The 144,179-nt window shown below is 41.7% G+C and overlaps 2 protein-coding genes across 3 annotated transcripts in view; both read right to left on the bottom strand.

The window, feature by feature from the left end:
* The window catches only part of CCSER1 (coiled-coil serine rich protein 1), a 1,155,725-nt gene extending 1,086,974 nt beyond the window's left edge, over window positions 1–68,751 (bottom strand). Inside the window, exon 1 of the mRNA XM_054029822.1 lies at window positions 68,697–68,751. The gene's annotated coding sequence lies outside the window, so the exon portion shown is untranslated. The remainder of the gene's footprint in view (window positions 1–68,696) is intronic.
* Window positions 68,752–76,846: 8,095 nt separating this feature from the next.
* Window positions 76,847–137,417, bottom strand: MMRN1 (multimerin 1). 2 transcript variants are annotated; one of them, XM_054029905.1, is made up of 8 exons: window positions 136,752–137,417; window positions 118,661–118,780; window positions 115,464–115,570; window positions 107,691–107,789; window positions 103,719–103,892; window positions 92,024–94,006; window positions 83,896–84,042; window positions 76,847–82,635 (listed from the first exon to the last, which is right to left on the bottom strand). In XM_054029905.1, the coding sequence occupies exons 1-8, from the start codon at window positions 137,312–137,314 to the stop codon at window positions 82,214–82,216; spliced, it is 3,615 nt and encodes a 1,204-aa protein (XP_053885880.1). In that variant the 5' UTR covers window positions 137,315–137,417; the 3' UTR covers window positions 76,847–82,213. The 2 variants fall into 2 exon arrangements, with proteins under 2 accessions (XP_053885880.1, XP_053885881.1); XM_054029906.1 differs by having other exon boundaries at window positions 103,719–103,889.
* Window positions 137,418–144,179: the final 6,762 nt, after the last annotated feature.

Below are 144,179 nucleotides of genomic sequence, written 5' to 3'. Positions count from 1 at the left end.
AATGCACTGACACTCCAGCTAGGAATTTTATGAATATTCTTGGAGCTGTGGAGAATCCAAAGAGCAGAACCATGTATTGATAATGGTTGTGCTCCACTGTGAATCTTAAGTTCTTCTTGTGGGCTAGGTGTACAGCTATATGGAAGTACACATCTCGCAAGTCTAGAGCCATGAACCAGTCTTGAGCTTGGAGAGATTGAATTATTGAGGCAAGCTTTACCATCCTGATCCTGAGATGCTGCATGCATTTGTTGAGTCTCCTCAGGTCTAGGATAGAGTGAATACCCCCTTTCATTTTCAGAATGATGAAATAATAGGAGGAGAAGCCTCTTCTTGAGAAAGGACATCACCTGTCCCAGATTAGGAAGTCATACTTGGCCAGTAAAGCTGGCAGTTAGCCACATGCAGTTGTAGGAAGGCAGAGGAGTATGATTTTCTGCCAAACAGGTTGAGCTATTTGGAGTTCTTGTCTTTGTTCTTGTCAACTTATCCAGAACACCTTCTCCAGTTTTGGGAGAACATCTAATCCAGTTCTCTGGGATCCAAAAAACTCTGTTTGACTCCACTTCATGTCACAGGGGGAGGGATAGCTCAGTAATTTGAGCATTGGCCTGCTAAACCCAGGGTTGTGAGTTCAATCCTTGAGGGGGCCACTTAGGGATCTGGGGCAAAATCAGTACTTGGTCCTGCTAGTGAAGGCAGGGGGCTGGACTCGATGGCCTTTCAAGGTCCCTTCCAGTTCTAGGAGATAGGATATCTCCATTAATTTTAATTTATTTTAAATTTATTAGGCACGTAACAGCTGTTTGCCCATGCTGGCCAGGCCCAGACACAGAGGTACAGGGTGACACTACGATTCCAATTCATGTGTCACACCACATAGTTATATACATCTTTCCTAGATGCTAACATATATACTTCTTCCAAGCTGTGGCGGATTAATAATTTTGCCGCCCGTAGGCCGGGAAATAATTGCTGCCTGGCCCCGCCCCCAACTCTGCCCTTTTCCCGCCCCCATTCCAACCCGCTCCCCAAAGTCCCCGCCCCAACTCCACCCCCTCCCTTCCCCTATTGGATCCCTTCCCCAAATCCCCGGCCCCGCCTCTTCCCCAGCTGTTTCACGGCGCAAGCGCTGGGAGGGGAGAGAAACAGGACACGGCGGTGCACTTGCAGAGGAGGCGGAGGTGAACTGATGCAGGGGGGCGGGGCACAGAGGGGAAATTCCACCCCTGCAAATTTACCGGCCTAGGCAATAATATGGCGCTGCTTCCAAGTAAAGTCCCATTGCTTTGCAGATTGCATCAGGCAAGCTTATCAGTTCAGGGTGTTTCTGCTTACTTTCTTTACTACAAACATACCCACAATAATTAGTTTAGTTAGTTTCTGCCTTCCTTATTTGTTATAAACATGTTCACAATTGTTAGTTGTTTCACCAATTACTTGTCTGGGCTTGTCTTGTCTTAACTTGGGCCTGCCCATGTCAGCAAAGCCTGCTCTCCACACAGGCTCCTTCGCACCAGCCTTTGACTCAGTGCTGGCACTGTGGATTTATTTCTGGAGTCTTTACATTGTCCGGCCTGGAGTCTCTGCATCCATATTCAGAGCTGCCTCTATCAGTGCTAGATTTCAGTGCCAGAAAGGTAGATGCCAGCTTTGATGCTTTTGACGTTGGAAACAGCTTTGGTGTCGGGGTGGTGGTGCCAGGGTCAGGCCTTTTCTCAGTAAAGTCTTCTCTGCTCTGATCTTCGGTGTTGATTGCCTGCTAGACTGGATGATGCAGCAGGATCTTGAAGCTTGTCTGATGAGACCTTCACGGATTGTTCCAGAAGATGGAGCTTCAGCCGCGCGTCTCACAACTTACATGTCTTAGCAGAGGATGATAGCCATACTGAACATCTGTTTGGTATATGTGATTCTTCTAGGCAGAAGGGGACATCTTTTAAGGGAATTAGCCCATTGCAGGATAGACAGGGCTTCAAAGGTACGGGCTTTCAGTCTGCCGTGTTAAGGAGCTCTGTTTTGGGAGCGTCCAAGCATCAACCCTTAGTCCAGATGGGTAGATATGATCACAGCAGTTCTAAGTCAAGGTAATCAGAAGTGAAGGGCCATAATCCATTTAATATGGCTGTAAGATCTTAACTGCAGTTTCTGCTAAGAACTTTTCATATAGGCCCGGAGTCCACAGCTTGGCCTGGGCCATGGGGGCTGGCTACAGAGAACAATACATAGCTATGAGAAAGCTGGGGTAAACATATAAGCTTGTGTGTTTCATGTCAGTGAGCAGAGTCAGCATAACTCCAAATGTAATTGGGTGTCCTTATCGTGAGTTATAGACACATGAAGCACTGAGAAAGGCTCACGGTTACTCCCTAATGCAGGGAGGAGATAGCGGTACAATACCCCTCAGATCCCAGGCAGAGTTCAGGGAGAGGCCTAATATGATTGACATGAGTTATGACACCCTCCCCTCACATATGTGTGCCAATCCTAGCCCACAGAAATGCAAGGGTAAACTTATAAACTATTGTGTACTAATTACTGCTTTTTGCTTTAAATCTCCAGGAATGTACCTGTTGGTCAACTGGGAGAGTTGCTACCTCATTCCCCTGGACCCCAAAATTAGGATTTAACCTATACACTTTAATAGACATAGTTTGGGGTAATTATCTGTGTGTCAGCAATATGTTAATTTGAGCCTTGGGCGGAGCCATTATGTAATCTTTTAGACCATTGGCTTACTGTGCTTATCTTGTCTGCCTGCTAGAACCTATCCAGAGACTTGGGAAAACCCATCACCGTTGCTTCTCTCCGCCCAAAGAGCGCCCTACATAATCTATTGTAATTAATTGTTCTGCAGTATCTCTGAGCCTGATAAGCAAGGTGACACTCTGCCAGTGCTGTGCGTAATAAACTCCTGTGCTTGACTCTAAACGGTGTGGATTTATGTTCCTTCAAGAAGAGTTCTGAAGGTTTTTAGAAGATTTGTACAAGGTTTAGCTAAGGCTAAGAACTATTGTGTCAAACACTCACCAGGTTCTGTTTTGCTACCATGGGTGCTAAGAGGGAACTGAGGGAGGGTTGCAGCCACCCTGCCCTTTATGCTCATATAGGAACATGAGGAGGCAAAGGATACCTTAATGGACACTGTTATTAAAAAGAATCCTCACATGCATTAGGCATGTGCACATATACAGTGGGAACCACACGACATACTCAGAGTAGAAGCCAAGTTTCTTCCATTCTTCCTTCAAGAAACACCTGTTCCATAATAAACCAGCCTGTGTCAGTTTTGTTGCCCAGAATCATACCCACTTCTACCTATGGATTATTAGCTCTTTGGGGCAGGGATTCATTGTTCGACACAGTTTACCTGCTGTACAATGCTACATAAGCTGAATGAATCATTATGTTAAAAAGTGATGTTTGTGATGCTAACATTAAGAACCCCACAAGAGAGACAAAAACCTGCTGTAGGCTAATCATAAAAAGAATGGTAATTTAAAACAGATGTTTAATTAAACATTAGTGTTTCCTTCTTCTTCAGTGGACTCCTTCGCTACCGGTGGCGGAACCAACCCTGCTTTTCAGCAAGATAACCACCTTCAAAACTATGCTCACAAATGGAAATTATAATTAGAAACTTAAAATACACTTCAGTGCACTCACAGTGACAAGTGCTCCTTACCCTGTAAAGTTTAAGATGAGCAAAATGTGTGGATTTTTTTTCTTTAAATAGCCCTGGAGTGAGTTGTCTGGCAGAAATTTGAACTCTCGTGAATGCGTGCCTGCAGACTTGCACGAAAATTAAAAGAAAAAAAATCCCCAACGACCGTGTGCTTTGCTGTACTCCTCATTTCACCCATTAAGGATGTGTCTGGTTCAACTCATTTTGAGCATTTCCATGTTTTCAACCAGCTGCAAACAGCCAATGCAGATATCACTACAATGCACTCTTGCTCAGCTCTGGCTCGAAAGCAGTCATTTAGAGTGTTGGGTGGGAGCGATGAGAGAAGGGGGAGATGGAGCCAAAAAGCATCCATCACTCAGAAAGAAAGGACTGAATTATTTTCTGTGCACTATTGTGAGAACTGGGTTTGGGAATGGGTCGCAAGGGGACATGCAGCTTGTACTAAGGAAGGGGAATGGAAAGGAAAGGATTCTTATTTAAAGAAAGAACTTAAAAATCATACACTGAAAACATAATTTCTGTACTTTACCACCACCTTCATCATTCTCTACAGTCAGAAGTTGCAGTGTTTTAAATATACCAGGATAGTTAAAGCAGTACAACCCCCCTAGTGTGGACTCAGTTACACCAATATAAAGTCAGGTTTCAGAGTAGCAGCCGTGTTAGTCTGTATACACAAAAAGAACAGGAGTACTTGTAGCACCTTAGAGACTAACAAATTTATTAGAGCATAAGCTTTCGTGGACTACAGCCCACTTCTTTGGATGCATCCTTAGTCTCTAAGGTGCCACAAGTACTCCTGTTCTTTTTACCAATATAAAGATTACTTACATTAGTATAGCTTATTCGCTTATGGGAAGGATTTTATATAATCTATATAAAAGAGCTTTATATCAGCATAACTGCCTCCATACAAGGGATTGTACTGATATAACTATATCAGTGAAAAAATCATACCCATCAATGAAACAATTTATTGGTACAAAAACTGTGTGAACACTGAGCCTTGGACTCCAATCCTGCAAAGAGATTTATCTGAGCAGACCCCTGTGCCTGCCTGGAAGTCCGTGGTGCTTCATGTAGGTACTGCCTGCACAGAGCTCCTTGTAGGAGCCAGGCCTTATATTATTATAAACAAAGACATTAAAACAAATACAACCCATGTCATGTGTCACTCCGCTTGGACAATGAACATTAACAGAGTCAGTTTCACTTTTCTTTCTAGCCTGTTTTACTTTCTGGTTCTTGGTGTTGTAATATTTGGGTTTGAAACATTGCAGAGGCTTGTTTATTTATTTAAAGCAGCTTTTTTTTTTAATGGCATTTTAATTGTGGAAACCTTCCTGTTTATTCTAAGATTTTTATTTTAAAGTTTATTTTTATAAAGGTTCTACATTGGGCCAAAGGTAAGTTGACAAATGTTCCTTTCAGTTTTGTTATTAAAGCAGTCTACAAAATGGGAAGAGAAGAAACTTGCTGTTGGAAGGGAGAGCTGTATTTTTATGTGAAATGTACTGAATGTTTACTTGGACTGGGAAACATGGACTGAGGGTGGTATTCTGCATTGGAAAGCAGAAGGCTAAAGATGAAGACTAGATGTATCATTTTGCAATATCTGCCATTCTCTTCACTGCATCATCACAGCAGGAGCCTTCCAAAGTACCATTGAATTGGGAGTTCATAAATTCTGCATTAAACTAACTTTAATTAGGTTTTCCTCAGGCCTAAGTGCCCCCAAAGCTGTTTTGTTAACATAGAACTATTGAAGAGTTTTCTTCAGCAGGGTAAGGTCTAGGGATCCTATAAGCTATCTCACAAACAAGTACAATAAAAGAAAGAGCCAGTACAGCTGAAGCAGATGGACCAGGTCGAGAGGAAATTGACATTGCTCCAAGGTATAAATTCCCCGCAACACACTCCATACCCCTCACATACCCGACTGACTGAATGGCAATTCTTCTCCTTTGCAAACAAAATGCCTTCCACTATCCTGGGCATGTGAGTAGCAGACATAGTCCAAGACAAAAACTAAGTGAAATTAACCAAAACAGCCAGGTGCACATTCATCTTATCCCACTTATCTAAGTGTCTATTACACAAAACAGCTAAATGTATTAATACACAAGAACACTGTGCTATGGGTCAGCTATGGTTGATCTATGCCCACATTATATCAAACATAAGCCTTAAAAGGCAAGGAAATGAAAAGTTAAGGCTACTGAAAGTAGATCTTTTATTCCTCCGCACAGAGAGACGCTTGCCATTAGCACAACCATCATACACCACAGAAAATGCACCACAACCTTAACTCTGCCCTCTTAAGGATGCCAGCCTCCAGCACTCCTTTCACTAAATTCCACCTATCCACCTCCACCACAAGCAGACCATACTTCTCTCCTGTCCATCCTTCACTGTTCTGCAAAATTATACTAACAACCCATCACACAATATCTAGGCAAAAAGGAAAGCATTTCTGTTTAGCTATCAATTTGAAGTTTGTAAAGCTGCTGGCCAATCGTTTGTGGGCCTCTGTAGTACAGTGCATCTGAGCATCTCATAAACATTAATGGATGTGTTATTCCCCTTTTACAGATGGGGGACTAAGGCACAGAGTACATTAAGTGAATTGCCCAAGATCACGTAAGAAATCTGTGGTTGAGCTGGGAACTGAACCTAGGTCTCCTGATTCCAATGCCAGTGCCTTAGTCACTAGATCATCCTTCCTTGCATATTTGGTATTGCACACAATACAGTCTAAAGCACTGATGCAGAAGATACATACAGGTATCAATCAGTGTGTTCATAAAACAGGTGACCCAAGGAAATTCAAACTTGGGTATCATGGTGTACATGGCAAACGCTGGCCAATGCCCAAGAGTTCTACGAGAATCACACAGTTGTATACCGTTCCATTACTGTAGCAGAATGCTTTGCCTCAAGAAGCATTTCACTGGATCACATGGCTATTAGGCTTCAGAAGAAGAGAGAGTATCAAGCTTCAAGTCATCAATTTCTTCACAATGTGCAATCAAACAAGGGTGTGGAGGTCAGGGGCGGCTCCATGTATTTTGCCGCCCCAAGTACAGCAGTCAGGTGGCTTTCGGCAGCACGCCTGCAGGAGGTCCGCTGGTAATGCAGATTTGGCGGCATGCCTGCGGGAGGTCCGCCAGTCCCGCGCCTTCGGCGTACCCGCCGCCGAAACCGGGGGACTGGCGGACCTCCCGCAGGCATGCTGCCGAAGGCAGCCTGACTGCCGCCCTCACGGCAACCGGCTTGCCGCTCCCCGCGGCTTGCCGCTCCAGGCACGCGTTTGCTGCGCTGGTGCCTGGAGCCGCCTCTGGTGGAGGTGTATTTTCACCTTCAGTGTCTGTTCTGCTTAGCTTCATATTCTGTATGTAGGAAAGGGGAAACCACTTTTCTTTTTTCAAAAATCTAAAGTCAAATCCTAAAATATTATGAAAATATTATGTACTGGGTAGGGGAGAAAGTAATTGAAGCCAATGTGATGCGTTTGGTGCAAACACTGGGAGTATGCTCGTGGACATATCAATTAGATCCAGTCTTTCCATAGAGTTCAGTGGGCTTTGGATCAGGCCCTAAAAAAGCTGGGCATTATTAATTGCTGTTACTAATATTAACAGACTCCAACACACACATTTATGACATATAACTGCTGAGTTTCATATAAGAACAAGTCAGCACAAATACCCAGAATGCCTCCTAAATACTCTGCCTACCCTTTTGTATTACTAATTGAAGTGCGGCCCCACTTTTCTCATCATTTCCTTTAATGCACCACTCTTTACGGAGTTTGTGCTGCTGGAACACAGGAGTTGCCATAATGGAGCAGACCAATTGTGACCAATCTAGGCTAATATCATAGTTCTATCAATGGCCAATATTGGATGCTACAGAAGGTGGCGTAAACTCCCTATATAATTGTGCAATTATAGTGCAAAAATATGCGGAAGTTTGTTTCCCAGCTGGTGATCACCTTATAGGTCTTGAAATATGACACCCAATAGACTTTGTAATCGTCTAGATAGTTTGATTATTGATGCATAAGTGCGACAAATGGCATCAAATATTTTTTTGAACACTGTGATTCTCAAAAATGACAGCAAACATAGCAACATAGATGATCAAGGCAGTAACCTACCAGAAAACTTTTCAGTTCAGGGGTGCCCAGATATTGCCAAACATGTTTAGCTTAACATTAAATCAATAACAAAAAATGTTCAAAATGCAGAATTTATTGCACTGTTAATAGAGCTGAAATAAGTTATATGTCAAGAAGTTTCTTGACTCTTATGTTCCTATTTGCTGTACCCCAGAGTAAAATTTGTATATTTCTCACGACAACCTTTGAATCCTATATGGGTAATAACTAGTCTTCTTCCAAGATACCTGTATGGAGTAGTTATTAAATAAACGCACAGGCATTTGTTATCAGCTGTGTTTAATTTTCAGGGTTTTTAATACGTCTATGCCTAGAGCCGAGACAATTAAATTGCTCTTGAAATAGATGTTAAATAAAAAGGAAAGTTAAAAATAAGTGCTGTAGCATGTAAACAGTGCCAGTATATTAAATTTGTGTTCATTAACAAGAAATAAATTAAAAATGGAGGGTGCTTTTTGCCTCCCCGGGACAATAGTAAGTTAAGCTTCAGCAAGCTGCCCAGATTTATGTCCCTAAATACTCTTCTATTCAGTAAACATTTTTATACCTGCCATGGAACCTCCAGAATCATCTGAGGCGGTTTGTTCCAATATATGGAGTTCTTTCTATAAGCATTACTTAGTAATGTGTTTAGAATTCCTTAAGAAAAAAAATCTTAGGAATTTCTATACATTTTATGTTTTTCAAAAAAGAAAATGCCTTATAGCAAACCAGAATAACGCCACCAAGTTTTAATATTCTTTTTCTATTTTATCACTGTGCAATTTTTACAGAAGCATATGTTCCTCTTTTCTTTTTAAAAAGGATCCTATTTTAGAAGAAAGTCAAAGTGAAAGCAAAGATTGTGAATGCTTTGGGACAGAGATTCTCTCTTTTTCGGCATTTGTACAGTTCTTAGCACAACGGGGCCCAGAGCCTGATAGGAGCCTTTGTGCCTTAAATAATTCTGGGATATTCAGACAAGTCTACAGGAGATAGGGACCCAAATTTCATTTAAATTCAGTGGGAACTGGGTCCTAACTCCCACAGCCTCCTTTGAAAACCCCAGATTAAAGAGATCTCTGTTCATGTCACCCTTTCTAGTGGAGCTATTTCAAAAGCATATTTTATAAAATAGAGGCATGCAAATATCAACTGATTATCATGGAGGTCATCTATAAGTTATTACCCATGACCATCTGCATCATACAAGGCAACAAAAGATATAGAACACCATGAATCTTAGTTCTATAGAAATTCTACTGATCCAGTAAGGAAGCAAGCCTGCCATGGAAGCTCAGTAGCAAAATATATATTGTGTTAGTACTGCACTGTGGGAAGCTGCAGGGGTAGTGAAGGATCCAATCCTGTATCCATTTAAGATGATGGCAAAACTCCCATTAACTTCAAAGGGAGCAGGACTGGCCCTGTAATCAGTAGGTGAGTAGTCCATGCCCACAGTATGACATGTAAACATCCCCCATATTTGGATATAGAGTTACATTTACAGTCTAAAGAGTTACTCCCCATCACTCTGGACACAAACGGGGTTTAAGGGTCTATATTTTTCTTTAAATATCCTGTTTTCTTGCCATGAAGGATGTCAGGAAGAGAGGAGTTATCCCCCGGCCTATTGAAGGGCTTCCTACCTTCAAGAGCATTTCCTCCTTCCCAATCACTTAAAGACAAACGCTCCTTTAAGGCTTTTACCATGCTGATAGATTTGTTTGTTCTTACCGACAGATAGGAATAAGATCAATAGGATACCAAGGCCTTCTAGAATATGCTCAGCAGAGTACCTTAGATTTAATTAACGATAGCATACATAGGTCTCAGGTTGGACCAAGTTGCAAACTCTATGCTGAAGGGGCTGGCTTGGTGTATTTAATGTGGCATTCAGCAGACCCATTAAGGATTGTGTTTTTTAAAATGCTTTCTATATGGAACTGGAATTAGACTCCACAATGGCTTTGGTCAAAAGGCCCAAATTGCCTATGTAATCTCTAACACACAAACCTATGTGTTGCTAGGAAGTGATCACTTTTTGTGCCCCAACTTCTTTCCCATGTATCTTATACTGTATAGGCACCAACATAGGACTTTTTGTCAGTTCAAACAAACAAATCTTGTAAATATCACGGATTATTGCTTAACTAAAATGTATTTTGGTAAATGGCCTCATCATACTATAATTACAAGAAAGAATCCATTGTTTTTCTTGTGATATTTTAGTGTTTTTATCTGTTCCCATGTGCACAGTCCTGCAGTTGTTGTGCATGGAAGACTCCCATTGATTTCAATTATCTGTGTGCGTAGGGTGCAGAATTGGACCCAGGTAAATTGCCAAACGTCTTTACTATTCCCAGTGCAGTCTTCACAGCACTATTAAAAGAAACCAAAAAGTAAACCAGCAAAGTAAATTTCTTGAATATTGATCTTTTATTAAGAGATTCATTCATCATATCAGGATGTCCAACATCAGGGTCTGATCTTGGAGTAAATGGGAGTTCTGGCACTGGCTTCTGGAACAAAATCCAGTCTTAGTGATGCATTTTGAAGCCACTATTACATTCCTAGCTAGAACCCAACATTTAGATAGGAGAACTATTACATGAGGACAGCTTTCTAAGCATAAATGTAATTACATATTTTGGGCCTAATCTGAATGTTGTTTAAACACATTGAGGGAGCCACAGCTGTCTGCAGCAAGTATTTAGAATGATTCAACCACCTTTCTGGTTGCTTCCAAATTATTAGAGCTAACCATAAACGTAAAATATTAAACTGTATTCTTCAACGATAATGGCCTTTGTAAATAAGAAAAAAAAGAGCATTATAATATAAATGTTTTTTAAAAAGCATGTAGATGGAGAACACTGAATCACATAAGTGTAAATCACATTCCTGTGACTAGATGGCAAAATTTTAACTCATGGTTTCCCCACTTTGCCTTGCTGCAGAAACAATCTCAGTTCCCTGTTCACCAACCTGGGATATTGATGAGTTTCATTTGTAAATGCAGCAGTATATCTTTAAAAATTAGCTAAACTCCCAAATAGAACTCCTACATACAACGATTTCTGAATTAGCACTGATAGTATATGTTGTATGCCAGTAAGACCTGCTGTTAGGCTCAACCATCAACACCACTCTGATTTAGTTCCTAAGTGGTGTGAAAAGGGGGGAAAAAAAGGTGGCAGAAGTGCTAATGCATTTGTTTGATGTGTGTATGCGAGAGTGAAAGAGAGGAGGTGGGTGGGAGTGTAACTACATAGGCAGCTGGCAAAGCAAATTGTTTGGTTTTATATTTTCTTTCCCCCCCTTAGTGGAAAATAATTATAGCTGTACACAGTGATCATAATGTAGATTTTATTCATCCAATAATGATATTGCTTTTATCCCCATTGAACTCTTTGCTTCTAATTTTTCACTGATCTTTTTACATGCCGCTCACAATACACTACGCAGGATAGATAATATATAAGGTGTGAACAAGTCTACCCCTATATGATTCAGTATGGCAACTTGCCAATAATGAGTGACTGACATTACTACATTTTTATACCCTGTAATTAATGTAAAAAAAACCACAATTATCTAAAAGGATGGTGTGGATTGTCTGCACAGTGGAAAACAGGGCCACAGATACTCCATAATGGGGAAATACTTAGGTCATTTTATCATAAATGTGATTTGATATTCCTGGGATGACAGTTTCCTGTCCATGTAAAGCTTGAAGTTCTGTAATTGGCCTATTATAAGGCTGCTGTACTCTAGCTTCCTACTCCATTGAACTTTGGACTTGATTATCCCTCCTGTGGGAAAACTTGCAATGTGGACAGAACAGGAGAAAATCTCCTTAAGGTTACCCTGGTGGATATTCCCCCCAACCTGTTCTATCTGGGACACCGTTGGCCACCCTGTGGAACTGACTCCCAAGATGCAGAGACCCTCTACACAGAGGCAACACATCACCTCTGACTCTCTTGTGGCTCTGCCCCTGCTCCTTGGGAACAGGGCTCTGTGAGAGCCGCACAGCCGTGACTAGGGAAGCCCCGAGACCCTATTAGAGAGGGAGCTGTGTTATAGAGGCTGGGCAGGGCCAAAGATGGAATATGGCCTCCTACTCCTTTCCACACCCAGCTCCTGCCTTTCCCTTTCTCCAGCATGGCTTTCCAGACCCACTGTGAGTTCTCCTGTGGTGCAAGCAAAGGGTTATTACTACTGCAGAGGTAACTGGGAGGTTGTATATCCTCTGAGCTCTATAGGTGGAATGGCCTGGCCCTCTCTTCTCAACTCCCCCGTTGTAATGTACCACAATCATCTGCCAGGAACTGCCATACAAAAAGGAAGGGTCATCATGTTTTGTGCAAAACACCTGAAACCACCATCAACTACTGCTGCCACCACCGCTTAGATTTTCATCAGCTCATAATGGCATGAATTTTCTTTCAATCCTCCTTGACTGTAGTAAGTGTGATCCTGAATCCACCGAAGTCAATGACAACACTGTCTTTGACTTAAAGGGCAGCTCTGTTAGGTCTACTGTAATATAATTTTTTTACTATGGGGCTGATCCTGCACCACTTGCTCCACTAATGCCACCAGCTGGCATTAGTGGAACTACATGTCAATAAGGGCAGCAGACTTTTTTTTTTATTTTTTTCATTCCAGCAGACTATTTAGACAGGGTTATTCTATATAACCAAGTCTCTTCATTTCTGATTCATTTGAAGTGTACAGTTTTGGGGCAGTGAAATGAAATTTCTTATTTTTCCAACTAGAAGCAAAAATGAATTTTCCCTTCCCATATATAAAGTTCATTATATCAATATAATTTATGTACCTGTGTATGTATTAACATTCAGAGCTTTACATAAAATTATCTGCATTTTACTTATAATATTGCAGGAATGTGCTTTGACCTACAGTAAGACAATATTCTAGGAAGTAAGATTCTAGTATTTACTCAGCGTTTTAAGTAAAGATCATAGTCAAAGCTAGTAAGAAAACTCACTTGGACTCTTTACTGTGCTATTAATGCAAGAAAAATTCCTACCACTGACTTCAGGGATATATTTTCCCCATGTAAGAAGTGTGGGATTGAGCCTTTTGGGCACGATTTTGATCTGACTTGATGTTGCATGGCCCTGAGTACCCTCAAGTGCATTGATGAAGGATGCCCCTGTTGAGCAACTCTTGGCAGGAGCTGCTCAGAGCAGCACTGAGCCCTCACACCCTTCCCAGACCTGATCCAGCATTCACGGCAGACAATGAGGGGTGCCTGTCCATTGACTTTAGATGCATCAGACCCTAGATCAGGGATAATTCCATTGAATTAAACAATGACAAGGGAGCATTACTATGTAAAGAGAGATCAGAAGCAGCTTTTTAATGTTTTTAGTTGGGCAATCCCAAGGTGAATTTTAGAGATGTTATATAGTCACTGTTTTTCTTCAAGAGCTTCTATGAAAGAGACAGGCTGTTGATTATCATTGTTAGCAGTTTTAAAATTATTTTTATTTCGCATCTTCTCTCTCTCTCTCTCTCTCTCTCTCTCTCTCTCTCTCACTCACACACACACACACACACACACACACACACACACTTGTAGTTGCTGAATATATGGATCAAGACCTTTGTTCAGATTTACTCTTTCAGAAATTTTATATTGGTTTTCACTTTATGAAAGCGTTACTCCAAGATAAATCAATTGAAACCAATTTGAGATCTTCCTCCTTTAGACATGAGTTATTTATTTATTATTGTAGTATTTCCAATCCATATTACTGAAGCATTTATGTAGAATATGGTACCTCATTTACGACGTAGTCCCTAACACCTTGCAAACACCCCTCTGCTGGCTCAGTTCCCTAGCTACAAAGCACATCATTAATACACAGTATGTGGTACACGTGGTAGCTTTGTTAGTCTTTAATATGTGAAACTCTGAATTCAGCTCTTGGTAAGGTCAGAAGTGAAAATGAATTTGGTGATCTCATGCTGCAGTTGTTCCCTGTGGATATTTGTACATGTCACAAAACTATTGAACAATTGGCTGGCTGCTCAAGAGAGGTTCAGGACTGGAATAGCAAGGATGCTGCTGGTTGAAGTTGAAATGCATTGGCAAAGGTGTGTGTGGAATTTTGTACAAGTACCTGACTCGAGCTCTCCATGGGATGAGCACCAACAATTTTGTAAAAATAATTATTTGTTCAAAATATTGAAAGGATTTACCCTATAGCTTTAGCACTGCAATCTCCAGGGCTCTGTAATGTATCCCAATTCAGGAAAGCACTTATGCACATGCATAACCTTTAAGGACATGCTTAACTGATTTTCCTGCACCTTATTTTTTTTTTTTTTAAATAATGGAGGACAACCCTCCTCCACCTGAAATACAGTAAAGTATTAACTTCAGTAGCAATGGGTTCAAGCTCAACATACTTCTTAGGAAAATTTCACGAACTGCATTAAATAAACCAAGCTGGTATTTAGGTCAGATCCTCAATTGGTGTAAATAGACACAGCTCAATTGACTTGAACAGCTGAGGTTCTAGCCCATTATGTCTATATTTCCATAAGATACTGAAGATAAAAATAAACACCTTGGCCCTGATCTCACAAGATTTGTACAATAGTAGAACTCCAGTGACTTCAGTGGAGTTACTCCTGATTTGCACCAATGTAAATTAGATCAGAGTCAAGACCCTTTTGTTTTTAACCAAAAGAAAGCAATATATGAGCCACGTGACAACGAACAGAGAGAGCGTTTTAAGTTCTGAGGCTGACAGTAGCAGGGAGACAGAATCTAAGCTCTATTGTTTCAATAGACACAAAGTCTCCATTAGTATGCAAATTATTATTTAAAGAAAGAAAATGTGGCATAGAACGTGACTGATGACAGTTACAGTAGTTGTGGTTACAGAGGGAAAAAAAACATGACTCAGTCTGGGTAACCTTAACATATAACACAGATTCGGATCCATTAGAGGGTTCGGGGGAGGAAGGCCTGGAAGGAATTAGCCCTCCTTCTGCACAAGTTGTCAAAATTTCTAATGAGATAGGTGTGAGAAAACATACAAGGAAAATACCATTAACATTAGCACAACCAGCACGCTGTTTGCAATATTTTTTCAAGGGATTAGGATTAGGGGATAGAAAGTTTCTTACCCTTCAGCTATGCACAGTCCATAACATCTTTTTTTAATCATGAAGACCAAGCTACAGTGAGATTGCCATCCACACTTAGGGTTTAAGCTAAGGAGGCGGTGGTGCGGTCTGTCAGTTACAGCTAAAACTGGAAGCAGCTGCAGTTCTAATCCGAGCTGAGCCACGGATTTACTGTCTGACTTTAGATGAGTCACTTGACCTTCTTGCTCCTCAGTTGTCCCAGCTGGAGAGTTGATGTAAATGGCTGAGTGTATGGTCCATATTGCAAACATACCAAAGATTCAAAAATATTTGGGGAGTTTAGAATTGGTGGCGAATACAAATGTGTTGTAAACTAGTCGGCATGGAAAGCAGGTCTGAAGACTAAAAGACATTTCAAACATCACCTACAACTTTGGGTGTCATTTTTTGAGTGCCCAGCTACTGACAGTTTGGAGCTAGAGATGGCATGGCAGGAGGGAGAGGGATGGCTGGAATGCAGCTGCATTCTGGCAATTCACAGCTCCTTGGCATTATTCTAGGGATAAATATCCTTTTGGAGTTTAATTGAACACTTATACATTGTGGTCCTGTTTGGCTACACCCTGCAAGAGTCATGGAAAACCCAGCAGACACTGTAGTTAGATTTCTGCCTTGAAAACTTTTGACCAGTTTGTCCCCTGTCCCTAGCTTCATTTGGCAGAAGAGAGGTGGGGTGGGGATGTCAGGGAGCCATGAGTGACTCCTTGAACCTTAGGGCTGGCTCCAACCTCTGCACCGCTTTAGAACTGCTGGTAGGGCTGCTCTCAGATACATCACTGACATGGGATTGGTGTAGCAGAGTTCCATCCTCATGCCTAATGAACTTCTTCCTGCCCCACAACATGCCCCCTATCAAGGAGGAGGCTGGGGCAGCTAGTACAGGACACAGATTTGGCACATCCATTCCACCAGAGAATTCATCTACACCAGGAGAATTCACTGTTGGCCATTTGCAGACAGTTTCTATTTTTGTGTCTAAATAGATAAAGAAAGCAGATCTGTATCTGTGGGTAGCATCTGTATGTAAACGGCCTGTTACTGTGAGAATTAATGGCAGCTGGATGAGAGACAAGTGGAAGTGACTCACAGTAACAGGCCGTTACTCACAGTAATTAGCCATGCAGAAGAGTGATGTCCACTCAGCACGCCCCCATTTGGCTGAGCATGAAGTTGCGGTATCCTCCTGTGGTGCCCCCTAGTGGCAGCTGCCCTGGCTCTGGATAGTCTGCTTCTTCACATGACTCAGCCCTTCAGTCAGGTCACATGCAGTCCCACCTCTTCCAGGATAACACAGAGTCCCCCAAAATAATCCAATGACCACATGCCAGGTCTTTAGCCTAACTCTGGGCTCAGTGATCCTCACACTATTTATCACACAGGGCTTTGATATCATCTTCCTTCGTGGCTGGTAGGGGAATCCAGGGCCTCCTTCTACTCTGGGTTCCAGTCCCAGGAGCCTGCAGCAAGCAGCAAAGGTCTGCTTCCTCACACTCTCTGATACCTCATTAACCACTTCCTAGCTCAGCCTATCCCGAGGCCCTTTTCCCCAGCCCCTTCCTGGGCTCCTTCCTCTGCAGACTCCTCACCCCTTCCGGGGCTCTGCACAGTTCTTTCCAGGTCCTGTATTGAATGACACCTTCCAGAGCTTTCTCCCTGGAGGCATGGATCCTGTCTGCCTCTCCCGAGGCTGTGTGTGTACGTCTCTTTCCTCTGGAAACCCAACCTCCAGGCTGCCTCCCTAGGATTTTGCTCTTCTGTTAAGGTTTCCTATAGGGGCCTGCTCCATCCATGTAGATTCCCATCCCAGTGTATGTCCTGGCCCTCTGCCAGAGTGCTCACCTTAGTAGAGGCTCCCCAAACCTACCTTCTGCTTCCCTTCTACTGCCTTGAAGTCCTTCCTTTATTAGTCACCTCACTTCTCTCAGCTGGGGCTCATCCTTAATTCAACCACCCACCACCTCCCCAAGTAAGCCTAAAACCAAATTGGACTGACTCACCCTCCAAGTGCAACCAGGTGCACTAACTGCTCTGGATCTGGTTAATTTTCTCTCTGCTGGTGTGGGGCACACACCCTGTCACAAGCTGGTACGAGAATAGCTTTGTGTAGGCTGGAGAAATGTTATGTGAGCTCTGCGAGTTTTGTGCGTCTCCATTTCCCTCCACTGTATGAAAAAAGAACCTCCTGGGATAGGAACCCTTTATAACTGATCCCATCTGTACATCTAGCCTCTATGTCCTGGAATAACAGGATGGCAAGACTTTTGTTGACCTGCCTGTTTACAGGAGTTAGACACTGCATACAGCTATTGAGTGAACTCCACTGACTCACTCTGGCAAGTGCAGTTTGTTAATGGCAGCTGGCTGAGAGACAAGTGGAAGTGACCCTATGGGCAGTGGAAGCAGGGAGAAAGGACACGAAGGTCCTTCAGGAAATCCTATGAACAGCTAGGCTAGGGCAGAAAGCTTATGCTGAAGCTGGTGTTCTGTTATTGCTATTTGAGTTACCAATGAAGTCGAACCCTAGCCAGAAGGAATGGTAACGTAGGTGTACGCTTTATCTGGACTACGGTAGAATGTACACAGGAGCTTTCAAATAGCGCCTCCTTTCTTCTAAAATTACCTGCATAATATACTGTGGCATCCCACTTATAAATAAAATATCCTTTGTGAAAGAAAACACTGTCTGTTTAAATGAATGGGGGCACAGCTAATAAACAGTACATCAGTCATTCGTGCAGATGCATATGCATATTTATAAATAATGCATAACAACAACAAATATGCATTATTGCTTTAAAATGTACCCTGTCTTCTGCTCATCATAATATGAAGAGAGTGAAATTCTAGCTATATCCGTGGGCTGGCACTTAGATAAACTGAAAAACACATCAACAAACATTTCCTAAATATTACTCATTGAATTATTTTCTGCCAATGTTCATTAAATCAAATCTTTTATCATAATCCACATAGCCAACTTTACAACATCATTCAGTAGTTCAGATGCAATACATTAAAATATACTAATGGGATGACATTTTACCAAGGAAAATAATTGTCAACAATGGAGAGGTGGTTTCTTGGCCATTCACTGAGAAATTACAGAAAATCTCTCTTTAATATGGATCGTTTCACCTCACCATGTAGGAGAACTGACTAGAAAGTAAGCTTTAAAACTGGATGCCTAGCATCGTGACTAATATGGAAATATGTCTACATTCTTCATAGCTTATGAAGAAATCAGAAATACCCCCCACCAGGGAAAAGACACATACATGCTCCAGATCTTTCTCCTGTAAGTTTCTACTGCAGTATAATGAATCACTGCTCACCGGTAGTTAAATTCTAATTGCAAACAACAGAAATGAAAGAGAGAAAGAGATTCATTCTTGAAAGATTCTAGTGAATACAGTGCAAAGGTCTGCCACGATGGACATCTTTGCATCATTGGCATGATTTCTTTCCAGACTGGTTGAAGAGAGATATAATCACAGTCACATGGTAATTATGTGAAATTTTCTTCTGTTCAGAATATATTGTGGAATGTGATAAGTGTTTCCTGGATCTGGTAGGGTTTTTTTTTTTTTGTTTTTTTGGGGTTTTTTTGGGGTGGGGGCGGGTCAGAGTACAGTGACTTTCATAGCCCAGACCGCCTGGTTGGCTGATTCTTTTTCCCAGGCTGCATGCAAATTGTTCTCTAGTAAGTCACTGTTTAGTGTAGATGTCTGTTAATTTTCTTAAGGTGGTGGTAAAAATATCACAGAGGAAAAGAGAGTTCAGTTTGTAAGGGTGTGAGAGATACATTGTACCATTTTACAACATCCACTCCAGGAGAAAACACTTGCAGTGCTATCAAAATTCATTACTACACTGGGGACTTCCTCAGGAAGCTCAGTCAAATAATGCTATTTAAGAGAAAGATACTGCAACTTTTTGGGAGAGGCAGAAGTCATATCAAGAATCTTGTAAGGATGCTGGTGTACAACCTGATATACTCTACATCTCGTTTCATCAAAGCTGGTGCATGAAAATAGACATGATTAGATGGTACATATGCTTCCTGTCTCTGCACAAATGTAGCTTCAGTGTAGATGTTTCACATGAATGGATCAATTACTGGCACTATTTTGGGTAAGAGACATATTAGGCCCAATTCCCAGGTGTGTCAGAGCTCCTGGAACACAGGAAGAGAAGTGAAGCTTTCCACCATCTTTCTGCCTGTCCTGATCCTGGAGGCTGCTGAGCTAAGCCAGCCCCTGACACAACTGCCACTCTAATTTGCACCAGAGGATAATGGCTCCCAGGGACTTCAGTAGCAAGGAGCACAATTGACTCTGGTCCTCTCTCCTCCCACTCCTGATATGACCCCTTTCCCTCCGAAGAACCCCTCTATGGTTGGAAAGAGCAGGAGCAGTTGGAGTAGGGTGACTAGATCAGTCTTATGCAAGCGGAGGATTCTCCCAGTGCTGCATCAAGGCAGCTTTAAATCCAGTTGCACAAAGGGGATTTAGAAGGGGCTGAGGATCTGGCCCGTTATCTGGAACTCTTAAATGTTATACCACGGGCCAAGTAGGTTCTGGGTTCACTTCTGTAACATCCATTGTTATCTAAAGCTGAATTACATCATCTGGGTACCACAAGCCAGTCCAAAATTACATGCTTTGTACTGGCAGCCAAAAAGGAACATACATCACTATTAAAGACACACACTGGATTTTGTTGCAATGCTATGCTCAGTAAAGATAGCCACTCACATGTTATTGCCCCTCTTCTTCCATATCCTGTTCAAGCCTTTTGTTCTCACAAACAAGGCGAGGGACACCTCTATTCCCACCCACAGCTCCGACCCCCATTTCTTCCTGCACTCTGTTACACTCCCAGAGCAAAGTACGGTTTCAAACTGGAGCACATTATTAAAACATTTGCCATAAATCAAACAACATATGCACAGCTTGTACAAACCCCACTGCTGGGAAGTTTCTCTGGAACACCAAACTCTGCTATATCTCTTCAACTTCTTCAGCACAATTCCAAACCTTAAAGGGACAGGGTGCTGGAAAATACAGCCCTGGCATTCCATCTAGTTCTTGCACAAAAGTAGTTTGTGGATATAGATTCTACTTGATGAGTGTTACAACTCTACCCAGACTGCTCTCATAGCTTCCCCCTTTGTTCCCATCATGCACCCCAACTCAATGCTGTCTAAAATGTCACCCTCTACACTTGGAACAACCTCCCCATCAACATTAGCGAAGCTTATTCCCTGTCCCCCTTCAAACTACACCTGAACACCCACTTATTTCAGAACCCTTATGCTCTACAAATGATCACGTATCTCCTTTTCCTACAGCTTCTGTATTACTCTGCTGCATTGTTTTATCCACATTGGGACCAATGCTGCTCCCAATTTGGTCCACTCACCGCTAATCTGCCAGTGATTTCAACAAGAGCAAGACTGAGTACATGCTCTTTGGGCCAAGATTTCCCTTTTTTGCTGTGTGTACTGTAATTTCTGTCATGTGCTACCCACACCTATTTGGTATTATAGAATAATACAAAAAAAATCTGTTTATTTCACTAGTCCACTCATTTATTCAGACAACATCTTGAATCCCAATTTTTATCTCAGAGCAATATACATATCCATTTACTATAAAAGTCTGAGGTACATAGACAACTAAATATCAGGTGGGTTATAATTAAAACAAATTATGGAACTTTAATGACAGTACTGTAGATGAGACCTCAACAGTGTGCTGAATTTAAACGAACAAGAAGCAGCAGATATGTTTTGTGAAACTGAAGATGCACATGGGTTATTTTAAAGCCCATTTATTTATTAGGTAATCTATTTGCATTATGTGTGAATCCATGGTCAACTATTTTAAGCGTCCAGTGATGAATGCCACTAAATGATTATGCAGCACAAATGGAAATACAGCCAGTGTCCATATAAGCACTAAATGAGATCATAATGATTAGCTCTGTTTCAAAGCAATATCAGATTAATTCACAGGGGATACTTAAATTGTCATACTTCATTTATAATTTAAACATTGCAGTCATGAAACAAATATATGCATACCCTCAGAATCTGATATATTCACTGCCTCACGTTTCTTAAAAATGGGTCTTCATTCCTATACTGTATAAATGTAAATCAGACAGCTGAGCTTTCAACTAGGTTCATCTATTTCAGTTTATCAGTAAAATGGGGTGTCAATGGGGCAACAGATCTCCAATCAAGTCAGTAAAGGAAAGCTTGTAAATGGTAGAGAATTTATCCCTAGAATGTGTGTGTCAACAAGTTAATTATTATTAATATTGTTTAATCTCAGTTTGCTGTTCATACTCAGCTAGGTTGAGGTCTATAGAATTGCTTTGGAAGCTCACAAAGGAATGCAACGTGATCTAAAGCTAGGGAAGGCATCAGGGGTACTGGATTCTCTTTGGGAATCTTCCACCATTCTTCTACCTCAAATGAAAGGTAGTATATATGTTTAAAATATCATCATAATTACTGGGAAGGCCTAATTTTGTACTTATTGGGTGAAATTCATCCCTGGTCTACCTCCATTGATTCCAGTGGAGTTAGACCATAGACACATTTAGCCTATATTTTTTTTCCTTCCCATCTGCTCCCCGAGAAAAAATAATTGAAAATCAACACTGAATAGTTATGTAAAATACACTGCTGATCATTGTAGCTCCTTTCTTATCTACTATTGATGGGAATACAATGCAAGAGAAATACAGCTAAAGGCCAGATTGCAATTCCCTTACTCACGCAGGGTGATAACTTACTCAAATGGTCCCAGTGGTTTTAAAGGGGCTGGAATAAGGTAGTACCTAACTTGTGCAAGTGCATCACAATCTGGATCTAACCGAGTTTAACTTTCCTTTTCAGAAATGGACAGTTTGGTCTATTATTTTCCCACATTTCGTCATTGCAAGCTGCAGAGTATTTTCATTTGCACCTAACAAAACAAGTTGCCATGGTACATGAAGACTGCTAAACATTACTTATGAATGGCTACGTTTTCTGCTGGATTTAGCGGATTCATAAACAGGAAAACTAAAAGTTGATAAACCTGTAAATCTGACCTCAACTCCCTTTCTTCTACTCCTTCTGCAAGGCCAGTTAGTGAAGGACTAACCAAAGAGAAGGAATGACAGGGAATAATTATGGAATTTGAGGAAGACTTTATGATTGAAGTAATAAAGCTTGGAGCTACATTTTACATTTACTTTGCCATGAGCCCCGAACAAGGAGCAATGCATTGCCTAACCCTAACCAGGAGCAATCTGGGAACCTGACAGACTCTGAAAGTCAATCAGTCTTACACGTTTTCCCTTCACCTTCACAGTGGAACCCCCTTGGTCATGTCTGTCTATACCTGATTCGGACTATTTCTTCTGATTAAGGTGGTTATATATAGTGTACTTAGGTTCTGTTCTAAGCAGGATGAGAACTTTACTTGCTCACAATCACTTTAAATCCTTATGTCAGGTACCGAATGGTCTATGACTCTCGCATACAAATGCTCAAACTCCCCTCCGATATAAACAGGGCTTACCTCTTTTGGCTAACTGATTCTGAGCCAGGCATATACATGTAAAATGCAAACTGAACTTTAGTGTCGCTAATCAGGAAAAAGTCTTATAGGAACATGGCACAAACAAGTGACAGCGGGGAAAATAATAACATAAGAACGGCCATATTGGGTCAGACCAAAGGTCCATCAAGCCCAGTATCCTGTCTACCGACAGTGGCCAATGGCAGATGCCCCAAAGGGAATGAACAGACAGAGGACAGGATACTGGGCTTGATGGACCTTTGGTAAACAGAGGCTAGGGACACCATTCCTGCCCACCCTGTCTAATAATGTGACATTATTCCCTGAGATATGAACTAAGGACCAAATGGATGACACAACTTTTTTAAGGGTAAATTAAGTCAGTGGTAGATCCTGGAATAGAACCAAGTTGTTCCGTTTCCTAGTACCTTGCTTTATCTAACAGACTACCTTGCCTCCTGCTATAGCCTTGTCTACACTAGAAAACTTCACTATTGCACCTGCACTGGTGTGAATGAATGGGTGTAAGCTGCAGTGAAGAGAGCGTCTACAATAGTCATCCTGTTTTGGGTTCACCATGTCCACATATTGTAGCAGTGCAATAGGACGGTTTGGTGGATACCTGTCTTGCCGTTCTCTGCAAAAATGCCCATCTACTGCACTGTCCAGATTCCTATTTGTAATCTATAACCATTTCACATTTATGAGCCAGATCCTCTCCTAGTGTCGATATGTTGCATTAGCTGAAATGTGGCTTTGCATGTATAAGAAGTGTACACATGAAATATAAACATCATATGGGAAATACCATATTGGTAGGGCCTTGACCAGAATGGTTTCTGGGGACATGTCAGGGACATTGTGGAACTGTAACAGGAGAACCCAACTGGATCAGTGGATCCAAAATGTCAGTGCTTCTGAGCCTTCTGTCCACACAGACAATGCAATGATGCAGAGTGGCCTGATGAAGGCTGCAACTGATGCACGTCTAGCTTAAAGCAAGTGCCATTGCAATGATGTTGGCAATGCCCAGTCGTCGACAGGCGGGATTGAACCTGGGGCCTCTGGAGCTTAGTGCATGAGTCTCTTTCTACTGCATGAGCTAAAAGCCATATGGCTATTAGCTACAGTTGTAGAGCAGACTCATTCATCTCTCTCTCTCTCTATGTGGTCTCTGTGCCACTAGATGGGACAGAACACCACGCCCAGGAGATGTGTGGGTTACATGTGCACTGTTGCAAGCCCTTTTGATGAGTGTTGACACAATGGTTATTACCAGCATTGCAGTTCTTTGTAACAGCGCTGGCAGCAAGAAAACACTTTGATATAAACAAGCCTCAGGATGGCTGTGAGAATGGGTTTTGTGTGCATCACCATTCTTCTTGGCTGTCCTTTGAGTGCGGTTCTCATCTTGATGAACAGCACATGATTCGTAACTCCACTTAGTGTTAATAGGCATTACTATTCACAGACACATCACTAAGAAAACGGAGCCCTTTATCTTCTGAACAGACGCCTGTTCAATTTTCTTCTCTTCAAAACATGTGATAAAAACAAGGCTTCCTGTAACCTGTTTTATAAAGCTTTTTTTTTCTTTTCCTTTCTTCAAGCTATCCATTCCAATTCTTCTTTTTTAGAGCCTCAGAAACCCAATGGACTGAATGGCCAGCCGCAGCAGAGTACACTGTGTTGCACGACTTTTAAGAAAATCAGGTTTGCATTGAAGCAGAAGGCAGGGCAGAGCAGATTTCGGACATTCAGCCCTATATCCACAACTGATGTGTGCTGTTTATTAAAAAGATTTATGGAACTGTATTTTCATAATGAATGCTGGTTATATATTTAAGATCAAATGGTAGCCTGGCTTGCTCGGAGGCACAAGGCAGTAATGGGAGGCCTGAAAAGGTACCCCCTTACTCTGTTGTGCTGGCTACCTGCATCACAGGTAGCAGTGTGGGAGGGGAAGAAGGCATGGCAGAGAGCTGCTACATCCCACCTGCACAGGTACAGACCTCATGCAGTTTACTCCTTCCCAGGCTGCTTAGAGCAGATGCTGTAGTCAGGAATCTTTGTCCAGCTCTTATTGAATATTCACTTACATGCTTTGGAATAGTTTGTTCTTTCCCAATACAGTCTGAACCATTCAGAAATTATCTGTAACTAATCAGTTAATAGATGAATACACCAGAGTTATCCAGAAGCTTCTACACCACGTGAGAGGGCAATCTGGAAAATGCTCCTTGGTACTCAACAGGGCTGAGTATTACAAATTACAAATAGAAGATGTGCACAAAAACCAAAGACTTTGGCCCTTGGCATTGGAATACACTCTTCAACTTTGGGGCACAGTGTACATGTAAAGAAGACTATGCCACTTCATGCTCCTCTGATCCTATGTCCTCCAGTCTGGGCCCCTGAACATAAGAACAGCCATACTGGCTCAGACCAATGGTCCATCTAGCCCAGTATCCTGTTTTCCAACAGTGGCCAATGCCAGGTGCTTCAGGGGGAATGAATAGAACAGGGCAATCATTGAGTTCTCCATCCCCTGTCATCTACTCCCAGTTTCTGGCAGTCAGAAGCTAGGGATACCCAGAGAATTGGGTTGCATCCCTGACTGTTTGGCTAATAGCCATTGATGGACCTATCCTCCATGAACTTGTCTAATTCTGTTTTGAACCCCATTATAGTTTTGGCCTTCACAACATCCCCTGGCTATGAGTTCCACAGGTTGACTGTGTTGTGTGAAGTGTTTCCTTTTGTTTGTTTTAAACCTGCTGCCTATTAATTGCATTGTGTGACCACTGATTCTTCTGAAGGAGTAAATAACACTTCCTTATTCACTTTCTCCACACCATTCATGATTTAATAGACCTCTGTCATATCCCCTCTTAGTTGTCTCTTTTCCAAGCTGAAAAGTCCCAGTCTTTTTAATCTCTCCTCATATGGAAGCCATTCCATACCATTAATCATTTTTGTTGCCCTTCTCTGTATCTTTTCTAATTCTAGCATATCTTTTTTTGAGGTGGGGCAACCAGAAGCACATGCAGTATTCAAAGTGTGGGCGTACCATGGATTTATAGATGCTCAGCTGGTGCCAATCTACAAAGCTCCACAGAAGTCAATAGCGGTATACCCATTTATATGAGCCGATGATCCAGCCTACATTTTTAAAGTGTAACCATCTCTCTACAGTATCTATCCAAATTTTTAAATTGCACTCATCAGCAGAGTGTCTGAGTATTGGGTGGAGCTTGAGAAAGCTTAAGAGAATTTTTTGCCATAATTATTGTGTATTTTACAAAATGACATCTTCATGAAAACCTTTTAAATTCCCTCCTAGTGCATGTTCTATATTTAAATTCCTGAACATTTCCACTTTTAATATAGAATAATAATTATATGCCAAGCATTGGATGTTCATTTCCAAGACACTGCAAATCCAAATTAAGTCTTGAGAGACATGACTCTGTTGGTTTTAGCTCATATACTACTGAACAGTAATCCACATTTCAAAACTAACATAATATAATTATGCCATATGTCACTTTAAAATCCGAGAATTGTGCACGTTGAGAAACTGAAAATAACAGTTAGCTCTCCAGCATAGGAGGCCACAAGTGGGGTGGTGAAGGGGAAAACTGCTTTATTGTTTCTTGCACAGAACTGTATGGGAATTCGCTATGATCAGTGGCGAGTGGAAGATGGATTTCATTCTCCAACCTTAGAAGCCTTTCACAGTTCACTGGCTAAATATTTTTAAACAATACATTTCATGTGTTTGCTCACATGCTTTCCTTTTGCTCTGTGCCATCACCACACATTCATCTGGGACCAAGTCACTGTTTGAAGTACGTATTGATTATGCAATATGCAACAGTAACACCGTTTTAAAAATAGCAACAAAACTCTAGCAAGAGCAGACCAGGATATCAACAATAAAACCCAAAGGCGTTAATGTTCCTGACATGAGCTACCCTGCACAGGACAGAGGAAACTGTGTTTTTCCACACCGAGTTTCATGTCAACTCTTCTGAGGAATGGTTTGCCACTTGGAGCAGATTCCCCAAGATCTTCAGAGGTCACGGCCACCTGTGTGAAAGCCCTTGCTTCCTGGCTGGCTGTTCGCTCGCTCCCCCACAGCTCTCCTGAAGCAGCTGTACTGCCAGACAACTTCCTCAGCCACTTGTTGTTCCCAGACCTTCCCAGAACAGAAGCGAGAGGAAAGCAGGCATGTTCATGCTGACAGCTTCATCATTCACTTACCTGCAAAAGTCCCATGGCTTTCCAGTGGGTCAGGCGAGTTGAGTGTGATCCCACTCTCACCTCCAGTTTGCCCTATCTCACACCTTGTGAAGCCCTTGTGGAAGGAGGTAACCATTCAGTGGAGGTGTATTTTCTTCTTCTCTCTTCTGATCCACCAGTTTCTTTTCCCCTCTGGGACAATAGGCTTCAAGTGAAATTGACATAAGACTCGTCTTCTCTAATTCAGCAATCTTTATAGGTAATTTCCTTTTGCTATCCCAAGCTCTCCAAGTGCCTTTATAGGTAATTGTTTAATAATTTGTTCCAGTGTCTTTCTAGATCTTGAAATTAGGCTGTCCAGTCTATAATTCCCTGTCCTCTTTGTTCTTCTTTTAAAGATAGGTAATATATTAGCCCTTCTCCATTTCTTTGGGCTCTCACCTGTGCTTCAGGTGTTCTCAAAGATAATTGCTAATGGTTCTGAGATTGCTTCAGCTAGTTCCTTAAGTACCAATAGGATGAATTTCATCAGGCCCTGATGACGTGAATTCTTCTAATTTCTGTAAGTATTCTTTAAACGATTCTTTCCCCATTTTGGTTTGTGTTCCTTCCCCCTTGTTGTTAATTGTGTTGAGTATCTGGCCATCATTAATCTATTTAGTGAAGATTGCAGCAAAATAGGCATTAAATACTTCCAGCTTCTTGATTTCATGAGTTATTAGCTCTTCTTCCCTGCCAAGTAGAGGACCTACGCTTCCCTTCATCTTTCTCCTGCTCCTACTGTATTTAAAGAACCCCTTTCTCATTGCCTTATGCCCCTTCCTAGATGTAACTTATTTTGTGCCTTAGCCTTTCTGATTTTATCCCTACATGTTTGTGCTGTTCTTTTGTCCTCTTCCTTAGCAATCTGTCCATGTTTCCACTGTTTTGTAGGATTTCTCTCTCATTTTCTGGTCACTAAAGAGTTTCTGATGGTGTCATGTTGGCCTCTTCCTATTCTTCTAATCTTTCCATTGCATTGGGATAGTTTGCTCTTGTGACTTTAATATTGGTCTGAGAAATTACCAACTCTCCTGAACTTCTTTTTCCTTTAAATGTTCTTCCCAGGGGATTTTACCTACTAATTCTCTGAGTTTGTTAAGGTCTGCTTTTTTGAAGTCCATCCTGACTTAAGTTACTACCTACACATACAGTGGAACTGTCATTTGAGTAGCATTTGCTTCAGCATTTGCTTCTGACCACCTGTGCATAGAGGTGCTGATTTCTCCAATTTCTTTGTAGCCAACGTCCGAGATATGTAACTTAATACAATTCACTTCAGAGGAAAGACTATGTAAATAAAATAAATTAAAAAAAAAAAAAAAAAAACACACATGAGATTCAGCACCACTCAGTGCCTGTCCACTTTCTAAGCTAACTTTCCGCCTAACCCTCCTGATCTGTAGATCTGTTCTACCTCTAAATCAGTATTAAGGGATAGATTGGTGGGTTGTGGTATCTTTCGATATTCATCTATTCCCTTTTTCTTTTCTCCCATAGTCTCTATACAGTCCCCTAGAAAAGGATGTATTTTAATTTCATATCCTCCTAATTAACTCTTCTTGTAATAACTAGGATTTGATGGATCAAGACGAGACTATGGCGATAAAGCTCCAAATCTCCCCAGTGCACTAATTTGGAAATTATGCTAAATGCAAGCACAGAATGGCATGGAAACAGCAAAACCTTTTGAAATGAGGAGCAATTTTACAAGGGCGGTAAAATGGATACTAAGTGTCTTCTTTAGGAAATGTAACTGTTTGATAAAATTGTTTTGTGCCAGACTAAGCCTTTAGGATACGCACTATTCAAGAGACAGAACTCAACTGTGCCTCTCTAGGAAAAACCTCATGAAGGCTACCTTTCTGCTACAGCTCTTTTTAGCGCGCAGGGCATTCTACCCCTCCACACCCCAACCCCTCTCTTTGTATTATATATGCTGTGTTTACTATTGAGCTGCTCCAGCCCAGGGCGGGAGGAGTTGAGCAGGACTTTCTAAGCAACTGCTGCTGCATGCTGCTGTAGGAAACTATCTACTTAGCCAGCTCGGCTGCCTCTGCAGTGCACCCTCTCCATGCTTGCTTGGTTGCGGAATGCATTATCATGCGCACAACCTCTACCTTCATCCCCATGCCCGGCTGCAATGGCAGCTGGTGCTATGGTGCTGCACAGAGGAGTTGGGAGCCTGCTCTCCTATGAACATGCATGGGAACGAGTGGCCTTAAAAGGCATTTCTAAATAGGAAAAAAAAAGCCTATGCAGTTGTTTGTTCGCAGTAAAGATTACACTGAGAGTTCTATTGCACAAGTCCTATTTTCACAGCTCCTTTAGATTTATATAGAAAAGCAATTTTGATCTCAGAACTTGATTCCAGTATTTTTACAAGTGGCTGAAAATAATAAAGTTGGAAATAAACTGAGCAAACTTTTTTTAAGTTATAGGAGCTGCATGGAAACCTTTTATTAAAGCGTTCTTGCAGTTTAATTCTACACTTCAAACTGAAATATCTATGAAAACTCAAGTTTATGTTAGATTTAAAATATACATGCTCGGTGGTGCTATCAGTTCTGTCTCTTATTAAGGCTGCCGGAGACTTCCCCATATAATACTTGGTGATCGGTTAATTATAATTTTGCCAAACTTCAACTGTTTGGGCTGAATTTTTCCACACAGGCTGTTTGCCTCAGACGGAATTCTTCTGGAAATTTTCAGCCAAACAGCTCAGCCAGCAAAGCTAGGGAAAAAATACATTGCCTTGCCTTTAAAAAAATATCTGGCAACCTTTTATTTGAAAAGCTTTAGCATTCCCATACTTTGGAGTAGGGACTTGCAATTTGCTTGAAATTTAGCAGGAGAGAGATGACCTTTATACCAGGGATGTGCTTTTTGCTGTTCCTGTGAAAATCCACCAAAATTTGGTCAAGGAGAAGGGTGTGAATTAGAAGAGGAGTATGGGACTGGGAGCTGGTGAGGAAGAAGGTGGAGAAGAAGGGGACAATTTTGAGGGGCAGAGGAATACTGAGATCAGAGAAGGATATATAATAGAGCCATTAGCATTGTCTGTCATGACTGACAGATTCCGTATCACCAAAGCCAACGTATAGCATTATCATCAATAATTTGTCATTTAAAAAGTTTTCAGATGAGAGGATTAGGATAGGGAAACTTCCTAGGTGCACAGATCACTGCAAATTGTGAATCTCAGGGGGGAAAAAAAGTTGGCAATGCTCTGAATGGTCTCGGTTCTCCCATTGGTCCATGTTGCTCATTATCTCCCTAGAGAAAAGAAGCCTGAGGTTCCAAGTCTGCATTCCCTCCCAACAAATCCACTCCATGTGAGGCACCTAGGCTCTTTGGGAAAAGTCACAAAATTTAGAATCTCAGGCCACATAAACCATGCATGCCTCCAAGCCATGTGCCTGTCTATGCTGAGTTTGGTGTGAGCATGGACTCGAGTTTTTGACTGAGAGTTGGGAAGGAGAGAATTGTGGGAGGGACAGGCACCCTTTATCACATTCATTTTGTTTCATGTAGAGAAGTTTTTAAGGGCTGAAGTCTTTTCATTGCATAAAATGTTTTGCCACCATCTTTGGACACTGAAAATAGTTCAGCGCCTTACACTTTATGTACATAACATTTTATGTGACTAAATGACTTGAGCGCATGGACTCACAAGCAGTCTGTAGAGAAGAGCTCTGCATTGACTCAGAAGTTTAGGGGTGGCCCCGAAGCTCAAACATCTATATAAAGGGCACAGAATTCAACAGCCACTACATCAACCTATGGATTGAGGTAGTGGCGACATTCCCAAAACAACATTTTATTTCACTTACTGTTTCCCCTGGCTTCTGTCAATCCACACCCTGCTGCAACCAAGCTAATGAAGGAGGGGAAGCCAATTACAATACATCTGTCTGGATCAACTCCTCTCTGTAGGGAGTATATAACATTCTCAAACCAGAAATACAATATATACCTACACAGTTATTAACACATAGCTTTAACTGTCATCTTTGCAACTACAAGAGACTGCCCATAGATACGGACTCTCTAATAATCTGTGGACAGGGAACACTTAGAATAGAGACAACAAAGCATTACATTAGTGGAGAGAGACAAAGTTGTGGAAATAAACTAGTCCATATTGGAATTGATTCTTCAGAACAACAGGGTGTCCTGAGTACTTTGCTTCTGAGATTGTCCAGGATATGTTCGCTGAAATCTCTCTCTGGTGTTAATAATGCACTTGGAATTAATTAGCGAACAGTCAAGTATGTACTAGAGAAATATCACCTTTTTTCCCCCCTCCCCAGCCCCACTTTGGACCTAAAACTCACAGCCATTCCCTGCTAATTACATTGTGCGGATTACTTGAGTGCCACTGTAAGCTGCATGAAAATGATAACACTTGACTGGGAGATGAGTGAAAAGAATCTGACCTTCTTAGTCAAGGTCACTGATAGTGTAATTGTTCTGCAGTGCTAGAAGTAAAGATCTCATGAGCCATCAAGATACACAGGCTGTTCAGTATAGTGAAATGACATTGAGTGTTGTAGGGCACAATACATGAATTTTATTTAAAAATATATAATGTAGGCTAAACTCCAAGCCCCAGTGACCAGCCTGAATAGCCAGACTGTGTGCTGGGGAGGTGTGTCAAGTGGAAACAGGGAAAGGATTAAAGCTTGAAATAACATATGCCAGGCCCTTATACAGTCTTCCCACCAGAGGGGGACCAAAATAGGACGATGCATACAACAGTCGATTCCCTGCCCCCACCTTTCCTCCGCACTGTGCACGCCCTGCTCCTTCACAACCTGCTGCAGGCTACTGCAAAGCAATCATCTATCCCATGCAAAGTGTGTACATTCCTTCCATAACAACCCAATAATCCTGTTCCCCCACTGTGCAGTAGAACCTTTCCAATTGTGCTGCAAAGGGCCTTTGGCAGGGAATGAATTTGTTCCTTACCACTTAAAAGACATCAGTACGTTGCATTTTTGCTGTACAAAATGCACCTCTACCCCGATATAACGTGACCCGATATAACATGAATTTAGATATAACGCGGTAAAGCAGTGCTCCGGAGGATCGGGGGGCTGCGCACTCCAGCGGATCAAAGCAAACTCGATATAATGCGGTTTCACCTATAACGCGATAAGATTTTTTGGCTCCCGAGGACTGAGTTATATAGAGGTAGAGGTGTAGATTGTGTTGTAAAGAAACTCTGTGAGGTTGTGGAATTTTCTGGAGAACATTAAATCTATGTTGCAATATTTGAAGTTCAACCACAGTCTGATTGGCAGGCTCAGATGAGCCATGTGACTATTAATCATTTAGAATATATAGCTCTCCTATCTGCTGTTCAATATCTTTGGCACTAAAGACTATTGATTGGCTACCCAGAGCCTGAATAAGGGGACATAAGCCTGGCATTTGTTATGCAAAGAAACACCAGATGTGAACTTCAGGGAAATTTGGTTATGCCTCAGAATCCATCCAAACACTGTTGCTGGGACTCATCTCCAGTTTTGCATTTCACAGGATGAAGCCTTTCATCTTTTTATTAAAGCGACTAACAAAGAATCATAGAACTGGAAGAGACCTCGAGAGGGCATCTAGTCCAGTCCCCTGCACTCAAGGCAGGACCAAGTATTATCTAGACCAACCCTGACAGATGTTTGTCTAACCTGCTCTTAAAAATCTCCAGTGATGGAGAGCCCACAACCTCCCTAGGCAATTTATTCCACTGCTTAACCACTCTGACAATTAGGAAGTTTTTCCTAATATCCAACCTAAAAGCACCCTTGCTGCAATTTAAGCCCATTGCTTCTTGTCCTATCCTCAGAGGTTAAGAAGAACATTTTTTCTCCCTCCTCCTTGTAACAACCTTTTATGTACTTGAAAACTGTTATGTCCCCTCTCAGTCTTCTCTTCTCCAGAGTAAACAAACCCAATTTTTTCAATCTGCCCTCATAGGTCATGTTTTCTAGACCTTTAATAATTTTTGTTGCTCTTCTCTGGACTTTCTCCAATTTGTCCACGTCTTTCCTGAAATGTGGTGCTCAGAACTGGACACAATATCCCAGTTGAGGCCTAATCAGCGCAGAGTAGAGCGGAAGAATTACTTGTGTCTTGCTTCAAATATTCCTGCTAATACATCCAGAATGATGTTTGCTGTTTTTGCAACAGTTTTACACTGTTGACTCATATTTAGCTTAATCCACTATGACCCCCAGATCCCTTTCTGAAGTACTCCTTCCTAGGCAGTCATTTCCCATTTTGTATGTGTACAACTGATTGTTCCTTCCTAAGAGGAATACTTTGCATTTGTTCTTATTGAATTTCATCCTATTTACTTCAGACCATTTCTCTAGTTTGTCCAGATCATTCTGAATTTTAATCCCTATCATCCAAAGGCTTGCAACCCCTCCCAGCTTGGTATCGTCCACAAACTTTATAAGTGTACTCTCTATGCCATTATCTAAATCATTGATGCCATAGGCATTGATGCCATAGTGTATGCTCTGTGTACCTCTAAGCTACAACAGGGATCTGCTAAGCTGCAGTCATCAGCATCTTCAAGGTTGCCAAAGATTTGCCACCAGGGTCTGTGGCAGTGTTGTGGCAGCTGGTGAATCTGTTTAAAACTTTCAAAGGGACCCAAAGAAGTTAGGTGCTCAACACCCATTATGAATTTCAACTTAAACCCATCACATGTATTGAGATAAACAGAATATGTAACCAAAGAACTCCTATTACCACAGTGTTAATGGGAGTTATGTGACTACACTTTGTAAATCATGGCGATTATTTGTTTGCTTCTAGTTGTCACAGTTTCCTTTGGAGTTAATACGCCATTCAGACCTAATCCTGAATTTGGATTGGCTAACTTTGTTTTTCTGTGATAGTTTTTAGGTAAGACTTGCTTCTCTCCTATATGCCAAACCAAGGCCAGGAGGTACAAGGCACAAGGGGCCAGATTTTTAATGGAATTAAGCACCTAAAAGGTGCAGATAGGCACTTAAATACCTTTAAAAATCTGCTCAAGGAACCTTTCCCTCAATGTTTTATCCATGCGCAAGAGTCAGATGCATTCCTGGTCATTCAGCTTCCAGTGCACAAGGACTAGAGTGGGCAGGGCTTCTAGACTCCCCAAAGGGCAGAAGTGGGGCTGTGATGGAGCCACCACGTATGCAGTAGCTAATGGAGCAGAGACAAAACTGAGGGAGGGGAGTTAACTTTGTAGGGTGGTGGATCTTCCCCAGCAGTCCTAGCCAAATTAGCCACCATGCTTCTAGAGTATTCTCAGTGCATTATCCCAACACTCTCACTGCACATTAAGGCTCAATAGCCAAAACAGAGCACTAAAGCGAAGTCACCTGCTTTATACAACTGGTTCTGTTTTGGGTAGCTGATGAAGCGAGTCTGTGTAGGTTTATTGTGGAGCTTAAAGTTCAGAGGGAATTGCTCTGACCCTCTCAACAAACACTGTGTTGAAAGAAATCTCAGTCCTCAGTTAATCCCTGAATTTAAAAAAGATGTAATCTGTATTCAAAAGGAAATTATTTATGCATGCACAGTAGACAAGACAAAATGCAAAGTTTCACTGAACTTCAGGCTGGCTGCACTTATTTTTCCCTTGAGCTGTACAAATACATTTCAGCAGGACAATGAAAAGCAAGCTACATCATATGGATTCCTCTAAAATCCCTACATGGATTTACACTGTGTAGAAAATACATCTAGGATAACGCGTTTTGGTACTACCAACATTAAATGTTGTGACACTTATGTAGAGATGTATTCACAAACATATGACCAAATCCTGCAGATTATTCTGTGTGACAGGCAGGAAATTATATATCCACCACACAGGATTCACATCACAATGGAAGGGAAAAGCAGCTGGAGAAAAAGCAGCAAGCGGAAGTCCATGGGCAGCTAAGGAGTGAAAGGCTTTGGAAAGAATCACCTCTTCAAGAGAGTGCCATGGGGTTTGGAAAGATCAGCTTGGATTGAGAGGAAGGGCTGTGTCTCTGTGAAGCGCATTGGCACTGACAGTTTGGGAGAGCAAAAGGAAAATTTCCTATTGTTCAGACTGAATCAAAATGAATTAGTGCCCTCTGGCAAAACTGGTGAAAAATTAATCACATTTCTGCAGTTTCATGAAAACACTGAACATTTCACAGATTTGCTTCTAATTGGAAGTGAAAATGGAAAGGCTCTTTTTCTTTTTGTCAAATGGGAAGCTATTATCTTTCCACCCACAGAGGGAAATGCACTAGGGTTCCTCCCCTGGCCACAATTATAGGCTAGATTGTATTTGCAATACACACCCATGTAGCAGAGAAAGGCTGAGGAAGAGTCTCTCTTATACCCCATTGTGGACTATATGGACCTGGGGGCCAGGCACACAAAAGTGTAAGATTCCCCTACAGAAGGTGGCTGGTTAGTGGGCAGGGATGGGTGGAACTTTGGTTCTGCTCCTAATGCAGCAGCCATTATAGTTGAGCCAGTGCAGAGGTTTTGTAACGCACTCCATTGGCTCACAGCAGTGCCTAAAGATATGCTTTAACTCATAGAAAAAACACAGTTGCTGCCCCACCGAGCTTTCAATCACTCCTAACAAGAGCCTGAAAGTTGTTGGTAAAGGAGAAAGCAGACCAGAATCAGCACAAGATTGAGATCCAGAAAGGCCCATCTTAAACACCACTGAATCACCCGACAGTGTCTCCCTTAAGCAGAATTCAATAGGAATCAGTGCCATTAAATAGCATTGGGCTTAAATCATTTCCCTGGGAGATGTTTGTTCCAGTTTGGGAGCAAATTCGGATATATGCCGATACAAAAGACATTGCCTTATTCAGCAAGCAGAGCAATGTACTGCTTGGGGCAAGCAAGAGTGGCAGAATCTGGCCATAAGTACAGTGTATTGTAGTTCAGTTGCACCACGTACTGGTGTAACTCAGTGTACCTTCATTGACTTCAGTGAGGATACACTGATTCACACCAGCTGAGGGTCTGTTTCCTTGATCCCACCTACAAGAAATTTTTTCCAACATACATTTGGGACTAATAACACATTTAAGCAAGTCTGGCATTAAAATCACTTCACTGTAACCTGATACTGAGTTACTATGGTGTTTGTTGTGTTTATTTCTCTAATATATTGCCATTGCTTTCATTAGAATGGTAGTGCTCTTATACTACTAGGATATCTTTACTAGATTACTCACTCTTCTATTGCTCAAATGCTTTCACATACATAATAAATCCACAGAAGTGCTAAAATGCCCCAGAAAATATGCAAGAGAATGTGCAGACCCAAAGCGCCAAGAGTACCAGAATCCCCCAGAAAACAGGGGTCTTTGCAAATGACATCCTTCTTAGTATACTAAGCCCTGAGGTTTCTGCTCTGGGCAGAACCACTGAAGATGGCTTAAGCTTTAAAAAAGTGGCCAAAGTCAGAGATAATGACAGCGCTGCATTTCTATCTTCTTGCTTTGGTGATAGAACTTTACCAGGATGCTGAAATCCACCACATGACTAGATACAGGTCCCAATATCTGCTCAGAAAAATAACTATTGACAACTTCTTCCTCCTCTTAACCAAAATCCAAAAGGACAAATGGCAAATATGCTTCTTTCTTCTTCACCTAATCACCCTCATCCTTGGCTACATACTATTGGCTTCCATCTAGGACCTGTGATAAGGAAGCAGACACTCTGGGTGCTTTGACCCGCCTACAAAATACTCTCAGATCCAAGCCATCACAGGAACTTCTTGGTCCCTGATCAGGGGACGCACTAACTTCAACATAGACAAAAGAAGTTTCTGCGTTACTGTATCAGCTGTTATGAAAATGGATGTATTCTAGTCTGTGCAAACCTCCCTCTGGCTTAATCCTCATTTCTGGTCAGGCAAATCTCCTTTTCCCTGGTGATTCTACCTCTCCTGTGGAATGCACATCTTTAATTACATTTTGCTACACAATAAGCATAAGTCATCCATTGTTGCAGATGTGACAATCCAACTTAAAAAGTATTATACAATCAGGCTTGTAGCTAGGCAGAATAAAGGCTGCAGAGAAGACAAAAAATCTGAATGGCGAGTCCAGGAATCCCTTCTCTGGGGAAGTGTGAAAATGCCAGGTGTGTTTTCCTGCATTCTAGAAGATTCTAGATGGATTTTACATGAACAACAAGAACATAAAAAGGAGCTTTACCTATGATTTGTTTGGAATTCTAGACTAGCTTGCCAGTGGAAAATTATATTAAAATCACAAAAATATAAAGCATGGACCCAGACTCCAACCATATGCACGTAGTTTGCATTTAGAAAGCATCAAAATTAGTTGAGAATGTTATTTCCTTTCTCTCCCCTTTTATCGGTCTTGTCTGTTTAAATTCTTCAGGACAGAGACTGTTTCTTGCTATGCATTTGTATAGAGCCCAGCACGACGGAGCCAATACTTGTCAGGTGTCTCTATGTGCTGTTGTACTGCAAATAAAAATAATAAAAGGAAAACCAAGCTCCACAGTGTCTAATGCTGAACCCTCGTACTAGGAAAATCAGGCTCTCTACCTACTTTGGATTTATGGGAACAGAGGTGGCTTCTGAGGCAGCAACAACAGCCAAAGGAATTGTATCGATCAACTTGGGAAACAAAAACTGTTCCACACATTGATTTATGGACTATTGCCCTCCAGAACAGAGCGAGATGTCAGAAAACTGCTTTACTTGTACTAATATAATGCAAATCCCACTCTCTCATATGGAAACTGTTTCTGGAGTTTTACTGTGAATTAATGACATCTGGGTTTGCCTTGTCAGCTTCCCCATCCCATATGCTCCTGGTGGCCATTTGTGTAGGATTTGGGATAAACAGTAACATGTTCAGATTTTATGTGTGTCTTTGCCCTTCTTTTGCCCTCCTTTGTTTCTATCTATCTCCTTTTCTAGACTCTCTAGTATTATTAGGACATTGGTTTCCTTACACGATAGAATCCAATATCATACTAGAGCTGGGCAAATACTTCTTTATAAATAATTGATCTGAATTGAATTGTGCCCCTTTTTTTAGTTCATAAATTGTCAGTGCACAGACTGGCACTGTCTCGGGTTTGAAATTACTCATGAATAAATTCTGAATTATTGGCCGAATAATTCCTGCAAATAAATCCTGCTCTGAAGCATGTGAGCCTTTTGTTGCACATATTCATTCTTCGAAAATATAATGAGAGCAAGTTGGTCAGCTAGACAGTATGTTTCTGTTCCCTGACTGGAGGAGCAGAACTCTTAGAATCGGATTTCCAGTGGGCATTTAAAATGGACCTTCTGCAAATATGCTCCAACATTAGCTTAAGGCCATAACGTGACTGGCTGCGCTATGGGTGTGCAAGAGCTGGGAGATGGCAAAGAGAGCCCCTGCCCTATTGCGCCCCCGTCCGACAGATGAGCACAATTGCAGGCCCACTGCTTCCTGGCTGGGTGAGCAAGGGGATTATTCAATCCCCAAAGGTGTGTAGCCTCCCACACACTCCCTTGAAGCAGAGTGCTTACTGGAGCTCCCCAAATGCAGCCACATGCCTAAATGGCATGACAGAGTCCTTGAAATTAATGGTTTCTGCCATCATTCCTGCCAGTAAACGTATCCCCCCGAAAGTTTCCAGGAATTGGATGCAAAAGGGGTATAAAATTCAACCCAGGAGAATTAATTAAAATACTTCCTACGAATATTGACAAATGTTTGTGCAGGACATAACTTTCCTCACTGTGCAGTTATCTTTGCCATTTTCTGTTATGAAAATTCAGGAACCTTTGACTGAGGAAAGCACACCTGCTTATACTTTATATTCGTGCGTATGTTGTTTGTAAAAGTTTGTTGCTCTTTAGGAGCAAGGATACAGCCAAGATTTTCATATGTAAGTACCAGCGATTCTGGCTCCCTCAATTTTTAAGCTTGCAAATTGAAGTACAGTACAGGGGCCTGATTTTCAGAAAATACTGAGCAAACCCTTTCTGAAAATCAGGCCTTTTTAAAATGTTTAAAGTTAGGCAGCCGAAAAGCAAAGTACCCAAAATCGTCTCAGTCATTTTAAATTGCCAAACCATGTCATGAGTCAAGGCATACAAATAGTGCCAGCCATCTCCATGTCTGCCTCCGTGCCTTTATGCTATTAGAACGTATGATGGGAAGTCCCTTAAATAGGTGCCTCCTGTTATACACTCTGCTACTGTACTTCTTTACTAGATAATTAAGTAAGAAATTGCAATTTTTTCATGTCTTCACTAAATTAAATTCTGCTCACATTAATCTGCTCCATATGGTCATTAGCCTAGTTACATTTCATCTGTGGGATAATAAGATGGGATTTATTGCAGTTATCCCACAATTGTAGATATGGCTGCGCAGACATGGGTTGAAAAAGTTAATTTCCCTTCCCCACCCCCATCCCCGTTACAGATTTTGCTTCTTAGAAGCCCAATAATATGCCAGCATTGTCTGATGAAGAACACCGAAGAATGCAATATAATAAACTCCAAGTGAATACAATTGCTGGTGTCCTCTGATTAAAAAATTGTAAGCTTATTTTGAGCTGTGGGGAGGCAAATATGGTTCAAATGAACAATAGGTATGGATGGACGGTAATAAATTCCCTAGTTCCAAACAAATGATCTTAATTAGGCAAGTCCTTCTTCTCATTTATTTCTGTGCATTACTTTGCTCAGTGATGAATACCACAGGCTGTCTGCAAAGGAGTAATGGAAAAAGCAGCTGCATATCTGCATATGTTTTCTCATCACACTAAGAAAAAGGCAAATACACTTTTTTCAATCATCCACTTCTGATATGAGTGGAATTTTTGAGGCATTTAACTCAGTGGATGTCAAGAATGCTACAGTGATTGACCATTATCTTGTCACATCTGTTTAGAGGCAATGTATAACTCTGAAAAATCTAGGTCAGGCTAGCTGATTACCCATCTGCACTGGAAAATATAGTGACTTATTTAAGGCTAAGACCCGTGTTAGAGAAACAAAGTAACAGAAATAAGATGTGGGACTTGTTAACGATAGGGCTGAGAAGAAATCCCCTATTAGCAAACAGTGGCATCTTTTGTCAAGTTCAGTGTCCCAGCTAGCAATGCAAGAGGTTTAATAAAATGGAAATAGGGGGAGAAAATTCAGCAAAGAAGGATCCTATTAGAAAAACAGGTGCATCTATGTGGTGTTTTAGGTGCTCTTTAATAAAATAAAATAAAATAAAATAAAAAAAACAAGGGAGCAAAACATGACTGTAAAAGGAAACTAACAACTAAGCCTGGCAGTGCTGGGTTAGGCGTCCCAAGTATCAAGACTCCCTTCAGCCACAGATTTGTGTATGGGCAGGTTCCCGTCAGCTTTGTCTCTCTGGGGCAGATGCTGTAAACTGAGCTCCATGTAGTGGACTGAATTGTGGGCATTGTGGGTAAGACTTCAGAAAACAAATCCACTGCCTGTTCTCAATGGACATATCAGAACTAGGCCATGTTTCCTAGGCGCATGGGCTTGTTCCATATCTGGGTCACTTCTCGCAACACTTATTTCTATACATCAGTTATCTATCTGTACACTTATTTATGTTTTGCTAATTATTACACTTTCTAGGTGCTGGATACAAGTATTTTAAAAGCAGCCTCCCCCTACGCAGATTATATCCTCAGCTCTTGGGGGAGGTGGCTTGTATTCTATTACTGCCCTTATGTGGTCATCTTTTTCTTTGTATTGAACTTGCATTCGGGGAGATGGCTGGGAGGTGTTCCATCAAAGTGCTATGGAATCTTCTTGAGTTGAAGAACCTTCAGAGTGAAACATTCTGTTTAGTCTATTTCCAGCTGGGAAGACTATAACCTCTGCTTGAAAGGAGATGATTCTATAACTTTAAGGAGCTGCCTACCCAGTTTGTGATGTTTAATCCTCAGTTAAATATGAAGTGCAGGTTATGTCCAGTTTTGTTGGTTGGTCTGAGACCCTTGGAGAATCCGATAGTCACCACAATTGAGGTTACTTCTTAGGACACTGGACCATAAATGTCAACCCCACGTTTCAGAACGTCCCAGAAAGTTGGATTGATGGATTTTGGAGTTTCCAGCCTCAAGGCCTGCTCTATAAAATCTGCTGTGAAGCCTGCAGAGGTGCTCGGTTTCCAAAGTACTGTGAGAATTCCCACACTAGTTCTCTCTCTGAACTCTCATATCAGCCACATACATTCAAATAATTTGGTCTTCAGGGAAGGATCCCTTCTGCATGTGAGAACAGACAGATATACAATTGCCACCCCAGCCTTTTTTAAAAGTCTGGACTCAGTAGATTAGATTCTCATCTGGTGTAAACCAGCATCGCTTCATTAACCTGTACAACTACACCTCTACCCCGATATAACGCGACCCGATACAACGTGAATTCGGATATAACGCGGTAAAGCAGCGCTCCGGGGGGCGGGACTGCGCACTCCAGCAGATCAAAGCAAGTTCGATATAATGCAGTTTCACCTATGATGCAGTAAGATTTTTTGGCTCCCAAAGACAGCGTTATATCGGGGTAGAGGTGTATGTATGTTTATTATTGATAACCTCATCCTCCATCCCCAGTTTCCTCTTTTTTGGTCACATTCACTTGTGTCTTTTCTCAAATTAGTCCCCAGTCCTCCAAACTCTTCTATGAAGGCTGTGGACTCCTGTGCAGAGCCTCATTTAAAGCAATGGGACTTTGTGCAGTTGAAATGGGTCTGTCTGCACAGAGGAGTTTGCAGAACTGGGGCCTGAGACTGTAAGGTTTCTGGGGCCGGGACGATGACTTCCCAATATGCTTGTAGAGCATGTTGTACAGTGATTCAGTTGTTGGGGTGTTTGTTGCAGTACAAGAGTAATAAGAAAAAAAATAAGAAAGAATAGAGAGAGGAAGCACAAAAGCTTTGGAAGGGAAAAGGTCACCTTCTGCATGAAAATTCAATAAAACAGCAGGATAACTTGCCTATTTGCTTCTGTTGTGTTTTTTTATTGACAACAACTTTCCGAATAAGGCTCTCATAAAGCATAATGCTCAGGAATTTTGTGCCAATGTAAGACATATAATTCTATAATAGAACCCGCTGACATGATTTCAGTTGCTACAAACTGAATGTCTGTGGTTTCCCCTTTTCTTTTCCTTCTATTTAGTTGCAGGTTTTTACCTTACTTTTGTGATTTGTCTTTTTCTAAACACCAATCTGGGCAATTGTGAGGTTAACACATGATGAGAATTTTAGGGAAACACAGAAGTGGAATTGCTTATGCCATTACTGTTGGGAATGTGTCTATTTTTTTATTGTTTTGGTTGAATAACAACCTTATTGTTTTGGTTGAATAAGTAGAGATTACTAGGAAGAAAACAAAAGCGATCAGACTACTGAATTTCCCCTCCTCTCTACAATATGGACTGATGACAAAGGCATCACTTTGGCTGTAAATCTTTCAGGTGCAGGTGATCAGGAGAGGATAAAGAAGGTTTTCTTTGAGGAATCTAAGCTAGTCTTCTTTCCGGATTTCAGTCTGATCACTCAGGGTAACAGAAAGAATTAGCAACGGTGAAGAAAGCATTCCTAGGGGAGGATTTAGCAGCAGCAGCAGTTTTGTATCCAGTGCAATTATATGACACCTACCATCAGTTTTCAGTGTGTGTGTGTGTGTGTGTGTGTGTGTGTACACACACACACACACACACACACTCTCTCTCTATCTAATCTATCTAGTGTAAGGCTCAGCCATGCATTTACTGAAAGGGCCATCAGAAGGGAAAAAAGGGAGACCCATGAGACGGACTATTGTGTACCTAATTGTCAGCATAGCAGCACAACTGAAGGAGTAGTATATACCTGCTTGCTATCGTGGCTCAGTCAGAACAAAATCTAGCGAGGGCTTTTTGTAGGTGCAGTAATGGAAGTTTTACCTGAGTAAGGACTGTAGGGCCCATACCTTTCAGGATGTATGTCTAAATTGCGATAGAAGAGCCGCAGCGCGGCTGCAGCTGGCCTGGGGCAGCTGACTCCAGCTCACAGGGCTCAGGTTGTAGGGCTATAAAACTGCAGTTTAGACGTTCGGGCATAGATAGCTGCACTGCAATTATATAGACCCACTGCCCAAGACCTGCAAGCTTGAGTCAGCTGACCCAGCCAGCTGTGGGTCTTCTGTTGCAGTGTAGACAAGCCCTCAAAGAGGAATATGGGGCAGAATGTTTGACAAGTTTCCAGAGTGAGGGACACCGAAAAATTAATCATGTAGGAAACTTAAAAATTGTGTAAATGAGTCTTTCTATAACCTCTGCTTTGTGATTCTTTGTTTCTGGTGTAAACAGTTTTCATTAATGAAAGTGAGGGAACCCCACAGGTGATTTTTGGGACTAAAATGAGTTACGTAGCGAGATGGCAGGGTTCATCAGATTAATGTATGTGTAATAATCCTGTGCTGATCCATTTACTTTTTGGTTTTCTTTATCTTGTTTCCTTTATCCTATAAAATTATTCTTGTTTCTGCCTTGAATCAGAGGGTTGCATTGACTTTCCTTTTTATTCTGCTTCTTGCTCGATATGGCTGCTCCTATTCTAAACAGTGCTGTGCAACTGTCAAGGCATCTGAAATTTGGGGTTGGGTCAGAAAAACATCCACAAAATTCTGATTCTTAAACCTTTGATTCTGTAAAACTGGGCTGGAAATCTTTCAAGGACAGGGTTTTTGGCCGTCCCATCCCCATGCGATTCCTACCACTACAACTTCTAGGCAGCACAATGAACACTCCCCAACATCACTGCCCAAACAGTAGCAATAAAAGAAGGGATATAGTGTAAATTTTGCAAAAGCTCCTAAATCACTTAGTTCCAGATCCTCAAAATCAGTGGGAGTTAGGCACCTAAATTCTTTTGAGGATCTGGGCCTTAGACATTTTTGAAAATGTTACCCACTAACCATAATGCTTCAGGGCATAAGCCAACCTCTGACTAACTGAAAGACAGTATATGGGGTTAGATAGACCTCTGGTCTGACGATTTTTATGTGCTAGTGAGGTCAGTGGTAGTTGTGCAATAGGTCTGCTGTATATTGAGAAACTATTTTTCTACACATATTTCTGAGGCTATGCCGAGAAAAGTAAAGAACCTCCTTATCATGGATGACTGACTTAAAATGATACATGTTATGTATCATTGCTTCACAGGGAGCTGAAAGCAAAGGACAAACTATACTAGAAATGGAAAATAAGAGAGAGAATGAAAAATAGAGAGAGAGTAAAAGTTTATACGAGAAAGACAAGGGTGGAAAATGAATTATTGCTAGCTAACAGTAACAATAACTGCCTTTATCAAATAAATACTAGAGAAAAGTAGGTCCATTCATAAACGAGGAGGTAATCAAATCAACAAGAATTTTATAAGGGTAGGATTAATGAACTGCTCTTTTATACCAGTCATTGAGAAGAAAAAGGCATATGGGGAATTATGCATTAGTGAAGACCTTGATGGAAATAGTGGATTAAAGTAATGAAATGGTACCAAGAACATTTGTTGGGGGCACTGGAGAAATGTCCTAAATTAAGAGCAATCAGACTATGGAATAAAAGGGTGTGTTGGAATCTCCATCTCTCTGGTGATTCAAACGTAATTTAGAAAACAATCGGGAAAGCTAGGAAACAATCTTGCACTAGGAGGGCTTGATCCAAAGCACACTGAAGACAGTAGGAGTTTTTCCATTTACTTCAATAGGCTTTCGATCAGGCCTAAGTGGATGAATAGACTGGGTAAGGGGTAAATTCCACAAGGCGCGGAGCTCCCTGGCTCATATCCAGAAAAGCACTTAAGCAAGTGCTATATTTTAAACCTGTGACTACTCATTTGCTTAAAGTTAAGCACGTGCTTAAATGATTTGCTAGATTAGGGCCAGAATTGCTCTATATTTTGTAAGGCTGTGCCCTTAGTGACTAGCGTTTTTACATCTCAAAATTTCAAGATTCTGTAGTTACTGGTACTTAATCCTGTGTAGCTAGACCATTCACTATATTTCCACAAAGGGAGGGAATGAACTAAAACCATAAATGGATTGTCATTAGAGAAGAAATCAATGAAGATTATTCTTTTTAATTAGAGTTCATGCAATTCCTTTTTCTCATGTCCATTGTAGGCAAGTCATCAGTTTCTGATCAAGGTAAACTGTAGAAAGAAAGAAATCAGTGACATGTAATTGGTTCTTTTAGTAATATACGGTGGAGTAGCAGAAATTCTGGACACACATCATAACTGAACACAGCCATTTCTGCTTCTGTGGACATAGATTTTATATCCCCAGAATTAAGATATGAAATATTCTGTTGCTGTTTTTAGTCATTTTCACACAAAAGATTTCTGTGTTTAAATTAAAAATTCAAGAAACTGAAAAAAATAGGAACTGCAAGGCTGTTCTCCAGCACAATGCTTATTTTATATGTGCAATTGACAGTCAGAATTGTGATTTATAATTAGGAAAGGGACAATTCCCTGGTTCAGAACAGGTTCCACTTATTCACCCACCAAAATGTGAGTATCAAATAATTAACCGTTTTATGGATCTCCTTTTCTAAGCAACTCAGCATTTAAATGGACTACATATGCTTAATTCTATACATTGCTTGAAAAATAGTATTAAAAAATAAGGTAGTCAGACATTCAGTTTTAGGTGAGAGAATTTAAATTGTCCATCTTATAGTCTTTCCAGTTTAATATTTGTAAGCGTGCATGCACGTTTTGGCAAAGTAGCTAATGGGCCCCTTTTGTCCCCAGTCTGCTGATGGGAAGGGATAGAAGGGCTGTAGACTGATCTCTCTATAACCTGATGTATCCAATTGTGAAGGGGACGTGGTGCACTACTCCTCTTTTCTACAAGGTTGCTCATCCTGCACTCTGTGGTCTTCAGCCTACCAAGTTTGTCTGAAATACATCATGTACTTTTCGGGGCCTGGCATTCTCTGATTCCATCTCTGCCGGTTAGGTCCTCTCTGCTGCCGCTGTCCACCCTTTTCTCTGTCTTTTCAGTGGTAGGGCACTAGACACATGGCAATTCTGCATGGTGAGGCTATCAGTTCAGCAAGCTCATCTACAACTTCTTACCCTCTCTTTCTTTCTCGAATCCAACTCCCGGCTTCACTGAACCTGTCCAGGGGACCAGCAGCCAGTCTCAGCACTACTTTTTCAAGGACTTAAGTGGTGCACAGACCTTCTACTGGTTCTCTACTTTCAGATGAATCTTTTAGTCCAGATTTTACATGTGCAATGGAAAAGCATTTTACCTATTTTGTGGAGTCCACACTGAAAAGCAGGAAGCATCAAGCAGCCCATTCAGAAGTCAAACATCAGTCTAGTTTGCCTCCGTGCCCTGGCACCCCTCTTTATTGGTAGAAACAGATGCAGTCTCTGCCTGAACTAATGTCAGTTAATAGAAGACTGTGATATCACTTGCTATTGTCCAGCAACAGAAGAAAGCAGCTAGTATTTGGTACAGGACAATTTCTTAAATGGCATTTTTTCCCACATAGATTCTAAAAATAAAAACAGGTAAGTGCAGACAAAGGGGATTTGGATAATTAAACAAGTAAGAAAAACTGGTTCATTTAAGGTTTCAGAGTAGTAGCCGTGTTAGTCTGTATACACAAAAAGAACCAGAGTACTTGTGGCACCTTAGAGACTAACAAATTTATTTGAGCATAAGCTTTCGAAGAGTACCCAGAAGTCACCTACTACAGGAAAGGCCCAACAAAGAACTTAACAGAATGCCACTAGCCGTCACCTACAGCCCCCAACTAAAACCTCTCCAGCGCATCATCAAAGATCTATAACCTATCCTGAAAGATGATCCCTCACTCTCACAGATCTTGGGAGACAGCCCAGTCCTCGCTTGCAGACAGCCCCCCAACCTGAAGCAAATACTCACCACACAACACACACCAAAAACACTAACCCAGGAACCTATCCTTGCAACAAACCCCAATGCCAACTCTGTCCACATATTTATTCAAAATGACACCATCATAGGACCTAATCACATTAGCCACGTCATCAGGGGCTCGTTCACCTGCACATCTACCAATGTGATATATGCCATCATGTGCCAGCAATGCCCCTCTGCCATGTACATTGGCCAAACTGGACAGTCTCTACACAAAAGAATAAATGGACACAAATCTGACATCAATAATCATAACATTCAAAAACCAGTAGGAGAACACTTCAACCTCTCTCGTCACTAAGTAACAGACTTAAAGGTGGCAACTTTGCAACAGAAAAGCTTCAAAAACAGACTCCAACGAGAAACTGCTGAGCTTGAATTAATAGGCAAACTAGATACTATTAACTTGGGTTTGACTAGAGACTGGAAGTGGCTGTCTCATTACACATATTCAATCTATTTCCCCATGTTAAGTATCCTCACACCTTCTTGTCAACAGTCTAAAATGGGCCATCTTGATTATCACTACAAAAGTTTTTTTTCCTCCTGCTGATAATAGTTCATCTTAATTAATTAGCCTCTTACAGTTGGTATGGCTAGTTCCACTTTTTCATGTTCTATATATATATATATATATATATATCTCTTCTTACTATACGTTCTATTCTAGGCATCTGATTAAGTGGGCTGTAGCCCACGAAAGCTTATGCTCAAATAAATTTGTTAGTCTCTATGGTTCATTTAACTATCTGGCATTTCAAAGAACTACCTGGATTTCAAAGGAACAAAAGCATATAGTATCCACTCCCACCAGCCTGACGCAAGAATTTATAACAAGAGATTCCTTGAAAACATAGGTAATTAGATTATTTCCCCATATGAAATACAAATACAATTTAAGTACATGCATTGTCTGTTTTGTCATCATTTAGAAATGCCTTCATAGAGACCCTTTGAAATGAAATTATTTTCCTTACCACAAAGAAAACTAAAACTCACGGTTTCCCTCATATTGTGTGTTTAAGGATCAAAGGGGATGGAGTGAAAAGTTAAGAGTCCAAGCCCAGCAGGACCTTGCCTTAGGCAGGTTGTTATTCTCATATGACCTGAAAGCACACTGTCACAGCAGACATTGTCAAGAACAAATTTTGTGATTCTAACAGGGTAACAGAATACCTGATCTGTAGGTCTCTGTTATTGCTGTTTTTTTTCCCCTGAACTCTCTCTCAGCAATGGGCAGTTTTTTTCTAAGGCATGCAAACATATCTAAGTCCAATATATGTTTCTATTTAAACATTTTTATTTTCTTTCTCCTCTTGTGCAATGTAAACCTTGTCTGACTGTACTATACCAGTAAATACATAAATATATGTCAGGTAATGTGATGGAGTGTGACAGAAGGAGCTCAGATACTCTAGTGACAGGAATGAGAGAGAGCTCCGTGTACATTCATTGAGAAGACATTACTTCAAGTTTATGGCCTCTCTTTTTGTCTGAGCAGCAAGAAGCAATGCAAAACGTGGTGTGTGCGCTCAAAACGTTTGATAAAAGATGGGGGCTCCAGATTTTCAGAGGCAATTGCCTAAGGTTGGCTTCTAGGTGAAGATTTTCAAGGCACTTTGGCACACAAAGTCAATGGGAGTTGAGCACCTAACTCCCATTTGTGCTTTTGAAAATCTCCCAGTCAAAGCCTTAATTAGTGGCCTGATTTTCAAACATCTTGAATCCTCATCTTTTGAGGCTTTATGATGACTTCACATACCAAGTTTTTCAGTGTTTCCTACAGAGAGAGACACCATGCACCTGGATTAACGAACACAGAATACGCCCAGTATATTATAGCTATCTCTCTCTCTTGCTCAGACATTTTGATGATAAAGTCTCCTATTTAGATGCCTAAATATGATTTAGGTGCCTAATTGGAGGCACTCCGTTTTGAAAACCTTGGCAGGGGATTTTACCATTCCCAAGTATTTTGGAGAAGTAGAGAGGCAAGGGCACTGAGAGAAGATAATATATGTAAAATATCAGAGGTGTAGCATGTTAGTCTGGATCTGTAAAAAGCAACAGAGAGTCCTGTGGCACCTTTAAGACTAACAGATGTATTGGAGCATAAGCTTTCGTCGGTGAATACCCACTTCGTCAGAAACATGTATGTAAAATGTTCACTTAAAGACATTGTAGAAAATCACCAAAATGGTGGAGGAAAAATGTCAACAGGAGTTAAATACTGAGGGTGGTTGTTTAAAAGAGAGGCAATAAACAGGGAAGGGGGGAGCCTGATATCAGGTATATATACCAGTAAGGAGAAATCTAGAAGTTGCTGAGAAAAGACATATTTAAGAAGAGTAGAATCACTGCTATTTAAAAGTAGAGAAAGTAAGGCCATTATCTTGCTTCCAATCAATTGCAGAACTCCCTTTGATTTCAGTGGTGAAGGAGAAGGCCCTACGTGGGTCACCTTGTAGTAGTAGGAAAGGTTTGCATTTTAAGAATAATTGAGTTAAATTTGGAAGGGAGGAAACACATTGATTACAAATGTTGCCCGCCTGTGATGTGGTGTATGAAAATAATTCAAGACTGTCTGCTATACTGAAACTATGGCAAAATGACTTAAACAGAGGACAACAATTCCGTTTCACAAAGGAATTTGAAATTTGGCTTCATTTTGAATTGCAAGAAAACTCAAAAATTTTGAAATGTTCTGCATATACATTTTTTTAAAATGTTTTGGATTAAAACATTTCATTTTGACAAAAGTGAAACATTTCATCTTATATTAAAAGTCAAAATCGGTATAAACATAACTACGTAAAAATCAATTAAAAAAAAATCAAAACATTTCAGTCCAAAAATGTTGCAAAGAGTTGTTTCAACATTGTAGGAACTTGTTTTAGTTTTTCTCCAAAAATGAATTTGTTGAGAATTTGATACGATTGTCTGTTTTGATGTTTCAGTTTTGATGGAACTGTGCTTTCAGACAGAAAATGGTGCCATCAAAGTTTTTCTGACCAGCTCTAGTCATCACCATTTTTCGAGTCACCATTAAAACAGAGATGGGTTTAGTTGGTTAGGAAGATAGGGGGTACCCCTGAGCACGACAATGTTCTGAATCACATTAAAGAATAGGGTGGTAAGTTTGTTTCCAACCACGCTACATTTTAGGGGTGCTGCCAGATAGACTAATATTGCAATATCAGAAATACAACTTGACTGGTGCTATTATGTCCTCGTCAGAACCAATGTGTCACTCTCTTTTCCCTTAGACTTAGCACGCTTGGTGGCCTTATTAGTGAGAGAGCGAAAAGGTAATCAGATCTTTGGTTCGTGCTTGTGTCTCCCACTCTAGCTGCTGTGACCAAGAATACATTCTTTTTGATTCCGTTGTTCACTTTCCTCCCTCCTGGGCCTTCCACCAGAGGATATCAGCAAATCTGCATCTCAACTTTAGAGGTGCACAACACAGAGTAAAATGGAGATGCCTTGTGACACAAGGAACTGAGAATGGCGTCGTACCCAAGGCCCATTTGATATACATGTTGGCAGATGTAGATTGTTCTCTTCTTAAAGCAGAGACTCAACAGATCTGGGTTAAATCTGTGAACCAGCCACCTTTGCAACCCCCTCCTGATGCACTGTGAATTCCTTGTCTGTAGCCAAAGATCAGGGTCAAAATCTTTCCAATTAACTTTACAAGTAGTATTTGTGGTATTCTCTGTAATAAATTAGGGCGTGACATGAATACCACCATAACATTGTCTACTTGGAGAGTCAACTTATAAAGGTTTTAACGGCAATCACTGTATGGGGAATTCTACAGCAACTCTCTGCAGTCAGTGAACTGGATCCTGAGAAACAATTCCCAGCCCTTCTAAGTCTCATTGGCACCAATGCTTAGTCCCTGCTTGGAAATCTTATTGCCCCAGAGGATCCTGAAGAAATATTTTTGTTGAACCAGAACCTCTTATTTTGAGGAATATGTTTGTCTCTCCCTTGAGGCTTCATAATCCTTAAAAGCAAACATAGAATTGATTAATTTTTAAACTAGCATTAAACTGACTTTGATTAGAGGAATGAGTGGTCTAATTTTTCTCACCTAGCCAGATTATTTTCAAAAATGGTGTATTTGTATATTGCCCTAGTAATATAAAAAAGAACTAATGCCAGTAGATCTCCCTTTCCCTCTGCCTGTCCCTCTCCATTTCTGCTTTAGGAACCCTGGAAAAATAACCTTAAACTACTTGATGACAAAAATATTATATACACTTGGTTTAGCAGTAGGAAGCATGTTTCAAATCTTCATGGACTTCAGGCAAATACATCTATTATTAGAACATCAGCAAATACCCTCTTTTAAGCTGAAAATGGCAGACTTTTAATGACATTTCCTTGTAGGGAGGAGGGCAACTCTGAATTAACTTTTTCTACTTTTGAAGCCTAACTCTGTCCTTATTCAAGCAAAACTGTCATGACGATAGATAAACTGTGCTCTGTGTTACACCAAATTAATGTTAAATAACTTTACTGACTTCAGCAGATGAACTCAGGTCTTATCCCAAAGCCCACTGGAATCAATGCAAATCAATTGGAATCAATTATTTTAACTGGCTGTATGGACCAAACCCTAAATGAGAGCAGACTCTAGTTCATATGGGTATTTTGTATGAGTGAGGACTTAAGGATAGAGTTTGTGATTGGTTGGTCTGGGGATAGGTAGGTGAAGTTAAACTCTCCTTCAGACTCTCCATAAGACACACTCTAAAGCATTAAGGAAAATCTTAAGAGTTTTGATTATGTCAAGAAATATCACTATTACAACCCTGGATATTCTGTGAAACATCTCTCATCCTGCCAGGCACTGGGCCTTCTGGCTCAAATCCAGCAAAGCACTTACGCATATGAGTCATCTCACTGAAGTCAGTAGGATGATATGTGCTTAAAGTTACGCATGTGCTTAAGTGCTTTGGATTGGGGCCAGAATGCTCAGCACTTGGCAGGACCAAAGCTACAAGCTCAATTTTCAATCTCTAACAGATGTTGTTTCTCAGACTGTGTGTTAAACCAACTATACCGCTTTACCAAATGTTGCAAAATTTAAAAAAGTGAATAAAACTATGCCATCACAATTGCTCAGATACTTACCATAGTCTCGTCAGCAGGAAGGAGCAGTGAGATACAGTTCCTCCTTGTGATACAGTTTGTATCAGTTTTATTATAGGGGGAAAATGTACGTATAATTTTCTTTGCCAATAATAAGGCTTTTACAACAGTTTCCACTCAAATTTAAAACATCACCGTTTAAGAAAGTAACAAGATTATACAAAGGATGACACTTCCAATTAGTTTTTAGACAAAAACATTGTTAATCTGATGTTAAATTCAAGTGCACGTATCAATTATTTAAAGGTAAAAAACCGCACAAGAACATTGTCAGTATCAAAGAACAGCAGAGGTCAGAAATAAGATTAACATTAATGATATCACTATAGGGAGAGCCATACTGGATAATGATAAAAGGAGAACTTTTGTCCTAATCCCAGACAATTAGTAGCAGGCTGATATCCTCTAGCATGAGGGTTGACATCCCTTATACATTTTCTCCAAGCTAGTGTAACTACTGTTATTATTCATGTATGTCCCTATTCAGGACAGCACTTAATCTTACCAATACGCATTCTAACCTAGGGATATTACTGAAGAAAATAATATGATGAGCACTTTATGGCCAGGATTCAGGAAAGTACTCACATTCAGGAGAGCCCATAAGCATACACAGTGTGGAGGAATCCCAAGCTGACGTTACTGGTTGTATGTTACTCTTCCAGGGGTGGGGTAGGGATCTGCCTGATGGCTAGAGAGATGCTGAACTCTGGGGATCCCCATTTGGCCTAATAGTCCCTTGGGGGCAGTTACAGTGGGGTAAGTTAGGACAGCACTGGGCAAACCAATAGAGGGATCAGATCAGAGACTTCCTTTGCCCCTCCCCATGGTTCCTCAGTGAAGAACAACTTGGCCACACTGAAAGATCAGAGCCTAGTCATTTTAGGAAATCACAACTCAAGCCACAAAGAATTTTCTACAGAATTATCCTATCACCCTTTCTAGGCAGACTTTACAAAGATGCAAAGAAGATAAAATTCAGTGCTTTCACTTTTGACATGTAGTGCTTGTATTGATCTCTACTGGAAACCTGATGGGAAGCAAATGAGAAATGCAAATGAAGCCACCCAGTAGATAAAAGCACAAGACATTTTAGGGGAAAAGGCCGTTTGGTCATCAAAGCTGAGTTTTACCTTCCATATATCAGTATATTCTGCAGTGTAGTAACTAGCTGTAATTGTTTCATGAATTATCTTTGCTTTAATAACTTTGCTTCATAAGCTTTTCTTCACATTTCTTTTTCTATACATGAAAAATAATTCCTTATATCTTCTCTGATGTGCATGCTTTCATTTTTATTTAGTCATTGCCTTTTTTCCCTCACCCTCTCTGCTTGGTTAAAAATAGTATCTCATTGGCAAAATTTGTATCAGTTTAATTTTTATATTTTAGCCTATTAAACTCTTGCTCTCATTTTCTCAATTTCTGATGTTCTTTTTATACTTAAAAAAGAATTTTATTTTTTCACCCTTGCTTCAGAGTTCCCCATTTTGGTCTGGTACAAATCGTGTCCTCATTTCTGAGCCTTTAATGTTTCAAGTTAACATATTTCTGTGTTTTTCCCCATGCAAGGGAGAACCAAAAGTGAACCCAAACTCTGAAGGGAAGTCTTTACCACAGAATGTAATTGTCTCACTTCCTCAACCTTACTATAAAGCTCTGTAGTGTTGTTTCTTTGTTGGCCTTTTATCTGGTTTTGTACACTGTCTGAATGCTCACAGAAAGGCAAATGAATCCCCCTTCATAAACTCCTTAATGCTTCCATTTAAACATAGTCACAAGAAATACCTTTCCTTTCTGACTTTTGTTCTTTGTTTCCTCCTCAAGGAGGATCTATTCTGTGTGTTTTCAGAGGCGGGGTTTAACATGCAGTGTTTGAATGGGTTTTCATTTTAATAAAGCTCCCTCAACTGGTTTTTTGTCCGCATTTGAAGCACTGCAGTAAATGTCCAATTAACTGAAGTCTAAGTCAAAGATAGCTTGTCTAATGTAGTTACAACCCTGTGCATGGCACTGAAATGTGTACACAAGCTTCCTCGGGAAATATTCCCTGGTAGGAGGACTATTATTTTGAGCTGCTTGTTAACTTTGCTTACCTGATGAAAGGCTGATGTTTCAGACTCCTTTCTCCCCCTTTATATGAAAGATCCATGAAAATTCACAAGCACATGTTTCTAGTTGTACCATTATCTATGTTACTTTTACATTTTAGAGTGTTTTCACTTACATAAAACTGTAGAAGTGAGAGTAACAATAAACAGTAGTAACTAGAGGGCTAGCTCCTTAGCACTGCAATATCACTCTGCGGAGCTGAGAGGGAGATGGGACAAAAGTGGCTTTATGCCACTTTGTAGTCTAATCCTGGGGTAACTTCCAGAGATTTCTCTAGGACAGAGCGATCCTCATGTAGCTGATTAAGTAGCCTTCCCAGAATCTGGGCAGGCATGGTGATCTAATGGGTGGGGTGCAGGAATGGAAATCAGAAAACCTGGGTTCAACTGCTGGCTCTGCTATTGAGCTGCTGAGTGACTTCAGCAAGTCACTCCATCTCTCTATTTTCCTGTCCCGCCTTTGTTTTTTCTCCCAAAGGCAGGTACTGTCTTTCAATGTGTGCTTGGACACTGCCGAGAACAAGTGGACCCCACACTCTGTCGGGACCTCTAGGTGCTACTGTAATACAAATAATTTGCATTTATATAGGTCTCAAAGCACTTGGCAATCATTCATTCATTATGCCTGAAACATTGCAGGGAGGCAGGTCAAATACTAAAATACACCGGCTAAAATATTAAAATACTTCTATCTACAGACACAATATTGGTTAAATACTCATGTCTTGCAGAAACAGTTATTATACAGATTAAGGGGTTCCTAATAATATGCATTGATGGGAAGTATCACAGTAACTCATCAGTCTTGTGTTTAAACGTTTGCGTAAAAGACTCATGGGTTAATGGATCTTTGCTAGTCATTGACACGGTGCATCACATGTAGACCTTTAATACAATAAAGTAGTTTATCTCTAGGCACAGAACTTAAGTGGTGCACAGGGCCATGTGCTCTGCAGCATGTTGAATTTCCACCTTTAAGCATGTGATATGATTGCTCTTATAGTCTCATCATCTTGACCATGTTTTGAGGCCCATTGAAGCCTTGGTACAAACCGCCATATCCTGGTGGCATTTTACAGCAAGTATCCTTGATAAAGAAGGATCCAAAGACATAGGTTGTAATTGCTTCAAGAACTCAGCAAGGTGTGCCAGGGCTCTACTGTTCCAGGGCAATTCACCACAGTCAGGGTCGGCTCCAGGCACCAGCCGGCCAAGCAGGTGCTTGGGGCGGCACCTGGAGGGGGGCGGCGCTCCGACCGGTCGGGGAGAGCGGGGCCACCCTCCCAGCGGCGCTCCGGCCGGTCGGGGAGAGCAGGGCCGCGGCTGGGCTCGCCACCCTCCCAGCAGCGCTCTGGCTGGTCGAGGAGAGCGGGGCCGCGGCCGGGCTCGCCGCCCTCCCAGCGGCGCTCCAGCCGGCTGTGGAGAGCGGGGCCGTGGCCAGGCTCGGCGCCCTCCCCTGCCACGCTCCCCGCCGGGGGCAGCGGGAGGCTTTTTTGCCTGGGCGGCAAAAAAGCCAGAGCCGGCCCTGACCACAGTGCCCCTGTACCTCATAAGCCCCATAGGGAGGAGCTGCACGGCGCTTGCAAAATTCAAAAGGCACTGGTGTTAATTTAGCTCAGGAGAGAAGTTAGAGAGCCCTAAACACCCATCCTTGTGCAGAATTTAGCAATTAGTCAGAAAAGTGACAGTACATACTCTAGACCTCATCGAGAAAGACCCTTTTTGCCCACTGTTAGTACTAGAGAGCCAAACCAGCAAAACTGTTAGCTGAACTCTGAATGCAGGATAGTTATTACCTGGTGACACTAAGAAGCTAAGACTTTCAGCTTGACTGCCTATCCCAGGCTCAAGTTTACAGCACAAGCAATTAGAAAAACCCAACTCAACCCTTTTTTTTCTTTTCTTCATTTGCAAACTGAGACAGGTTAGGGATAGATCGATCCCTCCCAGGATAAAAAAGAAAAAAAGAGGAGGACATCTCTGTGAGGTTCCCCATGGAGAGTTGACCACATTGGGTATGTGGGGTTTGTTGACAATCTCACCCCATAAAAGGCCACAAGGTCCACCTCCAAACCTGGTGGTTACCAGAGCTTTCTGCATAGAGGCCCTATGTATCCCTACCAGCTCTGTTTCCTCATGGCAGCTCAGCTCCATTGGAGCTATGCTGCAAGAGACTCCCCATGGTTCCAGTCGTTCCCAGGAAAGAGCTGAGGATAGAACCAGAAACAATGGGTTTAAACTGCAGCAAGGGAGGTCTAGGTTGGACATTAGGAAAAAGTTCCTAACTGTCAGGGTGGTTAAACACTGGAACAAATTGCCTAGGGAGGTTGTGGAATCTCCGTCTCTGGAGATATTTAAGAGTAGGTTAGATAAATGTCTATTAGGGATGGTCTAGGCAGTATTTGGCCCTGCCATGCGGGCAGGGGACTGGACTCGATGACCTCTCGAGGTCCCTTCCAGTCCTATAATCTATGAATCTATGAATGATAACTCAGCCCCAAGCTGAATTATCTTCTCTAAAGACTCTTCTGAAGGGGTAGCTCACTCTGGTCTTCCCCTCCCTAGAGCTCCTCACCCAGGAAATGCCCTCTCTAGGGTCTGGAAGAGGAGAATGGTGCCATAGAGGTAGCTGAGTCCACTGTTCTCAATAGAAGGATATCCTCTGTACTTACGTGATGGCCACCACCTTAGCCAACACGCTGAGGATTGAATCAGGGCCTCCTGAGCTAAGCACATGACCTACTACAAATTTCAGCTAAAGCATTCTAGCTGAGGTGGTAACAGACCCATACCTCCTCTGCCAATCAGTCACAGTGACGGCCCCTTAGCACCCACTCACCAGTAGGTTACACACGGATCTAAGGGGAACAATCTGTGCCTTGGAAATCATTGAGAGAAAATACACATGCATGAGGTGCTTATGGTTGTTTTTCCTCAGTTACACCAGGCCCATTTTTCAGTAAGAAAATATATTGTTTTGGTAAATGACAATTTTTAACAATTTTGGAAACTAATTAAAATATTACTATAAAATGTGGAAAATTGTGTGTCAGAAGCGGGAAATGGGTCCATTTCAAACCCTGCAAAACAGAAACAACTTTGAAATTTCAAAGTGTTTCATGAAGTTGTTTCCCCATTTTTGAGCCAGCTCTTATGACCAATATGCCTCAATTCTGATCTAGCATGAAAAAACTAGTTCAGTCTCTCTGTATGCGAAGACACAACCATGAAGTGTGCTAAGAGTGACAGTGGTTTCTGTGATATGGACATATCTCTCCACAAAGAACTGAACTAATCCCACAAGGTCACTTTTATATAGGTTACCAAACAGCTATCAGATGGTAATGACTTCTTCTGATCAATAATGACCTGGACAGATTTGGAACTGGTGCTCTAGAAGCAAAAGGCGTTGTAGCCTATTACTAATCTCCTGAGCTATCCTTTTCCCTCTGAGGTGTAGCTTTCTAATGAATATATTCCACATTCAAGATGATAAATGGTTTCAATTAAAAAAAAACAATCTTTGGGAAAATATGCCTGTTGTTTAGCAAATGAATATATAGTATTATTCATTTATTCTCTTAGGCCATTGGAGTTAATGTGTCAGTTCTGTAAATTAAACGTTTTTGTATGAATCATGGGGAGGGGAGAAGTGGGGGGGGAAATGCCTAAAAGCCACATAGCCTTGGGAAACAGGCAGTGCCTTTCCCACTAACAATTAAATGAGAAGTATGGGGCAGTTAGGAGTGGGGGGAGGGGAGATGCATTCCCATAATATGCGCCTCAGAGAAAATTGCATTGATATTTATAGAATAAAAGCTCTACCTGCTCTTAAGGTTTTCTAATTGTTAAAGATGCCATCTATAAAAAAAAAAAAAAGAACAGAGCCTGTAAATGCTGTGATGCCGAGGGAACCGGGTAAGCTTAGTAACTGTGAGAGGAAATCCCCACTGTTTCTCTCACTCCTGTGAAGCTGTGAAGCTAGGGAAAGGAGGGCAGCTGTTGCAAAATTGAGCTTTTAATTGGAAATTTTGCTCCTTTCTTCCTTATCTCAGGTTATTTTCCTACTGTTACCTGCTGCTGTGGAATGCAAGTGCATTCTTTCAACCCCGGTTGCTTGCAACAGATGGAGAGCTAATGCAGAGGTCAGAGTACACATACTGAGACAACAGATTTCTTTGTGAGCGCCTGACCATTTTATGTATGGTATGTTTTTCAAAGTTAAGCCCTTTAATCCATCTATTTGGGGCCAAATCCTCAAGTCCTTATTCAAGCCAAACTCCTACTGATGTCAAGCAAAGGCTGCAGGGACCATGACATTTTTAGCCAAATCTCCCTCTCTCACTGACCTGACCACCAGACTTTGAAGAGCTGGTACTCAGAGGCAACTGATAGATGGGCAGTATAAACAGTCTCAAATCCACCTGAGTCTATGATAGGAACTGGGGGGGAGGAGGGGCAGAATTTTACATTAAAAGTATAAACAAAAATGACTTATTCTTGGTCAATTTAATCTAAGTGTTGCCCTATTTACACTACGCTGTAGGGTGACAAAGATGTAAAGTCACAGAAAGGGTTATTGCCTATGAGGGATGTAACTCATAGATTAATAGTTTAAGTGCTTAAAGATACTTGAATGAGACTAATAGGCACTGAGTGCTGACATATCGTTAGCAGCCAACACTCAAGCCCGATTCTCAGATGTGCCAAAGCTCTGTACAGGGAGGGGAGGAGCAAAGGTAGCTTTATACCATCTTTGTATCCCCCCCAATTCTTCGGACTACTGGGGTTCAGGTCAACCCACAGCATGATTTAGAGTAGCCTCTGCACTGTTCTAAATTATGCCCAGATGCAATTGCTCACACCAGCGTACCCAGTGGCTCGCCAAGGAGATCATTGGAGCATAGCAGCACACACCAGCACCATACCCTACCTCTGACAATGCCCCCAATACATACATATAATACATAACGTATGCTGGAGCCAGCTTAAGTGGCCCTGTGCTATCCAGAGATTCTTCTATGCAAGGAAAATCTGCATATAGCTTGTTGGTGCCAGTCCTTAGCTCTACCGGAGAGACTCAAAGTGGCCTTATTGTGCTGGGTACATGGTGCTTGTTTCTCCGGTGTTCTGCTTCTTGTGTAGTGATTTACATCCATGCAAAGTAGGCGTAAAACACTACATTTCTGATGTGGCAATGATTTACCCCTTCTTTGCACAGGTGTGAATGATGCCACAAGATCAAGTCACTAGAGAATAAGGCCAGAATCTTTAAAGGCGCCAACAGGTTGATACTAGTTGCCAGCAGGATGCTTTATTTATAAAAAATGAGGCTTTGGAAGGAAGTTGTATTTCACGGAAATCACATCATAGCCTTGAATCTTATTGTATTAATGATATGGCTGCAACATATACGCTGTTGGTTTTTTGTTAGATTGCTGGGAAAGATTTATACAGCTTGACTTTGTTAAAAGGTCACCGAGGTCATAAAGACAGCAATTTCCATCTGTCTCTTCTTTCTCATGTTCAGAGACTACAAATTCTAGATTCTCCTCTCTTTGAAAAGACTTCAAGGATTAGATTGTGGGAGGGGGAGTTCTTTTAGTGTGTTTATCTTGTGTATTTCAGCAAAAATAAAGAAGGTGCCCAAGCCTCCAAATAATCAAATGACTAGAATGGGCCCATTGCAAATGCCAGGAAAATTAAGAGGACATAGGGATGAACCCAGCCTCCACCTTCATGGCTGGGAAGGGCCTGTATGCCCTGGAACTGCTGCAGTTCTGCTGCAGGAATGTGGGGGTTGGGGGATGATTTGGGGAGGTACTCCAGGGGAGGTGAGGAAAGGCAGGATCAGTTCAGAAAAGGGACTAGAGGAGCTGCCACTACTGGGATCCTCCTATCCTTCCTATGGCTTCTGGAATGCTAAAATCAGCAAGTCTTGTTCATTAGCAAGTGATGCTCAAATAACAGACATTAAAATTGTTTCCTTTAATGGGATGGTGCTTTTCACTAGAGGATGGAGTACATGAAGAACTCCCTTGCACATCTAAGATGATGCTGACAGCAGTGCTGACACAATTGCAGCTAAGGGTAACACAATACTGGAAGAAAAATCATTGAAGGTGGATGATGCAAACAGCATCTACTAGTGCTGACATTGCCTCCTGGAACTAAAGCAAGCATCATACTGTCTTCAGCCTTTTGAACTTACTCCATCCAATGTATTACACAGGATAGCCAAGGTTCTCTCATCTAGGATATAAAGGCCAAGTGTTTTTAAAATGTTGTCTAAAGTTAAATGCCAAAGCGGTCTCACTTTCCAAAGTGTAGTGCACTAGTAGCTCCTATGAACTGTAATGGAGTTATACCTGTTGTGAACTAGGCCTATATTTTTCTGACCATAAATTAATTTTAATGCAGTTGAACTGGGAAGTAGGACCAGTGGTAATTTTTTCCTAAAATTTCCTTGTGTACACAGTGCCAAAGAGGTTTTGGCTGACTCTCTTCCCCCCAACCCAAGGAAAGGACTGAGACTAAGGTAAGCAAGACACTTAGGTTTACAATTTTTTTTTTCTTTTTCTTACCACTTTTGACTTCTAACATACTTCTCTTTTCTATTGTATTAGGCTATTGGAAATTGAGGACACCACTCAGATTTACATCAAGCCCCATGGTTTTGGGTGGCAGGTCATTAATCTATGATAAGCAAAGCAATAAGTTTAAGAGAAATCAGTTATTGTCCCTGTCAAAGAGCGGAAGTGCTTGGGGGCAAAAATCTAGCCCATCTGGAAGTCCAATACTGTAAAATAACTTCATTCTTCAAGTGTAGGTCTCAGCATATTTTCCTATCGTGTCTGGTAACTGTGCTAGTCTCCAGCACGTCTGTCAGTACGTTAGTGTTATTATTAAGCATCTGACAGTAACAAGACATCTGTAGCATTTCTGAGAGAAATAAAAATGTATACCACAATAAGATGAGAACTCGGTGGTAAAACACATTCATTTTCATTTGGAAGTGACCCGAGACAGCGATCTGAACACTAATTCCAGAGATGAGATAGGGAGCATCCAGCGGGCTTTAAGCTGAAGAAATTCACCTATGAATCATAAAACCAGATATACATTATAGACTGTACCAGGCATTTTCTCTGACACAGGAGAAATTTTTTTAAAGGTTTAAGGTAATTTAAGAATTTCCATCATACTTACGTTTACTGTTGGTTAATTTGTACGTGGCTATTTGTCTTGTAGCTTGTTAAGTTTTCTAATCATATAATTTTTTATTAAGGATCTAGCCAAGGCTCTAAACCTGATTTTAAGTGCAGAAAAATATTATATATCCTTGTCTGGTCAATGGAGATGTTTATATTAATGAAGTATAGTCATCAATACTGAAGGTTTATATTTAATTTTTATGGAAGTTAACTGCTATGATCAAAAGGGTAGTAATGTGAAATCTTATTACTCAACAAATCTGTCCCAAGGATACATTCAGAGACCTGCCTATGGACATTCTGGACCAAAAATATTTTTTTCTGCATTTTGCTCATGTTAGAACTGCTGAGCAATGTCAGCTATATCAGAGAGAGAAGAATTCTATTCTGTCTCACACATCAACACGACTAACGCTAAATTTTATCTGTAAAATCTTTGCCTAGTGCTATCCTACACCTCAATTGCACCTTATCAATGCCCGTAATAAGGGTCCATTGGGAATGAATGGTGATTTATTTGGGCTGTAAGGTCCTTGCAGAAGGCAGTGTGTCATCTTTTGTGTCTGTCAGGGCTTAACAAATAATCATAGAATATCAGGGTTGGAAGGGACCTCAGGAGGTCATCTAGTCCAACCCCCTACTCAGAGCAGGACCAATTCCCAACTAAATCATCCCAGACGGGGCTTTATCAAGCCTGACCTTAAAAACCTCTAAGGAAGGAGATTCCACCAGGTTCCCTAGAGAACCCATTCCAGTGCTTCACCACCCTCCTTGTGAAAAAGCTTTTCCTAATATCCAACCTAAACCTCCCCCACTATAACTTGAGACCATTACTCCTTGTTCTGTCATCTGCTACCACTGAGAACAGTCTAGATCCATCTTCTTTGGAACCCCCTTTCAGGTAGTTGAAAGAAGCTATCAAATCCCCCTCGTTCTTCTCTTCTGCAGACTAAACAATCCCATTTCCCTCAGCCTCTCCTCCTAAGTCATGTGCTCCAGCCCCCTAATCATTTTTGTTGCCCTCCTCTGGATTCTTTCCAATTTTTCCTCATCTTTCTTGTAGTGTGGGGCCCAAAACTGGACACAGTACTCCAGATGAGGCCTCACCAATGTCGAACAGAGGGGAATGATCACGTCCCTCGATCTGCTGGCAATGCCCCTACTTATACAGCCCAAAATGCCGTTAGCCTTCTTGGCACAAGGGCACACTGTTGACTCATATCCAGCTTCTCATCCACTGTAACCCCTAGGTCCTTTTCTGCACAACTGCTTCCTAGCCATTCAGTCCCTAATCTGTAACAGTGCATGGGATTCTTCTGTCCTAAGTGCAGGACTCTGCACTTGTCCTTGTTGAACCTCATCAGATTTCTTTTGGCCCAATCCTCTAACTTGTTTAGGTCCCTCTGTATCCTATCCCTACCCTCCAGCATATCTACCACGCCTCCTAGATTAGTGTCATCTGCAAACTTGCTGAGAGTGCAGTCCACGCCATCCTCCAGTTCATTAATGAAGATATTGAACAAAACCGGCCCCAGGACCGACCCTGGGGCATTCTGCTTGAAACCGGCTGCCAACTAGACATGGAGCCATTGATCACTACCTATTGAGACCGATGATCTAGCCAGCTTTCTATCCACCTTATAGTCCATTCATCCAAACCATACTTCTTTAACTTGCTGGCAAGAATACTGTGGGAGACCGTATCAAAAGCTTTGCTAAAGTCAAGGAATAACACATCCACTGCTTTCCCCTCATCCACAGACCCAGTTATCTCCTCATAGAAGGCAACTAGATTAGTCAGGCATGACTTTCCGTTAGTGAATCCATGCTGACTGTTCCTGATCACTAATGATTAATAATGCTTAACAACAATCACTACATTTGAGCCAGGAAGAACACAGCTTGACTTTCAGATTCCAAGCTGGGTTTGGAGTGCTGGCACGGAGCTAAAAATCACACTTTTACATGTAAACTGAATACACTTTGGTGCTTGTTCTTGCATGCGCCAGGGTAGCTTTGCATTGCTCTAGAGGGGACAAAGCAACCTAAAAGGCAGCTTAGCCAGCCAGGGAACGAGTCTCACTGTCTAGGGGACTCCTCGGGTGGTGCTGAATCTCTGCAGTGGCTCTGACACTGCCCCCTGCCCAGCTCCCCTTCCAAGCCCAGGGGGCCTGGCTGGAGAATTAACTGTGTGGCCAGAACATTTAGACATCCCCAGTTGCCGGTTGGCCCTTTGGGCAGATGTTGGCAATGAAGACTGTTATACTTTGCGCTAGGGACCACACCAGCACCACCATGGGCCCAAGATCAGGGAAGATAAAGGTGGCTTAAAATCATTCTTAGTTGTGCTGAGTGCTCCTCAGCTACAGCTCAGGATCTAGCCCTCAGTCAGTATGAGTGGAGTGGACAGCTCAGGGGTTATGGCATACAAGCTATTTGCACTCCTACATCACTGGTTCAAATTTGCCTCCAGCAGAGGCAAAGGGACTAAGGGCAGTTCAGGTGGTCCCCCTAGGACAAGGCTGAGGCCTACTGGCTGGATAGCATTGGAGATGCTTGCATTGTTGCTCATCATATTGTGCCTGCTGTAGCGTATAAGTATAGATAATTGCTAGGTAAGGCATAGATATAAGTAAAGGCGTTAATGCAATGAAATTGAACAAAAGGCTTGTAAGACAATGGCTTAGCTAAACAAGGCATAAGGCTCAAAAGCCTTAGCAGCTAACCAGCAGTAATCTTAGATCACATGATACCACAAGACAGAGCGCTGTAATGGCTCAACAGCTGCCAGGTAACCACAGGATGCCAGTTGATATCAGCTTTAGATAGTTTTAAGATAGGAACATCAGCAAATGTCCGACCACAAGAATGCCAGGGTAGCTAATTGACGTATCTGCTAATAAACCGGAGATAAAAGGCCTAATAACCCATGGAGAAGGGCACCCCAACATGTGTCAGGTGTGGATGTTCCAACAAGGAAAAGGGGCTGAACCCCCTACCCAATATGCATTTGGCCTAGTGGTGTCAGCATAACTCATTCTGACAGCTGTTCCCTGGCCTGAGTGCCTTACGAGATGCCAGGATGATGACCACTGGTGGGGATGAAGATGAGGATGATGATACACTTCAGGTTTTTCTGCAAGGGATTGTGTGAGTATATGAATGCTCAGACACTCATTCTGTATCATCTCTATCTACCTGGCTGAGTGGGAGTGTGACACTTGCAAATACAGAAGGTTCTGCCAAAGTGTGAGTGTTGCACCTATACATGTCAGGATTCCCAACTTAACAATTCTAATAACACTGGGCTTGGTCTAATAACACTGGGACTAGAACCTACCACACCTCAGAGTGTTAATTGGGAATTCTTAGGTAATCAATCAATCAGGCAAAACTGCTCTATGGATAAACAGAATCTTTCTGTCCCCAGAGTGGTCTATCCACGCCCCCCAGAATCCAAATAAGCCACGTGTGTTAAAATGATATACCTCCATACCAATACCCTTTGCTTCCAGGTTCATTTATCATCACCAAGCTGCAGTGGGGAAGACGAGAGCGTGCATGATCCTGTTCTGAAGTACTTATTGTGTGCCATTCCAAAAGCCAATAAGACACAGCTGAAGAGATATAGCTCAGGTTCCACACTGTTGAATTTCAGACATACTGGAAGTGTGTTCTAAATGGCTAAACTGAGCAAGGAATGATAGGGAAGTCAAAAGGTGCTAATATACATATTGCATTATTTTTTCTGCACCTGTGTCGTTAGAGGACCAGAACCTACAATAAACTGAGAACGTGGAGTTGCCTGTTTTGATTTTTATTTAGTAACAGTAGTGGAGCCAGCCTGTCATTTCTGCTGCTAGTTCCGGACAAATGTACACTCGTTCTCCATCTGGACTGCCACTGAGTACCGCCACTAACTAATGGAAGTACCCCTTTCCCCCTAAAGAAAGAAAAACGCTTTGTGAAAATTACCTTATGTCTGTTCAAACATCTATTTCTGACTGCCCATCATGGTACCAGTCCCCCTCTACTTAGCCCTACTGATAGGGTAATGAAGGAACTTTTATGTCTTCAGACTTCCCATTATGATCCACAGTGTGGTGCCCTTAAATAGCACCCTTTGTGTGTAGGTGTAATTGGCCAATGCGAAGTAGTTTCTATGGACTCCTTTTAGTAAATGCACAGCACACTGAACGTGTATGCATATAATTTATCATGTCAAAGTCATTTTATTTTACCCAGTATTGTTCTTTCCTTTCCTCTCCCCCCACAAATTATTATTCTGTGTGAATTTCCTACATAATTAAGTGGTTTGGTTGCCGTTCCAAGGTCTATAAAATGACAAAGGGAAAACTGAAATAGCTGGCTCTGAAATTGGTTTACATTCAGCAGTGCTGCCTACCATTTGCTTAGACCAGCAGATGTCAGCCTACATTGAGAAATGGAAAAGTAATACTGTATCATAACATTAGTGTCTTATGTACCAGATGGGAGTTTTACACAACACGGCAGGAGCAGTTAGCCAGCAGTGGTTAAAATTCAGTGTTGGGACTAGCATGGTGACACTGCATGCACTGATAACGTTTTTTTGATTATGGAACTTAATTGTATCATAGATCAATGATAGTTTAATTTATGAGGATTGATTTTGTTAATTCAAGCAGTTCAAAAGGCACTGTTAAAGCTTCAATCCATTTAATTGTATCTGACTTGAGCTTTGCTCGCAGTATCAGAAGATAAATGACTGTATACAGCTAATACCTTTTAATTTTTCCTCTTTTTGTCTATTTATTTCAACATCTGTCATTTACTGTGAGTTACACTTAAATGAGAACTGTTAGTTATACATAGGGCCCTACCAAATTCATGGCCATGAAAAACGCATCATGGACCGTGAAATCCAGTCTCCCCTGTGAACTCTGGTCTTTTGTGTGCTTTTACACTATACTACAGCGATTTTACCGGGGAGAGACTGACCCAAATTTCTCAAATTGGGGGTCCTGACCCAAAAGGGAGTTGCAGGGGGGTCACAAGGTTATTTTAGGGGGGTTGCAGTATTGCCACCTTTACTTCTGCGCTGCCTTTAGAGCTGGACGGCCGGAAAACGGTGACTGTTGGCCAGGTGCCCAGCTCTGAAGGCAGCGCCCTGCCAGCAGCAGTGCAGAAGTAAGAGTGGCAGTACCATACCATGCCATCCTTACTTCGCACTGCTGCCTTCAGAGCTGGGCGGCCGAAGAGCGGCGGCTTCTGACTGAGGGCCCAACTCTGCAGGCAGCAGTGCAGAAGTAAGGGTGGCCGTACTATACCTGCCATCCTTACTTCGGTGCTGCTGCTGGCAGTGGCTCTGCCTTCAGAGCTGGGCTCCCAGCCAGCAGCTGCCACTCTCCAGCTGCCCAGAGCCAGCAGCAGCAGCGCAGAAGGAAGGGTAGCAGTACCACAAGTCCCCTATCATAACTTTGCAACCCACCCCCACATATCCTTTTTGGGGCAAGGACCCCTACAATTACAACACTGTGAAATTTCAGATTTAAATAGCTGAAATCATGAAAATTTTATGATTTTTTAAATTCCATGACTGTGAAATTGATCAAAATAAACTGTGAATTTGGTAGGGTCCTAGTTATACAGGATACAGTTTGGGCTTCTGATATTTAAGCTCCAGTAGCATCCCCCCCCACCTCCACTGTCATTTTACTATTACCAGATATCTGTAATAACAATTCGACAACTAACCCTTCATAAAAAATAATGTTTTAGTGCAGCTATATTGAATTGTACAAGAGGATGTCTGCTCAGGGAGACAGTGAGTGTGAGAGAGAGAGACCACCATCCTCCAGAGACGATGGTTTCAGGTTATTTCAGATGATCAGGCAGGGCATAAAACTTCCCAAAAGCTACAGACCTGGTGCAATTACCTCACATCCAGTACCAGTGAACACAACTGTTGCCAAGTCTCATCATTTTATTACAAGTCCCATGCTGTTTGGGATTTTTCTTATACCCCCAAGTCCTTAGATTCATTTTATCTGTGAAGCTCAGATTTCACTGACAATCAATCCGTGTGTAGCTCTCAAGGTTGATACCTGGAAACTCGAACCTGAAAGGTTCACAACCCAGAAGGCAAATCAAAAGAATCAAAAATGTTTTATTTTTTAAAATCTTATGAATTTTGAGCCCTCACTGATGACTTTTGAATGCTTGTGATTGGCAACACTGACTGTGCAAATCCCATGAGCAACAATAAACAAACAGTACAGGAACACCTCGCTGGCTTTAACTAGGTTGCTTTTCCAAGGGAAATCCTTTGCAGGCCCCCTTTAGCCTAGGATCAGTTCCTGGCTCCTTCCTCTAACTCTTGCCTAGCCTGACAGATGGCTTGAACAGCACTATCAATAGAGAACCTGTGTCCCCGCACTCTCTGTGGTGTATGCATTATACTCAGGGCCCAGTCTCGCTGCAGCCTAGGCCATTTATAATGAGATTCCACCACCACAGCCAGGCAAATCAATGAACATTTTCTCTTTGCTTGAATCTTTAATCCCAATTTACCCTACGTCACTACCAAGTAGAAGTCCAGGGAATTCTCTAGAGCCATCCCAAGTGTACATTGCTAGATAGGTGATGAACTTTGCTTGGGAGCTCCAGGAATTGGTAAAGCCTCACCATGTGACAGGCACTGCTGTACAGACTGTTCCAAAAGCAAATGAATCATCATCACCCAGTAAACAAATGTCATATCGCTGGAGATGAGAAAATGGAAAGCTTTCCTACTATGTACTTTGTTACAACAGCACAGGCAGCGAGAAGTAAGACTAGAAATGCAGGTATTGCTATTAACTTTGGTCTTGTGACTTTCAGATAAAAGACAACAACAGGCCAGGTTCTCAGCTGGTTCCTGTTTAGCTCATTAGAAGCCAATGGAGCTAGGCTGATGCAGACCAGCTCAGGATTCCGGCCCAATGTAAAAGAAGACTCCAAAGAAAGCTTAGTATGTTCTTCATGATTACATGCTTCCCAACCCCAAAAGCTCAAAAACCATGAGCCAGACCCCTAAATCATGAGATTTTTTTTAAAAAGGTGAAATGGTGCTTTTGGTCTTTCTTGTGATTTCTGAACTCTCCCTGCCCCTCCCCACTTACAGGGTCATAAGCTCTCCCCCATTTGTACATTAAAATGATTTTAGACTCCCCCGACCCCCTGCTACAAGAGCTGTTGCTCACTGCCTGATGGTGCACCCAGCTTCTCTCAAAACCCCAAATTCTACTTAATTAATTCTATGTTCCCAGCCACACGTCTAAGCCTTGCCCCTCAGTGTACCTGTGCTTCTCCTGAAGTGGGGGAGTGCCTGCAGAGAAGTCTTCTTCTTCCCCTTCCTAGCTCCTGGATTTCTTCACTCCTTCTCAGTCAGGCCTGGCAGAGGGCAGCTGCAGCAGGGCCCAGCTCCAGGGGTTCTGTTCCCCCTTATCCCAGGCCTGCTGTTGTAGGTATTGGGAGGGGCAGACTGCCCCATTGTTCACAAGAGGGTTGGGGGAGGAGTGAGCAGAATCACCCTGAACTATTGGGCTCTTTCTGCTCTCCTCTTCCCTCCTGCAAAAACAGCATGCTGTTCCCTTTTCTCTCTTCTCCCCCAACACTCCTCCAGCTCCTGAGAGGAGGTGGGAGAGCTCTGGTTGCCTCCTGCAACAGAGCTAATTGGCTACTCTTCCCCGGGAAGCAGCCAGTCAGAGGGGAGGCTTTCAGCCAAGCAGGGCTGAAATTCCCATAAGGGTTAGAGAGTCTTGTTATCCTGGACTGGTTTCAGGAGGGGCCAAAGTCACATAACTTGCAAGGCAATCAGGAGAGTTGGCAACGCTGGTGAAGAGAACAGACTGGTTAATTTGCCCACTTACTATTGGTCTCCTCTCATGCCTTCTACAGAATTGCACCAGTCCTGGGTGGAGAGCCTTCTCCTCTGCACCTTTTGTCCTTTGGAACAGCTGTCCCATGCCTCTTCACCTCACTGTCTCTCCTCTCTTCAAATTTCAGCTGAAAACATTATGTTTTTCCCTTTGTCTATGACATAAGATCCGTCTCACTTCGCTCTATTTTGTATTATTTAAATCATGATGGGGTATGATTTGTAGGAAAGGCACTGTATAGTAAGGAGTTGTATTGCATTTTTGAGGAGATGAAAAAACAGCAACTGAAAAAAAGGAAGTGATTTGGCTTTAAAATAAATAAATGGAGAGTGGGAAAAATTTGTTCCCCCTCTTCCTCTAAAATCCTTCAATTATGCATAGTGAAGTCTTGATCCTGCAAACATTTGGCAAATAACTTTGTTCATCTGAGTAGTTCTACTGAATTCAGTGGCACTACTCCCATAAGTGAAGTTATGCCTGTGCTTCAGAGTTTGTGGGGTCAGGCCCTTAGTGTTTGAACAGTGCACTAAAATCATACCACTAATACTCACAAATTAATTCAGCAATTCCCACTTCCTTATTTGCTGCTCATTTTCCATGTAATCAGGAAAATTGTGCTAAACAAACACCTCAGATTGACTAGTTGGGTCACAGAATATCACCTTTTGTCAACACAAATGGACTGCCAGATTAACTGAGGACAGGGAACATCTACCCATCATTCTGTGGGAAAGAGAAATGAGCTGGAGGCACCAATGGTAGCTGGACAATAAATAAAAACCAAGCAGAAGTATTTAAGTTATTAAGGCTAAACTATTAAGAGAGGAAGGATGGTCAAGTGGTCGGGGCAACAGACTAGGCCTTGGGAAACTTGGTTTAAGTCCCTGCTGCACCACAGACTTCCTGTGTGACCTTGGGCAATAACTCATCCTCTTTGTGCCCCGGTTTCTCTATGTAATATGGGGATGATTGTGTAATGCTGACATGACCCCTGCCATTGGTGGGCAGGATTGAAGCGGGGACCTCTGGAGCTTAGTGCATGAGCTTCTACAGGATGAGCTAAAAGCCAACTGGTTTATAGCTAAGGCTCTTTCCCTCTCTTTGGGTGGTCTCAGTGCCACTAGATGGGACATAACACCATACCTAGGAGATGTGTGGGTTACAATTGCACTGCCCTACCTCACTGGGATGTGGTGAGGTAAAATGTATTAATGATTATGAGGCACAATAAGTTCCCTACAGAGGTAGCTGAAGGATGAGGTCATTTTCTAATTTATTTGTTTCTTCCACTGTATTCCTCTGTTCTAGTTTTCTAAACAATTGTAATCATTCCCCATTGTTTCCCGAGACTTGTATGCATTATGAAATGCACCTCTAGGTAAGCTTCAGCCCTCTGAGTGCAAGCTAATGAATCAGTCATCTTTCTTTTGTGTTTCCTGTTTTGCTTCTTGTTCCTGCTATGTTCCATAGTCTTCTCCCTTTTCTCATCTGATTCAGCATTGCCTGCCAAGTATTGCTTTTCCTTTGTTACTTCCTGTTTTCCTGTTTTGCATATTATAATCTGTTGGCTTTGCAATGTTCAGGTTACATTGCAGTTTCTTTCCTTTCCATTTTATGGCTGCTTTCCCCCCACATCTGTTTCCCCCCCCTCCCCCCGCTCACTCCCGTTATGTAGTACTTTTCATCATTATTGGCAGGATGCATCTCTCACTTAGTGCTTTTAATTTTTTTTTTTGCTTGCTAAAGCTTTTTGTCCTGAATCTAGTTTGTCTCTCTCTCTCCCCATCTCGCATTTTCAGGTTTACATTCCTAGGCTCTGATCCCGCTGTGCAGCCGCCTGTTACAAAGCAGAGCATAGGAATCTCTGGGGAATGGCCTGTCAAATTCGTCTACTTGGCGATCAGTTACAATGGGTTGGCAGGTGGTGTGTAACTGATCACTGCATGAGCAGAAACGTATTAGACTGATAGCAATGTTGCAACAATCTAAGACAGAGATTCTGTAAGAGATAGAAGCAGGAAGTCGGAGATAGAGAACTGTATGAACATTGGAGAAACAAAGAAGTGAACTCGGTTGCAATGTAATTATACTTTCCAGAGTATCAGAGTTATTATAATCTAAATATTATCTTTAAGGGTCATGTTACTTGTTTTAACTGTAGCCAGAGAGTATGGTGTCGTGGCACTAGAATGAGGGAAGAACACATCAACAATGTAAAGCAGCCCCCTTTTTAATGTTTACATTACATTTTTCTTTTTAAGATTTGCCTTATAAACCCATTCCATGCAGTCAGACAACAAATATTTGGCAAAAAACATTGACAAATAAAGTACAATATAATTGGGCATAGGGATTTTGAGGATTGTGTTCATGTATGAAAATATTGTTATTTCTGTAAGAATTGTGGAATGTTTGTCTCCCCCACCCAAGCATTTTTTGCTAGCTGTTCATGGTGAAACTGGTGGCCATATGCAGGTTAATTAAAGTAAAGTCACAAAAGAAAGATTTCATCATATTCATAAAGAAAATGACAGAATTTCACAAGTAGGTGTACATTTTCAAAATGGTACAGAGGATTTCATTTCATGCTTTCAATTAGAATTAGTGTGGATTAAACAAGTCAGTTGGTTTAACATTTTTCAACTAGACCTTCTGCATCATGTGCTAAATAGTTACAGACAGATTTGGCAGAGTTTGGGAGCCTTCATACTGGTGAATGGGGCGTGAAAATAAAATTGTGTGGAATTTTCTTGGAAATGGCTGAACATTAATCTTTGTACAATTGAAATGTTGAGCAAAAATACCTTGACATTTTGAAAGGTTTAATTAACTCAGTTTGTTTTTCTGAATTCATGAGGAAATGTAAAGTCTCTTACTGCAACAGTTTTTTTTTAAATTTTATTTCATTTTGAATATTTTGCATAAGAACAGCCATACTGGGTCAAACCAAAGGTCCATCTAGCCCAGTATCCTGTCTTCCGACAGTGGCCAATACTAGGCGCCCCAGAGGGAATGAATAGAACAGGTAATCACCAAGTGATCCATCAGTAATAGAATTTTTCAGAAATGGCTCATTTGTGCTTCTGACATTAGCTGGTTCCTTTTCTTTTGCAGTGATAAGCCCTTACTGAGTCTGAGCAAATTCTGCAATCTTTACTACAGCAAATCTCCACTAAATGTAGTGAGAATTTTCATCAAATAAATATAGCAGAATTTGGTCCATAGTGTTGAGCCCTTTCTTTTTCAATTCCAAAAATTCAAAGGACTCAGTGCCAACGAAAGATAATGTCTGACCCTGGAAGAAAGAACTCCAAGAGAGAGAGAAATGTGATTGTTTAACTGTATTACAGTGCCTGCTTTTTCATCATAAATAAATAGAATCTTCTCGGATAGATTATTTTTCAAAAAATACTTTTAGCCAGGAAGGAACACAGGTCCAGATTCTCCATTGGTATGGGGCAGCATGGCTCTATTGAAGTTATTTTACATCTGCAGAGAATGTGACCCATCATGTTCTCTTTGGACACTCTCGCTTGACATGTATTGTGTGTTTGTGGACTGATCCTATCGGGTGTGATTGTTGTCTTCTAGCTGTTGAGCACCCTCAATTCCCTTTGAAATCAGTTGGGTAGACTCTGCTTTGAGTTACGCTGGTCTAAAATGGGGTGGATTTAGGTCACCGTAACTGAGAGCACAGTCTGGTCTGAGAAGAATTAAGGGCAGTCAGCACCTTTGAGAAGGAGTTCAACATCTCATTTTTGGCAGGAATGAAGATGAAGGAGTCCAGATATAGCATTTTGAGTGAACCACTTAGCTTCTTGAGACAAAACTTCTTGTTATATGCTGGTGTATATCATCTCAGTGGTGTTTTTGAGATTAAACTAACGTTCACCACTCAAAATGGCACCAGTACTGTTGAAAAGAAATGCAAAACAGTATTTAGATGGTGGAGAAAGACACTCCTCACACTTCAACTTCAGGAGATTTTCAGGCATCCCAGACTAAAATATCACTTAGGTACTTAATCAAATTTGAAATAGCTTCCCTGGGAGGTTGATAAATAAACCTGTGTATCAGCAGCATAACAAAGACTGAAAATTCTGCTCCAGACTACTGAGAGAAAGCTGTGGACTCAGAACAGTGTTGATTTAAGGATGGGGCCTTGTGGGACTTCACAGCACCTTTGTATTGAACCGGCAGAAAAAAGCATCTTACAAGCAAGGAACTGCGTATGATGCACTAACTAAGAAGCTAAAACTACTAACAGGCCATATCGAGGCCCATGGAGAGATGAGCTGCCATGATCAGTTCCAGCACACTCAACAGACAGATTGAGCAAGGTAAGGCATGGCAGCATGCTATTATCAGCATACATGAGCACATGACTGGTAATGTAGCTCTGCAAAGAGCAGTAATCATGCTGTGGGAAGATCAAAACCCAGACAGAAATTTCTCATTAAGGTTGTTAGCTGGGAAGCAACTTTGTAATTTTGTTGTCATTGTCAGTGCTTTTTAAAATAATCTTCCTCAGAAAAGTAGCAATTTGGCAGTTGGTAAAAAAAATTGCCCTGAATCATCAGTCTTCCCCACCCTGGACCTTTCCTTTTATTTTTCCTCAATGCTTAGGAAATAAAAATTATCCAGTTTTAAAAGGTGAAAGCAAACAAAGAGTTCCATACAACATTGCCATCAGGAAAGAGTACTGCTCAATGCCAATCTAGTACTATTCACCTCAAAAGTGATTTAATTAAATCATTCTGATAATACTCCAGGGATGTAGATAAATATTATCCACATTTTACAGATGGTGAAAGTGAGGCTCTGATTCAGCCACACTCAAACTGACTGTAGATGCGGAACTCATGATTCTATGACTTCCTTCGTAAAGGCCATCAGAGTGAAGTGGCACAATGAGTAGAGAGGTCCAGTGCTGAAGGCATAAACGTGAAATCTTACCCAAATTGAAGTAAGTGGCAAAACCCCCTTTGACTTCAAAGGGGTCAGGATTTCATGCATATTCTATGGAATCTATGTACAATGTGATTTCCCCACATTTTTTAATTTGTAGATATTCACACCCTGTGTGTGTGTCTGTAATACATTAGTTCCTTCTTCCACCATAGCCTTTCCAGACCTTTGTTTTAAATCTGTACACATAGGGCAGTCTTTTCAGCATCACTAAGTTAAAGTACTCTTGACATAAGACATTATAGTCATTCTGCATAGATTTCCTACATACGGAAGATATAGCTGTTCACATACATTTTATATGTATGTGTATATGTATGTATGTGTATAGGGGAGGGATAGCTCAGTGGTATGAGCAGTGGCCTCTAGGGTTATGAGTTCAATCCTTGAGGGGGCCACTTAGGGGTCTGCGGCAAAAATCAGTACTTGGTCCTGCTACTGAAGGCAGGGGGCTGGACTCGATGACCTTTCAGGGTCCCTTCCAGTTCTATGAGATATGTATATCTCCTTATATTATTATTATATTTATTCATAAATGTTCATTGGTACCTGTCACCATATTACCCTGGTTCTGAAAGATTTTTAAAAAAAAGATGCCTGTATATAGGGAGCAGGCAGAATAAAACATCCTTCCTCCTGACTACAGCTGGTTGAAAATTTTTGAACATTTTTGCTGTTGTTGGTAAAAAAAAAAAAAAAAAAGGCATTTGAACCCCCCCACAACATTTTTAGTGAAAAATTGTCAACATTGTTTTGCTTTCCATTAATTTTCATGCTGTTTTTAAGATCTAAATGATTAAAATGACTGTAATGTCATTCCATTCTTTTTTTGGGCACCCATAGGCAATCCAGTAGCATGTCTTGAAATCTGTAAGGATCTCACCAAAATATTTGTATACTATGTCTAATATTTTCCTACCCAAAGAAAATTTCAGTCTTTGCTGCGTCAGCATGTTCTCAGCAACGGTCACTGGAAGAGTCATTTCAGAAAAAGTCACCTGTGCAAAGTGGAGTAAAACATACTAGCAAATCATAATGGTGTTCTCATATACTTGCTTTGCACTCACTTTACACAAATGGAACTGACTGTACCTAGTGCAAGACAATGGAGAGTCAGTCCAATTCTGCACAGCTTCTATTCAGAGTAGGCCAGGAACTCCATCTGCTTCCAGCCAGAGAAATGTAAATCAATCAGGTGATTGAAAGAAGTAATTGTCACCAGCTCTTCCCACTTGTGCCTGAGAAATGGACCAAAACAAGCATAACAGAAGTAGGAAAAGAGGCTAAATATTTGTGTATGAATATGTCTCAACACAGATTAGAAAATTGTGGGTCCAACCTTTCTCCCATGAAAGCTACTCAGAGTTTTTCTCTTGATTACAATGAGAGCAGAGTTGATCCCTACAGTCTTTGCAGTTAACACAGCTGAATCCATATTATGAGATGGAAACTGTTGACTATTTTGTGGTTCTAAAAAACTTAGGCACAGAAGTGAATAAACTGATTCTTTAAAAACAGCCTCCACAATCTGAATCTGGACCACTTCAGCTTCTGATCAGTTCAGGAAAGTATTATTCTCTCACAGACAGGTCTTTTCTTAGGTGATATTGGCATCAAAGCATTCAGCAGGGTTGAAGTTAGTCTGCAGACCCCAGGCAGGCTAATCTGTTGAATGGAGTTCCCCTCTGTCACATGGTGCAGTACTCCAGTGTATGTTCATGAGGGAAGTGGCAATTCTGATCTTAGGGAAACACCCTGGTGTGCATATTTCAATAAAGCCAACTCCTGCTCAGCAGAGACTGACAGTCATCCCAATATTATATTACTCAAGTTAAGGGCATCCAGCAATCAAGGGAAGAGAGGTAAGAGCTGGAAGAGGAAAGAAACAAGGGAAGGTACCAGGGCTTATTGTACTCAAACCCAGGAAGGAAATTAAAGATGGGGCTCATGTCAGGGGAGTTTGGGGGAAAGGATAAGGATAGTGGGTAGGGTAGGATTGCATGTAGTTGGATTGGGAGAAGATTGGGCAGTGTTTCAGATTAGTATGGTGTCCAATAGTACTAATAACAAAAGTCTTTTCATAAGGCTGATGACTAGAGTTGGTTGGGAATTTTCTATTGAAATGATTTTTTTGATGGAAAAAGCTGTGTCCACAACATGGACATTTACTCTTTAATTTTCAGCTAAACATATTTTATGTTTCTCCTCTGTGTTTTCTGTATATGTCAGTGGGTATCTGTGCACAAACTGCACTATTGTTCAGGTCTCTGGGGCATATAGTGTTAAAGGGGGTGGTTAAACAGATGCATTTTGGGCTAAATCCTGGAAGTCAATGGGATCCTTGCAGCACTCGACCCACTGAGAATACACCCCTGTGTTCTGAGGCTTAATGCTGTCTTTTGTAAGTATAAGCAGGTAATGGCACATTCTTTGACAGACACTAATCGTAAACAACAAATGCACATGTATGTTTTTACCTTTTATGATAAAAATCAATAAGTAGACCAGTACTGAACTCATTTTTCCCCCCGGGTAAGGAAATTTGCAGAGGGGTCAGATTGTTCAGATAGAGCCGAAGATAATTTTTCCTCTAAACACGTGTATCATTTTAGCCATTTTTAATTGCAGTCTTTCCTGGCTTTGCAACAAGATTACAAGCTGCAATACTCTAACAGGGTCAGACACCTAAATCTTCATCGATATGAAATGTACTGATTTTCAATAACGTGTTCACATAGCTTTCAAAAGACTTATGGTATTTACAAAGAACTTTTGTTCATTGCAGAGATAACACTTGTACAAATCCCATAGATTTGAATAGCAAGCTTTCTGGAAGCTGTGTATGCTATTTGTAAACAGTCATATCCTTGGTTGTGCTTTGTTTGTACGTTGCATTTTCTAAGATAACAATTCTTTATAACAATGTAGCAACCTACCATCAAGAAGATTTTCATAAGCATTTTTGCTTAGGTATATGAAATATGTGACTGTACAGTTGGCGTTCCTGTTAGGTAACCACCCCAAATGTCTAAGTTTTGGGTACTGGGGCACTGAAGTACATTTAAAGTGAACGTGCTGCTGATAATATATTTCTTAGCAATTTTATTACCAAGATAACAGATTGAATTTTCTTGCTTAAACATTTACAGGATGAAACACTATTTAAAGGCAAAGGTTTACTAGATCATACTCATGAAGGCAAAATGGCATTTACAACATACATTATTGCTATAGTTCAAGAAAGAATGCCAATTTTTCACACAGAAAATGAAAAAAAAAAAGATTTCACTGCACACATTAAATATATAGCAATGTTAAATTCATAGTATTTCTCATTGAACATTACCGAAACAGTGACTTGGATTAATGTGATTCAACAAATACAAAGGCTTCCCCCCAAACAAAACAAGAAGATTCTCCTTTTCCACCTACTTCATAGATCTCCAGAATGGTAATGATTTCACCTGGGTCAACGAAAGTGCCTGTGCATTCTAACAATAGGCTGAATGGGTAAAGAAGTGTGAAGTTGATCCATTAAGGATTAGATGAAAAATATGGACTCAAGTATCCTAGCTTCGGTATATCTGACACCCCTGAAAAGGTTAATCAAGCCTCAGAAGTTACTCAGTCACTGTGGAATGCACTCAGGATATGATCAGTCAATGAGAGTTTGATTTTACATTATAAAGCTCAGCATGGCAGGGTCCATGTCTTTATCTGTGTCTTGTACAATGCGAAGCTCAATATCAGCACTTGATTAATAAGGATAACATAATGCTTGCAACTTCGCGGTCTTGCTAAAGACTGTTGTGGGTGACGTTCCTTTGGAAATAGTCTAAAATTGTCTTTTTGGCTTTCAGGAGTATGCATCGCTCCTGCTTATGTAGTTGAATCCTAAAGATTCAGATAAGGCTGTAATAGGACTTTCAAAAGCACGTAGGCTTCCATAGAAGAGTTTTCTCAGCCAAAAAATAAACAAAAGGAAAAGGACGGGAATGCAAGGAAGCCAATAACTCTTCTATCTACAATTCATGACAATAATTCAGGTGCTAATTCTTGAGGCTCCTTTAGAGGAGTGAGGTGGAAAGGACTTGGGGCAACATTGCTTGTTCCGCTAGAGAAGAAGGTATACACAGTTTGCTAGAAAAAAACTGCAGATTTCAGCATGAATGATAAAAAAGATGAGGGGGAATGCATTCAGTGATAACTAGGTATGTGTAGGGGAGGAAATGATAATGCGAGCTCCAGAGTAAATTGGATGGGCTTGTCAAAGCCAAACCAGATAATGTTGCCATGGTTATTGAGTCACCCAGATAAAGAGACCAATGTTCGCTATACTGTATAAAGGTTTGGGGTAGTCTTTGTGATCCTTTATGAGGGCTTTCGGTAGATACTAATGTTCAGATGTGCAGCTGGGTATCTCTGTATCATCAGGGAAAACAAATCAAAGAGTTAAAAGGAAGGGGAAGGGATGTCAAAATGCTGTTGGAGCCATCATTTGGGACCATTTCTAACAGGGTCTCATGAGAATCTAGACTGATTGATTTATCACTATCTTTTCTGCATAATGGGTAGTCTTACTGATTTTATTGATTCTCAGTTATGTTCGGTATCATGTGCTTTATTAGATCAAGTGGCTTATATACTTAGTCACATGCCCAGAAATGAGTTTTAAAGGCTGCGGCAGATACATACACATGCTGTAGAATCTGCATTTAAGTTTTTAACAGTTACACACAGCCAATTCTACTTTGTTTTATGAGTGAAAAGATCATTGTGAGTTAATGCACAATATATACTTGCAGGGAGATGCAGATTGGTGTGTATTTAAAAAAAAAAAGTTATTTTCCCCCTTTATTGGTGCAATAGGAATAGCAACAATGCTACTGGGGAAGATGATTTCCAATTTATTGCTACTCAAGACCTGGATACTAATCAGAGTTCTTGGTCCATAGCTAATGAATTTGGAATTTTTGTGGCAGAAAAATTAAAAAACATGATGACCTATCAAGAATCTCGCTGCTGTGAAAATATAATTAGTGCCTATGAAGCTGGAGACCCAGCTCAAGGATTTTGTGGCAAGGGCAGCAAGGGCAAAGAAAGTCACATTAAAAAGAGATGCAATCTCTGGTGGGTCATTTGAATTTCATCTGCAGGGTAATTTCCATGCCATTTAGACATCTCCACAGCAGGAATAAAGAGGACTAAATATGTTATTAAAATGACAAAGTCAAACAAGGGGGGGATTTGGGTATGTGGGCAGTATGTTTGATGAAATTCAGTGAGAGAGTAGGATGAGTTAGTGTCAGATCAGGGATTTCAAGTGTTCACAGAAAGATACGGTACACTGGGGAGGAAGGGGCTGGAACACACACATTCAAGGTTCATGGTGTGTTGAGGATTAGTCCCATATAAGCAGAAGAGAGGATTACAAAACCACTACACTAGCATGGTTTGCAATTGTTCCCAACATTGGTGACTCTGCTCATTTGGGCGTGTAGGTCAACAAGCTGCAGGATCTCTTTCTGACAACTTATGCATTGTGAGATCCATTAACAAATAATTAGTGGATTTAGGCCTAAATAAATGCACTGTTATTGAGGTTTTTTTCCTCCTTGAAATTCAGATTTTTAAATCTAGGTTTTTCAGAGCAAAGCATGTGCCTCACTTGTTAACTGTCTGACTGATATGGGCAAAGAAAAAGGAAGGGGCTTTCTTGCTTTCAGATCACACGGGATTCAGAGGAAAAACAAATGCAGTAGGTCAAACTGGTCTGTGGTAGGTGAGATGCATTTTTTCAGTCCCAGACACGCCTGCTGTTCCCCATTGGTGATGAACCCAAGGTTAGAACAGATGGTGATATCACTGTCTGCTCTCCCTTGGGGTTTTCATCAGTTGAGAGCAGCCTCCATTTTCAGTGTAGGCTCCATGGAATCTCCTGCTGGCATCTGCTGCCAGGGGATATGATGAATCAACTCACTTCCTAACCACCCTAAGAATGCCTCCACCCTGCTTGTGGTGCATGTAGCCATGTAACTCTCCTTATTTTGCTTTCTGGGCACGGCCCCTTTAACTTTCTACAGAATGCCCCTCTCCGCAGGGGGAGCTGCCATTTTATGAGGCAGGGTTAATGCAGCATATTTCAGAGGAGACATGCCCCGCCCTCTCTCATGGAGACTTTATTTTTGTTCTTTCTGGTTGTGTTGTTTTCCTTAATCTAAAGTAAACACCAGACTGCACAGGAAACATAACTCCCCATGTTTAGGGTGGACTATCTGACTGACACTCTTAAGGGAGGATTTTCTGTGGGAAGAATCCCTATCAGGGTCAGTTAAGACATAAGGTAGAGCAGACCTGGTGCAAATTTGGCCTATAATGTTTGGTCCTGCTATGTGTGGGAGTCAGAGCTTTTTGGACGGATAAGTGCCTGTCCATCATCTTTACTTACAGAGAAAACCACTGACCTTCATTAAAATCACAAGTCCTGAATCGGGGCAGTGTTGAAATACCTTGAATTCCTAAAAAAAAGCAGTTATGAATAGTATGCCTAGCTTTAAGCTATATTTTTGGATTATGGGACTCTAAATTCATTCTCCTTACTTCAGTGCATTTTTTTCTTTCTTATTTAAGATTCAGGTATATCTATTAATGAGTACTAAGAATAAACCTGCTGTTTTGTGACTTTCTTAGAAATAAGTTCCTGGCAAATGAAAGCAATATAATTTAGAGAGCATCCAAAACACGTTGGACCAGATTTTCAGCTGCTGTATACTGTATACTTCAATGAAGCAGTGCTGATTTATAGCAATTGAAAATCTGAGCCACAGTGAGAAAATGTATTTAAATAAGTCCAGCCAGAAGTCTGATACCCAGTGCCTTGTACCCTGTGTAGTCATTTACATCTGAGAAAAGTGAAAGCCAATTGGGAGGAAATGCTACCAGAACAGAGTTCTCTGCTCGTTCATGTCACTGATAGCATTTTACACCCACTTTGCACTGGTGTAGGTGACTATAAATGGTGTCAGGCAGTGGGGAATCATTTATAGATTCATAGACTTCAAGGCCAGAAGGGACCATTATGATAATTCTAGTCTGACCTCCTGCATAACTCAGGACAAAGCACCTTATGCAATAATTTCTGTATCAAGCCCATAACTTCTGTCTGAGCATATATAATACAATATAGAATATATTTTTAAAAGATATCCAGTCCTGATTTAAAGGCTCAGTGATGGAAAATCTACCAATTCCCTAGCTAAGTTCTTCCAATAGTCAATTACCCTAACTGTTAAAATGTTGCACCTTATTTCTTGTCTGAATTTGTCTAGCATCAGTTTCCAACCATTAGATCTTGTTATGCCTTTTTCTAGTAAAGAGCTATTTGCTACCATGTTGTTTACATACAAGACAATGTAGAAAATTATGAAGTAAATATATCCTTAAAATACAAAGATATTCACAAATCATATAAGGCAAAAAAGAAAATATACATAGTTTTCACTTGATGCAATAAGCTAAAGAGGAGCCCAAATTCTGAGCTGCAAAACCTATGCAACACCTCGGAAGTGAAGCGGGTTGCACAGGTAAAATCAGGTCAAAATTTGACCCACCATATCCAGATTTGGTGGCTGATTCTCCACTGCCTTGTAAAAGCACACTTACCCGTTCAAGGTGAGCACAAAACATGACCAGATCAGAATTCTCCACTCACATATGATGGTGATTTTTTCATATTACAGTCCCTGTGGACTCTCTTGTCACAAGTGTAAATGGTTATACAAGGAACAAGGTTGTGGAGAATCAGGCCCCTGGACTCCTGAAATTTCACCTGTCCTGCAGGATGGGAGTAGAGAAACTCTGTGTTATGCAATGGAATTTACCTTGCAGGAGAGGAGGAAATTCAAGGTACAGATAAATAACTCTGCAGGCTGCTTCATTCGAAGGTGGTATTTTGCATTTATGGCTGACTTATGTACGGTACAACAAGTAACCAGTAAATGTAGTGACAGGTGGATACTTGGCTGGGATGGAGCCACTTGCCAGTCTGAGCCAGACTTCTTGACCGTAGTTTAACTCCAGTAAAGCATGCCCAGTTATTACCCTATCAATGTACTTGTTACCGTTGACATTTTCAGACTGGAAAGCGAGCTTGTCTATTCCATCAACCACTAAATAGCCAGAGACGCGAGGACTGAATGATGCAATGGTGTACTCGAAAACATACACCCCAAGATATGGAACACGGAACTTTCCACTTGCTGGGACATAGGACGATCCATAGTTGACATCCAGATTATTAAATCTGATGGGGCCAGGAGTCGTCATCCCATAGGTGTGAGAGGCAAAGAAAGCCACCATAGGTGCATATCTGTAAGATCCTTTGGAAAAATCTGCAAAGAGTAAAGAATATTTCTAAGATATGTTTCTTGGTCTTTCCCTCCCACTTCCCATCTGTTGCATAATTAAAGAGGACCCATATTGTATGTCAGAGTTTCAAGTAGGAATTGAAACAGAGACAGTGTAGAAACATTTCAGGCATCTCGTCAAGTAGCTTCAACAGCTAGAATAGAAACAAAATGAATCCCTATGCACTGCAGAAAATGCACAATTAGTGCCAAGTGCACCTCCAAAAGCTATATGTCAGAAACAGCAAGGGAACTTCATTGTTGACTGCACTGCATTATTATTAAGAAAAGCTTTTACTTTTCCTCTTGCCCCCACTGCAGGATCTCTTTCTTTCCCTGTATCACAAATCTTTACACAGTGTGTATGGGTGTTCTGAAGCCAGGAATTGTGCTCACAGACCCTAGACAAATATGGGAGAGATTTAGCACTCCTGACAACAAACGGGGGAAATAAAAATGTATGTTTTTTTTTCCCATTCCAGCTGAGCATACACGCTAATATCCCGGCTACTGTACAAATGATTTTACTCACTATTCATATGTAGTCATCAATGAGAAGCAGCCAAACAGCTGCTGCAAGTAGTGTTCAAATCACATTTCATGTGGCTTGGATGTAAAATGTGTATTTATTTATTTTTAAGCTTGGCTGAACAAGTATATTTTCTGCTTTCCCTGTTACCAGTAGCATTTATGTGGCTTTCAGGGTACAGATCATTAGGTGGCCTAGTAATTCCTCTGATTTGATTGACTGGCTGAGGATCTGGCCCCAGGCTCAGTAGTAGCTAATGGGATTTACAGCACACCCCAAGAGGTGCTGGGCCCATCATTTCCCAGTGAAGGGACTTCACTATTGTGTAATAAAATTCCATCTCAGTTTGTTCAAATACATTTCTAACACCTTCCCCAGTAAACTGTCTACTCAACCCACCATGGAGCTCTCTGGGTTTGTGGCTGGCTCTGTGACCCAGACCAATTAAACCTTGTGATGTGGGCCACACTAAAATAGGGGATTATGGGTCATCAACAGGGATTAAGTCCTTCAATGCTAAAGCACAGGACTCTTCTACTTGAGCTAAAGGAGTAACTTTAAATGGTAGCAGCAGTAGTAGGCCCTTATCCTCTGTGAACCAGTCTCTAGAGGGGGCCACAAGACAGTGTATTATGTTAGCAAATGCTGGCTGATTAGTGCATGATGCAAATTGCTCATATGCATTAGTATGCTACCTTGCTAAATACTGTACTTACCTACAGTAACAGAATTTTCGTCTACCAACTTCATACTGCAGTTGACTCCTCCAAAGGGGTGGCGACAAGCACAAATAAAACTCTGCTTTTCATTGATGCAGGTTCCTCCATTCTGGCAGGGGGAGGTAGTGCAGCCCAAATACTCACCTGTTTTAAAGGAAAAAAAATTACCTGAATTGTCATGGTCGCTATATTCACAAACATTAATTACAATGACGCCCACTGGGTCTTGACTAGGGCCATGCAAAACTTTTTTATCCATACTTGAAATCAGGTGAAATTCCCCTTCTGAATTTGTGTGTGAAAGTCAACCTCAGAAAGGGTTCAGTCAGAGCAGGACCTTCCCTATCAGTCAGTCAGTCTGTTCTACTTGCACATCTTCATTCCAGGCAGCCGGTTCCAGAAGCATTCTCACACACACACACACACACCCCTCTACATATCTTGTCAAGGTTGGCTAGATGAGATAAGATGGAAGATGTTACCTACTGTGGGTGGATGGCGCAGGGTCATCTAACAAATTTGCAATTAGGCCATGGCAAGTAGGCCCATTTCTGGCCCTGAATCAGTGTCCACCAACCCACTGCAAGCTATCTCAGGGATGGCGTTCATTGCCCACCACTCCATTTGGTGGCAGCAGAACTTGGAAAGGTCACCAAATTTGGGTTATTCTGGACCAAGAAGGGCATCAAGTTCCCATGTCTTAGAGCTCTGCCAGCTGTCCTTCTCTTATAAAGTCAACAGGATTCAGCTTGGATTCTCCTGAAGTCATGGCGGTATGGCACAGGGACAGAGGAAATCCCTAAGACATAATATCTGAGTTCTGGAACACCATGATTTGTTCACTTAAAACCTTGCCCCTGCAATTTTGGGCATGCTACCACAGAGGCTGTTTTGAAAGTGTGTCCCAGAAATTAAAGACCGTACAAGGTTCATACTGTTCAATGGAAGGTGATAAAGATTAAGAGCTCCCAAACCACCTGCAGGCTTATGCACTTTTCTGAGCAGGAAAGCTCGCAAATTTTTCTTCTCCTGTTATATTGGTCAATCAAAGCCAAAAACTTTAGAGAACATTTTTCTTTGCTATAATTTGCGGTGCACTTGTCTCAGCCATACTATACAACAGACTCTGGTCTTAAGAGCAGAGTCCAGCAATTGAAATTGTGTATAGTCCTATGAAAAAGACAGCAAGTTGGACAACTTCTAGGTGTGTAAGAATAGGATGGTAAATTTAAAGGGGTAGTTGAGAGATGAAAGGTCCTTTCAAATAAGCTCTGATTGCCAGGGGAAGTGTTGTATTGTCTCTTTTCACAGATAACTCCATGACTGCAAATGAGGTATCTTTAGTTTCCAGCACAGCCCTTTCAGGTGCTACTGCATTTAGTCACATTATTTATATGATGAATTTTATTTCACTGAACAGAATGTTAAAGCTTTTTTCTCTTTGTGCAATGTCTCTTGAGTTTAGACTCATCAGACTTATGGACTGAAATACCAAAAAGGTTCTTGTGTATCTCATGTAATTTTTTCCTACAGTGAGTATCATCCATCACAATAGTGCTTGAAATAAAGCAATGTAAGATTGCAGTGTCAAAAGTCACAACACAGGCAGCTGAAGATGAAGCACTTGTTTGCTCCTGCCTGGATAATCGCTTTGCTCTAGATTTAATTGAAGTGACTCTTGACTCACATTTCTCAGACTCTCAGAACTGCTTTTGTTGTATGTGAGGAAGGATGGATAGTGGCTGATTGTGCTGTAGTTCAAAAGCACCAGCCCCTCTGGGTGGACAGTCCAGTGTGCATGGGATGCTGAATGCATCTCAGCCTGTTAACTGGCCTGTGTTTGTGCCTAGTCGCCGGGGACAACCAAAAAGGAACAAATAGGTCCATGAAGCAACCAGGAGGAGAGGCCACTGAAGCAATCTGCATTGGGGAGGAGAAGGTTGGTTAAAGGGCTGCAAAGGGAGGAACATGTGTATTGTGGAGAGTGAAGTTAAACTCATCAAGAGAGACCCTCAGATGATATAAATTGGCATAAGTCAATGGAGTTACACCAATTTACAGCAGCTGAGCATCTGACCCTCCAATTCCTAGAGAGGACCAAGCCAAGTTATTAAATCATCTATAAAAAAAATGAGGAATTTCCCAGAAGGAGCTCATCCTCTACCTGTCTGCTGAAGCACCATAGTCTCTGTGCTGTTCTTGTAGCAACTATGACCCTGTCAAGCCACCAAATATTTTCCTTCTCCTTGCACCATTCAGCACTACATGACATCCCTAAACACAACTGCCATACTGCACACATCTTCTGAATGAAGGAAAGTTGCAAACAGACTTCACTTAGGGAAATGTCTCGGAGCACAGCATTTAATCTCTTTTTATTTAAGCCTTCACAAGTCACTAGGAGAGGTAAGTGGAGGAGAGACTTGGCAAGGATAGTTAAATGAAAGGTTTAAATGGCAGAAATAACTGCAGAGGATAAGATAAATGCGGTTACTAGTTACATGCAATTCAGTAGGACGGAGGACAGATGTAATATTAAAGCAGAGTTCTGCTACTCTTAGTAAAGGCACACAGCCACAGTCTCTCTTTAAAAAGAACAGGAGTACTTGTGGCACCTTAGAGACTAACAAATTTATTAGAGCATAAGCTTTCGTGGACTACAGCCCACTTCTTCGGTAAGCTTTCATGGACTACAGCCCACTTCTTCTTCTTCTTGCTCTAATAAATTTGTTAGTCTCTAAGGTGCCACAAGTACTCCTGTTCTTTTTGCAGATACAGACTAACACGGCTGCTACTCTGAAACCAGTCTCTCTTTAGGGAATATTCTGCTGATTGTGGTACAAACAAATCTTCAAACAAGTAATGAAACTCTGTCAGTATCCACTGAGGTGCTATTTAGAAAGAAATCAGATATTTAATAATCTGATGGAACAGATTATTGCAGCTGGCCTGCTTATTGAGAGGCATGAGTCCGATTATTTCATTTGGGAATGGCTTAAGAGGAAGGCATTTGGAAGTCATTTCTCAATCCTTGGTTTTCAGTAACTGTGATTGTCTAACTATCTGCAACCATTAAAAGATGGGCAGAGTTTGGGATTATCCTGAGCCAAATTGATTTCTAACACTCCCAGAGGCTGTCATACCACAACGTAGTTGCAATTAGGTCAGTAGTCTGAATCTGGCCCAATCTGACAGCGATAAAAGTAATGGCTGTTTAGTGGCACAGGTGAAATGAATTCCGGGTCTCAGTCCAATGGCTAGATGTCCATGGCACAAAAGGCACAGATTGATTGACTCCCCTGTAGGCAATCTCAGCGGAGAGGCCAAAGCACGAAATTACGCTGTTGCCTCATTAGTAGCATTTAGGGTTGAAGCACATTGGCCTTGCAGTGGGGAGGTAGCTTGTACTGCAGTAGCTCTATCCTTACTGGTTCTTTTTTAAAACAGAGAATGTGAGTCTCCAGGACTTCCATTGCAATGCCTTTTGTGAGCACTAAATTAAAAAAAAAACAAAAAAACCATCACCATCGCCTTTCATCTGCCTATTATTCTATCAAACTAAATATGCACAATTGAAGTATGAAGAGTCAAATTGAATTAGAATAATGATCAGTCTCTTGCAATTAAAACACTTAATGCAAAATACAAATGGGCTTATTTTACTGCAGGCTTGAATGATAAAGCAACAATGAAAGCTTAACATTTCTGTCAGGAAGAGTCAAAATTTACATGGATCAGTAAAATGTGACCCAAAATAGATCTCTAGTTCCACATCTACAGACTGCAGATCTCCAACTTAACCCTCATTATGAGTGTCCCACCCCCAATGGAACAAATGGGAAGTGTGCATTAAAATGAAACGGTCTGATATAGCTTATTGAAAGACAAAAACATTCAGTCTGTACTGTTGTTATCCATTATTACACATACCATGCTTCTGGGAGTCTGGGCCAGAAACAATAAGGAGGAAGATAGGAAATAAAGTGGAAATATTTTTGAAACCTTAATAAACTATAACTTCTGGGATGCTTGATTCTCTGATGAACTGTGAACGGTTGACTTTAGTCAGGTCCATGTGAGTGTACTGAGATGGAAGGAATGAAAATAAGATACCGGAGATGAGAACTAAGAGAAAATAACCTTTATGTTTCTCTCCCCCTTTCCTGGTCTCTTGGTCTCTCACACACTGGCACAAAATACATCACCTGCTCAAAGACTGTCATCCCACTGAAGTCGGTTATTTGGTGGAGCCATTACTTAGATATTACTTTGCATTCACCCCAAATTCCCATTATATTCAACACAAGATAGGATGAAAGGGCTTGAATTGACTCTGCTTTCCTTGTGTATACCTGTAACCACAGATGGCTTCAGAATTTCTGTCTCCTTGATTTCAAAACATCAGTCACAAAATTCCCATTCAGTTAAGTAGGGCCAAATCCTGATCACACGGAAGTCAAAGGAAATTCTACCATTGACTTCAATGGGACCAAGATTTGGCTCTACTTGCATGTGGGTTGCAGGATTAGGCTCCTGAAGCTGTCACAAAACTAAACAGAGGGCTCATCTTCACTATGGGGACATCGACGCCGCTGCAATCGATGCAGTGGGTGTCGATTTTGCAGGTCTAGCGAAGGCCCGCTAAATCGACAGCAGATCACTCTGGTCGACTCCAGTACTCCACCATTCCAAGAATAGTAAGGGAAGTCGACCGGAGAGTGTCTCCCACCAATGCAGCACAGTGAAGACATCGGGGTAAGTCGACCTAAGCTATGTCGACTCCAGCTATGTTATTCACACCTTAACTTAGGTCGACTTACCCCGATAGTGAAGACAAGCCCAGAAAAACAAACATCTAAGTCCTATTAAAATCTGTAATTAGAGACTTGTAACTCAATGGTGATGCTGACCATTTGGTAGGGGAGGAATAGCTCTGTGGTTTGAGCATTGGCCCGCTAAACCCAGGGTTGTGAGTTCAATCCTTGAGGGGGCCATTTAGGGCTCTGGGGCAAAAATCTGTCTGGGGATTGGTCCTGCTTTGAGCAGGGGGTTGGACTAGATGACCTCCTGAGGTCCCTTCTAACCCTGATATTCTATGACTCTTATCACTTGTGTTGTGTATGGTTTCTTACAATATGAATAGGAAGAGTCTTTCTGGATGAGAAAAATCCATCCCACAAGGAATAGGACAGAACAAACCAGAGGCATAAGAGGGATAATGTTTAGACTGTTTGTAGAACTGTACAGTAATAAACTAGTGACAGTGCTAAGGGGTTATCTGCAGTGCATTCAAAAGCCTCAATAGCTTTAGAAAATCCTATAGAAGCCTTGCTTTCAAACTGTATAGAAAAATTACTTTAAAAAAATTGTGTGTTTGCTATTATCTGCAAAGATACCTGCTGTCTACAAGCACATCCAAAGTTATCAAGAAAGCTATTTGTGAAAATTCAGAGTCATATAAATAATAAATAGGAAGGACATTTATTCATTAACGCTTAAAAATAAGCATCTGGCAGCTTCCTGTGCTCCAGGCAGTGGCCCTCGTGACAGTTTCCAACAAAGTGAAAGATCCAGGAGGGATCAGAGTGACATCAATTTTTTCTCCCTTTAGTTTTAATTAGGATCAAGGTTTTTTGAATTTCCATCTTTTGTGCAATGACAGAGGCAGGCAGAAAACAGAGATGGCTCAAAAGGAGTACTAAGGATAAATAATTGAAATTTGCTTTTATTGTATGGAAAGGGTTTTGCAGATTTCAGTGCATTTTTAAGTATCTTTCAGTTGCCAGATAAAAGATTGATGTATCCTCCTAAGGATAAGACAACTTTGGGCCCAATTCTTTAATCTTTGGGTTAATGGGGTTAATGTGTGTTTAAACTGAAGCATGTGCTTAAAAACTCTGCTGAATAGTTGGACTTAAACACATGATTAAATACTTGAACTGAGGCCTTAGTCAGTGTTCATTCCAATAAAGCTAAAGCACTTGCAAGCTACCACAAAAGGGTCTCAAACAGAGTGAAACTGAAGTTGGCTTTTAAAATCAAATGGATTTTTAGGAATAATTTTGTTTGCACTATTGGCTTAGCTTTAGTAATGGATGTGTGGAAATCGGAAACTGATCACAAATGGGGAAAAAAATGGACATAATGCAGATTCCAGTTAAACATGGTAAAGAACCTGGGAGAAAATGGGATAGAAAAGGTGGATGAGTGAAACAAAGAGATTTGCCAACACTTGAGCACATATAAAAGGGAAGTGTAACATGGAAATATTTATTTCCCTTACCATTACCTATCCTGCATAGACCGTGGATACATTTTTTAAAAAGTGCCCTTGTGACTTAGGAGCCCAAGTCCCATTTAGAAAAATGACAGGCTCCTAAGTCACTAAACCATTTTTGAAAATTTTACCCAGAGTCTTATTTTTTTCTCATTTTATTTCACTTTCACAGAAGTGACACAGACTAAGCATTTGCTTGTATTGTCGAATTTCAGTCAAAGCTGATGCCTAATATTGTACCTCAAATTTTATATTTTTATTTTTTGCTATTAGACCTCTGACATGAAGTTAGGAAACCATTCACATGTGGTTCTTCTCTGAAAAGTGCCTTTGTAAAAATGACATCATCTTACTTGCTTTTTAGGTATACTTAGTCACACCCATTTTACTGACTAGAGCCCTGATCCTGCACATACTTAGGCATATGTTTAACTTTAAGTACACTGGTAGTCTTACCGAAGCTTTGAAGTAGCTAGCAGTAGTCCCATAAAATCAGTGGGATTGCTCACATACTCAAAGTGAAACATGTGCCTAAGTGTTTGCAGGCTTGGGGCCTATATTACATTTTTTTTTTTACTCCCGTTAGTACTGCAAAGCCAGGCCTGCTGACAGCAACCCCGGGCCCCAGGGCAGAACAGTCAATGGGCCCCCACGCACACACAAGCCGTGCCCATGCGGACGCGGTCCGCCTGACATTTGGGCGATGCTGCGCCTGTGCTGGTTGGTGCCCAGTGAGCTGCCAGCTGCACTGCTGGGTGCGCTCTTCCGGCACATTCAGGGCTTTCACATGCCCGCCCGGTAGGGTTGCCAACTGTCTAATCGCACAAACCCAAAGACCCTTGCCCCGCCCCTGTCCCGTCCCTTCCCTGAAACCACGACCGTCCTGACCCTTTTCTGAGGCCCCACCCCCTGTTCACTCCATCCTCCATTGCTCGCTCTCCCCCACCCTCACTCACTTTCACCAGGCTGGGGCAGGGGGTTGGGGTGCAGGCTCTGGAAGGGAGTTTGGGTGTGGGAGGGGGTGCAGGGGCCACCTGGGCCCTTTTAAATTGCCTGGGCCCCTGGGCAATTGTGCTTTTTGCCCCGCCTCCCCCATCGGCAGGCCTGTGCAAAGCTGATGCAACTCTTGAAGAGCAAACTGGATTCCTATTCTGGTTTTCACATCTTTATTCTGACATCCAACTGCAGAATCTTTATAGCTAATGCATTAGCTGGATTGCCACTTGATTTTCAGATTCTCAGTTGAATTTGAAAGGCTGGGCTGGTATTTAAAAACTAACCCATCATTACTTTTACATCCTAAACTGAGGGAAAAATACCATGGGACCTCAGGAGGTCTTTTGCAAAAAGTCCATTTCCAGAGGACAAATACACTTTAAGAGTATGTCTACACTGCAGTTAGACACCTGCAGCTGACCCATGCCAGCTGACTTGGGCTCAAAGGACTTGGGCTAAGAAGCGGGCTAAGAAGCTATTTTGGTGTAGCTGTTCAGGCTTGGGCTGTAGACCAAGCTCTGGGACGCTTGCACCTCAGACGATCCTAGAGCCTGGGCTGCCACCTATACTTGAACATCTATACTGCAATTAAACAATCCTGCAGTCCGAGCCCATGAGCCCAAGTCAGCTGGCCTGGGCCCACTGCAGGATTTTAACTGCATTATACAGACACCCATAGTCACAGATATGTTGAGAGTGATCTGCTGCATTATTTCCTCCTATTCATTTTTACTCAAGTTCTCCTGCCAATTCTGTTGGGACTGCTAATTGACTTGGTTAATTACATTGATTACATAAGCCTTTATTATAACAGTAAAGACCCCAGCAGTTAGTTTCTGTAAAACGCATTACCTGGTTCTATAGCGTTGTCTGTGTTTCTCTGACTTCGGCCTGCCAGACTTGTGGTGGCATTCACGGTCCCTTTTTTCACCACAGCTGGTTTCTTTACAGCCTGTTTCATCTGTTTCTGGAGTTTGGTAATATTGCTCAGAGCGTCAGCCATGGATTTGTCCACATACCAGGTCAAATTAGACAGGATAGTCCCTGTTTTTATTTCTAACACAGACTCTATGAGCTCTTTTAGGCCTCTCTGCAGCAGTGGGATATCAGGTTGAGCAAGTTTAATTAACTGGGGTACACTAGCATTCACTTTTCGGATGCTGGCGGAGGCATCCTGACACATCCCCCAAGCCTCATAAGCAGTCTTGTTTAAACGGGGGATATTAACTGAGAAACGGACAGATTTTGCTTCCAGTGCCTTGACTCTGGAATTCAGTGTCTGAAGCTTGGGAGAGACCATTTGTTCTTGTTCTGTTGAAGCAACTTTGCCTTTTTTTAGTGAAACACAATTATTCACCAAAAGCTTGGTTATATTCGACTCGATACTCTGCAGGCGAACTTCTTGATCTTTTGATACCTCTGTAGAGTGTAACAGCTTTTCTTCTAGGTGACTGATGTCTTGTTGGTGCTCAACCATTTTGGATGATGTTTCATTTAAAATGTGGTAAACTTTTCTGAGGTCAGGGAGGCTTATTTTCTCATGCTCTTCATATGGAAAATCGGAAAGGTCCTGAATTACTTTTGAAGCATATTGGTGCCTTTGTTTGTCATTGACCAGTGTCTGAAGGGACTCATTCAACAGTTGGAACTGGGGAATAAATGCCAATATGCTGTCCATCTTCTCAGCACCACCACAGCAGGCCTCGGTCTTATTTTGCAGGACATTTAGAGTATCTTTCAGAACGTAGTTATCCTGAATGGAATCAAAAGCATTGTTTAAAACGGTCATGGTCTTATTTAAGCCATCCTCTAGGTCCATGAGGCATTCATTAATACGGCTGTCAAAGACTTCATCTCGAGTTTGAGCCTCACTTTTAAGTCCCTCCTGGCTTTTGACAAGTTCTTTGACGGTGGAACTCAGACTATTAACAACAGTAGTTAGGTTTTCCAGTGTCCTGCTGATTGCTTCCACTTCAATTTGCTGTTCATACTCTGCTGTCAGACTAAACGGTGGTCCCTGCTCAATCAAGGGTTGGAGGATCTCCATATCATAACACAAATCATTAATTTGCTCATTCATTTTGTCCATCTTATTGTCCAATGGAAAGACGACAGTAGCTAGGGTTTTGTTTAAGAAATGCACGTTCTCTTCTGTGCCCTTTAGCTTTGTTTGGAAATCATTCCTGCACTTTGACAATATGTCTTCACATTCTGTATGAACAGAATCTCTCTGAATCTCTAATGTAACAGTGAGGTTGCTGATCTTCATATCTTGTTCTCTTAAGTCGTCATGCAGCTGCAGCAGCATTAGGCCATGTTTCTTCACTTTCTCATGTAGAGTGAGAATATATTCTGTAACATTATCATCCACTGCTGTATCTGTTGGAGGGACATTTTGGTCTGACATCCGTTCAGCTGATAACAGTTGCTCATGGACCTCTTTCATTTCTGTAAGTGACTTATTCAGAGATTCATAGTAAATGGTGCTTCTTGTCTGCTCATGCTCCAAGTCAACTTCCAAGGATTTCTGCTTTGCCTGTAGTTCTTTGATGGGCTTGTCATAAGCAAGGCTCATCTCCTCTTTCATCTGCACCAGATCATTCTTCAGCTCCAGGATTTCATTCTTCGTTGGCCTGTCTTCTTTCTCCTGGGCAAACTTTTGTTGGGTCTCATTCAGCTGTTTGACTATTTCTTTTGTGCTCTCAAGATCCTCTGATAAACTAGACACAGTCTTGAAAATTTGGGCCACTGTCTCTTGTATGTCACTTTGGTAGACTTTAAACTGCTCTCTGATAAGGTCTTTGACTAGTTCATTGATACTTTTAGACTTGAGACCTAAAAAAAAAAAAGGCAAAAAACAAATAACTAAATAGTCTTTTGTTTATAGACATCCAACATTCTTTCATTTAATGAGTACACACAGTGTGTTGTAAGGAACTGGAATGTAATCGTTGTCTAATTGTGATCTGCTTACTTATAAATTTAATTTAATATGGTAGTAATTTGTTGGTGTTTGAGGACCCGATACTGTTCCCAGTGAAGTCAAATGGAGCTTTACTGATGATTTCAATAGGCTCAGAATCAGTGATTGAATGTATGGGATCAATGTTCATTTGCCTAGTCCCAAGCAGAGCAACAGAGAAGATAAGTGTGTTCTCTTGGCTTACTATGAGAAAAAGGCTTATCCTTCCCCTCAACCACCATGTTTAGAAGATTAGGGGAGGAAATATCTGTTTTACCTTGGCTGTGTTGGGTCAGGAGGGGGAGAAATAAAGAAAATTCATTGTAGCCTTCCTGCCATACATGGAGAGTGAGTAGGTAAAAGGAGATGGGAGGGAAAAAGGGAATCGAGATGGAGGGGATGGATCCTTCTAATTTTGATACTACCAACACTTTAGAACTTGTAGGCAGCAGCAGACCCATTGAAAAAGGCTGGGGCTCTGCAGGTCACACCTTTGCCTAGTTGTAGTGGCGCCTATTGTACTTTCAATATAGTTCACATAAGTACCAATTCTAGAAGAAGCTATGCCCATGGAGTTAAACCATGGTGAAATTTGGCCGAAGGAAGAGCATAAGTCATGCCTGACACATGGCTCTTCCTGGGTCTTTACAAGTAGTCAAATGTTTGCAAATGCCACTGATGCTTTTGGGTTCTTGCCTCTATAACTTCTGAAAATTATTTGGGCTGCAATTAGGATTCAAAATGAAAATTGTTTCATTCAACAAGCCTGACTATACAGGAAGCTTCTTGTGTTAAGCATCTTGAATTGTGTGTGTATTTCCAGCTGGAAAAGTAGTGAGCCAAATTGGTAATAGCAGCTTTTTAGGACATAAGAACAGACCTGCTGTATATTGTGTCTGGTGAAATGACCGGTAAACACTTCAGATGCTTGGACAAGGGAGCTGTCACTTGTTCAGCAAGTGGCTTTTTTGAGCCAAGAGATATAATAGGGAAGAGGGGCAGTTGGTGCAAGAGCATGAAGAGATGCCAGTTAAGAAATGGCAGGGAGTTCTCCTGGCAATTCACGCACTTATTTATTGTATTCTAGGGTCACAGATGTTTGGGTGATTTTTACCCATAGAATAATAGAGCAAAGGAAGAAGATTGAGCTGCCCCCTATTTTTTTTTACTTTTCACCCCTACAAACAAGCAGAGTTTATATATAGTACATTGGTGCTTAACTGCTGGGCACAACTCTGCTGCGGCAGGAAAGCAGCAAAATTAGAGAAGATTGTAAGGAGGAAACCTGAAAATGAAAACCCAATGGGTGAAGAACTGAAGATGTGGTTTAAGACTAAAATAATTTACATACATAATGAGGTGTCTTCACCCAGGATTCAGAAAAGTTGCTTCATTTTGGAATATGTTCCGGATTTTTAAAAGAGTAAACAGAGGGCAGGGCAGGATCTTAATAGTTATGGAGAGAGACAAGGTACCTTTATCAGATCTCTTCAGCTAAGCAGCATCAAGTCTTGCTAATATTTGGATAGGAGACCACTTGAAAGAAAATCTGGGTGCTGTAGAAAGAGATGTTTGTTGGGGGCTATATTGTACCCTCACCTTCCTGGTCACTCAGTGCTCCACCTTAACTAAAAGCAACCTGCCTGCTGTGGAGCACAACACCCCTGCTTGTCAGATATTCCCCCATTATCAAGCAGATCGGCAAAATGCACAAACCTAGGTTCTGCCCTCCCACTGCTGGGGGGCATGGATCAGCATTCACATTGCATTCCCCGTCAGTACCCGTCCCAGGCCGGGGAAGCTAATGGTCCAACCAGCGGACCAAATTTGGTGATGAATCCTGGTCACATGCCACATGAGGCTCATTGTACATATGCTAAGAAGACAACTGCTTGCAGACCAGGGTAGCCAGCCAGCTGCTACACAGGGAGAAATCTGCATCCTTTCAGTGGCTGCAGTCACCTTTTTTTTGCCCTGGAGAGAGCAGGGCAGGAATTGTGCCTTCGCAGGGTTTTCGGTCTCTGAGTCACAGTCCCTCCTTATTGGGGCTACTCCTGGGGTGGTGCAACTTGTATAGCCCCCTGGCTCAGGGCCGTGCCGAAAGCTGCAGGTTAGTTAATTTGTAAAACCAAGATCCCTGCTACTGGTGGTCAGTAAAGATCCCTGGCCATTTTAGCAAGATGACAGGTATTAATCCCAGTTTCCTGGCCAAATTCCAATTTGGGTACTTAATTACAGTCTGCATCTATAAATTCCCTTTGCAGTTTCAACTATTAATGAAGGAATAGCATGTATCATAGTGTACATGCAAAAGAGGGCAGAGTTAAGGTTTCATGTCCAATTGTAACTGGCATTTTGACTTCTAATTGCTTAACTCTACAGTCAATTTAGTGTTTTAAATATAATATAAAGATACTGTTATAATAATGGAAGGATTCAATTTTAAAATGTCAGAAGAGAAAAAAAGCAAATGGGAGAGCAAGAATGTAATTTGGGGGAGAAAATAGATATAAAACCTAGACAGAAAATAGAGGGAAAATGTTCAGAGAGAATAACTTGGGCATGAAGAAGGAAGGAGGTCTGGTAATGCAGTGAAGAACCTACTGAAAAAGTCTTTCTATTCTTGGAGTATCTGATTCTCATTATAAAAATGCAAGGAACATGACAGACACCCTGCTTATTGGTGCCATTTGTGTAAGGTAGGAGAGAAGTATCCAAGTATGCTCTCAGGTGCAAAGAGATGAAGACTTTGGCATATATGGTACTGTTAGTATACAGAATAGATCTCAACAAGCAGCCATTGTGGCCGAGCAAATAGAGCTCTGTACTGGACACAGGAGACATGGGTTTGAATCCTGGCTCTACTGATACCTTGCTGGGTGACCTCAGGCAAGTCACTTGTGGCTCCATTTCCCCATATGTAAATTGGGGGAAATGATACTGGCCTCTTTGATAGGATAAAGTGCTTTGAGATCCACTGATTGAGAGCTAGGTACTGATATTACAAGTGTTGGGATAAGGAGGCAGAGGAAAAACATGTGGCGAGCACAGGAAAGGAGCAGAAGATCTCAATGGAAAGAAAGATTGGCTGTAACTGAAAGAGGACAAACTGAGTGGCATACAATCCTTATGGGCTCAGTAGTGCTGTACAAGCAAATCACTGCATTGGGGTGGTGCAGATCTACCCCAAGTCAGGGGAGCATTCAGTGCTCCTGGTAAACATGTGCTGCTGCTCCACCTTTTCATGGGGTGCAGCATCCTATCCACTGTGCATCTGTCCTGCTCCTCAGGTCAGTGTGGAAGTGGTCTGAGGACATGGCCAATCTGGTATGCTGTTTGCTCCAGGGGAATATGGAGGGAGTAGTACTTGTGTACTGCAGAGTGCAGAACTGCAATTATTCCTAGCCCTCATGAAGACAGCACCAGGGGGAGATGTGACCCTAGTTTCCTGTCTCCCCACAGTGCACCTGCATAAAGATCAGCAACAACCTGGGCCTGAGATTTATAATTAGAGCTAATAAACGCAGCTGATGGCAGCACTTTCATCATAGCAACTTGATTAGGAGATTGATTTATGTTGGTAATCTAACACAGAACTAGTAATGGGAGATTTCATCTAGCCAGGTAAAACATGGGACATGATAGGTAAAGGCAATAAAGGCTCAAAAACTGTAGACAGACATAGTATAAAAACTGCTATTCTTAGAATGTACATTCATAATTAGGTTTATAAAGATTCTAAAATAGAGATGGAAAGCATGAGCATGGGATTTCAGCAATGCACATCTTGGAAGAATGTGGAAATGATGGATAATGCAGAAAGGAATAAAGAAATGCATAGAAAAGATGCAGAGGGGAAATGGGAAATGTTTGAAGACAAATTAAATGTATGCCCAAGAGTCAATAAATGTAGAAGTGAAAGCAGGCCAATATGAATGATAGAGACAGTATAAATGTGATCAAAGGTAAAGGAGAGCCACACAGTATGTGGAGTATACAACTCTGGAGACAGAAGGATTGGAAATGTGAATTACATTTCATAGACTTAGAAAAGCAAAGGCATGTTGTTTATGCCTACAGTACCAGTTTCCTAAAATTATTCTCAGCCAATAGATAAAAAAAACAAAGCAAGTAGTTGGGGGCAAATCCTGGGAAACTGAACAAAATGTTGCAGCTCTGAGGGAAGGAATTTTCGGCCCTGATGAGCTGAGGTATCTGTGCCACTGGACCATAGCTATTACTACGGGGTATGCAAGGGAGTAGTCAATGTGTGTCATTGCTCCTCCTTGTTTTCTAAAGGCGGATCCGCACTGACACATTGGCCATGCCCTTGCCACCTTCCCAAAATAGCTATTTTCTAACCTATTTTAGGGGTCAGGGTTCATGTCATCTTTAAAAAAAAACATAGAAGTCAAGAAACAATTTGACTTAACTACAAATAGATAGCAAGGTTTCATAAAAGGGAGATCATGTCTAATAAATATTGCTTTGAGTTTTCCTCTGTTAATTGGATCCACTTACTCTTTGAGGTCATGAAGAATTATTTTCTATGGGTGAAATCCTGGCTGTCCTGAAATCAGTGGGACTTTTGGCACTGACTTTAATGAGGCCAGGGTTCCACCCTTCATGTTTAATCTAATCTTTCCTTCGTTTTTTCCCTCTGGCTAAACTTGTCTCTACTGTGCTTATCACTGGGGCATCAGAGCACCGCATTGGCTATCTTTATCCTGTTTCTTTCAGTCTTTCAGTTGTATTAGCAGTCCTAGATTCTTCCATTGTGAAAGCTCCTTTCTCTTAGGAAATCTCTCCTCCCCCTGGCATCCATCAGGATTACTGGGGAGAAAGGTATCCCTTGAATTCCTGAAGGTACCTCTCCTTTAACAAACTTAAAACCCCCTTCACCAAACAAGGACAAACCGTGAGACAAGTAGATCACATCCTGAAATGGACCACCCAAATACTCCAAGAGAACCTGGTTCAATACAGAAATAAAACCCCCTCAACCACACACCCCTAGTTGTCACCTACCACCCTACACTGGAACCTGTATGAGTATCAAACAACACAATTCATACCCAATGTGGACCATATCCTGAAAGAAATCTTTCCTTAACCCCCCTCATCTGACCTTCAAACAACCCCCCAACTTCTCCAAGCTCATTATCAGAAACAAGCTGCCTAGAGCCCAGGACACAACAACTCAAAGCAGCACCAGATCCTGCCAGAACAACAGATGCAAAACCTGCAGACATATCTCCACTGCTACGATGATCAATACCCCACACAACACACCTTTCAAGATTCATGGGTCCTACACATGCCTATTACAACGTGTGGTGGACCTCATCCAGTGCACTAAACGCCCCAATAACAACTATGTGGGTGAAACCAGACAATTGCTACGCTCTCAAAGGAATTCACACAGGAAAATAATAAAAGACAAAAATACCACATCACCTGTGGGTGAACACTTTTCACAAAGCAATCACTCTATATCTGACCTATCAGTCCTCATCCTCAAAGGAAACCTGTGCAAACCTTCAAAAGATGAGCCTGGGAGCTTAAATTCATAACTTTGCTAGATACTCAAAATCATGGACTGCACACAGACAATGCATTTATGCCTTATTACAATAATCTATAACCCATTTAAACTCTGCCCCCAGCTTTTGTTTTTTCCTCCCCCACCCCATGACAGAAAAGGTGTTAACGGTTCACTTCAACTTGAATGGTCCCTTGAAGTATGTTAACTTCTTATGTTAAGCAATCTGTTCCACTTTGTATCTAGCTGTGTCACTCTGGATAGGTCTACACTGCAATTAAGCATCTGTAGCTGGCCCATGTCAGCAGACCTGGGCTTACAGGACTCAGGGCTACAGGGCTATTTAATTGCAGTGTAGATATTTGGGCTTGGGCTGGAGCCCTGATTCTGGGATCCTCCCCCTTTGCAGGGTCCCAGAGCCTGGGCAAGCTCAACATCTATACCACAACTAAACAGCCATGTAGTCCAAACCCTGTGAGCCTGAGTCAGCTGGCACAGGCCAGTTGCAGGTTTTTAATTGCAGTGTAGACATGTCCTCTGAGTACATTTCTTAGACCTGAAGAAGAGCTCTGTATACCCCTGATGGCTTGTCTCTCTCCCCAACAGAAGTTGGTCCAGTAAAAGATATTACTTCACCCATCTTGTGTCTCTACAATCTAACAAAACAAGACAGACCAGAGAAGTATTATCCCCATTTTACAGATGGTGATCAGGGGCACAGGTATGTTAAGGTACATTGATTCGGTCAAACACTTAAGCAGGTGCTTGATTTGAAGCCAATGGGACTTAAGCACTAAAGGAGGGATTTAAGCGCAGTCTTAAGCGCTTTGATGAACTGGGGCCAAAGTGACTTGCCAAAGTCATACAAGAAGTATGTGGCAAAGCTGGGAATTAAACCCGTCTTTCTAACATCAGGGCTTGTCTTCACTGCTTAAAAAAAAAAGTGTTTTTCTACCTCACGGTAACTAAAGCACATGAGCGCCCCAAAATAAAATCCCTTTGTGACACTCCACACCCCATATTCACCATCGTGATATGATTATGACATAATCACGATGCATCTTGTACAAAATATGTCATGTGAGGTGTCAATGGAAAAATTATGGTTTGCTGAATATGATTATCCTATTTGTATGCATGTATCATTGTTTGTATCAGGAGTTATGAATAGTGGAGCTGTATTGCAAATGTGCTTGCTCCTGGGTAACTCCCACAAGTCAGTTTACATCCAGTCTAGCCAGCGCATTGTGAAGGAACTATTCTATATAAAAGCGCATCAGCAAAAACAATGGGCCACGGGAAAAGCTTATCCTCACATGAGGAGTTTTCCTGTGTACGCTTCAAGCAATATATGGATAATGGCTGCTATGACTCATCGAAGCATGAAAGGGAAGATGACCAGATTATGTAATACTAAACTCCATCTTGTGCCTATATTTTTCCACAAACTGTGATGGGGATTTTGCTTGAAACGACGAAGTTCCCTCCACATGGAAAAAACTGTAAAAGGGGAAGTGACATCACCACCTGGCCTCACTTCCCTTACAATTCAATACCTGGAAACACCATAGGAACAAAGACTGAACTGGGGAAGGTGGTTCCAGGCAGGAAAGAAGGTGGCCCTGTCTGTGTATGGAAGATTGGTGGACTGTTTGTACCATCACGGCGAGACACTGCTTAATTCAAATCATGTCTAGGGTACAGAACTTAGATTGCAATTTTATTTATTTCTTAAGTAACCAACTTTGATCTGTACGCGATTACTTATAATCACTTAAAATCTATCTTTCTGTAGTTAATAAATGCGTTTTATATTTTTTACTTAAAACAGTGTGTTTTGCTAAAAGTGCTTGGGGAATCTGCTCAGGAACAAAAACTGTTGCATTTCCTCTCCACATTGAGGGAGGGGCAGACTGGGTAATAAACTTATACTGATTTGATAAACTAGGCAAATGCAATTTAGATGGGGCTACTATAAGGTGGGTGCATAACTGGCTGGATAACCGTACTCAGAGAGTTGTTATTAATGGTTCCCAATCCTGCTGGAAAGGCGTAACGAGTGGGGTACCACAGGGGTCTGTTTTGGGACCGGCTCTGTTCAATATCTTCATCAACGACTTAGATATTGGCATAGAAAGTACGCTTATTAAGTTTGCGGATGATACCAAACTGGGAGGGATTGCAACTACTTTGGAGGACAGGGTCATAATTCAAAATGATCTGAACAAATTGGAGAAATGGTCTGAGTTAAACAGGATGAAGTTTAACAAAGACAAATGCAAAGTGCTCCACTTAGGAAGGAAAAATCAATTTCACACATACAGAATGGGAAAAGACTGTCTAGGTAGGAGTACGGCAGAAAAGGATCTAGGGGTTATAGTGGACCACAAGCTAAATATGAGTCAACAGTGTGATGCTGTTGCAAAAAAAGCAAACATGATTCTGGGATGTATTAACAGGTGTGTTGTGAGCAAGACACGAGAAGCCATTCTTCCGCTCTACTCTGCTCTGGTTAGGCCTCAGCTGGAGTATTGTGTCCAGTTCTGGGCGCTGCATTTTAAAAAAAGATGTGGAGAAATTGGAAAGGGTCCAAAGAAGAGCAACAAGAATGATTAAAGGTCTTGAGAACATGACCTATGAAGGAAGGCTGAAAGAATTGGGTTTGTTTAGTTTGGAAAAGAGAAGACTGAGAGGGGACATGATAGCAGCTTTCAGGTATCTAAAAGGGTGTCATAAGGAGGAGGGAGAAAACTTGTTCACCTTAGCCTCTAAGGATAGAACCAGAAGCAATGGGCTTAAACTGCAGCAAGGGAGGTCTAGGTTGGACATTAGGAAAAAGTTCCTAACTGTCAGGGTGGTTAAACACTGGAACAAATTGCCTAGGGAGGTTGTGGAATCTCCGTCTCTGGAGATATTTAAGAGTAGGTTAGATAAATGTCTATCAGGGATGGTCTAGACAGTATTTGGTCCTGCCATGCGGGCAGGGGACTGGACTCGATGACCTCTCGAGGTCCCTTCCAGTCCTAGAATCTATGAATCTATGAATCTATGGTCAAGTTTTTGATGTGGGCAAGATGGTACATCTCTGGGTCCTAAGCTGTGGAGCTTGGGGGCAAGGAGAGAGCAGGCTGGCGCCTCTCTATTGTTAGTTCATTAGTGCCTGAGCAGAAGTATTCATGTAACTGCAGCTGCGTGTGTCGCTGCCTATGTAAATGTTTGTGTGAGTGCAGGACCGGGAGTGGTCTGCAGTTTTTCACAGCCTCACAGTGTGAGAGGGGGCCAGATTGATATGCCAGAGGGCTCAGCGGTAAACCCCAGGGAAGCTCATCACCCCCTTATCTTGGCCAAAGTCAGGCTTATAATCCCCATGTGGGGTTGACCTCAGCGAGTTTACCTCATGCTAAAACAGAAGTGCCTTGTCTTTGCTATGTTTTTACCTCAGGAGAGCTCTCACAGTTAAAAAAAGTAAAAAAGCCACAGCTTTTTTTTTTTTTTTTTTTTTTTTTTTTTAAGGCAGTGAAGACAAGCCCTCATTCCAATACCTTAGCCACAGCTATCCTTCTCCTTGGAGATACGGCTAAACCCTCACTTACCATTTGGAAAATTTTACTCCATATCACAAAGGCAAATTTTTCAACAGAATGAATGCTGGCTTGTAAACCAAACAACAACAAACCTCCTCAAAGGTTTGCCCAAAACTTGCGTGAAACATGTATTGCACACACATTATTCAGACTTCTCAGAAACAGAGCTAATCCTACCTCTCCAACAACAAGCACAATGGAGAAAGTGCAAAGGAAAGGAAATTTGCAGAATAGTGACTTGGTTTAACTTACCTTGGAGAGTAAACAACATATTGTATTGATTATTTGTTATTATTAAAGAGACCAAAATAAAGGCCTTTTAAAAATTGTACTCTCAGAAGAAACAAAGAAAGAGTTCCCTCTACAAATATGGAATAATAATAGAGGTCAGCATAAGAACATTTTTCCTGGCACCTTTAACGGGGTGAGTGATTGCCTTAATTTCTTTCTTTCTTTTACCTTTTAGGAAAGACTGGAACTCTCTGCCCTTATCTTCATTGATTTTGCCTTCCAGAGAGGAGAGTGTCTTGCTCACATCACTCATGGTAGCAGAAATGTTGTCAACCTTCTTCTGTAGAAAAGTCAGTTTCATCTCCTGGCTGCTAATCTGCTCATTCATTTTTCGTGTAACTGCTTGGTGGAAGAATAGAGCAAAAAAGAAGCTTTATTAAATCACAGGGGAAAGAGGAAGTAGATTTTTTTTTTTTTGAGAAACATTAGCTGAAAGTAGAATGCAAAGTTTCTGAGTTACAATTCGTGAATGAGTTGTCTTAATTTTTGTCACATATCACATATTAGTGACATTCAGCAGCACAGCAGTAACTAATTACTGAAGCATCCCATATCCATTATCAAGTATTTATAATTTATAATTCTAGAAGAGCTCTTTGAATGGTTAACCTATCTTAATCAGCACAATGCCAGTCTTCTCCCACCTACTACCCGGTGGAGGATTCAGTTACCACTCTCTCATTAATTCTTTGTCCCTTAATAGCATCACCAAGATATTTATTTCCACTTATCATTTACAAATCAATGAACACATGTAGTTTCAATGCTTCAGTCTAAAGAAGATACATCCATTTATGAGTGATAGGATCAAAAGAAGGACCCTCTAAACAGGGCAGCCAGATCCTACAAGAATGAGCACCAGAAAAAAACAATACAGGATAGAACCATTATAGTTCTGACACTATCATTCGAAAAAGAGTAAATTGCCCAGTCTGGAAAGTTCAGTTATTAAAATATCAATCCAAATTGTCCCTCCTGTGGTTGTGGTCTATTGAGATTAGTGGATGTCTGGTTCCCAGCTTTTAAATTAGCCAGTAGAGAAGTAAGGAACTGATCCTGCATTATTGGGGCTCCACAAAGGGTTCACGCATATGCCTGCATTGAACATCTTGCAGGAGTGGGTTTTAAGATTGGGATTTTCAAGAGCCTGAGAGAGTTAAGCACTCAAAATATGAGGGAGTTGCTGTGCCCAACGCCCTTAGACTCCTTTGAAAATCCCACCTAAATGACTACGTTAAATATATAGATCAGGGGTGGCCAACCTGTGGCTCCGGAGCCACATGCGGCTCCTTGTATAGGCACCACCACCGGGGCTGAAGCTACAGGCACCAACTTTCCAATGTGCCGGGGGGTGCTCACTGCTCAACCCCTGGCTCTGCCACAGGCCCTGCCCCCACTCCATCCCTTCTCGCCCCCTCCCCTGAGCCTGCCATGCCCTCACTCCTCCCTCTCTCCCTCAGAGCCTCCTGCACGCCCTGAAACAGCTGATCAGGAGGAGCAGGGAGGAAGGGGGAGGCGCTGGGAGCCGAGGGGGGAAGCGGGGGAGCTGATGGGGGGCTGCTGACATATTACTGTGGCTCTTTGGCAATGTACATTGGTAAATTCTGGCTCCTTCTCCGGTTCAGGTTGGCCACCCCGATATAGATAGATAAATACAGATATGTTTTCACTACCCCATATGGACCAAACCATATTTTGGCTTAATAAACCACCTTGCAATGGATCCATACAAATATTTATTAGTGGAGATCCATAGAATTGATCTTGTGTCATTTCTCATTATGGCCTCAGTGTCTTTTTCCATGGCAGCAAATGGCCATAGTCACAAATATTGTGGAAGTATAAAGACCACACAAAGGAAGTAGCCTGCAAAGTGGAATTTTCTTTCAACTGTGCAGTAGTGTAATGGGATGACAATTCTTCAAAATTCTAGTTAGCAGACTTGGCATTTACACCATCTAGTTTAAAGTGTGGGTCTACGCTGAAAAGTGACTATTTAACACTGGCACTTTCTTATTTAACAGTTCTTCTTGTGGGTAATCTTAGGATATTCTTGTCAAGGGTATGGCTACAGTATGCATGGACATGAGGCTGCACAAGTATTGGCTTAAGTACAGGCCCTACAAGCCCTGGGTTTACTCAGGTGACTAGTCTGCTCTGAAGCCTGTACTGCTATTACTACCTGAGCTAACTAGAATAAGATAGCTTGGGTATGTCTGTGTGCTGCAATTACACCCGGTTGCAGTGTAGATGTGTCTTTTATCAGCTACTGGCCTTACTGACATTAATAAGAGCGTTTGACTACTTTTCACTCCTGCTTACATTTCAGCAATGGGAAGGCAAGTTGAATTCAATTTTGGCTCATGCATAATTGAGAGAACTGTTAACTATATTACATCTGCAGATTCTCTCCTCAGTTATGTTTGTTGATCCTCCCCTTCGCTGCCCATTGTAGACAGCAGAATTGGATAAGCAATGGCAATGGTCTGCAGAAAATGGGGTTGAGCAGGTATAAGTGAGAACAGAATTTGGCACGGAGAATCGGTGTAACTGGAATGAAGCAAGAGGCAGGAAGATTTGAGTGTCTTGTCCCAGGATGTGTTTGCAGGGCTGGCAGCCAGAGGAGACATCTTTTTACTGGTCAAATGCTATCTGTATAGAGTCACTTTTCAGGGTAGTCTTGCACTGTAAGAGTTTAGGAGTGAAATAAAATAGAGAAGAAGTGGTGTGCATTCATTTGCCCGAACAGGAAAGGCCCAAGGAGGGTTCCTCCAGCAAACAAAAAGAAATCATTTTACAAACACAGAACAAAAAGGGAACACCTTTGTCCCCACCCCCTTTCCTGAGGGGCTGTTGTCCTGCTGTGGGCCCCAGGGTGTCAATCCTTCTCCTAAACAGGCACTCAACTTTGGGAGTTCCCGCCGTAGGGAGGATTGCAGCTGCTCACCTTAGAGAAGCCTGCCACTAGCCCTGCAGCAGCTCATCTCCCCCTTCCCCTTGCTAGCCAGAGGATGGGGCGTTTAACGGTCTCCGACAGCCTAATTGGACTCAGGTGTCCCTAATTGACCTGAGGTAACCCTTCTCAGTTTATAGGAAAAAGGGCCTTTATCATTCTAGGCCAGGGTTAACATACCTGCCTTCCCTCACATTCTTGCAGCTGCCCAGCCTGACTTTGTCACCACAGGCTACAATGGAATTCACTGTCTGGAACATTTACGCTAATAAAACTCCAACATAAAATAGTAGTGGAAAATGAATACAAAAGGGAAGTGAGCATGGCCAAAGCATATGCATTCAACACTGTAAGAGAATACAATATGTGAGGGGGCCTTTCTTACGGTATCTAGCTTTATCCATATTAGATCCTCTCTGACTTTAGCTTACTGATTGTATAAAATTACTCATGTTACTGGTTGGGGTCTGACTTGGCTAGGCTCTGCCTACATGTGCATAACAAAGAGCCAATCCTTGCCCCAAAGTCCTCACAATCTAACTATGAAATGATAGACAACAGGTGGTTGCAACTAAGAGAAGGGAGGAACAGAGTAACAGAGAGACAATTATGATTAGCAACATAAACTGGGGTCATATCACACTCTATTCAGAACAGAGCTGTAAAGTATTATTGTATAGCTTGCTTATGATTCCATTTGGGAAGATGACATTCAAGTTACACCAAACTCCTCTCATCAAATGTTGAGCACTCTGGCAGTGAACTGGTTTAGAATAAACACATCAGTCCAATAAGAACAGACGCAACAGAGAGGGCTAAATCCTCAGCTGGTGTAAATAGCATAACTCTCCTTTCTTCTGCGATGCAGTGCTAAGCTATGCTGCCTGTGGATCTGGACTAGATAGGTCTATTTTTAATAGAGGCATGGTGGCCAGTAACACAGTGGGTTTTGTTTTTATTTTGCAGACTGACTCTCTTAGTTGCATGCTCTGAGACACACTGACCCAGCAGATTCAGTTCCCTCCCCTCACTCCTCTCAGAGTAGCACCACCAGTGGAACAGGTCTGCAAGACAATCTGATGCTTCATCCCATCGCTTTTGGCAGCTGGGAATGTCTTTTGTAGTAGCTTTAATAAATAGTGTTGACAATGATTGTGTTAGAGATGACAGTAATTACTACTACTGACCTGGGTCATTGGGGTCCTGCTGGTTTCCCGGTGTTTCCGCATTGATAGCTGTGTTGCTCTCAGCTTGGTTGCTATGTATAAGCAATTGATGTTGTTGGTCTAAAAGGGGGAGGGAGGGAAGAAAGGAGGTAAGCAAAACATTTCAGCATGACTACTTTATCAAGTACTCAGCAATATTGGTACTGCTCTTCAGTTCTCCATTCTATCTCTTCCAAAACCTAATTGTCTGTGGTGATTCCTGAGTCGCAGCTTAGCCCATCTGTAAACACATGTGGACCCTTGGTGAAGACACTGACTGGATTTAATTCTGACCAGAGAAGATTATAAATGTCTCATTGATGTTGCAATTTGTTGTGATTTGTAGAAGTTGGTGCTAATACAAGTTTAAACCTCCCCTATAATTAGGAACATTTAGAAATCTGGATTAAATTTAGAGTAGAGGCTTTAAGATAGATATAAAACAAAACTAATATATAAAAATATTGTATGTCTTTGCCTGATGGCTAACTAAAGACATTTTCAGCTGGTGTCTAACAAAGAATAGAGAATGGCTTTTTGCTTATTGAAAATCAAACATATTAAAAAAACAGAACTGTATAAACAATACATTTTGTGAGCATCAAACGAAGTACAAACTAATGAAAGTCACCTTAGCTGAATACTGAAAGCAGCATAGTCTAGTGATAGGGATTTGGTACTCACATCTGACTTGACTGGTGACCTGCATGTAGTTTCTCTGTGCCTCAGTTTCCCTAGATATGATTGGGGGTTATCTGTGCTTTACCACTACAAGTATTTTGAGAGCAGCAGATAAAAAGTGCCCCATAAATGACAGGCATTATTATAATTTATAAGTGAATAACAGAGCTAATTATATACACTTTTACCAAGAGTTAAGCTACAAAAGAAATAAGAGATTTGCCTGAGCTGCAAAGTAAAGAGTCATGTTTGGATCTGAACTTTCCCTCAACCGCAGGACAAGAGGAGGGAGATTTGAGATGAAGGCTTCTATGTGCTGCAGCTCCTCTCTAAATGGAACCAACTTTTGTGTGTGAAGAGAATGGCGATATTAAAGTATTGCAGGGCATTCTTCTATAAATCAACCACAATATTTAATAAAATAACAACTCCTTATCTGTATAAAGAGGATATTTTCTAAAAGAAGGAAAACAGTTGTGTAATCATGTATTTAAAACACAGTTGCTGTTATAGTAGTTTCCTTAGAACAAGCAGTATTTGTGATAGGATTTTCAAATGTGTAGGGGAGCTTAAATCTTCAAGTGAATGGAAACTAAAACAGAAACTTTCTTAAGATTAAGAAAAGATTCAGATAAGTGGTTCCCTCCCCCCCGTTTTTCTTCTCTTTGTATCAGCATATCTGTTGGGCTGGCTGCTTTCTTTAGATCTCAGGTGTTATGAGACTTCTTGAGGGCCACGGGGTAGGTAAGAGAAACCTGAGAAGCAGGTTTCAGAGTGGTAGCCGGGTTAGTCTGTATCAGCAAAAAGAATGAGGAGTCCTTGTGGCACCTTAGAGACTAACAAATGTATTTGAGCATAAGCTTTCGTGGCTAAAACCCTCTTCATCAGATGCATGCAGTGGAAAATACAGTAGGAAGACAGCAGGGCAAGATACCTGCAACTCTCCCTCTGGCAGAGGGCCCTATCACCAATGGAAATTCAAAGTGTGAAGCCAGCGCCGGCTTTAGGCCGATTCCCCGGAATCAGACCCTGCGCCTAAGAGGGCCCTGCGCCTTAGGCACACCTGGCGGTGGTCCGCTCTGGCGGCATTTCGGCAGCGGGGGCGGGTCCACTCTGGGGTCTTCGGCGGCATTTCGGACCGCGGAATCGGGCCCCGCAGGTCCTAAAGCCGGCCCTGTGTGAAGCACTACTGGGGTGGAGAAGAATGATCATGGAATGTGCCGATTCAGCACATACAGTGGGCAACCTTTGCTGGTACAATTCCTAATGACCCCAACTGTCATTTAAAGCTCATCTCTCCCTCCAGAACCCCTGATGCAGCTCGCCAAAGCAAACACTCTCTAATCTCCTCAGGGGTGAACCCAAACTGACTAGGGATGAATCTAGCCCAATTCATTCAGGAGCTCATCTAACTCAGGCAAGACATGGAGATTGTTATATATGAGGGTAGTATTTGGCCAGAATTCAAAGGAATATTTAGCCTAGAGATCTCTACACCCTAGAATAGCATTCAAACTCCTTGGGCTCAGGGAGGAGAAGTTAAGAGTCAGGCTAAAGGGAAGGTGAGGACAGGGGAAGGATCTATTTGGAGTGAGAGAAGAAAGGCAGAGGCAAGATGGAAAAGAGCAGAGACAGAGACCTGAAAAGGTTCAGATAAATTCAAATATCCAAATTTTGTAGGAATTGTCTGAACCTTTTGAAGCTTGCCCATTATTCGTATAATAATCAATACATACTTTGCACTTCATAACAAGGTATCCTGTATGGACCTTCCTGGAGATTCAGAGCTATCCTGGTGCCACTCTTTGGCAACCAGACCTAGGGTGACCAGATGTCCCGATTTTATAGGGACAGTCCTGATATTTGGGGCTTTTTCTTATATAGGCTCCTATTACCCCCCCCCCCTCTGTCCCAATTTTTCACACTTGCTATCTGGTCACCCTAACCAGACCAGATGGGTCCTATAAGTTCCAAACTTAGAATATTAAGGTATTTGAGTGTGTCTGTAATGTAAAGAGAACTAGTGGCAGAGACAATGAGGTTCTGCAAGGAAAAACTCAAAACAGCCATACAGAGGAGGAAGCTTAGACCGAAGTTGATATTGATTGGTATTTAAATTAACAATAAAGGCAAATCCAAGAAAGGTTGTAAGTTTGGAAAACATCCACTATCTATATTGGCAGCTGGGTGGGAACTCCATCCATTTATGCACATTTGTGGCACTTTTTACATGAGGATCTCAAAGCATTTTATACAAGTAGGCAAATTGTATTATTCTCATTTTACAGGATGGGAAACAAAGTCTCAGAAAAGGTAATTGTCTTGCCTGTGTCAAACAGGGAGCCACTGGCAGAGTCAAGAATAAAACCAAAAAGTTTCCTCCCTCCCAGACCACTGCTCTAACCACTAGACAATGTTGTCTCTCTTATGCCTATCTTATTATTGAACTCAATAGGACAGTTTGCAGTGTAAAGTACTACTTACACTGAGTAGGGGTGGCCAAAATAGACACTACACATTTACTAAGTGTGCAAAATATTTCATGAAGAACTTGGCTCTAGTTGGAAGGTTATGGACAGGAGCAAGAGTGATAATTTGGTTGACAGGATTTCTGACCCCAAACACAGTACAAGTAGAAAAGGCTAGATTTAGGGAGACTATTTTTAGGTAAAGAACTAAAATCTAGTTTGGTCCTAACCTGACTCTCCAAGGTAACTGAATGGAATGAAGTATATATATACACATTTCCCTACATTCCGTCAGCCTCATAACAATATTTATGGTAACCAATCAATGACATTTAAGGAAGATACAAGGAGCTGTATTATGGGGTAAGTGAATATGGGAAATATCAATTAGCTACTGAACAGGTGCTCATGACATCAAATTATCACCTGGACTGTTCTATGGAACCCGTTGGAACTGCAGTCATGCTGGGTAATAAATTGAAAGGTCTGTTTATGATTTCAAGAGCTTCTGTTATCGTCTTCTGACCATGGTTGTTGATAGCAGTTAAACTCTTACATTTATCCCAATTCATTATATTGTATTTATCAGGTGGGAATGTGATAATATCATCTATGACGGTGGAGTCAGTTACTCGCCTGTAATAAAGGATCAGCTGATCAACGTCCTTTTATTCTTTCATTTACCAATCTTTCTGTCTTTCCAAAGGTATTCACTAGCACCCTTACTGCTAAAGACACCAGATTTTTCAAGCAATCTTATCTTTCATCTCCCCCGCATCAAATCAAGCAGCTTGTTCACTGCTTCAGACAGGTTGCACATTCCTGATCCTTACAGTCCTTTCTATTCATGTTTATAGTTTCAGGGAAATATATTTCTCCTTTCATGTTTATTTCACTAATGTTTTAAATTGTCTAGTTAATTTAATGCCTGCGAGAACGGGAACATGGGAATTGCCATACTGCATCAGACTAGTGGCCCCTCTAGTCCCGTATCCTGTCTCCTACTGTAGCCAGGACAAACTGCTTCTGGGTTTTCTTGTACTTTCCTCTGAGTGACCAATTATGGAATAACCTGCCCATATGGGAAAGGTACATGATGGACAACTTTAGAAATTCGGGTCCTTTATCCACAAAAAGGGTCCAGAACAGTCAGCACGGCAGCAACATGACTTGTCTCACCTCATCCCGCTAACACGTCTCAGTCCTGTTCTGAAGGAACCATCTGGAGAGATAAGATGGTAGTTGAATCCCTATGCTTATCTATTCATTGGACACAAGGATGTCCTAACAAGGATGAAAGTAGTGCCAGCTGTAATGTGAGCACTGGACTGAAATCATTAAATTTGTTTCCCATAGGCCAGCAAACAGTCACCAAATGGCAAAAACTTTTGCCTTTCTACCCACATCTTTTGCTTCCCATGTAATTGGGAGAATTGGCCACAAGTCTAAGGCTAGATTTCTCAGCCAGTCTGGCCATCAATTTTGTGCACAAGAAGTGTAGAGGTCTAAATGAAGAAATATGGAATTTGAGGCTGCCTTTTAAAAGTTTCACCCACAATGTTAAATTTAGGCCAAGATTTTCAAAAATACAAGACTGAAGTTAGGTTCTTAAACCCGAAGGTGACCAGACAGCAAGTGTAAAAAATCAGGACAGGGGGTGAGGGATGATAGGTGCCTATATAAGAAAAAGCCCCCAAAATCAGGACTGTCCCTATAAAATCAGGGCATCTGGTCACCCTAGTAAATCCACTCGAAGGCATAATAAATAAAACAACTGCCCATTATTTAAAAGTGCTGAGCAACCAGCAGCACCTGTTGGGCACTCAGCACTTCTGAAAAATTAGGTCACCTATTCAGGAGCCCAACATCAGACTCCTAACTTTGCAAATCTTGGGCTAGATATGTAATATATTGCCCCATGTATTTTTAAATACATATATGCATGAAATGATTTTCAGGAAGTATTAAAATATGGAAATTAGATCATCTTTTTCTCTGAATATATTTTTGATGTAGCAGGAGCAGCTAAAGGGGAATCACTGTGGGGAGTTTCTGAGTTTCATTACAAAAATCCTCCCCATCCCTATTATAATTCTTCTGACAGTTCTGTGCTTAAATTTGAATTGCTGCCCTTTGTGTCTTTTACACTACGCTGTGGATTGCTTGCTTCTGGTTCAGAACATTTTAGAGCCATCTGCTGGAAAAAAAGTTTATTATTGCAGACCTATTTAGAGTTAACAATAGTTACTGTACTCTCTCCGCAATTCTGAGAATATGGTGTGTTCTAAGCCGCAGCCAGCATAGATGAAATAAATCAGGGGGAAGGGAGACGGAATTTAATCCATGCACTTAAAATCAACTTACTGCCTTTCATTGCAATACTGCATTTGGATGCAACCTGACCTACATTCATGAAGGTGCAGTTTTCCCTTTCCAGAAATGTTTTGTGGTGCACAATGCACCGTATGTAAGCAGAGCTGAGCAAAAACCAGAATTCCTATCCTGTGAGGAAATTCCAATATTTCAACATTTGTTTTCATCACATATTGGGACGAAAAGGTGATAATTTTATTTTATTTATTTTGCAGAACAAAATGTTACAAAATATTTTGATTTGGACGTGGTGAAACATTTTGTTTTGGCATTCTTGATTAAAAAAAATTTCAATATTCCCCTACCAAAACATTTTGTTTTGAACTGACCGTAAACGTTTCATTTCAAGTCAATTCAGCATTAGATGACGCTTTCCTACGGCGCTACATTGCTTCATTAGAGTTATAATTCTGAAACCTTATGACCTTGTTCATTCTTCCTTATGGGTCAGGCTCTGTGACTGGACTACATCTCCCATGATGCACTCATACGGGACCTTCCATAAATGCATCAGGCAGCCACAGTTCTACTGTGTAGAGAGGGCAAAGTCAGGAGAGGTCACATAGACCACTCAGCTCTGTGTGAGACAGAACAGTGTGTATATAGTCGTTCTCTCTCCAGCTGTGTGAAAGGGAAGCCCGTGGACACAGCCATTGGCTCGCCACTCTGCAAATTCACTTGCCGAAAGCCCTGCTTGTGAGGTGGGTGTCAGCGGCTTTGGAGTGGTTGGGTAGGATTCTGGAGACAGAAAAGAGGAATGCTTTGTTCTTACATAAATCCCTTCAGGTGCTTTACAAGCCTTCATTAATTAAGCTTCTCTATATCCTGGTGAGATGTCTCATCCCATTTTTCTAGCAGGGCAAACTGAGAAGTGGAGTGGTTAAGTGACTTTCCCAGGTCACAGAGCAAGTTAGTGGAAGATTTGGGAGTAGAAGACAGGAGTTCTGACTCTAGGTCACCATCTGTAACCCGACACAACTCCCCTTTCTATTTTTCTACACTAATATATAACGAATTGCGGTATAAACCTCGTTTCCCATATTACCTTGATGCTGAACCAGTTCCTTTGATTGTACTCTGCCTCCTTCTTAAGCTTTCATTTTTTTAAATCTGTTTTTGTCAATGTTTTGTATTTTTTAAAAAAAGTCAACCCTGGAAATGTCAAACGGAGTTTTGGATATAAATCATGGTGCCGGATTGCGCCACATTAGAGCCTGACCCAATGCTCACTAGCTTTCAATACTGTATGAGAGACTTCCCTGAATGCTGGGGTCCGAGCTCTTCGATATTTCCCTCTCCTAGGTGGGGATGGCTGTGGCTTCTCTACATTCCTCTACATTAATTTTTAATCACAGCCTCTATTCTACCACTGTTGATGGAATTCCCTACCACATCTAATAGCCTCTCTTGTAATATTCATTCATTTAAAATATGTATGCTAATGCCATATCTTATTTTTCAAGGGCAGTTTGTTTAAGGCCAGGAGCAAAGTAGTAGCAGTTATACAGATGTTAAATGACAGCACATTGCCATATGTTTGATCACCAGGGCAATGGTAAACGCTACATGCTTTGTATTAAAAAGGCACAGTTATACATAGGCCATGTATAATATCCGGTGTGGCTTTTTGTAAAAGTCAGTCAGCAGGTCCAATCCTGCTACCATTGAAATCAGTAACAATTTTTCTATTGACTTCAGTGGTAAAATGGTTCGGGCACATTATCTTATCTACGGGCTGAAATATATTCCAAGTGGCTGAATCTGAAAAGGCAAAGGGGTCAGCCTACCATAGGTTGATTAATTTTACAGTAGGTACTCAGTGGAAGACCTTGATTTAATATCCCCGAGACTGCAATTCTGTACGCCCTCTCTGCCCCCCAAAAAGGTCAGACAGAAGTAGTGAAGCATTTAATAAAGATTCCAGGTTGCAGCACAGTGGAATCAGAATCAGGAGTTCATGAGTTTTATTTATTTAGGGAAGAGGTAGGGGAGGTAATTTCTCTCTCCCTCTCAATAATGTGGCATGAACAGTAAAAACTGAAAGCAGGGACAGTAAATAAATGTTGCCAATATTTTTGGCCCAATCTGCACTTTTCTGATTTTAATGGATTTCATTCTGTGAGGAAAAGATCTGAACTGGACTGATTTTCATCTGGGACTTTTGCTCTTGAATCAGATTGCCTTTTCTTTCTTTAAACTGAATTGGATTCATATCAATACAACTCTGACATACCTTTGGGTTGACACTTTTCTCCACTGTACCCAGGACAGCACTTCCACTCCAATGATGTCACAATTTTATGTTTGATTCTGTAGGCTTGGCGGATCATCGTCTGGGATCTGGAGATCAAGAAGATATTGGAAATCAAAATGTTACGAGTGTCTCAGAAGATTGAATATGATGTTGAATATGATATGATCGATCATAAATAGATAGATAAATCTGCAATCAGCACATTACACTGCACATTTCACCTATGAATTTTTTTACAACTACTTTGGAATGAAAGGAATTAAAAAATCCCAACAACAAAAACCAAAACCAAAAACCCCTTCATATATTTTCAGTACTAACTACTGATTCTGGGTGCCCAACTTCAGACATCTTAAAGGGGCCTGATTTTCAGATGATGGTCAACTCAGTGCTTTCTTAAAAAAATCAGGCCCCTTTATGGTATTTTAGATTGGGCACCTAAACATTCAGGAGCTCTGGTCCCTCACGGAATTGACTTAAGGTGGAAAACCTTGTGGAGCGGGGCAGAGATGGAAGCTTCAGAGGGCTCTTGGTGAAGAACTGAGGGAGGATGGGAAGAGAGAACACAAGAGCCAATCGGAAAGTCAAATGAAGGCAGATATAGCTGTGTAACTGTGCTGCCTCCATTTGAAGTGTACTGCACCTTTATAATGAAGAACTTTGCCTGAGTGCAGAGAAAGTAGCCATTTTGTTCTTAGAGTTGCTTGGCCCATCAGAGAGACAGCACACACATGCCACAATTGCTCTTGGGCATTTGGTCTTTCTTGTTTCTTCCCCCCTTAATTTCATACAAGAATCAGTCTAGACTGGAAGCTAGTGTGTGTGTTTATAAAATCTCCTCTGCCCCTTTTAACATTCTAAATATAAACCCCAAACACAAGCAGTGATAAAAAATGCTACTGGCTACTAGACACTGTCCCCAATGAGAGGGCTAAAGTTACAAGTTCAGGAGCTCTGAAGGTAGAATTCTTCAGTCCTTTTATGGCAGCACAATTCCAATCTAAAGGACTGCTGGAAGAGGGCAAACTTGGAGATTAAATCCACCAGGTTTGTGTCAGAAAACATCCTCCCAGTGAACTCTAAAATACTACTTTGTTTTACTCTACAGTTAATCTCAACACCATCTCACTACGGATAGTCTTATATTATCTACTTTTCTGCAGCTGCCAGAAGCTCTCCCTTTGTCCCCCCCATGGCTGAGCTCTGACTAGAAGAGTAAGACTGTGTGCAATACTTACTTACACAACCAGCCTAAAGAGCTTATTTTCCTACAAAGTCAGATTATTTTTGCATCCTGAAATTTTTGAATTAATAAAAAAAAAAAAAAACCCTTAAAAGAGACAATGTTACAACTGCAAGATTCATCTCATGCACAGTGTATTAGTAACACATGTTATGGCCTTCCCTGGAGCCACTTAAAGCATTCCCAAAATGCGGAGAGTAATGTACATGCTATAGATAGGCAGTAGCAAAACCACAGGCAGACTCCAGCACATGATGTTTATACAGTACAAGAGAATGCTATAGCCTAGTGGTCAGAGCCACAGACTGAGAGCCAATAAGTCCTACCTTCTGATTAGAACAACTCAGACACGCTTAGGAGATTTCTCCCTTGGCACACCCCAGGTAGCAGTGGAGGTGTACTAGGGAAACCACCAAAGCACACACCAGGCCAAATTCAGATGGACTCTGGAAATAAAACTTTTTAAGCACAGGCAATTAGTCTTGGATGGAGGTTATCACAGACAAGGAAAGAAGGCTGAAGGCGAGATGAAGGACAGCAGTGCCAAACTTCAATCTACTCCTAACCTAAACTTGACTCCTGTCCTCTGTACACAATCCTACCACCAAGTGGATAATGCATGAAAAAGTCCAGTCCAAATAGAGAGACTGGAAAATAAATTTGGTCAAAAAACAAAAAACAAAAACGGATTATGAAAATTTTCAATAAAACAAAAGACAAATGTTTTGCAAACTTTTTTTTGCACATATTTCATCCCATGCCCCCAACCCTGCCCAAGCTCTACTAGCAGGTTATTGAAAACGATTGTTTGTAGAATCCAGTGAGGCAATCCAACAATAGCCACATCAGTTGGAATATACAATATGACTATGCTTAGCACAGTGCGTGCGTTCTAATCAGTAAAGTACACCCAGGGCTCAGTCTTCAGCCAACTCCAGTTGCAACATGTGTGACTGAGATGGTTTTTTGAATTCTCTTTTTCATAGAATGTTCCAGACCTTAAAGGTGCAATGACAGCACAATCATCATGGTTCTCAAATTGCCTTATGCCACACAAATAATCAACTCCCCCGTTTGGGTACGACAGTGAAACTTCTGTTGCCTTCCGTAGGAGTTATAATTGCTCACTTCAGATTTGAATTTGATCCCTACAGAACAGGTGTAAGTTACACAGGTTTTGCACATCCACCAAATACCAACTCCATTCCTGTAGCACTGCTTTGCTAACCCTATGTACACCCGTTTTCTGGCAATATTACAGCTCAATGTGGCCCACTGCCTTCAGACCACATGCTGCCCACACCATTTGTGTGGGGAATGCCTCGTGATTGCGGGGAAGCTGTGGGTGTGGGGAGCTTGAAAGGAAGCTGTGCGTGGGAGGCTCTGACCGCATAGGTGCTTTAGAGCTCTGCTCTCGTGCCTTTTTTCAAAACAACCTGGGAGGGCATGGGGAGGGGGGCAAGGGAGAGAGGTGGGGATCAGACAGCAGCCCTACTTCCAGTCATCTATAGAAGGCTCTGTACTGGCAGAGGGAGCGCCACATTGAGGGATGGCAAGTGCCTCAGCTGCTTCTAGTATAAGAGTGTCTGCATCAAGTCAGTCAGTCATTCCCTGGCAGGGATTCCTTTCCTCCATGGGACCTCTTAGAACTTCGACACAAAACCTGTTTACCCTGACTGGTGAAGGGCCAGTATTTGGTCCTTGGTACAGTAGCTGAATAGCAATTTGCACCGAGTTACCTACTATGTTTTGCTTCAGAACTTTACATCGATATGATCAAAGAATCATACAAGATGCTTGTCCCACCATATTTGGCTTAGGGCTATAAGCAGGATGGATTGAATTGCTATTTTTCATTCAAAGTAATAACAGGTTACCTGCTCGTTCATAATTAAAGTGCATGCAAATGCTATTTCTGCAAAGGATCACGCACCTCACAGTACAGGCTCCAGTAGTCCAGGTACATGGCTTCGCTTTGCCTGATGTCAAGGTTTCCATGTTGTCCACTACTACGGTAGGTGAGAGTCTGGTGTGGACATAAGCACACCAGTTCCTGTATAAGAAAGAAGGAAACAGCTTAATTGATTTTTAAATCAAAACTGTAATATCCAAATAACATTTCCCCAAATACGATGGGAACATGATCCTTCAAGAGGAAGGGGACTGGGATACAGGAGATCTGGATACAGCACCAAGCTCTGTCATAGATTTCCAGGCGATCTTGGGCGACTCATTTCATCCCTCGGTGCCTCAACTCCCCATCAGTAAAATGGGGATAATAATTCCTTTGTGCCCCTCTATAAATTTTAGGGCATGCACTGTTGTTTACTAAATGCTTGTAGAGCATCTAGTATAAAGGGATCCTAATATCAGTTGAGGCCTTTAGGTACTACAGGAACACAAACAAATAACACTAACAGTATACTTCAGCAGGCATTTTCTAGCTTTGAGGCCATAGAAACTTGTTGTCTAGGATTCACAGGAGTGGGTCCTAGAGTTTCAGCATCCACACCTCTATCAGTATTTCTATTTCATTGATAGGTTTTCACGCCCCACATTTTTAACCAGTTCTAATATTTACCCACTTTGTGTAGTGCTTTGAGAGCCTTACAGGAAAAGGAACTATGAGCACCAAGCATATGGTGGGTGCCGCTGAGCCCAACTGCACTTGTGACTGCTGGACTACAGAGATTTTACATCCACAGAAACTACTCTCTCCACACTCAGCAGCACTCATGTACATCACATTCTGGGGCACCCACACACAGCCCATATAATATTATTATTGAAGAATGTGCTCCATATAAGAGCTATTGTGTAGTTTCTTTGATCTTGTTTCTCTTACTCATTGAATGTTTCCTTGTGGGTTTACATCAGGAAAAACATGTCTTTTTAACTGGGGGTGTAAAAACACTGTTCTGTCATATGAGGCTCTGTTTATATTCTCTTTCCTGTGGCTGGACTCGTAGCTTCATTCTTTTGTGTCCATTTGCAAACTGCATCAATAAATATTTGGAAAACATAAATGCAGCCTCCAACAGTAAACATAAAGATCAGATTCTTCTCTCACGTAGAGGGTGTACATCAGGAATAATTCTTTTGACGTGTATGGAGTTACACTCATGCAAAACTGGTGTAAGTAAATGGAGAACCAAACACTATAGTTATAGCGGAGAGATCATAAAATCACTTACAACCACCACGTGATCGTATGGGACATAAAAGTCCACCAATGGGGTGAGGAAACAAGGAAACTTAAAAAATTATCATAGTTATTCAGAATAAAAATAACATGTTTGCTAACTCCCTATCCTGTGTTATACAGGTGAGTTAGGTAAGGGGAGAAAAAGGCACAGGTAGCCCCTTCCACCCTAGGGCACTTATGCAGCAGTAGGAAAAGATATGCTCCTAGCAGTCTCTTGCTATTGAGTAGTAGGAATAAGTTCTGGCTATAGCACCTGCTGGTGCTCTGTAATCCTAAGGGAACACAGCCTTTTGTGCATGGACGTGGCCATGCCTCTTGCCCTCCTGTGCATATGGTGTGGTTGGCAACACATGATAATGTGTTGCAGGTTACACCCATTTAGAACGTCAATCCTCAGCATACACCCCTCCAGCATCTGAACCCCAATCCTTGCACCCGGTATAGCTCAGGTGAGGATTCTGCATGGATAACAATGAGATCAGAGATAGTTCTTTGTACCGTGTGTCAAAGATAAGGACTAAGTCTCCCATCATAGATGTGGGGTGAATATTATCTCCTTTTTATAGATATGGAATACAAGACTGGACCAAAGTGAGCCATTGTATAGAGAGGTAGAGCTCCTATTGAAGCCAGTTATTTATGCTCAAGCTGAATTTGGTACGTGGCTTATAATTTTAGGTGCCCCACCTATGACATGGAGAGCTTGATTTTCAGTAGTGCTGAGTATCCTCAATTTCAACTGTTGCAGGTATTCAGAATGTCAGAAAAATCATGCCTCTGAATGTCTAAAGCTGGCCACCCAGCAACTGAGGCACTCAAAATTAGAGGCAAAAAATGAAAATGGGGCCTGAAATAACTGACTCAAAGCTACGGGGAGCTAGTGGCAAGGTTAGAATTTAAGATCACACTTCTCCCCACAGAAATAAATTAACTAAGATAAATCTGGTAGCACTCTTTTAAAATTAGATATTGCTTTACATTTGAACAAAGGACAAAATGGAAAAAGAAAAAAAAAAAAACAGCCATGAGAACCAATTTTAAAATACATTAAAGGCCTGAAACACAGAGAGCATTTACTTTTCAGAAACGTAGCCTACTTTTTAAGATTCATAGTGCAAATCCACTAATTATCATAATTATTGAGAGTGGACGAGTTATTGGAACTTGCACACATAGTTGTTGCTAGACGCATTCAATGGGGGACGGGAAAGAAAGCAGCCAAGCCCACTCCAAAATATTGGCTAAGCGTTGTTTTGTTTAAAAAAAAAAAAAAAAAAGGTCAACATAAATCTCTGATCTCTGTAAAGAATTAACTCTAGTGTTACCTGCAAAGAGCATTTGTATTTAAAATGGTTAAACTAATTTCAAGCTACATCAGGGCAACGGCTGAAGTGGTTCTCTCATAGCCTAGCAATCTTTGATCAGCCTAAATTGGAGGAAAGATGGATGGTAAAAGAGCCCCTGGTGAGACTCATAATTAGGTTTGTGCTACCAATGAAATATGTAAATATAATTTTGAAACCAAATAGTCTGAAAAAAAAATTTAGGTTTAAAAATAGAAAATGAAGCATGACGGAAGAATGATGACAGGGTGTGTAAAGGCAAAGGCAGCCACTCAGAACAACTGTTTTGCATAAAGGGAATTTAAACCTGAAAATCCTCTTTACCTTTCATGGAATAATTTATTCCAGATTGGAAATACTGACTTCTAAATCTGTGGGCTTTGTCACAACCTGCAGTTGCTATTGCGCTCCTTTTGCACTGACTTAGATTTGATTTGTGAAACATTGTATTTAAAAAAACAAAAACAACCGCATTAGTAGTAAGAGTGGAAGATCCCTGGGTGACATAAAGCCTGTGTAGCAGCTTTTCACAATCCTTTTGCAGCTCCCAGCATGGGGAGTGGTGCGGGGAAATGATTGCTGGAAAGAGGCTGCAGTAAGAATACCTCTACACACCCACTGTTCCTAGCTGCTAGAGAACACCCTTTTGGCAGGGCCAAATTTAGGCTAGTGTTTGGGTGTAAAGCCAACTTTGCTCCACAGCCATTGAGTTCTGCACCAAGTGCCTCATGGCTAGATCTGAGAATCTGAGCCATATTAAGTAGTGACAAGGACATTTGCCTGGATAGCGATAAAGGATCAAATTATGGTGCACTACAGATGAAAGAATGCAGGAAGCCTTCTTCTCTCTCCCCAATGCTCCAATATAAAAAGCAGCCATACTGGTGGCTGGGCTGTCCCATGCCCCGGAGGGTGCATGCCAGGGGAGTTTGGGGTTGTTGAGGAAATTCATGCTGCATGTACAGGAAAGGTTAGCAAGCATCACTCCCACCAGCACCAATGCAAGCATTATGGAGACTCAGGGTCCAATTCTCTTGCCAGTGCAAGATAAGAAGCCAATGTAAATAATTCTCATGTTGTAGGTCTTGGGAGTGGGACTAATCAGTCCTATGAAGTGTCTAGTCCCCACCTCTCATGCACCAAGCACATTGCCATGCTCTAGCATATATTCACTAATAATGCATGTTCCTCCTCAATAGGCAGAAAGTATTAAGCTAACTGCAGGGTAGGGATGCTTACCCATTTGTAGCTGACTGAGCCATGTCGGAGTGAATTGTAATAAACTCATGATATCAGGGTGTGGATGGAGCAGGAGTATGAGCAGCATTTTTGAACTTCAAAATGATCTAATCCCCAGAAAAATGCTCTCTCTGCCTGTGGAGTAAGAACAAGTAGCATACGAACCCTGAGCTGTGGTGCAGCCTTAGCAGACGAAAAGTCACTAACATCACTGCCCACATTATTGACTGTACTTTTGTTTAACCTTTGATAACATAAGAATGGTCATACAGTGTCAGACCAATGGTCCACAGTATCCTGTCTTCCAACAATGGCCAGTGCCAAATGCTTCAGAGGGAATGAAGAGAAGAGGGCATTTAACACGTGATTCATCCCCTGTTGTCCAGCCCCAGCTTCTGGCAGTTGGAACATCCAGAGCATGGAGTTGCATCTCTGATCTTAGCTAATAGCTGTTGAGGGACCTGTGCTCTGTGAACTTATCTAATTCTTCTTTGAGCCCAGTTATCCTTTTGGCTTTTACAACATCCCCTGGCAACAAGTTCCGCAGGTTGCCTGTGCGTTGCATGAAGTAGTACTTCCTTTTGTTTATTTTAGATCTTCTCCCTATTAGCTTAATTGGGTGATCCCTGGCTCTTGTGTTATGTGAGGAGGTAAATAACATTTCCTTATTTACTTCCTCCACACCATGCATGATTTTATGATAACATTCGTGATAATGAGCAGACATAATTCACTGATTGTCTGAGCTTCTGAAGTTGTCATGGATTATGGATCGTATATGTTGAAGAAAGAGATGGTTGGGTTAAAAAGATTGCAGGGACAGAATGTTCATCTTGAAAGTCAAATGTATGTTGCTCATTCTTGGGCAGGCTGGGATCTGCACATGATTAAGTCCGTTGCTGAATTGGGGTTTAGCAATAATACCAACTCCCCTTTGTAATGTGGTTGGAGCAAATGACGTTCTTTCCCCTGCCCCAAATCCAGTTAAAAGCTAGCAGAAGGCTAGTAAATCATAAACTTTGCTCAAGCACAGGGTTCATTGGTGAAGGTCTGTTCTAATTTCTTTGGTTTAATGTCTATATCTTTTTCTAGGTGCTGAAACCATCCTTTTCTGGGTTGCTGAATTTCTTTCAATTTCTGTATTAAAATCTTCCATCTCAGTGTATCTATTTCACTCACTAACAGTAAAAGCCAGCAGGTGGCAACCTTTCCTAACATACACAGCTAAAGGACCATGCACAACAATTCACTCACTATATCCAGACAATTAAATACATCAGAACGATTCACCTTGCTCCCCACACTGTGGTTTTTCTCCTGTTTCCAACTGTGTAGTGTGGTGCGTGCACATGAGAATCTTAGATTTTGCTGAGAGAGCTTCCCATATGAATAACAATTGTTTTTTTAAAAAACAATTTAAAACAATTTTGCATTCTAAACTGCATTAGAAAAACTATTTGTTAGGTTCATGGCATTCAGAGAAATAGCCAGATCCTCCAGAGGAATAGAGCAGCAAAATCCACTGAAGTCAATATAGAGTCATCAGTTTACACCAGCTGAGGATCTTGTCTCCTTGTGAGCCAGAATTGTTTAGCTGCACTACATGGTTGTGCAAAATTTACACATAGCCATAAAGGTGCTCCTAAACACATCAGTTAATATAATACATTGCCCTGAACAAGCAGAATGAGGCCAGGATTCTTATACTAATCACACCACCAAGCCAGCGTTGGAGGAACGATAGAGATCACTGAACTGTAATTAAAAAACAAGACAAAAATATTCCATTTAATTCCAACAACTGCAAGAAAAAAAGGGGTATTTTTAAGCGGGGACATGTGTCTCCTGCTTTGGAGCAGTTCAATCAGCCCCCTTTCTATAAAGAAGGCTAGCCTTGCAAAATTGTCATGAAAATTTACCTGCCCGCTGACAAAATCAGCTTGTTCATTGGGGACTTATACCAAAGGCCATTGAAGTGAATGGAGGGAGTATTTCTATGGGCTTTGGATCGGGCCCCTTATGATTAGGATGACTGATGCAAATGTAAAGTGAAATGTAATTTATTCAACCATCAAAAAAATTTTTATTTCCCTGGGGCGACTGGGAGAGTGGACGTTTACGAGGCTGTAATAACCACTTCCATATCATGTCGCCACTGTAAATACATTACAAAGCAAAAAAGAACATCCACTGGAAGCTCTGTAACTTAGAGCAGTTGCTTCCATTTGCTTAGAAACACAGATGACGCTTCTGAACAAGCCTTGCAACTGTTCCTAAACCCCGGCAAAATGCACACTACCATTAGCTAAAAGCCCAAAGGGCATGGATTTAGTTCTGCTCCCTTACTCGTTTTGTACTGCTGCTGAAAAGGGGTTTATTTTTATCCACAAGTAAATTAGATTACTTAGCTTTTAACTGATGCAATATTGAATCTGCACAGTTGAACTGCATTGAACCATGGGATTACTGGGTAGCTGAAGAAATACAAAAGGACCTAGATCTGGAGCATTAATTAAAGGCAACACATGGCTCTGTGATTGATTCAGATGATATTCACTGTATACATTGCATGGAATAGTGTAGGCGATACAGAGCCTGATTCTCCCCGACTTTGCACTTTGTGTCATCATTTACACCAGTGCAAAATGGTTGTAAAATGCTACCAAATGAGAATGGTAGCATGTTACATCTGCTGTGCACGGACATGTACGTCTCCCCAAGGTACAAAGCGGTGGAGAATCAGGCTCATAGAATAGTAAAGTAAAATTCAGGAATAGGGGTGTTGAGTCCAGCGTTCTGATCATATTCCAACTTCTGAAACCAATTGCATCTATGTAAATTCCCCTTACAATTTAAACTGGATATGAGATTCTTCACTTTCTTTCTAAGGCTCCAGTGCAGCAAAAGACATAAGCACATAGTTAACTTTAAGCATGTGAACCTTCCCATTGACTTCAAGTTAAGTGCATGCTTAAGTGCTTTGTTAAAGCATGGCCCTATAGTGTTGTGTAGCAGTATGGTGTGCAAAGAAATACTGCTTTTTTTTAAAAAAAGGATGATTTTCCTTTATTTGTGTCTCATCTTGCAGCTTTTACCACATTTAGCTACTCCACATTCATGCAGGTAGATCAGTTGGGCTAATTTTCTACTGCCTTACACTATTTATAGTTACTTGCACCTGTTCAAAAGAAGCGTAGAGTGAGTGTAATATGCCCACCCTGGTATAAGTGAATCTTTGCATGTATTAGAAGTGGTCCCACTTTAACCAAAGGTGTATTTTTAAATCAAAAGTTTAAAAAGTGCAAACCCTTCTTTGGCTAATTTTAAATTGATTGACTTATTGATTGATTTATAGTTATTTAGATACTTAAAGTCCATACATAGATTTGCACCTCTTTAATTATTTCATTTTAAAACAATTTTTCTTTAACTGGCACGTTTTAATTCAGAAAAGCTTTGAGAGAAGAATTCTGTTCTGGTAGCATTTTACGCTCATTCTGCATAAACTTAAATGCTAATCAAGATGCAAGTCAGGGTAGAATCTGACTTCAATGGGACTGCTCATGTGAGTAAGGGTTGCAATGATTATGTCTTTTATTAAAAAACATTAACCTCATAATAAGTTTTCCCCATTTGAAAATAGTGTATTCAAGGAACACAGTTAGGTTGAGTCAGGCCTTGAATTTAGATTATGTAGAAACAAGATGTTACAAAACCCATGATTCATAGAAATATATCCATACATTTTTATTTTATAAAAGATTCCAATGAGAATATTGCTTAGCTTGATTTAAACAGCCTGCCAAGTATTTGTACTGAGAGAGTCTGCACATTTATATAATGCAAATCAGCATACTAAGAACAGAAAGAAACATCACAGTGTTTTGTTACTGCACAAGAGCCCAAAAACAACAGGATCAATTATTTCCCCCTCAATCATTTTCTTGGTACCCAATGGGTGACATAATAAGAGACTCTTCACCTGTTCAGTACCTAAAGACAAGATGGATTCTCGATCACTTGCACTCTCTGAGGCTATGTCCTATGAGCTAGGGATGTGATTCTCAGCTCATGTACACAATGAGAGCTAGACAAGTATAAGTAGTAGCACTAGCATAGTCGCACAGGCAGCAGTGGCGCGACTTCCCTATGCTGAATACGCATCCACAGAGTTCAGGTGACTTTGTATTCAGCACGGCTGAGCCATGCCACCACTGCCCATGCTACTGGGACTAGACTCCCACCTATACTCACGCTAGCTCTCATTGAGCTAGCAGAAATATGTGTACATGAGCTGGGAACCACACCCCCAGCTCACAAGTGTAGATGCCACCTGAGCTAAGACTGGATATCTTGTTAAAAGATATGCTGTAACTCAAGCAAAAGTTACGGACTTGATGGGGAAATTATTAGATGAGGTTCTGTGGCCTCTATCATGCAGGTCAGAGTAGATACCTGTAATAGTCCCTTCTGGCCTTAAAATCTCTGATTTTATTAATCCCAATTGAAAGGTAAAAAAATGCTTATACTGGCTAGAAATGGACAATAAAAAGTGAAATTGACTAGTCTATTTTCATTGTCCATGCTAAATGGAATGCAAAAAAAAAAAAATATGCAAATTTAAAGTAAATTTGGAGAATTCCCTCAGCTCAAATCAGTTTGCATGTAATGGTACCACATTCAATTGAGGCTGTCTTTGAAATATGTAGTTTTTATTGAGAGAGAGTGAGTGCACTCTTGTTGATATAAAAGAATAAGGGGAAATAAAGGTGTACAATTTGTTTGCTCAGGATTCAAGGCCCTGACATTTTGTCCTGCATTCTCCAAAACAGATGCTTTTCTGTCATCATTCATTTCCTTTGTCGCACATAGCATGTTGATATCTTGGACAGTGAACAGTCCCTTTGTGTTATTCAAATTTTGATTTAATATCATGAGCCATTAAATCTTCTTTCCCATGCTGCAGTGTCAGTCCACAGCTTCCACTCACCTATTAGCTTATTATCATTTCTAGGGATCAGTAAACTGGCTCAGATAAAATAAGGACTATCCTGTGACTGACATATCAGGTAAGCTGGGGTGGGATTTGAGACCTTTACTCCACTATTTCAAAGTCCAACTGACAGCTACACCTGACCTTTCCGAGCCCAGTCAAAATAACCAACATTTCCTGCAGTCAAAGTGTAAACTAACCATTCAAAAATACCTCCATTAGCCTAGTTTGAAAGCCCTCAAAATACAGCTGAGAAACCAACCTATATCCAGTCTCTAAAATGCTCATAGTTACAGTTAAATTTGAGATCTTTTTCTCGAGTATTATCTCCCATAACCTAATCAGCCACAAGCATGAAGTCCCATATGCGATCATTCTTTTGGCTTACTGCCTGCTTATATGATTGCGTCTCACCTGACATTCAACAGTACTGATTTTCACAGTCGGCTTAGTCATCCTCTAATCTGAAAATAATAGGCTATCCTTACTTATCCTTAGCTAGCAGTTCAGTGAGACTGCATGGAGCTGAGGACACACTTTTTGCATTTAGTTTCAGGAAATTTGTAAATTGACTTACCCATCACTTGCGGATTCTGCCACTGAGAAGTACCTTTCTCTTCAAGTGGTTTGATTTATTTCAGTGGAACTCCTTGCAGGATAAGGCCCTGATGCAAAACCCATAGAAGTCAATCGGAGTTTTTCTAGGGACTTCAGTGGGTTTTGGATCAGGCCCTTAGTACTTACTAGGAGCACAAGCAGCAGAATCTTCCCTTCCTTCATTTTCAGTATGAAATTTGCCTTTTAAACCACTTTCAGCACACAAGAAACAGGCCGCAAAAGAAAGACCTTCTGAGAACATACGAGGACACCTAGCTGCTGTTCTTTTTCTTGACACATTTATTTCTAGGAATTAGTGTATTCATTTTCTAAAGTGTTCATATCTGTGAGAGTTCATATTTTCTGTGCAAATTTAAATAGATGTTACAGGTGCACCTGATAAGAAATACAGCAAAGAACTGAATGTCAGACCTATGTGAATGGTTTGGAACTAAATCCTAACTCTAACTGGCAAATTTGTGAGTGTAATCTTAATCTGTATAATGGGAAGGAGTGACAATAATGTGAGAAACTTGCTGCTCACATGGAACATGAAACAAGGCATATGTTGACCATTAAGCCAAAGGGCCTGTTGCTAAGAAAAGGCCTAATGTTAAGTGAACTAAACCCCTATCAAACTTTAAGAATAATTTGCAATAATAAATGTTAACTCATGCAACCTTTACTAAGAGTGGAAAATTTAGTTTAGTAAGAGTAGAGTGTTTCATATAATATCCTGTGTATCAGAAGAAGTGTTTTTAACTGCAAAATGTACTAACCACATTACTATCGAAAGTCTGGCTATTGCAATATGTACTTGGGAGTTTGCAACATGTACCAGAGAAAAGGAGATATACGTAAGTGTCATGTGTAAAAAGAGAAGTTATGGCTTGATAACAAACAATCTGTCTATAAAAGATTAAGTTTGAGTTACTGATGCAATAGACAGTACTAGGACCAGCCTGTCATTTGTGTCAGTGGTTGCAAGCTTCGGTTCCATAAAGATTAGGTATTATACACCTCTTCTTATTATGAGCTATTCTTAATAATATAGGCGACTTTATTAATAAATGCAATCAAGCCTGACTACTCCTATCTCACGATTTTATTGTTACTAAGACCGAACCTCTAAATACATATGTTCTTATGTGTTACCTTTATATAGAGAGTAAATAAACATTTAACATTAAAGTAATTAGTATAACGGGGAGAGTGGGAGCAGTTATTACCACCTTAAAAATATTGCAGACTTTAGAAAGCAAAACCATGGGCATTTAGAGCATCACTTCATCGCAATCTGAGCTGAAGAGGAAACTAAGTGCCCCAATTTGGCCTCTTACTGAATGAGCGAAGGGAAGAGCTATACCGAGAGCGTTCCTCTGTAATAAATTCCTTGTTCATGTATCAAAAATGCCACTTGGAGAGATGGGCTGGATTCCTTTAATACTGTATTCCAAAACAGAGCCTGCCTCTCTAATACCTTGTAATTTTAACCACCAGCCTGAGGCTTAGAAAACCTGCATTTTAGATGTTGCTGTTTTTCTAAACCACAATGTTTGTTTTCAGCAATTAGCATTTTCACTTAAGTTTCATAATTACAGGGGCAGCTCACATAACACCTCTTTCCTTCCTTCCTGAGCGGTTGCGGGAAAAGACAAGTGATAGTTTTTAGTGTGCTGGTACCTGTAAACACTGCAGAGCAGAACTCCAACAACCCTAAGTAGCCTTTACTGTCACTCTGTGTGCCAAGTCCCAAAGCAACTCATCCAACACTGTATATTATAGCTATTTGTAATGTTAATCTCACAACTGAACTACATGCCTGTCCATTCATTCCATACACGGGGCACTACTACTGGGAATGATCATCTGTAACATAACATCGTTGCAGTACTGATGCAAATAAATTAGTCCCCCACCACCTCCCTGAACTGTATCAGCCCTATTCAACCTAGCTAAATGAAAAAATCCATGCAGTGTGCAGGTTTGCCTTTGTCACCTTATAGAAGCATGTTTAGTGATCCATCAGTACTTAACCATACTAAACCTTTCACTTCTGCATTCAGCAATGAAATTCTTGTAAGTACTCCCTGTTAAAGTTCTATTTGGGACATTATAAATTCCTTGCCATGGGGCTATAGTGACACATCAGGTAGTTACATGGACCGGCCATGGAGATACATTATTAACCCTAATACCTAGTATATAACATAGCAATGAGTTGGTGAAATAATGCCAGTACCTGGTTTAGCAATATGCTTTGGGCGCTGGGATCACAATGGTACTAAACGTGCTCAGAATACACAGATAGGAAAATTAAAAGCTGCTAGACCGGGGGATTAGAGACAAGGTTCAGGAATATCATCATCTCCTTACACTACTGGAGAGGAAGTACTTGACTTAGGCTCTGGGAAGGAAGGTTAAGGACCACTCACTCTTCAAGTATCTCCTGCTAGTTACTAGAGCAACCTTACACAGAAGGCCTCTCTCCATACAGACCGTTGTGAAAGTGCAGTAATCACAGCCCACAGGTAAGATAAAAAGCAGGGCTTAAGATGGTGTGTCTGAAATACAGGGATATCCAAGGTCTTCTGAAATCCACTCGAGAATCTCTCTCCACTGAATTTAAAACTCCAAAAGACCAGATTCACCACCATGTGCAACTCTGGTGATGCAAAGCATCCATAAATGTGGCTTAACCAATCTGTTAAACCGGGTTTACAGATGTTCTCGGTCATTGAAGCAGCCAGATTGTACGGTGAACACTGTGCATCAGCTTTTATTTCTATGTTCGCTACACATTCCTCCATGTCAAAAACATCACAAAAATATACAGGGAACTGCTGAGAATTTCAGAGTACTGGTTATGTCTAGGAATTGTTGCAGCACACACATCACCTATGACAACTGAGCAAATCCATCATGGCTGTTGGGTTGATTAAACCTTTCTCTCCTTAATAGATGTAATAATCGCAATGAATAGCAGCATATTCGGGGTAGAAAGATAGGTTTATAGAGGTCTCTGAGACCCTGTATGGATTAGCCTGTGACTGCCTCTGTACCCCCAACATAATAAAATCATTACACTACCACTTGCAGTGAAATATTGTGGTAATCTAGCCTTTGTTGTAAGTTAAGTTGAGTCATATTGGACCCAATGGTGTAGTTCCAAAACAACTCTTCATTTAATTTTTATTGTAACTTTCTTGCTTATGGCATTTTAAGTAGTTAAATGACAACTAGTCCTAAAACAGTAAATTGCTATCAATTCAGGGTTTGGTTTTTTACAACACTTACAGCGCTATAATAAAGCCCTATAATAGTTGTCAATAAAGTGTTGTTAATATTAAACTGCAGCTCGCTTGCTCTCCGAGGCCCACTGAGTCAATTATAAGGCTTTGCACTTCTATAGCACTTTCCATTTTAGGAACGTAATTAAGTCCAATTCCTGAGACCAGTGGCCAGTCGGAATAGCCATGATCAGCTTGGCTATGGGAAAAGGATAGCAAGATCTGTTTAGCTGCAGTCATGCTGCTCTGCCCACATAAAGTCAATGAATTACTCTGAATTTACACTAACTGAGAACAGAATTGGGCCCTAAATGATCACATATATCATCCAGCAAGTCAATTTGAGCTAGAAAATTAGCTTTGATCCAGGTTGTCCAATTGTCCAGTCAACTAATATTTGTCTTACGTGGCGTCAACAGTAGTAATGTGCTTCACCAATTAACTAACTTAGTAGATAACAAGGAGACAGAGACGGGGTCTCTGCCTAGAATGTTCAACTTTGTAGGTCAGGCTCTATTTTTCACTGCTCAGGCCCACCTCTAAATAGCCAGCACTCATTTGGTGTTCAATTGTGGAAGCCCTGTGGTGTGGAATACCCACTAACTTAAAGGACTAAACCCACTCTGTCACTCAAACTAGTTTGAATGGTTGGTAACCTTTGGTATAGTGATGAGAGGTGGTGAAAAGTATTAATACTGTTCAATGGATACATTATGTCCCTCTTTGAGACTCATTGCTTCTGCATGCATGCCCTACAAGAAAAGAACTACACTGAACATAATACAAAACCAACCAGTCCTCTGATTAGCTTTTCCCCTCTGAGTTTCTCTGTGATTCCCATCTTCAAAGGGTCATTCAGTGAAGGTGGCCATTAAAAAAAAACACAAGGAAATACTTTTTCACGTGACGTACGATTAGACTATGGAACTCACTGAGGCCAAGAGCTTGGCAGGATTCAGAAATGCTTTAGACATTTATATGGATAATATGAAAATCCAGAAATATAAAAGGAACTGCTTCAAAAAAAGGTTATGAAGGGACAAAACGCCTCATGTATTAGAGCTTATTGGGGGCAAGGAGGAAATTCTTTTTTGAAGCAGGTTATCCCATAACTGCCTACTGCAACATTTTTGGCACCTTCCTCTGGAGCATCTGGTCCTGGCCACCACCGGAAGCAGGATTCTGAACTATGTGGAGCACTGCTCTGATCCAGTACGTTAGTGCCTATGTTTGGTATTTCTGTCTACTAGAGTTGAAGCTCTTTGGGACAAGTACTGTCTTCATTGTGCATCATGTAGTGCCGAGCACATTACTGTCAGGTAACAGATATAACCCTGCCATTGGATATTATAATTAATGCCCCAATTAAAGGACCATTTGTCATATTTACATAACTACATTAGGATAGAAAATAAAATTTTAAAGTGGCTAATCCAGTTTTTAATTCTATTTCTGTATAGGATCCCCTTGTTTTTGGGTTGCCACATTGTTTGACTTTTGCTATTTTTTAATGGATTTTTATAGTGATTTTTATTTTGTTTTAATTGTCTGCACAGCATGGAGTGGCCTGGTGGTGGGAGTATTCTCTAAATAAAGTGATCACTAATAATGGTTATTTAGTACCAAATTATTTAAAACTATGATAAACTTATGAGGAATATTTTTTATTTCTTAAGCATATGCACACTCACCTATACCCAAACAAAGCAGCACACAGCGAACTGGTGGAATTTTTCCAAAATTTGATTATTTTGACCTTTTTTGATGACATTTTGAATATTAACCAAAAGGAATGAATTTTTCATGAAAATGTTTGCAAAAAGATGCTTATTTTTCACCTGCTCTAATGTACATGTAATGTGTATATATGCAAAACAACTTTATTAACCAAATGTCTTCTGGGACAATGATTAAGTTCAGCTAATCAGGGTTAGGTATTACTAAGGGAATTTCCATTATAACTAATAGTCAGCAGGGCACATGACCCTTTTTCGATAGGCAGAATAGTTGGATAATTAAAGTTATAATGTAGATACATATTGTAGATCTTGGGAAAGGTGCTGATTTCCTCCCTCCACAAAATAACTTTATCACATAATAAGTGATGTTATGTTTTTTTTCCCCTATTATCTCTTCCCCTTCTTCAAGGTCTCTTCCTATTGTGCTTTGTATACGGAACCTTTTGACATCGGTGTGTCTGTACATATGCTAACACAATGGGTTGCTGTGAAGGGTATGAGGTCAAATACCTTATACAAGGTCACTGGAAGAGTCTGTTTCAAACTGAATTTAACAAAAGATGGATGTGCCCATTCAAAATAAAGTAAAGGGCAAGTTGGATTTCTAAGTTAGAAGTTTTTAATAGCTTAAAGATAATGCACTGTAAAGCTATTGACATATTTGTGCTATGCTCATTACACAATGAAGGAAACTCAAAGAAAGCCATATGTATTGACATCAAGTTTTACAGTGTGCCAGTCTAATTTTATTTAACACCATACTGCAAAAAAGGGTTAGCCGTAATCATGTTTAAGTACTTTGTAGGGATGTTAAAAACCCCACATTTATTTAAAATAGTTAATATTTAGCTCTTAAATAGCACTTTCATCTCACACTAGATCTCAAAGTGCTTAACAAAGGTGGTCAGTATCAGAACCCCAATTTTACAGATGGGGAAACTGAGGCAGAGAGGTGAAGTGACTTGCCCAGGGTCACCCAGCAAGCCAGTAACAGAGCCAGGAATAGAACCCAAGTCTCCTTAAATTGTTGTAAACATTCTCACATATAGTTATGACTATACTATAGGACTATGAAGAATTAGGATCTTGGAATGAGAAGCAGATTAACCATTCTACCTGAAAGACCACCAGGATCAAATCTAACCTTGTACTATAGGAGTTATCTCAGAGTGACAGGTCATGTGGCTTGAGTTTGGCATTCTGATCCATCTTATTGCCCTATACTGCAACTCATCCCTGTAATATCTCAATGCGATATCTAAGTCATGCTTTGCAACTTAACCTGATATATGGGGTTTGAGCAAAATGAGATTTGAGTGGAGTAGTAGTAGCTTAGTCCTCAAGTAACCCCACTAACTTCCATGGGGCTACTCCTGGAAAAAGATACTATTTAACATGAGGTTTATTTAACACATCCAGCCCTGATGGGTGTGACTCCAGTGAGCTCACTTACTCCAGGGCTGAATTTGGCCCTCTATATCCATTTCTCCTCCCGGCCCCCCCAAACTAGAAAATAGGGACAATATGCACCTACTCCATGGTGGTATTGTAAACATTAATTGTAAGTTGTTGAATACTGCAAAGGGAGGTCTGCCAGAGTTGGCTATGGCTGTTTTTGAGAGGTTTAGAAAGGCTGAGAAATTCCTTTTCCTAGTCAGTAGTTACACCAGTTGGAAGCTGAATCAATGTGGAAAAGCCTAGGGACTTCAGTTTCATCAAGTGTGAAAGCTTTCACCTATTTCTTCATTCAAACAAATATGAAATTGGTGATAGTTGCATGATCTCTCACCAATAAAGTGATCCAGTTTAACTCCAGTTTACCCAGACCACTGTGACAAGGAGTTTGTTATAATACGCTATATTCATCTTCGAGAACTTCAGTGGAATACTGCTTTTATGGAAGTGCTCTCCTTACTGTAATCTCTTCCTAGGTTAGACCAAATGGACTTTGGTCATTTGTGTCTGTTATCACTTGCACACAGAGCCTGCTCCAAAGCCCAGCAAGGTCAATGGGAATCTTTTCATTGTCCAAAGGCTTTAGATCAAATCCCTGCATACAGTGCAGGGAGATGTTTCTAGGAGTTTGTCAGTTATCTTTTGTTTAAATTAAAGAGAAAAAACAAGTCTATATTTTTAGCATTAAGATGTAAATAAGCACTGTAGAAGAGGAAACCTCTATTGTATAGCCACATAGTGATAAATATTAATGAAAAATAGCAATACTTTGCACCATTACGCCAAATAGCCGAACTCTTACCAACAATTAGGGAAGCCTCAAGACCTCATTGAGGTAAGTAACGATTATCGTCCCCATTTAAAGTGTAAGGAATTTTACAAACAAGGTAAGTGACTCACCCAAGCTACTCTGCCCAGTGGCAAGATTATTCACTAAAGACAGTTGGTCTAACACAGGGATCGGCAACGTTCGGCACGCGGCTCACCAGGGTAAACACCCTAGCGGGCCGGGCCAGTTTATTTACCTGCTGACGCGGCAGGTTTGGCCGATCGCGGCCCACACTGCCCATGGTTCGCCGTCCCGGGCCAATGGGGGCGGCGGGAAGCCACGGCCAGCACATCCCTCGGCCCACGCCACTTCCCGCCGCCCCCATTGGCCCGGGACGGCGAACCGTGGGCAGTGTGGGCCGCGATCGGCCAAACCTGCCGCGTCAGCAGGTAAATAAACTGGCCCGGCCCGCTAGGGTGTTTACCCTGGTGAGCCGCGTGCCGAACGTTGCCGACCCCTGGTCTAACAAGTACCCAGTCACGAATGTTAATGGTGCTGCAGTGCCACTTGGTTTGGCTTTCAATTAATCTTTTTTTTATTAGGCAGCACCGTATTTTAATAGTTCGTGATTCCTTTAACAACGTGACAAGGTGGGGAAGGTAACATCTTTTACTGGACCCACTTCTGTTTGTGTCTCTCACCAACAGAAGTGAGTCCAATAAAAGATATTACCTCACCTACCTTGTCTCTAATATCTTGGGACCAACACAGCTTCACCACCACTGCATACCCTTTAACAGGGGCAGTTCAGGAACACAAAGCCAAACATGTTTTAAAAGGCCCCTATGTTTGTGCACCCAAACAAGTGGGTGTGCAAACTCTTGAACCCACAAAAATGAAAATTTTCAAGAGGGAGAATTTAGACACCACACTGCTCAATGAGTGCCTAAAACAGGAAACATAGACAATCTACAATAAAACGTGTGTTGTGGGCAGCTCCTTAAAACCCTGAAGAATATTGACCACAGATAATTAGGTTATTCCATCGTCCATTCTAGCCATACATGATAGGACTTGCACACTGGCTTTAAAATAATAAGCATGACAGGCTAAACTCTGCAGTCTTTACTTAGCCACTACAATGGGAGTTTTGATGATGGTATGGGGCCATGGGAACTTGGCAATCATGAGTTTGCAGGTGTGGGTGCATGGACTTGGATACACTGAGTAAGGACTACAGATGTTGGCCCTGGCTCCCTCCTACCCCTCTCAAATCCAAGTCCTATTGAAATCAATGGAAACTTTGCCTTGGATTTCCGTAGGACCAGGATATGGCCCATGGCCTTTATAAGCAGATCATAAGATAAGAGAATAAAATAAGTAGCTTTCCTTACTTTCCCCGGGTAGTTTCAAAGCTGGATTTTTTGAAGTCAGCATCCTTCTTAGTGCTGGTGCTGGCGGCGCTGTAGTACGACAGCCTGGGAGATCTGTTCCCTGTTCTTTGCTGGCTTTTAACAGCCCCTTGTTGGGGAGGCATCTTTCTAGGAGTGCTCTGTGCAAAGCTCCCCGTGCTGTTGGATAGGGCTCCTTGCTTAGCATTAGCACCACCACGACTGCTGTTTCCACTGGACTGTGTTCTAGGGGTGGAGGTTTTCTTCTCCTCGGTCTCTGGCAGGGTTTTCAATCCCTGAGCCTCTTCTGTGAACGCAGGGGTGATTTTCACAGCATGCTCCCATGATGTACTTGCTGCAGCTGTTTGGATCTCAGAAGGGGTGGATATGGGGGTTGCCACCAGGTTTCTTAGGCTGTGCGTTGCAGTAGGAGGTGAAGTCAAGTCTGCGTGGCTTGGTTGGGTCTCACCATCCCTAGTCATGGGCCAGGGCTTGCCAGTGGTAGCAGATCCCAGGCTGCCACTCTGCAAGTGCGAGAGAAGCAATAGAAAGATTATCTCCTTCATCCTGTGTTGTTTTGTAAGAGCCACGAGATGTCTCACATGTATTCCTTGTGAGAGGATCCTGCAGCTGCCTTCTCCTCCTCCTGAGGTGCAGCTCAGAGTGAACCTGCACAGAGAGTGCTCTGCCAGTTTTGTTTCTATAGAAGAGGAAACAGGTTTTTAGTGGTTTCAAAACTGACTGAGGAAGCTCAATTTCCTGTTTCTGTGAATTTCTCTGCAACCTGTGCCCCCTTACAGGGCTGGAGCCTGGAAGCCTTAGGGGAAAGAAAAAAGGGTTCTCTGCTGAAGCTACAGGATGAAGATTAATGGCACAATGTGTATGTGGAAACATTGTCAGTGAAGTTAGTTTGAAGGGGAAACAACATCAAACCAGTTAAGTAATTTCCCTTTCACATGCATCTGTGCACAGATCATGAGTTACTTGTCAAATGTGCTACTTAGTTGTTCATATTTGCTCTGAACTTGCTATTGAGTTCCCTAGAAAAGGACTTGGATGGACTTCAATACACTGGTACATCATGTAATGTTTGCCATGTTTCTCATTGGGGTTTGAATACTCATGCAAACAACTATTGCAAGAATGGAGCTGGTAGGGAAGAGATTGCCTTTGCACTAGACTGAAAAAGTATAAATGAATACAATAAAACCTTCAATATAATAACTTGATCTACATGCCATGAGCCAATACCTGGCCCCTTCTTTGTAAGACTACTCTGCAGGACCAGAGCACTTTGAAGTTTATGACAAGGAGTGCTATGGTTATTATGGACTCATTAGCAGTAACTCCAGAGTTGATTTTGCATTCAAATTTTGCATTTAAAGCCTTTTTTATATTTAATTATGTGGCTCATACAGACTCAGCTCTTCATCGCACTGATGATGGCTTGACTTCACAGCACAGCAGGCAATAGTGAACTAAGGAACCACGTGTAGAGTGTAACAGAGTGCTCTGTTCACCACTAACTGGCACTTCCTCCTGGTCATGGTGGGGAATAGCTCACCAGGTCAACACCCTTTCCCACAATTGCACACCAGCTTGCATCTCTCTCTCACTCCACAAGCTGCTACTACCTCTTTGTGACTCAGCCCTCCAGCCAGGTCATTGGACACATTTTCCCCTCCTAGGGTTGGAAAGTCTATCTTTACCAGCAGCCCTAGGCAGCCTTCCCATTCCCTGCTTCATAGTGCCACTCTCTCAGTGACTGGCAGGGAAACCTAGGTTCACCCTCTCCTCCAGGTTCCAGCTCAGGGACCCCACTCATCAACCGTCAAGGGGTCTGGTCTCTTCTAGAATCTTACCCGCTTTCCCTGAGGCCTGGCTTCCCCTGACTCCAGGTTTGCTAACCCAAGCATACCTCCCTTCTCCAAGGCTGTAGCTACAGAGTTTCCTACCACCCCTCTTTTGCTTCCAATCTCATGTCTTTATAGTCCCAGTCCAGCTTGTTCCTCCTCAGGTGGGCTCCCTCCTTCAGCCAGGGGATGACTTGGCCACCTGATTCCCCTCAGCTGTGGCTTGTTGGGTTAATTAGCTCCCTTCTCAGTCTGCATCAATCCTTTGCAGGCAAGGGTGGGGTAAACACCCCATCACAGGAAGGAATGAAACAGACAGAGAGAATGTGTGAGAGAATGTGTGTGTGGGGGGGCGTTCATAGAGGCGAACTAGGTGGTTGCCTAGGATGCCAAGGTAAATGGGGTTCCAAATTCGAGGAAAAAAATAAAATTAAAAAAAAAATACAAATAAAATAACAAAGATGTTGTCATTTCAATTCCTGTGTGTGTACGGAGGGAATATGAATTATAATTCATTTCTCTACGTTTCTGAGAATTTATTAATATGTCAAATATTTTATTTACTACAAAAATAAATAATATTGTACTGAAATTTTTTTTCCAATTTGCAACCTTGCTGATTCCCTCCCAGATGGAATGACTTCCCCAAATGGTCTTTGGTCCTGTTCACCCCAGCATGGCCATGAAGGTGATCATGGGCTAAGCTCAAGAGCTTTTCCCTATACTTAGTTGGAACTACCAACTGTCTGAAGATGCCAGTCCTCCTTGTGCCCACCAGAAAGGGTCTCCTTGTGTGAGAGTCCTCCTTCTACAACAAACATGGACCTATGAGAAAAGCTGAGAGGTGGTGGGTTGTACCGGGCTGCCATCCAAACTCCCTTGAGGCTCTCATCCGCTTCCTCCTTTGCCTGGAACTGGTGGGATTGTAAGCATAGGCTTTGGTGCTGACTGCTCTGCCTGTTCCGATCCTTGGACTGGTTCTGGGTGGGTTCCAGAAATGGGATCGACAACCACTGTCATGGACTCTGGTCTGGGGTCTGGTTCCACCACCTCTGGCTGGGTACCTGAGCCTATGGTATCTGCTTTGTCTACCTTTCAACTTGGGAGAACAGACAGACAGCAGGAGAGTTTTTCCTCAATTTTAAAAAGTTCAAGCCCCGTGCACACTCACTTCTTTTTACCTATGCAATGCAGTGAGACTTTTTAACCCTTCACAGGTAAAGCAAGGAAAGAACATCTACTAAGAGGAATTTTATAGATAACGGGCAGACTGGGTGTCCATAAAAGGGACCCCCACCCCACTTCATTTATCACAATGTGTTTATGAAACAGGCCAGCGGCGGGGCGCCCCCCCCGCTGGCCTTGCGGTAGAACGCGACCCAATAGAACACTAATTCAGATACAATGCAGTAAAGCAGTGCTCCAGGGGGGCGGGGCTGCACACTGCGGTGCGTTAAAGCAAGTTCGATATAATGCTGTTTCACCTATAACGCGTTAAGATTTTTTGACTCCCGAGGACAGCGTTATATTGGGGTAGAGGTGTACTTAGATTTAGCAAGCCAGCATCCCCCACAACACCTGTATTACCTCACTGGTTACTCAGAAGTCCAATCAACGCAGTTCCCTTAAAGTACCGAGCCTCAGGCCTCCATCCAGACACACATGTCAGATATGATGCTGATTACTGACAATCTTATCTCATCATATAAAGTAAAAGGTTCTCCTGATCCCAAAGAACCAAGCCCCAGACCCAGGTCAAATGATAACTTTTGATCTTACCCAACATACATGCTTATAGCCAATTCTTATTAACTAAGCTAAAATTTATTAAAAAAGAAAAGAGGGAGTGTTGGTTAAAAGATCAATATACATACAGTCCTGCGTTCAATTCTTGAGGTTCTAATATATATTAGAGATGAGCTTGTAGTTGCCAAAAGTCCATTTAGAAATAGTCCATAGGTTATAGTCCAATGTCCATATTCAGGGTGACTCCAGTCAGAGACTGGTGATCTCAATCCTTATGGCTTAAGGTTTCCTCCTCTTGAAACCCAAAGCATATCGGAGATGAAGAAGGATCGTGTCCCAGGGTTTTATACATTTCCTGAAGCCTTTTGGCCTGAGAAAACAATAAGCTTACCTTTCCTTCTCCTAAATATCCTGGCAATTAGCACAGGATAATTTATCCATTAAACAGTTCAGATACAGGTTACCACAATCTTCAAAGACATATAGACAATAATACTATTTCACTCAAGTGTCTTCCTAACTGTTAATATTCCTTTTTTGAACTTTGAATCAAAGCTATAGCAATAGACAAGACTTGTTTGCTCAGGTCTTGTGATGTAAGCGAACATCTACCCTTTTATCTCTAACAATGCAGACTTGCATTTCAAAGCTCTATTCATTTATATATCTTCCTAACCAGTCTCTAAAGTTCGGCCATGGGTCAGGTCAGTCTGTGAGTTAATTAACTCTCTGGCCCTGTCACCTTTCAATGAGATTGTAATATAATATCATAACGTCACACCGTGAGAAGGAACGGGAGGACTGAGAGACAGAAGCAGCATGAACAGGTGATGGCAGAGCTGAGAAGCAGAGAGACCCCTCCTGTGGTGAGTGCGGATGGGGCCAGGCTGGCTAAGCCCCTAGTGAACTCAGATATAGAAGTGCTGCCTCAGTATAAGAAGGGGATGATATCGATGCCTTCTTCACTGCCTTTGAGAAGGCCTACAATGTGCACCAGGTTGACCCTGCAGACAGGCTTCAGCATCTACTCTGCGCTGGTTAGGCCTCAGCTGGAGCATTGTGTCCAGTTCTGGGCACTGCATTTCAAGAAAGATGTGGAAAAATTGGAGACAGTCCAGAGAAGAGCAACAAGAATGATTAAAGGTCTAGAGAACATGATCTATGAAGGAAGGCTGAAAGGATTGGGTTTGTTTAGTTTGGAAAAGAGAAGAAAGAGGGGACATGATAGCAGTTTTCAGATATCTAAAAGGATGTCATAGGGAGGAGGGAGAAAACTTCTTCATCTTAGCCTCTAAGGATAGAACAAGAAGCAATGGGCTTAAACTGCAGCAAGGGAGTTTAGGTTGGACATTAGGAAAAAGTTCCTAACTATCAGGGTGGTTAAACATCGGAATAAACTGCCTAGGGAGGTTGTGGAATCTCCATCTCTGGAGATATTTAAGAGTAGGTTAGATAAATGTCTATCAGGGATGGTCTAGACGGTATTTGGTCCTGCCATGTGGGCAGGGGACTGGATTTGATGACCTCTCGAGGTTCCTTCCAGTCCTAGAGTCTATGAATCTCACCCCCTTACCAGATCCCAAAGCCATAAAGATGTTCAGCCAGATGGATGAGGTGGAAGCAGGTGACTATGAACTGTTCAACAAGCCCTGCTGTGCAAGTTTGAGCTGACCCCCGAGGCATACAGGAAAAGGTTCCTGAGTGTGCAGAAGACCCAGGGGGTGACCTATCTGGAACTGGTCACGCTGATGGCGGAATACACCCGCAAGTGGGCGCATGGGGCCAGGGCCCAGACCAAGGAGGACGTGATTGAACTGTATGGGGCTGGAGCAACTGTATGAACTCTGTCCCCCTGACCGGAGGATGTAGTTTGTGGACAAGAGGCCGAAGGACCTGTGCCATGCAGGGCTGCTGGCTGACGAGTTTGTAGCTAGCTGGTTGGGATATGGAATGGAATCCCAGGGGGACAGGCCCACATCTGTGCAGAAGAGGGGTCACCCAGGGGCTTCCCTGAAAGGAGTCTCGGATAAATCCCTCCTGAGAGGCACAGCCAATACCAGAGCTGACTGACCGGCCCCAGGGGACCAATGGGACCTGAGGTGTAATTACTGTGGGCAGGGGGGGCACAGATAGGCCCGGTGCCAAAAGCTCAGGGACAAGAGGAGCAAACCGAGCCCATAAAGAGTTAACTGGGTGGGAGACCAGCCAGAGGAAGGGCTGGCTGCCCAGGCAGGACGGGGTGGCAGTTTAGCAATGGCACAAGCGGGGAGAGAGTCTCTCAGGCCGGCTCCTGGGGGAGGCTTGATGCTCTGGATTCAAATTTCTAAGTCTACAGGGTGGGCACGGGGCAGTCCCTGAGGAGCGAGTGCCTCATTCCCCTGGAGGCGGATGGGAAGCAGGTCACTGGGACTTGAGGTGATGCTGACCCGGCCCGAGGTGGTGGCCTCAAACCGGGTGGTGCCCAACACCTACCTAACCCTGACGGGGGTGTGCAGGCCCCTGTTTAAGGTACCCATGGCAAAGGTACTTCTGAAATGGGGGGCCAAGGAGGGGCCCAAAGATGTGGGGATGCAGCATCAGTTGCCAACCAAGGTGCTGATGCGGGGTGACCTGGTGGATTGGCCGGGCGGCCCGCAGAGTACCCTAATCATCACCCGTAGCCAGAGCCAGAGAAGGGCATTCTGCTCTGACACCAGGGCGATGCCCTGCCGGGGGTGCAGGTTCCTACCCCAGCGGGAAAGGAGTCACTGGGGACAGGAGTTGGTGGGGCCGCTGCCTCAGACCAGCCACTGAGAGGGAGCAGGTCCCCATCCCTTACCCAGCCGCTGAATTCGAAGCCGAGCTGAAGAAGGATCCCTCCTTAGAGAAGCTAAGGGAACTTTCTGGCCACAGCATAGTGAAACCCCTGGGGGTAGGCTGCCGGGAAAGATTCCTGTGGGAGAAGGGATTCCTGTATCGGGAATGGGCTCCCCAAGGGGAAGTGGAACCATGGGGGATCAGGAGACAGCTAGTTCTCCCCCAGAAGTATCGCCACAGGCTACTGTACCTGGCCCATGATGTCCCTCTCAGGACAGCAGGGAATCCAGCACACCAGGCAGAGGCTGCTACAGAACTTTTACTGGCCCGGGATCTTTGATGCCGTCCAGCAGTACTGCAGGTCCTGTGACCCCTGCCAGAGGGTGGGCAAGGCCCAGCACAAGCAGCTTTGAGGCCCCTGGCCATCATAGAGGAGCCTTTCCAGAAGGTGGCCATGGACAGCAAGGCAACTCGGACAGGGAAAAAATACATTCTGGTGGTGGTAGATTTTGCTATTCCCTATCCTGAGGAGGTGGTCTTGGTGAGGAAGACACTGTGGCAGATGCACTGCTGACCATTTTCAGCCGAGTGGGGTTCCCCAATGAGGTACTTATAGACCAGGGATCCAATTTCATATCAACTCTGCTCCAGTGCTGGTGGGAGACGTGTGGGGTCTGACGCACCTGCGCCTCAACATATCACCTTCAGTCCAACCGGCTGGTGAAGAGGTTCAATGGGATCCTAAAGATGATTCCGAAAACCTGCTGTTCACGTACCACGAAGTGTCCCAGGAATCAACCGTATTCTCTCCTTTTGAGTTGCTGTATGGGGACCTCTGGACTTGGTGAATGGGAGGGGAAGGCCTCCCGGATGGAAAATTAGAGGTGGAGTATGCACTGACTTTCTGGGCAAAGCTCACTGAGCTCATCGACTTGGCCGGTGAGAATTTAGCCAGGGCCCAAGAGAAGCAAAAGGTCTGATACAACCGCTCAGCACGTGCCCGCTCCTATGCTACCAGGTGACGGTTCTTCACAAA

The sequence above is a fragment of the Malaclemys terrapin genome, chromosome 5 (assembly GCF_027887155.1).
Source record: "Malaclemys terrapin pileata isolate rMalTer1 chromosome 5, rMalTer1.hap1, whole genome shotgun sequence".
Lineage (NCBI taxonomy): Eukaryota > Metazoa > Chordata > Testudines > Emydidae > Malaclemys > Malaclemys terrapin.
This window is presented reverse-complemented; position numbering and strand designations above follow the sequence as displayed.

Coding starts and splice junctions, on each gene's coding strand:
- MMRN1 (XM_054029905.1), bottom strand. CDS start 137,314: ATGAAGGAGATAATCTTTCTATTGCTTCTCTCGCACTTGCAGAGTGGC. Junction 118,781..136,751: donor TTTGAAACTACCCGGGGAAA/GTAAGGAAAGCT, acceptor TTTCTTATACAG/GAACTGGTGTGCTTATGTCC. Junction 82,636..83,895: donor CGAAAATTCTGTTACTGTAG/GTAAGTACAGTA, acceptor TACTCTTTGCAG/ATTTTTCCAAAGGATCTTAC.